At 42.3% G+C, this 121,896-nt stretch overlaps 1 protein-coding gene across 4 annotated transcripts; it reads left to right on the forward strand.

The window, feature by feature from the left end:
• Positions 1–23,110: 23,110 nt before the first annotated feature.
• Positions 23,111–97,272, forward strand: DCUN1D4 (defective in cullin neddylation 1 domain containing 4). Of its 4 annotated transcripts, XM_040238184.1 has the most exons (12): positions 23,111–23,251; positions 45,889–45,959; positions 46,131–46,170; positions 55,837–55,951; positions 58,976–59,067; positions 66,330–66,400; positions 71,134–71,225; positions 77,889–77,997; positions 91,513–91,617; positions 93,704–93,806; positions 93,917–94,011; positions 95,012–97,272. In XM_040238184.1, the coding sequence occupies exons 1-11, from the start codon at positions 23,227–23,229 to the stop codon at positions 93,970–93,972; spliced, it is 879 nt and encodes a 292-aa protein (XP_040094118.1). In that variant the 5' UTR covers positions 23,111–23,226; the 3' UTR covers positions 93,973–94,011; positions 95,012–97,272. The 4 variants fall into 4 exon arrangements, with proteins under 4 accessions (XP_040094118.1, XP_040094117.1, XP_040094119.1 ...); XM_040238183.1 differs by having other exon boundaries at positions 23,113–23,251; positions 93,917–97,265; XM_040238186.1 differs by lacking the exon at positions 23,111–23,251 and adding an exon at positions 23,539–23,726 and having other exon boundaries at positions 93,917–97,272.
• The last annotated feature ends 24,624 nt before the right edge of the window (positions 97,273–121,896 follow it).

The following is a 121,896-nucleotide window of genomic DNA, read 5'->3' on the forward strand; positions in this document are numbered from 1 at the left end:
GACTTTGCATTCCTCAACAGGAATGGCAAATGTCACAAAATTAATCATTGTGAACACCTGTGTTCAGAGACTGTGTTCTTTTATATAATATTGACAAAACATGTTGCTTTGTAGTCTGCAAATCCTTTTGCACCTGCAATTTCTTTTTGATTATAGCAGTCACCTTTTTTAGCTGATGTCCTAATAATATATTATTGTATAATAAACTATGTCTCATGATTTTGTGATATTGACCTAAAACAAAAAGACTGCCAGATATTTCTCCAGCAAAGATAGGTTTATTCTGGATCAGCAGACAATTGCAATTTGGGGTCTGTGACCACGACAAACCACATGGAAGTCCCCACATGGCAAGGGAAGGAGACCACTTGTATAGAGGAAAAAAGGAAGTTGGGAGTGCTATAGTAAACACTCCAAGGCTGAGTCTTGCCAGGAAAGAGGAGCCTTTCTTCTTCCTGTGGGTCTCTGCTATTATCACAGGGCATGAGAGCACCCCCTTCTGGTCTCCTCACTTTAATTGTGTGAGTGTCTTAGTTGCTCAGTTCTGTCTGACTCTTTGCCACCCCATGGACTGTAGCCTGCAAAGCTTCTCTGTCCATGGGATTTCTCAGGCAAGAATACTGGAGTGGCTTGCCATTCCCTTGTCTAGGGGATCTTCCCATTCCAGGGATCGAACTAGTGTCTCCTGCATTGCAGGCGGATTCTTTATGGTCTGAGCCAGCAGGGCAGCCCCACTTTAATTGAGGTTTATTAATTTTTTATAGCGGGTTAGAAACTTAGCCAGGACTTGGCTGGACAATCCTTCTGTCCCCTGTGGCACTGTCTGAGTCACTTGCTGGCATATGGATGGTGACTGGGCTGGACCAGAGGTTCCTGGCTGGCTTTACCCATGTGACTGTATCTTGATGAGGACAGCTGGAGAGGAGGACTCATCTGATTCTCTTAGCTGTCCACTCTATGTTGAGTAGGTGGACTTTATACATGGTGGCTCAGCGCTCCTAAGCGAATATTCCAGCGGATAGAAAATGGAAGCTTCCAGAAGACTAAAACGTAGGCTTGGATAGAACAGTCACTTTTGCCATATCCTATTCAGCGAAGTAGTTGCTAAATTCAAGGATAGAGGACCAGGACCCCACTTTCAATAGGAAATGTATGGAAAAGTTATGTGAGCGTCTTTAATCTGCCACAGCTAGATTTCAGGAGCTTTTCTTTGCATTTTCTAGATGAGGAAACTAATCCTCAAGCTAATTGAGTTGATTTGACCAGAAGGGCATGTCTAGGAGATGGGGAAAGTGCAACACTGCTCACGACTGCTGATTCCAAGGCCCGTATACCTGTACTGCTGGAGACCTTGCTGGGCTCAAATACATATTTCCTGATGAATATAATATGCAACCCTTCTTCCTCTTTTTGGCTTCTGAGCTTTTCAAGTGTATTGGGGGAATTCAGGACTTTTGAGGACCCAGGCAGGTTACCTTAAGTGCCTGCATTTCTGATGGTACATGCGCTCTCTTTTCCCACATGACCTATTTTCTTCCTGAGGCAGGAATGAGATAAGGGCTGAGGGCAAAGGGGGAGTACTTTCTGGAAGAATTGGGGGTCAGGATAATTGTTGTGGTGTCAGATGCTGCTATTAGACTAGGCTGCCAGTCCCATTATATTGAGTTCTGAGCAAGCAAGGGGCTCCACCCATGAAAGAAGTGCCCTTTAGTTGAAATGAATGGGGGTGAGAAACTAGTCAGGAAACAAACAGCTATAGGAGTCATTTCATTGACCAATAAAAATCAGTCCTTTGGAATCTGGCTTTAAATTGAGACATTAGTTAACAAAAGTCAGAGCACACATCACAGTACTTTTCCTGTACAGTACAAATGATTTTTTTTGAAAAGCACCACCCAGTACATGACATTTGCTCTATTGCTCAGATTTGGTCATGGGAAATTCTGGGGTTTTCTCTGGTCGAAGGCACTTTGTCTTTACTAATAAGCTATGCTTTCACTTTTCTTTATTTCAAAATGTCAAAAGATGCTTCTTTGCCTTTTCCAGTGAAGCAATGGCTATACCAACCCTCTTTTTTCTTACTACAGCAGAGCCTATTGCTATATTATCCAGTATTACTTTATATTATTAATTATGTAACATATTATCTAATTTATAGTATAGTTAAATTGCTATAATAGCCTATTGCTATAGCTTCTATGACTTTTATAGCTTATTGCTGTAGTAGCCTTTAGATTTAAATTTATGCACCAAGTCTTTGCAAATACCTCATCGCTCCTCTTCCAAAGTACTGAAAATTGTTTTCTTTACTGAATAGAAACCTGTCCTATTTTTTACCAAGCAGCAAAATCACTAATGAAATCTACAAAAGCACTTTGGAAATGTACATCAGATGTAAGCAGGGGAAAATTCCCTTCCAAGTGCTTCTGAATGTAACCATGCTGAACAGCATATTGCATACCAGTAGCTCGGGACTTCAAAGTAACAGCAAAATTAAAGTTCAATCAAAGCATCCTTCACTCGGAACATTTTTGCTTTGTGGATATCAAGTACCACATGTTCTTGCAGTGGCTAGAATTTCCATAAAAGGAATAACAGCAGTGCTAGATTGCATCACCTAAAAGCAATGGTGGCTGTTATCACAAAGGGAAACAAATTAAAGCAGAGGAAAGATGATAGGAGTAGTTAGCTGGAAACGAAAGGCAGAGAGCTTGAGTGCTACCGGGGAGTATTAGTGAGACCCTGAGCTGTTCCCCTCTGATGTGTCCCTTTATCATCTCCTTTATCCACAGTGTCTGTGGCTTGGGAAATTTCTGTGATTTATGAAAGTGCCTCCAAGCTTACCTCTCTGCCAGGGAAAGCTACTGTAGCTCAGTTTGGTGTAGTGGTTTCCAAAATGAGTTCTTTCACTCCTGGGGTGTATTTTAAAAGGTATTTATGTGTCTGAGTGTGTTGGGTCTTAGCTGAAGCACGCAGGATCTTATTTGCATCATGCAGAATCTCTCGCTGAGGTGCATGGACTCCAACTGTGGCACGTGGGCTATCCTTGTGGTGCTCAGCCTTAGTTTCTCTTAGTTGCACGTGGGATCCTAGTTCTCTGACCAGGGATCAAAACCGAGTCCCTTGTATTTCAAGGCAGATTCTAAATCACTGGACCACCAGGGAAGTCCCTAGAATTACTATTTTATTCCACTGTATTTTAGTGTTTGAGAATCTTGATTTGGAGGTTATGTTTATAGCAATGCTATTGAAAATGAGGTTCATCACAGGCAGCATCGCTGTCCCCTGGGTTGTTGCTGTTCAGTTGCTCAGTTGTGTCTGACTCTTTGCAACCCCATGGACACCATGGCTTTCCTGTCCTTTACTATCTTCCGGAGTTTGCTCAAACTCATGTCCATTGAGTCGGTGATGCCATCCAACCATCTCATCCTGTGTTGCCCCCTTCTCCTCCTGCCCTCAATCTTTCCCAGAATCAGGGTATTTTCCAGTCCCCTGGGAACCTGCTAGAAATTCAGATCCTTGGGTCTCATCGCTAACCTACTGAATCTCTGCCCCTCTGGAAGTGGCATCTCATGAACTGTGCTTCAACAAGTTCTCTAGGTGATTCTGATACCCATGAGAGTTCAAAAAGCAAACTAGTTTCTAATGTGGATATTTATTTTAAAAATACACAGAGATGGGAGAGGCACTCAGACATATTTACTGATGGGATGCTCAAACAAAAACGTTGGAAAGCGACGCTGTGATGGAAACCTGCTGACTCAAGAGCCATATACCCTCCTCCCCACCCTTTTTTCTCCCTATGTTGCTAATTAAACTTGGGTTGGGAAGGGTATTAAAAATTTAGCCTCTTTCACTTTCTAGATGAACTTAAACAAGTTACTTAGTCACTCTAGAAAATGAAAATAAAGTGAGATGCTTTATCTCACAGGACTGTTAAGGAGAGTTAAATAAGCCTGTGTGTATCAGAAGCATGTAATGAACCTTGAGCACAAAACAGACCCTCGGTTCCTCTTTTCCTATATAGCTGTGGGTGCCACAGCATCAGTAGTGTAAGTTCTTCTGTTTGCTAAATAGATCTATTAGCCCCCAAATACATTAGTATATGCACAAAAGCTAAAAAAAGAAAAAACCTCCTACAGTCTACAGACTATAACCTTGTATATTACATTTTGTGATACCATGCCAATAGACAGGTGGGGAGGGTAGCAAGTGAGTGTACTGAACATGTTTACCCTTTTCAAGTTCAGTTCATTTGCTCAGTTTTCTCCGACTCTTTGCGACCCCATGAATCGCAGCACGCCAGGCCTCCCTGTCCCTCACCAAGTCCCAGAGTTCACTCAAACTCATGTCCATTGAGTTGGTGATGCCATCCAGCCATCTCATCCTCTGTCGTCCCCTTCTCCTCCTCCACCAATCTCTCCCAGCATCAGAGTCTTTTCCAATGAGTCAACTCTTTCCATGAGGTGGCCAAAGTACTGGAGTTTCAGCTTTAGCATCATTCCTTCCAAAGAAGTCCCAGTGCTGATCTCCTTTAGAATGGACTGGTTGGATCTCCTTGCAGTCCAAGGGACTCTCAAGAGTCTTCTCCAACACCACAGTTCAAAAGCATCAATTCTTTCGTGCTCAGCTTTCTTCACAGTCCAACTCTCACGTCCATACATGACCACTGGAAAAACCATAGCCTTGACTAGACAGACCTTTGTTGGCAAAGTAATGTCTCTGCTTTTGAATATGCTATCTAGGTTGGGCATAACTTTCCTTCCAAGGAGTAAGCGTCTTTTAATTTCACGGCTGCAGTCACCATCTGCAGTGGTTTCAAGAGGTGTGTGTAATTTTCCACTGAAACTCCAAGCTGCAAAGAAAAGTAGTGCCAGTGATGCTGTAGACCGTAGCAGTTCAACATCATGCTGTTGTGAGGAACAGCTAGTAGAATCCATTACTGATCATCCTCTGGAGCAGATATCCCCAACCTTCTTGGCACTAGGGACCAGTTTTGTGGAAGACAAGTTTTTCCACAGACCATGCTGGGGATGGTTTTGGGATGATTTAAGTGCATTTCATTTATTGTGCCCTTTATTATTGTCACAGCAGCTCTACCTCGGATCATCAAGCATTAGTTCCTGGAGGTTGGGGACCCCTGCTCTAGAAGCAAGTAGCCTCTGACTCAAGTTATGCGTGTTTCAGCCTGGCAGCTAGATGCAGCCGAGTTAATTCATGAGAGATGATAAAAAGTACTAGCCAGAGTTTTTCTCAAAGAGACCCAGGAAATGCACTGAAACTTTTGTGCTCCTAAGAATCACCTGGAGAACTTGTGCAATTGGCCCATTTCTGGGCCTCACTCCCCTTGACTTTTATTCTATCAGTATGTGGTGAGCCTAAGAATCTGTATTGTTAACAAACTTCCTATGTGATTCTATTTCAAGTGGTCCAGGCACAAGAGAATTTATATGCCCTGAATCGCAGATGTTTTAGAACTGATTAGCACTTCAGAGCTCATTTGGTGTAAGATTTCTTAACCTTTTTCCCTTCATGAGAGCCAGGACGATTGCCATTAAGATAAATGCATGACACCGTCTCATTAATATATTCACATCTGACAAAACCACAAAGGTTTGGAACAACTAAAACATGCCGTAACTATTAGCAGCAGTGATTCACAGCAGACCGAGGCATCGATAAGATTGCGTTTTACTCAATTCCCTACTGTGGAATTTAGCACTACCTCTCCAGAAAACATCAAAATACAGGGAGAGAGTAAGTGTTAACAAAGAGGTGACCCTGCATCTACTCCTGTTTTAGAAATACTAATAATTCCTTCGTAATCTTGAGTACTTCCTTAGTAACAGATTTCCTGGTGATACAAATCACAATTGAGACACACCACTGTGGCAGAGGCTGCTAGTTGTCTTCTGATATTTCTTCTCCTCCATCCTCTGTAAGAACCTCCAAGTTTTAGCTGGGTACATGGACAGTGAGGAAAAAATGGCTATAATAGCCAACTTCTCTTGCAGTGAGGAATGACCATGAGTCTGAGTTCTTGGCAACAGGATCTAAGAGGAGAGAGTGTGTGAGACTTCCAGGCAGTGTCCTTAAAGGGAAGGCCTCTTCTCCTTTCTGTGGCCAGGAATGGGAGGTGAGCTCTCCACAGCCACTTTGGACTATGATGGGGAAAGTATGTGTGGAGAGTGGCAGAGGAAAAAAGTGAGAAGGAGCTGGAGATCTGCAGTGCCAAGAAATCCAGGCACTAGCCTTGAGAGTGACCTTAGAGCATGATGTTGAGGGGAGTCCAGGTGTAGGTAAAAAGGACTGTGGCTGCAGTGAGGTGTTGAGGTGGATTCAGGAAGGAATGCAGTGAGGTCTCCACTTCCTGTCTTTAGTCTGCTTAGGCTGCCATAGCAAAATGTCTGGCTTAAGCAGCAGACACTTATTTCTCACCCTTCTGGAGGCTGGGATATCCAAGATCAAGATGCTAGTAGATTTGGTTCTTGGTGAGGGCCCTCTGCTGGGCTTGCAGACGGCTGACTTCTCACTGTATCCTCATATGGCTATAAGGACACTAATCCCATCATAGGTCAATCTTGGGATACACGGTTCTGAATGAGCAGGTGTTAAAATAATTTGAGTTTAGATACTTTATGTTGCACATTACAGTCCGGCAGTTAATCTGTTTTGTGAATCACAATACAGGGTTTTTTTTTTGTTTGTGGGGTTTTGTTTTTTTGCAAATTGTGGTTTCCATTTCTCACTACAGTATCTCACATAGTGCCCTAATGGGTACTCACTATGTTCGGTTGAATGAATTAGTAAATTAATTATTAAAAGTAAATCAAGACTAAACTAATAGTCCAAGTACACGCATCCTTAGTCACTCAGTTGTGTCCAGCTCTTTTTGACTCTGTGGGCTGTCGCCCCCTCCCGCCTCAGGTCCCTCTGTCCATGGGGATTATCCCAGCAAGAATACTGGAGTGGGCTGCCATTTCCTCCTTAGGGGATATTTGCAACCCAGGGATCAAACCCACATCTTCTGTGGTTCCTGCATTGGCAGCCGACTTCTTTACCCACTGAGCCACCTGAGAAGCTCAATGGTCCCCACATCTGCACACAAAAGCATATGGCAGTGGTACTTAAAATAAAAATGCACATTCCTGAGGTCACCCCCTAGATAGTGTGATTAAGTAGGTCTGGATTTGGGGCCAGGTGATTCTGATGCTAGTGGTCCACAGTTTTCACTTCTGAGAAACACTAGCCTAAGTGGCATGGTGATAAAGTGGGCTTAAGATGTTAACAAGGGGAAGGGAAACACAACCTTACAGGTATCTTTAAGACCTGGTTAAACAGGATTGATAATGGAACTAAGGGCTTCCCGGATGGCTCAGTGGTAAAAAAAAAATCTGCCTGTCAAGCAGGAGGCCTGGGTTCGATCCCTGGGTCCTACTCAGTATGATTGAGCATGCACACATACACACACAATTGGACTAAAGAAATCAAGAGTTATGTTCCCTTCAAAATAAGCTGACTGATGGAAAAGGAAGCACAATGACTTGTACGCCTACAAATACAACACACCTACTAAAAAACCCATGCATCTTTATGTACACAGTGATGGGCACTCAGCTGAGAATTAAAGGAAAGAGAAAGAGAAGTGATGTTGTCATGGCAGAGCACTTCAGATTACAGTGTCTTCATAGCTTTAGCTGTGTCACTAGGTTCTTATTAGTAATAATAAATGCTTTATTATGTTTTCTATTGAGGTGAAATTATCATAAGATCAAATTAAACATTTTAGAGTGAACAGTTCAGTGGCATTTAGTTCATTCACAATGTTGTACAACTATCACCTCTATCTAGTTCTAAAACAGTTTTATTACTCAACAGTAAAATGCTGTATCCATCAAGCAGTTACTCCCCAACCCTTATTTGTTTTAGGTATATACCTAGGAGTCGAATTGCTGGGTCATATGACAATTCTTGGGGCTTCCCTGGTAAAGTATCTGCCTACAATGCAGGAGACCGGGGTTTGATCACTGGGTTAGGAAGATACCTTGGAGAGGAGAATGGCTACCTACTCCAAGTATTCTTGTCTGGAGAATCCCCATGGACAGAAGAGCCTGGTGGGCTACAGTCCATGGAATCACAAGGAGTCGGACACAACTGAACAACTAACTTTATTATTTTTTTATGATAATTCTATGTTTAGATTTTTGAGGAACTTCCAAACTATTTCCTGCAATGGCTGAACCATTTTATATCCCCACCAGAAAAAGATGAGAGCTCCAGTTTCTCCACATCCTCACACACTTTTTTTTTTTTTTTATAGCCATCCTAGTGGATACAAAGTGGTATCTCATTGTGGCTTTGATTTGCATTTCCCTAATATCTAAAGGAGATCAGTCCTGGGTGTTCATTGGAAGGACTGATGCTGAAACTCCAATACTTTGGCCACCTCATGCGAAGAGTTGACTCATTGGAAAAGACCCTGATGCTGGGAGGGATTAGGGGCAGGAGGAGAAAGGGACGACAGAGGATGAGATGGCTGAATGGCATCACCGATTTGACAGACGTTGAGTTTGAGTGAACTCCGGGAGTTGGTGATGGACAGGGAGGCCTCGTGTGCTGCGATTCATGGGGTCGCAGAGTTGGACATGACTGAGCAACTGAACTGAACTGAACTGAATGACTAATGATGTGGAGCATCTTTTCATTTGCTTGTTGGTCATTTGTGTATCTTATTTGGAAAAAATGTCTATTTAAATTCTTTGTCCATTTTAAAATTTGGGTGACTGTTTTTGAATTTTAAGGATTTAAAAATATATATTCTGTATACCAACTCTTGTTAGATATGTGAGTCAAAAATATCTCTCCAATCTGTAGGCCATATATATATATTTAATTAATTTGATTAAGTTTATACTAACATAAATTTCACTCCCTTGGGTTCTGATGTGCTTTCTTGAGTGGAAAACACGGACACCTGCATATATACAAATCTATGGTATAATATTGCCTTACTCCAAGTTTGTGGGAACAAGTTGCTGGTGGGAACATATTTTTCAGGTGTATCATGGTAAAAAAAAAGACTGAAAATTGCTTTTCCGGACCAAAGGTCCAGATTCAAGAATAGGATGATGTATACTGATTCCTGTGTACCAAAAACTGGTTCCGAGGTATGAAACAGCAGCAGGACGGAGACCAACTAACATGACATGTAGGAAGTCTCCTCAGTCATGCTAAGCTCGCTGTTCCTCAACCCTTGAGTCTTGCTTGAGACAGTGAAGAAAAGCAATCTAATTCTCTGATTCTTATTCCCAATGTTGGCTCGTTCAGCAGTCTCCGTAGAACAGAGTGCATTCAAGCATTAGAGTTTGGCTTATTAAAAGGAGACATGAATCTCAAAAAGCCTCAAATACCAGGTTAAAAAGAAACCAAAACAACAAAACTAATAGCAGCAGTGGTGGCATGAGCTATACCATGAAGCTGAAATGGCTCAGGCCCTGGAGTTGGAAGGGAAGGAAGGATGACTGCCCTTAATTTGAGAATAAAACGAAGACCAACGGGAAAGCAGACTTCCTGGCTCATAAAACCACAGAGGAATTCAAGTTTCCTGACACTTCTAGACAGGGCTATAGCAGATATTAAGGAAAGTGAAAGGAAAGTGAAGTTGCTCAGTTGTATCCGACTCTTTGCGACCCCATGGACTGCAGCCTCCCAGGCTCCTCCGTCCATGGGATTTTCCAGGCAAGAGTACTGGAGTGGGTTGCCATTTTCTTCTCCAGGGCTAACAGATACTAAGCACAGAGTAAAAACCATCTTTAACATTCAACTATAGACTTTCAGGGGCCTCCCTGGTGACTCAGTGGTAAAGAATCCACCTGTCAATGCAGGAGATATAAGACATGTGGGTTCGATCCCTGGGCTGGGAAGATCCGTGACCCACTCCAGTATTCTTGTCTGGGAAATCCCACAGACAGAGGAGCCTGGTGGGCTTCAGTCCACAGGGCTGCAAAGATTTGGACATGACTGAAGCAACTTAGCAGGCACACATGTGTAGACTCTCATATCTGGAATGTGCTTCATCTTAAAGGTGGCCCACTGACATGAAGCATGCAGAGACAGAATAAAAATCGCTGATTCTTCCTTATGAAATGAATCCCACTGGCTCCCCACAGCCAAACTCTAATAGACAAATCAGAGCTCTCTATCGATATAAGTATAAACTGGAGGCTATATGCTCAGAGGCAGTAGAAACCATGGATGAACTTGGTGGATGATGACAAAGGTACAGAAAAGCCACTGTGTCCTCTAACTCTTCACCACATCTTCCAGTCCTAGTGGAAACAAAGATCACCAGCAGATTAAACAATCCTTGATGGATGAAATATTTATTGAGTTTCTAAATACATGCCAGAGACAGTGCTAGAACATCAAAGACAGAGCTCTTGTTCTGGAGGTGAGGCGGCCACACAGAGTAGAGGTTACCCAGATGGGAGGATGGGGCATGGCAGAGTGAGGAGGCCTGCTGGACTTGGGAGGAAGGAGAGATGGTCCAGCTTGGCTGAGTCGGGACTCTCCTGATTTCAAGCGACAGAAACCTAACTTGAATTGCAAAGAGGGAATGTATGGTCAGGACAGCAATCGCTTGGAAGGGTAGGGGATCTCTCAAGATTCAGAAGCAATTGGAGTCAGGGACTAGATAGCCGTCAAGACAAGGTCAGTGCACAAGCTTGTGTCTGAAAAAGTTCTTCTCCCCAACTTAGTTTATCTACTGCTCACTGGAGATCCAGGTTCAATCCCTGGGTTGGGAAGATCCCCTAGAGAAGCAAATGGCAACCCACTCTAGTATTCTTGCCTGGAGAATTCCATGGACATGGCTGGCAGGCTGCAGCCCATGGGGTCTCAAAGAGTTGACATGACTGAATGACTTTTCATTTTCACCGTTGCCTTCATTATTCATGTGTCCAGTCACTTCCTCAGGAAAGCCTCCACTCCCCCTGCTCAGCAGCCTGACTGAATCACACCCAGAAAGCTGGCTGGAGTTATTCAAGTCTTTGGGGGTCAATTAGAAAAAGGTGACCCTTTTGAGGGGACAATGCCAGTGTATGAAGAATAGGGTCTCCTGCCTCTTGGCACATACAGCTTCACACCAGGCCCCATGGCTTGGTTAGGAGACTCCAGGTGGGGTTTCAGCCTTCCTCCCTCCTTGGCAGTGCAACTTCATGCCGTGTACAAGCTAGCCCATCTGCTGTGGACCCTGCAGTCCTTAGCTAGTTTGGCTGGCACCTGGAGACCCCAGTCTTTCTGTTGAGCCTCTCCTCAGAGACCGCAGCCATCCTCAGTGACGGACGACACCACTGACCAGTCAAGGGAGAGACTGAATTGGCACTGTCTGAGAGGGAAGTTGGAAAACCAAAGAAGTAAAGTGATGTGGTGCTCACATACACAAAATACAAAACCAAAACCAAAACCCTGTATTCTACTGTGTTCTCAGAAGACAGTTCCTTTTCTCCTTACCTACTTGTCAAAATAGCAGTTTTACTTTGCTTGCATGATTACTTAAGTAATGTCTCCCCTGCAAACGTGTAAGCTCCACAAGGATAGCAATTGGGTCTGCTTTTGCCCAACATGTGATTCCAAGGGCCCAGCAGTGTCTGGCACATGGAAAGTCCTTAATAAGTAATGTTTGTTTCATGAATAAATGGATAAGCAAACAAATGAGTGTGTGTTTCTTTATTTCTCTGGGACTGGTTTTTTTAATGAGCAGGGGGCTATGCTTGCTGGCAGCTTATAAGTCCACAGACAGAGAAGGCTGCTTCTTCTTACTTCTGATTTTTAGAATTCCAGGGAAGGATGCTAGCTGGCCCACTTGAGATCACATGTCCACTGGGAGTGGGAGCACCCCTGACAGGCAATTCCTCTCCAAGCTGTTTGGTGAATGGTGGGGTGAGCAGTTCCCCAAAAGAAGAGGAGGCCCTTGCTAGTGAAAGAGGGGAAGGCTGAACTCTGATGGCCGCCACACCGTTGTTGACTTGCCCTGGGCCGGTCACTTGCGCCTTTGTTTCCTTACAATGAGGGAATGAGCTGAGCTCCGCTCTGAGATCATCCAGCCCAATGTTCCATTCCCTTTTGTTCTGATTCTGTTTCCTCCTGCCAAATTCTGTTCCAGTGCTACAGGTGTTAAGTGGAAAAGGACATGACTGTGGGCAGTCTCAGTCAAGGAAGGCTTAATGGAGGTGAGCTTTACACTTAGGGGGACAGGCAGAGGAAGGAGGGATGGCGTCTCAGGGCAAGGGGCTGGCTGGGGCAGTATGTTAGCAATTGGTGTTGAGCCATTTGTTTGCCAGAAGTCTTTTTTTTTTTTTTTTTTATGAGTAAGTACCTTTGTAAGGGATACCATGTTAATTTACCTGTATTTTCTCCTGAATTAGCTTATCCAAGAACAGCAAGCCACTCATCCACAAGGATCTGAGGGAATGAGACACTGGACAGGTAAGTTTTGATAATCAAAATAGATCCTGAGTACAAGCATCTCTTGCATGTATGAATTAGGCTGATCATCGTGGGGTCGATGTATATAGATAACCCTTGAACAGCATGGTTTGAACTACACGGGTCCTTTTTATGTGGTTTTCAATAAATATACGAAAATATACAAAAATATTCTTGTAGAACACCGTGTACAAGACTTGTATTGAAGTGGACAGCCTTTCTTTATATAGCTGGGCATAAGGTGAGTGATAGTTAATATAAAATTAATAAAGTTGTCTTCCTGTTTTATAACTTTGCTTTCAAAGAATTACATTACTGTAAAGTATGCTTCTCTCTCTCATAATTGGAGACACTGCATATCAGTCTATCATCACAGGTAAGTGGTTTTTAAAAAATATGTTGCAATGTTTCCAACACTGTATTATGAATATGACACTATATGCCATCAAAATTTTATAATGATTCATTCACAGTGTATATGTTAGGCTACTGGGAAGCAATCAAATGGATTACACAAGCTACATGGACATGAACTTGGGCAAACTCTGGGGGGCAGGGAGCGACATTGATGCCTGGTGTGTTGCAGCCCATGGGGTCGCAAAGTCGGACATGACTTAGCAACTGAACAACAACAGCAACAAGCTACATTAAAGCAATGATACTGTTGCTTCTTCATTACCAATAATATGAACTTATTTTTCACATTATCTCTTCCTTTTTTGATGACTAGTGTTAGTAATACATAACATTTATAGCGCTTTGTATCATATTAGACAATATTGATGTTGATACTAACAGATGACTCATAAAGCATAACGTTACAGTACTGATACAGTATTGTAAATATATTTTCTCATCCTTGTGATTTCCTTAATAACATTTCTTTTCTCAAATTTATTTTTTTGTAAGAATACAGTATATATTACATATAATGTACAGATATGTTAGTCAACGGTTTATCAGTAAGGCTTTCGGTCAACAGTAGCCTATTAGTTGGAGAAGGTAGTACTCTTGCCTGGAAAATCCCATGGACAGGGGAGCCTCGTGGGCTGCAGTCCATGGGGTCGCTAAGAGTCGGAAATGACTGAGCAACTTCACTTTCACTTTTCACTTTCATGCATTGGAGAAGGAAATGGCAACCCACTCCAGTGTTCTTGCCTGGAGAATCCCAGGGACGGGGAAGCCTGGTGGGCTGCCATCTATGGGGTCGCACAGAGTCGGACAAGACTGAAGTGACTTAGCAGTAGCAGCAGCAGCCTATTAGTAATTAAGTTTTGGGGGAGTCAAAAGTTGTATGCAAACTTTTGGTGCTCCCAACCCACCACCCCCCCAACAACAGTTCAAGGGACAACCGTACTTTGTATGTGTGCTGGTTGGGGGTCGGGGATAGCTTTGCTCCAGGGATGAGAGAGTGACTCAGGGAGGCAGGGAGCAAAGAAATGTCTCCCTTTCAGGATGCTAAAATGCTTGAGGCTCTTATATACACAACTGGCCCTAAACCCTTCCCATGTCCATTAAGTACAATAACCTGTTGGTGTCTGTCTGTTCCCCTTCTGATTTTTCAAGCAACTCCTTAAGGATGTTGTTTAAGCTAAGCTCAGTCTTTGTCAATCTTGTTCTTGTTGGGGAACAGTGAGGTATGCCTTCACTCCCAAAGGATGGGTCTTGTTCTGAAAGTGGGTTTAGTCTGTCCAGGAGGGCCATCTACCAGTTACCACGATACAAGCTCCTGGCACCCGGGAGAGAGGCTGGAAGAGGGAGAGGCTTCCAAGGGGATGTGGCAAGAGCGGAATGAGTGGCACAGTCTGGAGCTGGGTCCGGTGGCAATCCTATAACAGCACTGCTACTCTGGGCCCTCTCACACACCCCAACACACAATCCTATTGCTGCACTCAGGGCTCTGTTTAACAAGAGAATAAAATTCCATACCCTAGAACTGGGGAAACTGTGTCCCATGTTACCATTAATGATGAACGGTGAGAACATAGGACATTGCCTGGACCCCTAGAACTATACAGTGTGACTGCTTACCGCTTCCACATTAGAGGTCCTGAAGTGTGTGTTGGCGGAAGGGGAACTGGGTGGGTAAGCGATCCCCTGTAAAATGCTTTACAAAGATGCAATATAGTGTAGTGACTAAAAGTATAGATCTGAAGCCAGTGTGTGTCGGTGTAATTCTCTTGTTCTGTCATTCACTAGCTGTATGACTCTGGGCAAGTTATTTTACCTACTTATGCCTCAGACTCCTCACCTGTAAAATGAGTTGAACAGAAGTTTCTGCCTAGTGAGATTGATGGGCTTTCCAGTGGTGCTAGTGATAAAGAATCTGGCTGTCAATGTAAGAGCTGCAAGCGCCATGTGTTCAATCCCTGGGTTGAGAAGATTCCCCTGGAGGAGGGCATGGCAACCCACTCCAGTATTCATGCCTAGAAAATCCCATGGACAGAGGAGCCTGGTTAACTAGTCCATGGGGGTCGCAAAGAGTCAGACATGACTGAGCAAGTGGGATTGTTGGGAAGGTTAAACGAATGCACACAAGCACTAGAATAGTACCTGGTGCCAAGTGAGTGGTATTGCAAAACTTAAGTGTTTGCCAATATTTATATCCTTCAATCTACCTCCTGAAACTTGAAATGTTTCCCAAAGTTGAAGTTATGGGATTTGAATAGAGGCTTAGAACAGGCTGAAGTTGTGGTGATAGAGCTTGGCAGCCAGAAAAAGTGATTGTGAGGATGGAAGAATGGAGAATAAAATGGAAGCGGTTATAGAGGTGCAAGGCAGGACTTACAGGATAAACCCACCAGATTGTAGGGTGGGGGGTGGAGGAGATGCGGGGCTGCTGGGAGGCCTAGAGCCCAGCTGGAGCTGATGAGGACCTGGGGTTGGGGATGCAGGGAAGAAAGTTAAAGGACAGAGAAGGCATGAGGTGACGGTGGGTAGGGTAGGGCCCACAGGCTGAATGTGGGTGATACAGAAAGAGCAGTTTTGACTGCAACCCAGTTTGGAACTGGAGGTGAGCAAAATTTGTAGAGATGAAATTTATTTTTGGCACCTCCTCTCTAGAGAGCCCTGCTCCTGTTACTCTGTGTTTTTACATGCACACCGCCCTGAAAATGCTGCGCCTCCCCGCCTGGAATTGCTCCCCTCACCCTCCACTCCCCTTATCTGAATGTAGGCTCAGAAGTCAGCCTGCCTGAAGGAAAGCTAACAGAGAGGAACTCATCTCTCAGTAACTAAATTACTGCTAGCCACGGACTATCCCTAAGGTGCCTGGATTTTAAAAAGGAAAAACCTGTAAACTAAAATGAATTTCTCATCTAGGAATCCTTAATTTAGGGGTTGATGGGGTGGACGTAGGTAGGTTTCAGGCCTTTGACAGAGACTCATCATTCTCAGCGATTCTTAAAGGGAGTCTGATTTTCCCAAAATGTTAAGGGCATTTGCTTTAACCTATTTTGGTTAAGGCAGTGGAACAAACTAAAATGGAAGCATTCAGATTAGTTGGAAGAACATAGTTTTCAATTCCGTTAGTGGTTTGTCTGTGTGTCAAAATTCTTTCCTGTTTCTTTTTTGGAACCATAGGTTTTTTTTTTTTTTTTTTTTTCCTTAAATGCTTGCATTCATGCTTTCTTCCTACCGATATGGCTCCTGTGGTAGCTCCGACTGGGGTTCAGGTGTGACTGTCAGGAGGTGTGGGGTATCTTGAGACAGGTGTACCCAGGTTGTAGGGGCTGGAATCTGCTTAGTCATAGGTTTTTGACATTCTACATAGTCTTTTCTTTCTAAAACAGCAAGTTCATACTTCTGTAACGTGGAACCAAGAAGTGGGCATGTCTTTTCCACAGCCTCCCTCCTCCTCTTCCCTCCCCCATTTCCTACTGCTGTCTGCAGCTCCATCCACTCTCCCGGCATGCTTCACTTTGCCATAATGAGATGCTCGGCTGCTGTGCAGCCACGACGTCTCGAGATGGATGGGGCCTCCTGTACTGCCCTGAGAGGGATGTTAAAAAGACATTGTATTCATGGAAGCGGGCTAGAAAAGGCAAGGAGAAATGAAGAGCCTCATTTCAACAACACACAGCAGCCGTTGTCCAAGTAAAATGGTTTTTCCTTCTGTCTTATCCCCTGCTTACTGGAGTAACTAAAGCAATGCTATATTTCTGAAAGTCATTCTAAAGGTCATCCATTGTTTAGATTCTATTGGAAAATTATACCTTCTGAGATTGAATTTAATGTGACCTCATTAGGACTTGATTAGCTCAATGCGATTAAGGTGAAAACACCCAATTCAGAGAACTTGTGGTAATGAATGAACACATTTTTATTCAAATATTCTGTTAAATCCCCAGACAGGTATGATTTCCATAAAATAAAAGGCTCTGGATAAAATAGAAAGGAGTCGTTTTAAGCAACTTACAGTTGGGCTGGAGAAAAGATTAGTTAAAAAAAAAGGCTTATTAATGCTATCCTAATTGTCACATGTCAAGAAATCTTGCCGGTTAGAAATAGTTTTTAAAAATAAATGAAATTTTCTCTACATTGAGGACAGGCAAAAAATTTAGTGCTAAATGAAACTAAAAACTGAAACACTGATGTCAAATCTCAGTGTAACTGAAAAATTCTTAGCTTTTCTGAGAGAAGCCTAAGATGGCTGCTTCATAAAGAAACCAGGCTCTTCTAGAATTAAAAAATACAGACTCATTTTTACTTGAAATAGTCCCAAGCATAACAATTAGCCAACTGCATCTCATAAGACTGCATCAGGTTCACACGGAAATATGTGATCCCATCACATAATTGGTGCTCAAGCATTTATTCATTTGTGTTTCCCTCTGACTTTTATAAAATGCTTTTATATATTAGTCCTTGCTTCTCCCTTGAAGGTAGTAGTCCCATTTTTATAGCTGAAGGAACTGAGGCCTGTTTAATGCCTGTTCAAGAGTTTAAGCGGTAGGTAGGGTTTAATTAAGTCTTAATTCAGTCTGGCCAAAGGGCAATACTTAAAAGACATTTTGCCTTTGCCTCTAACATGCCGCTCAGTCGTGTCTGACTCTTTGCGACCCCATGGACAGTAGTCAGCCAGGCTCCTCTGCCCATGGAATTCTCCAGGCAAGAATACTGGAGTAGGTTGCCATTCCCTCCTCCAGGGGATCTTTCTGACCTAGGGATTGAACCTGGGTCTCCTGCATTGCAGGCAGATTCTTTAGCGTCTGAGCCACCAGGGAAGCCCTGCCTCTAGTACAGAAGATTTAAACTGTTTTATACCAGTTCCTGTGGCTCTTGGGAAAAGGCAGTAGTAGTACATCAAAGTACAAGTAAGAGAAATTATTCATTATGGAACATAACATGTGTCTATTCAGGCAGAATCCCCTGTAACTGATCACAATCTGTTTACTCCTTTGGGGTATACCATCTTTCTATAGCCACAGGAATTTCCTATATCCGTTTGAACTTCCAGTATCAATCAATTTTCATTACACAAGTTTTTAAAGAATTTGAACAATGGACATTGATGTTGGGTACTCACTTTTTATCTCTACTGTATGAAGTCTCACATGTCAGTTCAAACTAAACTAATTTCACATTGGTGGCATGTCCTAGGTCCTAGTGAAGGATGTTCTTGAATACTAAGTATCTGTTTCACCGTGAACTCTAGAAGGGAAGAAGGAAGCCCAGCTAATAGAAAATAGTGACTATGGAGTTAGGGACTAGATTAGACGAAAAACAAGCTTGGGATGAAAAGCTGGACATGAAGGGGAGAAAGTTTATTCTAGAATGTGTTGAGTCCTGGAGAGTGTCACACTGATCACAGCAGCTAATGTTTATTGAACATTACTCTATGCCAGGTACATTTAAGTGCTTACTTGTATTTACTCATTCATGTAATCCTTACAACACTGCTATGAGGTAAGTTCTACTATTTTCACTATTTTGTAGGTAAGCAACCAACAGAATTTTAGTCCAGGCAATCTGGCTGCAGAAAGCCTAAATTCTGCTTCAAAAAAAGATGGCATAAGTGCTCTGGAGGCTAAATAATGTCCAATGTAGAGGTGGTTCCAGAAAGTTCCATCTGCTAAGTGTTTCTGTATAGTGGGAGACATGATATAGCCTCAGTAGAGGCTGATGAAAAAATGGAAGGGTCTTGAATGTGCACTACAAGCCCACATGACCAGAGCAGATCAATTTTATGAAGTAATCTGCAGTCACTCTTACTTGTGTTTAATATCCAGTGTTCTGACCTCTAGTGTAAGAGAGGCAGGGGAAAAGGAAGCTGATGAAGGGAAAAGTGTAGTAAAGTAAGACAGAAGGCAAATAATGCTATATTTTTGGCTTGTCGATTACTCCCAGTTTTGAGGAGAGGCTGTCCTTTCTGGTGTCGATGAGGAAAATGTCTACTTCTATGCTTTTTCCTTTAACAACCTAATCATTGGGACCTGACTATGATGCAGGTTTGAAAAATGAAACCAACATTTTTATTATCCTAGTAGCATCTGGCAAATTGCTATTTGCAAAACTGTTCTATGTATATATGTGAAAAGCAATGTATCTTACTCTGACATACGTAATTAAATTAAGAGCTGAAACTGGTTCCCAATAACACAGGCCTCAGTCGTTAGAAGGTTAATTCCAGTAGGCTGAAAGGCTTTCCTCTCGTACTGATACAGAGTGAATGTGTGCTCAGTCAGAGAGTATTTATTACACTCAGCAGAACCTCATTAGCTACTCAGGATAAATAACCTCATTAATGACATAGCATGAAGTAGACAGATGCTTTTGAAATAAGATCAAAAGGATCAAATAGATAAGAAAGCTGTAGTAACCTGGAAATAATCTTTCTGACTAATATTTTTCATAATATATATCTACAAAGGCAGCTGAAGCAGCTAGATACTCTAGAAAGAGGCCAGGTTTCATACACTATTTTTGAAAATCACATTCATATCCATATTATTATATCCTTGTAAATAAACCTCTCAGGTATGAGGGCATATACCTGTCCCCAGTATGGGAACACGACAACACAGGGAGTTTGATTTCTCAGGGGCACCATTACTCATCAGTGGCAAGTTACTATGGCTCTTATTTGTCTGAGCAGGCCCAACTTTATTTCAGTCTTGAGGACTATGCTATTTTCCATTCTGTAACCCCAACCCTAAATGCAAGAAAAGCATGCTATAGTGGAATTTGGGGAGAAGTTTTAAAATTTTATTAAAGAGCATTGTTGTTCTTTCTCACTTGACTTTTCCATACTAAATTTCAATCTAGGCTTAAGGTATTTTAAAAAAATGATTTAAATTAAGGAGGCTTCCCTGGTGGCTCAGACAGTAAAGAATCTGATTAAAATTAATGTTGTACAACAAATAGAAAAATTCCAATTAAATTATCACTTGAAACAAAGGAACTTGCTTTAATATTACCTTAAAGCAGTAATTGGGTGAAGCAAAATGGCAGAGACTACATTCCCAAATATCTCTACCCACCACAAGACTGTGGTTCTCCAAGGACATGAATATAAATGCACAGAATAACATTATTATCTCAGTAAACATCCCCACAGGAATTGAGTGATTTGGGAACGCTACCAATGAGAAAAAGTGGAAATGTATTATATATTTTAAAAATTCCTTACGGAACTTCATAAAAAAGAAGGCAATATTCTAACTCTGAAGTACAGAATTTGTAGTAGACTGATAACTTTCTAATGGAAAAGGAGACTGGTTTATCCATCTTTGGAATTTGAAGATTTGTTATTAGACAGTGTGGTTTAGGAAAAGACCTGGTTTAGGAGTTGGGATACTTGAGTTTAATGCTATTAACTAGCTGAATGACTTTACGTTTAATTCTTTTGGACCTCAAGCCTCATATTCTTAAATGAGGAAGCTGGATTTGATCATCTGCAGGGTTCTTTCCACATCTAAAATTACATCTTACAGTCAATGTGCAGTTCACTCTGAGGAAGAGTTAATTAGTGCCTTCTCTGAATGCACTGTAGTTGGTGCTAGGGACATAAAGATTAAAAACAAGCTTTCTACCATCAAAGGTTTATAATCTTGGGGATTGTTAAAATGACAGGGTAATATATACAGAATACTATGCAGTCACTTGAGCTTCTCTCGTGGCTCAGATAGCAAAGAGTCAGCTTGCAACGATAGAGACCTGGGTTCGATCCCTGGGCTGGGAAGATCCCCTGGAGAGGAGAATGGCTACCTACTCCACTATTCTTGCCTGGAGAATTCCACAGAGTCTAGTGGACTACAGTCCCTGCGGTTGCAAAGATTCAGACACAACTAAGCAACTAACATTTTCACTATGCAGTCACTTCATTATATCTGTTTTATTATTCATAAGACTTGTGGGCCAGAGAGGCTTAGCAGACTGTGAGCTTTGCCTCCCAATCCTCAGGCTACAGCTGACTCACTATTGACATCTGTGTAAATTACTCTCTAGATCTGTTTTTTCTTTAAAAATAATCATACGGACCCGACTGAAAGTGATGCTGGAATACAACAAAGGCTGTATATTCTGTACATTTTTATGTGCCAGAGGACAATGTTGGGTATTGGGGCAAAGCAGCTGGCAGGTGCCTCATGCAGATTAATATTAATATATCAATATATTATTATATAGTTGGCTGTGAATAAATCGATATAGCAAATGACCATCTACAACAAATTAATTTTGGTCTTATTTTAATTTAGAGGTGTCAAGTAACAAGTCCATTATTGCGAAAAAAAAAAAAACAAACAAAAACAAAACAACAACATGTGTTTCAGCCCTTGAAGTACCATGATAAGCAGTAAAAAGCCATACAAATATCACATATTCAAAATTTTATAAACTTGGATGAACTGTAAGTACTTCGTAGATGTGTAGAGTAAATTGAAAACACAAATGGTATAAAGAATGCAGGAGCAGTTTCTCTGCTCAGGCTAAGGACAGACGTTCTTACTATTAGATGTGGCCCCCAAGGATGCCTCATTTCAGAGTACAGAGGTACCTACTCATCTCTGCAGGGCCCAGCCGATGCTGTTAGGTTAAAGGTCACCAATGAAGAGATGAGATTCTTGTCTTGTCTGAATTGAACCTGAAGTGGATAAATTCAGGTTCAATTCTGAGAATCTATGATTAGATGGAGTGATTCATAAGTATTTGAATGATAGAAGCATGACAGATACAAAATGAGACATTAGGGATTAAGAAAGATGGAGTATATTACAAGGGGAGTGGTGTGGGACGGAGGAACTGGTTTCATCTTGTTCTTTCAAATAGGCTGTTTTTGGTCTTAATATTTATGCCCTGATTTGAAACGTAAATTTCAGAACCCTGAAACTCAAAAGCTTTGGCTGTATAAGTCTAAAACCAAAACGACTCATTTGTTACCAGCTGTTCTTAGTGTCATCCATTCTCTAAGGCGGGAGGGTGGAATGGCCTAGCTGCAGGATGGGGCAAGGCTTCTGCACACAGGGAAGTGGTGTTTGTGTGTTGTGGCTGGGAAAGGAGAGGCGGTCCTCCACTAATATCTCAAAATATTATTCCGCTACCATAATATGGTGAGTGTGCTGAGTTGGTTTGAAAGCCTTGCGAAAAACTCGTCGGAACTATGGAAAATGTTGAGAATTCTTGACTGAGGAAACTCAAGGGTCAGAAGTCATCTAAACTAACTCCTTCCTCTGCCAAATAACAGCCAAACAACAGTTTTCTGGACCGCTTCTTGCCTTCATTGACTTAGATTCACTTAGCTGACGCTTACTGTCCTTCAAGGGCTGGTGACCTGAGCCTGGAACTTGCTCAGGTGCCAGCCTGAGCCCGAAGCTCAGAGAGTGGCCCTTGGTTTTCTGCGTGTGGTCTGCGGGCGCACAAATGTTTATCACCGATCATGGAGTAGTCGAAGCCTTTAGAACAGCCCATTTGTGACGAAGGAGAAGGAAATGTGTTGTCGCTGGAAAAGAAGCGCATTTCGAAAATGAGGACAGAGTGGATTGTTGTGACTTGTGCAAGAAAGAATTTGTTCCTCACCAGAGGGTTTGCTGGAAATAAAGACGCGGCGATTCTTTATCAGTCTCTAGCTGCAGGAAACAGCCAGCAAGAGAAGTCCCAGTCCAACTTCGTCGCGGACTGGGCTCCCGGAGAGAGCCGCTCGGAGGCGTGAGAGACAAGCAGGAGACTCCGACACGTCGAGTCGGCGGTTCCCCTACTCAGTGCACCGGGAACAAGCCGCACCAACAGCTCTTCTTCTTCGTTCTTTGGGAAACACTTCGCTTGCTTTGTTTCAGTCGCCGACCTATCTTTCTTGGTTGGTCTACAGCTCCACCAGTCCCGCCCACCAGAGGGCGGGGCTCCAGGGTCAAGGTGGACCAATTCCCCAGCCTCGCCCCTACACGCGCTTTTGGACCCCCGGGGCTGAGTGACAGCGGCCAGGTCCAACCTGCTATTCGGGAACGTGGCCCCCGCCAGGGGCGGTACGGGGACGAGGCGCCGGGGCCAATCGTATTGGACTTCGGGGGGCGGGGCCTCTTTGCCAGCTCCAGACCAGCTCTCTCTGCACTCTTTTTGTCAAATGAGAGACGCGGGTGGGCGGCCCCTCAGCCGAAGTTCAGCCAATGGAGGAGGCGAGATGGGCGGGCCGAGAGTGCCCGGCGGCGGGTCCTCAGCTCCTAGCCGAGGTGCGGCGAGCCGGTGGGGGGACCGCGAGGCGAGCGCGGGAGCTTGGGCGGCGAGAGCGGTGTGAGCTGCCCGAAAATGCACTCGGATGCCGCCGCTGTCAGTGAGTAACAGAGAACCAGCCAGCTGGGAGCGGGAGGCTGCCAACACTCTCCGCTCATCTCCCGCAGTCCCCGCCCCGCGCCTCCTGTCCCGAAACACGCCGGGATCCCCTGCCCGGGAGCCACCCCTTCCCCTCCCGGGGCCGGGGCGGGCGGTGACGCTGCGGGCGGCGCGGGGCGGGGGCGGGCGTGGGGGGAAGGGGCCGGCCTGCCGGGGGAGGGCGGAGGTGAGGGGGGTGGGGACTGGCTCCATTTCAGTGTTGGGGGAAGGAGGGGGGGGGGCGGGACGTGCGATGAAGGGCCGGGACCAGAGTGTCCCGGGTGAATGGAGGTGGAGGCGGCGGCGGGCGCTAGCGAGCAGGGTTGGGGGTTGGCACCGACGGGGGAAGGGAGAGAGCGAGCGAGCGAGCGAGCGGGGCGCAGGGGTGAGGATTTCCTAGGGGCTGAGCGGTGCGGGCGGCTCCGTGAGAAAGGCGGGTGAGTGCTAGGGGAGCGCGGGGGCGGGGACAATGGGAAGAAGGGCTGGATGGCGGGGGTGGGGGGGAACAATGGGGTGGAGGATTGGGGGCAGCGGCCGTGCGGGGCAGGAGGGCAGGCAAGGAGATGAGGGCTGATGTAATGGGAAAGCGAGATGGTGGGAGGGATTGGGGTGTGATGGGATAGTTGGGGAGTCCGGCGAGCAGGAGGGCCATAGGAAGCGTGGAGGGATAGCACTGGGAGTGGTGAGAGGGGGCCGAGGTTGGGGTAATAGGATGGAGCAGGTGTTGGGAACATAAGGAAATTGGGAGTGAGAGGAGAGGCAGAAGGTGGTTTGGGGTGACATGATGGGGGCAGGGGTAGAGGAGGTGCTGTGGGGGTGAAGAGCTAGTTGTGAGGGAAGAGAGGTTGGGAGGGGCCGGGGCAGGGGGAACACTTGTCTTGTCCAGATTCTGTTCGCGCGGGGCTCGGGGAGGAAGGTGTCGGACTATGTGTTTCGGGGAGATGTATCCTTCCCTGGATTAAGGCTGGGTCCCTTGAAGGGGAGCCTTGAGCTTCAGGGTATAAGGGGGGGGCGGGGCTGGGGTGGAGGGGGCGGGGGAGGTGCCCTGAGGTTGGCGCTTGCCGCGGTTACCCCTGATCGGCGGGAAGCGAGGTCAACGCTGGCGCGGGCTATGGCTGCTGGACTGGGAGGCGGGGCAGGGGAGCAGGCTGCGGGTTTTCCGCTGTGGGTGCCGGAGGGGTCGGGCCCTGGAGTCCAGGGGCGGGGCGGCGGGGGGGGGGGTCCCTGACGGTCCGAGGATTTGGCAGTCTGTGACGCAGTTGTCTAATTTCTGATCGTCAGGTGTGGAGGCTGGTGCTTCGGGATCCGCTTCCCTGCCGGGAGGGCCGGACCACAAACCCAGCGTAGCGCCCTCGGGGTGCGACCTCTTCCAGCCTTGCGGAGAGGGAGCTTTAGGGGTTTCCTTTAGGGTCTGGCACCAGTCGCCGGGCGTGAAGGGGAAAGGCGGTCCCGCGGAATTCTGGGACTTGTAGTCCGGACCGCGGTTGGGTTGGGTGCACGTGGGTAACTGTGGAAACGAGTCCCAGAATGCAGCGCGCCTCTCGGAGCCTCCCAGCTCCGCTAACTCGTGCTTTATTCCCCGCGGACCCTAGCGCACGCCAGGGAGGCGTTCCTGTCCTCTGGGACCTTCTCCCCGTGTCAGCGGGTGGGCGAGAACCAAGCCAAGCGCAGTCCTTTCACACGTGGGTGCTTTATCTCCAAGTTGAGTATTTCCCACTTGCATTTGGTGCCCTTACTTGTAGAATAAATGCTTCGTCTTGAACCATTTAGTACATAGGTTGTGGAAAAACATTGAAGATGCGACGCAATTTAAAGCAGCGTTTAGAATAGTGTGTATTTGTGGCGTCCTGTGTGTATAAACACCAAGTTAAAAGGTTCCGTCTTAGTTAAATCTAAGAATGCGGTGGAGACACGTAAAAACGTTGTGAAGATAGTATAAATTGTGTTTGCAGTTCTTGGGCCGTTTGGATTGCCAAAGGATAAGGGGACTTTTGGGGAAAAGATGGTCTTGAATTTGGTGTGTGTGCATGTACGTGTGCATGCTTAGTCTCTTCAGTCCTGTCTGACTCATTTGTGAGCCCGTAGACTATAATCCGGAGAAGGCAATGGCACCCCACTCCAGTACTCTTTCCTGGAAAATCCCATGGATGGAGGAGCTCGGTGGGCTGCAGTCCATGGGGTCGCACAGAGTCGGACACGACTGAAGCGACTTAGCAGCAGCAGCAGACTATAATCCACCAGGCTCCTCTGTCCATGGGATTTCCCAGGCAAGAATACTGGAGTGTGTGGCCACTTATTATACGCCAGAGGATCCTCCTGGCCCAGGGATCGAACTCAGGTCTCTTGCGTCTCCTGCAGTAGCAGGGGTAGTCTTTACCACTGTGCCGCCAATTGAGAGCTGGAAGTGGCTTAATGGAATTGCAGTGAAAACGATCTCATTTATTTAAGCCAGTGTGAAAATGTGAAGATGAGCAAAGGGAATATTTGATGTCTTTGATTTTCAAAGAAGCATGGAAAGCAAATGAGACTAGAGGAAGGTAAACTCAGTGGAGAGAACCTTAGGTTTTCATGTGTTTTTCTTTAGTATTAGAAACCATCCTTTCAGCCTGTAGACTGCAGACATCACATCCTTTGCCAGTTCCCTTTACCATTGATATGCAATGACAACTCCAAAACGTGTAATGTGGAGGGCTATCAGGTTAGCTCAGAAATGACAGTTTTTTAATGTGATGTATAAAGTACTATGAAACCATTGGTAGCATGGTCACCAGAAGATTATTGTGATGACCCAGATGATAAAAATTTTACCAAGAAGTCCAAAGATTTGGAAACTATCTAGTATGGTTACAAATATATTGAACTTGAGTGCTTGACTCAATGAACTCATATGGTTCATTTCATAATGGCTGAAAAATTGGGCAATGTGTGATTTTATCAGGAAAAGATTTATATCTGTTTTATATTTTACTTAAGCTTAAGGTGACATATCCAGGAACTCCTTTGTGACATGTAAATATTTAAGCTGGTTATGTTTTCCTTTTTTTTTTTTTTAATGTGCATGTGTCATGAAATTTGCTCTTGTAAAGGGTGAAGTGTATGAGGTTGAAAACAAGAGCTATAACTGTCTTTAAGGTGGTGTTTTTAAAGAAAATATTAGGCTAGTCATTTTGTTCCCTTTTCTCTTTTTTCAATTTCATCCCAAAGGGCAGGTGCCCTATAGATACACATGACGCTATCTCTTCCCCAGCACGCAAACCCCAGGTTCCTATACATTATTATCGTAGCACTTTCTGCTATGGTTTTTAGGTTCCTCTTTGATTTTTGGCCTTTGGGGAGGTTGTTTTATTTTCTTATGAGCTTAGTTATGCATTTAAACAGATGTTTCTTAAACTTTTCCCAGAACTTTTGCGACTGTTTCAAGCAGATGGTTCCAGCTTAAGAATGGTTTGACTTTACAGTGGTGCTCAATCAATACGCATTTGATAAAAACTGTACCTTGAATTTTGGATTTTGATCTTTTCTCAGGTTAGTGATGTATGGTATTATAGTCTCCTGATGCTTGAGCGGCGGCCTCGGCAACTCCCAGTCAGACACGTAATCAGGAGGGTAAACAACCGGTTCAGTTATAACCATTTTGTACCCAGACCACCATCCTGTTTTTCACTTTCAGTACAGTTTTCAGTAAATTACCTGAGGGAACTTCCCTGGTGGTCCAGCAGTTAAGACCCTGCGTTCCCAATGCTGAGAGCACTGATTCCATCCCTGGTTGGGGAACTAAGATCCTGCCTGCCACATAGCATGGCCAAAAAAAAAAAAAAATTACCTGAGGTAGTCAATATTTTGTTATAAAATAGGCTTGAAGTTTCGAGATAATTTTGCCCAGCTGTGTGTTAACATAGGAGTTCTGAGCATGTTTAGGATGGGCTAGGCTAAGCTGTTATCTGTAGGTTAGGTTTATTAAATGTACTTTCGACATAGGATATTCTCAGTTAAATAGTGGATTTACTCAGGGCATAACCCCATCATAAGTAGAGAAAGATCTATAATGGGAAAATTTTCAGGTTGTTTTACCAGTAACATTGCCAGAAAAGAAAGAGCCCCTCATTTTCTCCCTTGGAAGAGAAAATGGTAACCCTCTCCAGTATTCTTGTCTGAAAAATCCCATGGACAGAGGAGCCTAGTGGGCCACAGTCCATGGGGTTGCAAAGAGTAGGACAATTTTCCACTTCTGAGAATTTCTGTATTTTTGTTTTTTCTTCCTCTCTTCTTGCTCCCAAGAAGTACCCCTATTAACACTTGATCACATTCCATTTCTCTTTAACTGCTCCCAGAAGCTCTTATTTATTGCTTTTTTCTTACCATATATGTTTGCATTGCTCTCATCTCAATAGTGGAGAAGGCAATGGCAACCCATTCCAGTACTCTTGCCTGGAAAATCCCATGGATGGAGGAGCCTGGTAGGCTGCAGTCCATGGGGTCGCTAAGAGTTGGACATGACTGAGTGACTTCACTTTCACTTTTCACTTTCATGCATTGGAGAAGGAAATGGCAACCCACTCCAGTGTTCTTGCCTGGAGAATCCCAGGGATGGAGGAGCCTGATGGGCTGCTGTCTATGGGGTCGCACAGAGTCGGACATGACTGAAGCGACTTAGCAGCAGCAGCTCTCATCTCAGTAGTAATAGTCTTGTGTAGTCAGCAGTGTAAAAAAATCATGGTTTCAGAAACTGACCTCCTGATAACTTTTGTTGTATGATTTAGGATGCCTCTGGCAAATAAATACTCAATCAAAAGTGGCTTAAGTAATAGAGCTTATTTTTGTTCAGTAGCAAGAAGTTTAGAGATGGATGGTTCTAAGGCTGGTACAGAATCTCAGTATGTCTTTTGAGAGTCTAGGCTCTTTGTATACTTTTTTCCTTTATTTTTAGTAGTTTGGTTTATCAGGAGCCTTAAGCTCGTTGCCTCTTGTTTGCAGTGTGGTTTCTGTAGCACCAGACGTCATGCTTATGTAAGAAAAGGGTGAAAGCAGTATATTTCCTTATAGTTCCCTCCCTTACAGAGAGAATCTTTTCTGGAAGGTCACCTTGGAGACTTTCCCTTTAGTTTCATTGGGTAGAATTGACGTCATGCCACTACTAGTTGTAAGGGAGGTGGAGAAGGTGAAAGTCTGGCATTTTTAGCTTCTGTTGTGGGTTCCAGACTTCCCTAGGGCCCAAGAAGGGTGAGGAGAATGCTATGAGTTGGCAGCCTATAGTTATATCCCTGAATCATGCTACTTTGTCCAACTGTCTTTGACTTGGTCTCAATCATTTTTATCTGTTGATTTATTTTCTGCCACATTCTAAAATGATTAGAGGTGACTTAATAAATATAAATAAAATTCTGTCCAGAGAAAGAAAATACAGATTTACAGGCTACACATAAATGCTTGCTGTATGTTAGAAATGGGCCATGTATTTTGGCTCTCAGCTTCCTAGTGGCCAAAATAAAGATGAAAACAAGACCAGTTCATTTTTTTCATTTGGTGAATGAAACTGCAGTTCATTTAATAACCCAAGCTGGAAGCTTAGACATTGCTCATCCTCTCTTTTCTTGGTTGGTGGCGAGTGCAAGCTTGCATCTCTCTTCCTATGCCTGTCCTCTCTGTTCCATACCGATTGCCATCGCCCTAGGTCTGAGCCATCCTTTCTTATAATAACCAGTAAGTAATCTTTTTGCCAGGCTCAGCCTCCTGTTTATCCTCTTCATCATCAGTTGAATATCTTTGTCCTTATGACTCCTCTACCCCAAAACCTCAAAGGCTCCCAGTTGCTTACAGATGTCTCAGAAGCTGGGATTGAACTGGTTCTGTAGTTTAAGCTTAGTTTCTTTCCTCTGAGCTCTTCTCCTCCCTCTGCTCTCCGTGCCACTTCTCTTAATTGTTCCTTTTTCCCACTCTAGCAGACTCCTTCCCTCCACCGAATCTCCAAGGACTGTTGACTTTTATTCTCGGTTTTATCTTATTTAACAGTAGCTATGTGTTTACTTACTTGTCCCTTTTCCAGTTGGACAATAACTCTCTCTTGAGATCTGGGACTCTGCCTTAGTATCCATGCTGTGGTCCTGTGCATTGCGTTGCTTAGAACCTCAAATATGTAATGAACTGAACTTAGATGGTCTCTTAGATGAACTTAGATGAACTCTTGAGCAGTTAGTGAATTATCTGAAAGATTTTCATGCTTCCTCCTGCAATTCTGCTTCTGAGATGTCTTTTGTTATCTTTAGGTCTTTCTTCCAGGAATACACTTATTTTCATTTTCACTTATTCATTCTCTGCCATTTTTTTGGACAGAGTTGTCCTATGCAAACCAATTTAAATAATATGTATTTTTAAATACATGCAGATATCAGTTTTGAAGAATGTCTGTGGCATGGAGAAGTTCTCCAGAAGGGAGTAGCACACTGGTGATCTGCTGAGGGGCAAGAGTGTGCATGTAACAGTACGTGTGTCCACTTCTGACCTGGTGTGTAATGGGCGGTGGGGAAGGCTTGGGCAAGGCTTGGCAGGTCTGATGGTAAAGGGCCTGGAAGTGTCTGTCTCCCTTCCTGTTTTGTTTTATGACCAGAGTCTGGTCCTAAGGGTTTTTTTTTGTTTTTTTTTTTTTAATGTTAAGAATACATTAAGCTCACCAAAGTCTTTCTTTATTTAGGAAGTAAATTGTGTAGTTGGAGGTGAGTTTTCTGAGCCTCTGACATTAATGCTGACATCTCTGTTTAGGTAACCAGCTTAAATTACAGTCAGTAGCCTTTCATAGCATATTCTTTTTTTAATTCTGAGATTAAGGTTAGCAGAAGTACCTCTTGAGAATTATTCTTTTAAGCAGAACATACATGTAAAGATATTTGTGGCTGGGACTTCCCTGGTGGTTCAACGGTTAAAACACCATACTTCCACTGCAGGGAGCCCAAGTTCGATCCCTCATTGGGAAACTAAGATCCTGCGTGCTGTGTAGCCACAAAAAATAAAAACAAAACAAACAAAAAAAGTACTAAAAAAATATTGGTGGCTATCAGTTCAGTTCAGTTGCTCATTCGTGTCCAACTCTTTGTGAACCCATGGACTGCAGCACGCCAGGGTACCCTGTCCATCACCAACTCAAACTCCTGTTTGAGCTTACTCAAACTCCTGTCCATCAAGTCGGTGACGCCATCCAAACATCTCACCCTCTGTCATCCCTATCTCCTCCTGCCTTTATCTTTTCCAGCATCAGGGTCTTTTCCAGTGAGTCAGTTCTTCTCATCAGGTGGGCAAAGTATTGGAGTTTCTGCTTCAGCATCAGTCTTTCCAATGAATATTCAGGACTGATTTCCTTTAGGATTGAGTGGTTGGATCTCCTTGCAGTCCAAGGGACTCTCAAGAGTCTTGTCCAACACCACAGTTCAAAAGCATCACTTCTTCAGCACTCAGCTTTCTTTATAGTCCAACTTTCACATCCGTACATGACTATTGGGAAAACCATAGCTTTGATTAGATGGACCCTTGGTGGCTATAAGAGAGGCTATTATATTGGTGGTTATAAAAGAGGCTACAACTTTTGGCTTATGTTTCAAATAGAAAAAAATACTGAAGTGCATTTTGAATAGAATCATATATTTTAACAATTGTTGCATGACTGTTCAGATCTAAGGATCTTTTCTCTATCATGTCCAGTATTCTGGTAGACAAAGTATTTGCTGCTTTAGATTTGAATTGTTTTTGTTTTAATCCGAAGATGCTGTTAATGAGTTATTTTCAACCTAGGAAGGTAGGCTTTGTAGTTTTTGAAACTACTAATTAATATACTGGTGGTGGTGGTGGTTTAGTCGCTAAGTCATGTCTGACTCTTTGCGACCCCCATGGACTCTAGCCCACCAGGCTCCTCTGTCCATGGGATTTTCCAGGCACGAATACTGGTGTGAGTTGCCATTTCCTTCTCCGGGGTATCTTCCCAAACCAGGGATTGAACTTGTGTCTCCTGCATCGCAGGCGAATTCTTTATCAACTGAACCACTGTAAAACATTAAATAATGTGTCGAAAGACCCCCACCCTCCCCAAATCACATTACCTCTGAGTATGATTCTTTTTAGTTCCATCTTTGAGGATTGTTTTCCTTGTGAATATTTTTTGAAAACCTTTCATTAGTTGCTGTCCGTGTCAGTAGTATTTGCAAAGATGGTGTGTCAACTGTTTATATCTGTGATGGTTTTGCCAGTCTTTGGGGCCCTGGTTCTTCCTCTGATTGGGGAATTCTAACTGTCAAAGCAGAGCTGCCCAGACACACCCACACCAGAGTGTGATTCTGAAACTGAAGGCAGGTCCAGGTTATGTCAGTGGTGCACTCTGCCCTTAGATGTTTTGGTTGTACAGCTGGTATGATTGGTCCTCTGGTTTTCCTGGAGATTGTGGGAACTATCTAATAACCTTAAAAAAGAAAAATTGCTGTTCTGTTTAAGTTAGCTAGTTTGTTTGTGATGCTTGCAACTAAGAATTCTGACAAATTCAACATCCAGACCTATCACTGGTCGATACATGGCAGAGGCCGTTGTGGAGAAGAGCAGTGATCTGCCTTTCCACTCTGCCTGGACTCTATTCAGAGTCCAAGAGCCCTGACTTGAGGTGATCCAAAAGACTGAAGCGGGTACTGAGGCAGTGTTCATGGTAGGAGCTGCCTTTGTCAGTGGTCATGCAGGACTCTGAGGCATGCAGTCACCCCACTGATCTCACTGTGTAGAGCTCTTTACTGCTGTCTTTTCTTAATCACATCTGTGTCCTCTCCCCTGTCCCCAAATTGTTGAAAGTATTAGGTATGGAACTAATACTGGTAGAATATTTATTTTGTTTAGCCAAAAATCATATCTAATAGTACTAATTGCTTTTTAGTTGACTTTATTGAATGTAATTAAGTCTATAAAATTTTACCCATTTGATAAATACATGTGTGTGTGTAACCACCACAATAATTAAGATATGGAATGATTTTGTTGTCCCTCAAAATACCCTTATATTCCTTTGCAGTCTGTACTTCTCTAATTTCCACCACAATTTTTGGCTTTTAATATATAGCAGCTTAGGCCTCCTCCATGTTATTTGATGATTTGTCATTTTGCTGTTTGTGAGGATATTACAGTGTAAACAGATATAATAATCTCCTTCAGTTCAGTCGCTCAGTCGTGTCCGACTCTTTTCGACCCCATGAATCGCAGCACGCCAGGCCTCCCTGTCCATCACCAACTCCCGCAGTTCACTCAGATTCATGTCCATCGAGTCAGTGATGCCATCCAGCCATCTAATCCTCTGTCATCCCCTTCTCCTCCTGCCCCCAATCCCTCCCAGCGTCTCTTCTTACTGAACTATTAAATCCAAAGAAAAACTAACAGTGCTGCATAAATTATAAATCTTTACACATCGAATTGACTTGAATTAGTTGACTTGTTCCCTTGAAAGATTTTTCTGGTGGATGGCTTTTCTGTGGACCAAAGGCATACAATTCTAGGATTAGTTCCTTGGATGAGATGATGTGTTTTCTGGGTCAGGTCGGGAAGCAGGGAAGCAGAGTAGCAGAGTAGTTAAGTGTGGGCCCTAGAGTCAGAATATCTGGGTTCTGCCCCTGTTAGCTGTGTGACTGTGGATAAATTACTCAACTACTCTGTGTAAGCTTCAGGTTCCTCATGCATAAAGCCACCTACTGTAGGGTATGGAGTTGTTCAGTCAATGGTGTTTATTGAACACCTACTGTGTACTAGGCCCCATTCTTCATCTGTCATGAAGTTTTCATTCCAGCATGGGGAAAGAGGTGGATAATAAGAGTGTGTTCCATGGTGATCAGCTCATTAGAGAAGAACCAAGCAGGAAAGGGGAGCACACCCGTGCCCCATGTGTGCAGGGGAGGGGAACAAGAGCAGAGGATGTTGTAGTTCACATGGCTTGGTCAGGGAAGGCCGGAGGAGGTGAAGGGGGCGTTCTAGGGAGAGGGAATACAAGTTCAGAGACTCTGAGGAGGGGAGCAGACCTGTGTTTGAGGAATGGCAAACAGGCCAACTGTGCTTGGAGTGCAGTTGGGGGTTGGGCAGAGAGGAGGAGTAGGAGGCAAGAGGAGGAGTGATCCTGAGAATTAAATCAGATGGAAGACACAGTGTTTAGAGAAATGCTTGGCACCTTTCTGTTTTTGTTGCTAATGATTACTGTGTAATGACAGTTTTCTTATTAGGCTTTCAAAAGAGCCCCTCGAGGGACTTCCCTGGTGGTCCAGTGGCTAAGACTCTCCCAGTGCAGGGGCCCAGGTTCTATCCCTGGTCAGGGAACAAGAGCTGACATGCCACAATTCAGGATCCCGTGTGACTCATGTAAGACCCAAAGCAGCCAAATAAACAAATGAAAGGAGACTGTGGAGAGGAAAAGAGGTCCTAAGAAAGAGGCAATGCCTCATTTGGTCACTCACCAAACCTTTGCGGTTTTTTCTGTAGCCAGGTGCTACTGCGACAAAGACAGATGAGCCTGGCTCTTGTGTTTAAGGAGCTTCCTTCCAGTGCTTAGTGGTGGAGGCAGAGAAGTCCTGGACAGTTGAAATATGGGACAGGGAAGGTTAGATGGATGCCCAGCATGCTTAGAAACAAATAGGTAGTCATTAAAATTAGACTTCAGGGAAGTGAAGTGACATGTTAGTCGATCAGTTGTGTCCGAATCTTTGTGACCCCGTGGACTGTGTAACCTGCCAGGGTCTTCTGTCCATAGAGTTCTCCAGGCAAGATTATTGGAGTGGGTTGCCATTCCCTTCTCCAAGGGATCTTCCAGACCCAGGAACTGAACCCTGGTCACTTGGATTGCAGGCAGATTCTTTTACCTGTCTGAGTCACCAGGGAAGCCCTTCAGGGAAGTTAGCTATTATTGTGTAAGCTTAGCTTTTGAAGTTCTATTATGTGAAGGAAAAGATGGGTGTGTGCCTCCGGGGGTGAGGTGGAAGGGTGCTTTCCAAGTAGAGGGAGCAGCCTGGCAGTAGCAAAGGAGTTGGATAAGCCAGAGCTAAGGGGAATCAGGTGGAGGGGTGGGCAGGAGCCACATGGAGAGGGCTAGAAAGAGGCTCCAGGGAGTGGAAAGGAGGTGAGTGGTAAGAGAGAAATCAGAAGATGTGGGATGCAAGGAGAAAGGAGGAACAAAGCGGGGGGCAGGGGAGGAGAGGGACTGACAACATGTTTATACACAGTGATTAATCATGGGCTGTTCCAATTGCCTTGCCTGCATTCATTCATTTAATCCTCACCCCAGCCCTTGAAGGTAGGAATATGAATGTACTGTTATCCCCATTTTATAGGTGAGGTAGCTGAGGTACAGAATGTGACCTTCTGAAGGTCACAGAGCTGGTAAGTGGTGAGTTGAGATGCTAACTCAGGCATTCTGACACTGGTGTTTAGGTGCCCGCGACTGCCTATGAAATAATGTGTGTGCTTAGTTGCGTCCGACTCTTGGGACCCAATGGACTGTAGCCCGCCAGGCTCCTCTGTCCGTGGGATTTTCCAGGCAAGAATACTCTGAAATAATACTATTTTATTTGTGCATTTCATTTAATCCTTTGGTAACCTGGCAGGTATACTGGAATTCTGTGTTTTGTCACTGGCCTATGAATGTTGATGGCAGAGCCTGTTGGGATGATTGTCTTTGTCTTGCACTTGGTTCTTTTCTTCTTGGAATGGATCCCAACAGGGTCTGGGATGAATTCCTTCTTTCCCACCCCTCTTCTTTCATTATTGCCATTTCACAATGAAACTAGTCATTTATTTAAAAATGCATTCTAGCTGGGCACCTGATTATGGCAAAGAAGAGTATTTCCATACTTTTTCTTGTCACTAATGAAATAGTCATTTTTTAGTCTTAAAGATTTTATTTTAAACAGACATTTGTATTACATACCTTTTAAGCATATACTTTTTGAATATAGGAGATACCTAACATCATTGCCGAAAAGCCAGAAAACTTATAGAGCTACTAATGTTGTTTTCGTGTAACATCTTTGAACTGATTTCTTATCTTTTTCTGTAGTTGACGGTGAGTTTAAATCTTTTTCCCCTTTAAGATCTCTTTCTATAGATTCCATTCCCAAAATTAGACCACAGATTATCTGTTCTTAATTAAACAGGAAGCTTGAGGAGGAGTGTTGAACATTCAAGTCCAGACAGCTGGCTATTGACGTGAGAGTTTTAAAGACCTGTCCCCTTGTCATTCTTCTCCTCTGTCTTTTTGATCTTCTGGATTCTGTCTGCCTTCGTCTCTTCCATGTTGAATAATAATAATAGGGATTAAAATAATGAACCTTTGTTGGTTCACAGTATGGGCCAGTGCTGTGCTGAGTGCTTGGCACGCACCCTAAGAGCCTGGTGAGGAGGGGCCTGCTGTTTGATTTAGTGAGGCTGGGTAACAGGAAGGTCCTTCAGCTAGGACACGGCGGAGCAGGGACTCTAACCCGGGGCTTTCCGAGGCCAGAGCTGTACTCTTTACCCCAAATCGGGCCTCTTCTAACATTAGTGAGATGAAATGGATCTGTGTTCTTCAGTGGGTAGGGTGGGGTGAAGCCAGTGAGTCCAGGGCCCTTTGTAATCCAGTCAAGGTGGGAGAGCAGCCGGTCTGGCTGTCCTGACGTGGCTGGCTCCTTTAAGATGGTGGCACCAGTAGGCGCCGGCTGTGCGGTTGGTGACGGGTGCTGGGTGGCATGCCACCTGTCCTGGATGGGGGCTTCACCTCCCAGCCACTTTTTCAGGTCCTGTGAGAGTTAGGAGGAAAAAGCCAGAAGCGGCGGTGTGCTTGGATGGCCTTAGCTTCAGATCTTGTGTTCAGTGAAAGCTCCGAGTCACCCACCATGACCTGGTCCCACCTCGTCAGTTTCCTCCTTCCCACGATCACTTTCCTGACTTTGTATCTTGTAAATAACAAGTATTTATTGCTGAGGAGAGTGATGTTCATGCCTTCCTCCTCACTGCCCCTTGGTTCCTTTCAGTTTGCACCTAAGTTTTTGACCTTGAACAGCTTGGATCTTGATCTTGTCTTCACACTGCGGGGGTTGCCGTGAACGGGTTGGACTCCCCTCTGGCCTGGCTGAGATTGTGAACTGGATGTGGACTGGGGATTGAAGAGAGGGTGGGGATGCACGCTCTTCTCTGGTTGAGTGTAGAGTCACCTGGGCTGCTTGAGAAGCTCTGACAAGTCCACTCCTATTTTTGTTGGGTTGGCCCGGATGGGGCCCCAGCAGTGGCAGTTATTCAGACTCCCCAGGTGATTCTGATGTGCACCCTCTGGATCAGTGTTCAGTAGCTCAGTGTGTACACGGGGTTTGGTTTGGGCTGTGGCGGGGAGGGTGCCAGGCCTGCAGCCAGACCTCCCCTATACAGGCCACACTGCTCAGCATGCAGGTGACACCGAGTGGCACAGAGCCCCGCTCAGGTGGCGCCCGCTCTATGCCAGGCACTGTGCTGGGCACACTGCAGCAGGGGCTTGTTTGATCCTGAGTGTTCTCATGAGGCAGGTGCTGTTAGACCAAGAGCTTCCTGTTTCTAACAAGTTCAACAAGTGTGCAGTATGAAGCTGACCCACAAACGTGGCTTTTGGTTTTTCCTAGTTTTGCGGTGTGGAAAACTCGTTTCAGATCTGTGTGTTTTAATAATTTGGCCTCAAATGTGAAAATAGGTTTTACAAGTGAGACACGTACTTGTGCCATCTCACATAGCTCGATGACTTATCAGTTGGTGTGCAGAAGCATAAGTTGGTTCTGGAATACCAGTTGAAAACACTACTGTTTATAGGGTCAAAAGTAGACTTCATTTTATGGTAGACTTTGTATTTTAAGTCATTTTGAAGTAAAACTAGTTTTTAATGAATTTTTAAACTTAAAAGTGCATTTTGTAATTTTTAAAAATCACATATGCTGCGTATATTTGTGCTCATATTATAGATCCACCCTGACTTGTAATCTGACTCACGCTATGCGCTCTGGCTTCTGTCACCTTCTAGGGTATGAAGCAAGTTGTATCTCAGTGTTTTAAATGTGCTCCAGTCTCATCATTGTTAAGCCCAAACTCAATACCCACTCTGTCCTTTCTCTTTCTCTTCATGGTAAAACTTCTGCAACAAGTTGTTTATGCCTGATGATAGACTGATCCCTCACTTCTTGCTCCAACCATGCCTCATTTCATTCTTCACCACAGTTATAGAGTAACTTGCACATTGCTCAATCCAGTGGCTACTTTTTTTTTTTTTAAGTTTATTTATTTATTTGGCTGTGCTGAGTCTTAGTTGCAGCATTCAGGATTTAGTTCCCTGCCCCGGGATCCAAGCCAGGTCCTCTGCATTGGGAGCTCAGAGTCCTGACCACCAGGGAAGTCCCCAGTGGGTACTTTAAAAGCATTTTCCCCCCTGTTTATTGGTCATGAGCTGCTGCTGCTGCTAAGTCGCTTTAGTCGTATCTGACTCTGTGCGACCCCATAGACAGCTTGTGCTTTTCTAGGTATTGGGATAAAGTGGTGAACACAGCTAAAGAAAATGCCTGTCATCAGGGAGCTTGGGCTCCAGGGAGTGTGACAAAGGATAAAGATGTAAATATATATCAAATATAATGTCTGGGTCACAAAGGACCTCTTATCTTATGATTCTGATAGAAAATATATAGAGGCAAACTGTAGGGTTAGTGGTTGCCTGATGATGTAGGGGTGAGGGGAAAAATGAGGAGTGATTGCTGATGGGGTGATAAAAATGTTGTTAAATAACATTGTGATGGTTGTGCAGCTGTGAATACACTAAAAAGTATTGACTTGTGCACTTTAGATGGATCAGTTGTATGGTGGATGATTTCTATTTCAATAAAGCTTTTTAAAAAAAGGTCAAAAAATGAAGGTGTAAACCCTAACCTGGTAGCTCAGCTGGTAACGCTGGTGGGGATGGAGGTGCTGCTTTGGATAGGGAAGTCAGGGGAGGGAGGCCTCTGGATGAGGTGACGTCTGAACAGACATTTCAGTGATGTCAACGTCAGGCCAGTGACAACAGAGATGGGGAAGAGGAGGAGGGTATATTAGATAAAATAGACCCTGAGCCAGGAGTTCACTTGCGTAGTCAGGAAGAGTGTGGCTGGAATGGAGTGAGCAGGATAATGAAATGCGATGACTTAGGTCAGATCGTGTAGGCCTTGCCTGGACTTGTTGGAGTTTTTCCTTTCGTGCGGTAGTCACAAATCCAAAATCTCTACAGCCTTACATTGTTACTTGTCACTTGTAGGACCCCCTTGGCAAGGGTCTCTTTTCCCCTCAGTGACATTCATATCCTCAGTGTACCCGAAACCTGTAGGAAAATGGGCTCCTGTTTCTAGAAGGAAAAAGAAAGAAAGTGAAAGTCACTCAGTTGTGTCCGACACTTTATGACCCCATGGACTGTAGCCGGCCAGGCTCCTCTGCCTGTGACATTCTCCAGGCCAGAATACTGGAGTGGGTAGCCATTCCCTTTTCCAAGGGATCTTCCCGACCTAGGGATTGAACCCAGGTCTTCCACATTGCTGGTGGATTCTTTACCAGCTGAGCTACCAGGGAATCTCTCTAGAAGAAATGACAGACCTAAACAGTGAATCTTAGTTACATACACTATTATATACTTGTTCCACATCACTGAGTAAAACTAAGGTTTCAGGAGGGTGGGCCATGTAACCAGTGGTGTGGAGCAGCCCTCAGCCTTCCCTGTGGAATCGCCTTTAGAGAGGCCCAGCCCTGCACCGCTGCCTCTTGCTTTTGTTCTGTTCCAAAAACATGTAGGATGAATGCTGATTTTGATAACCTTTAATTTTGTTTCACTTTTTTGGCAATGACATGGTAATGACCCCATGTTCTGTCCTCTGCCTCCACCCCCAAAGTCATTACTGGTTTAGTTCGTCATTTTCATTGTCCTCAGAATGCATTAACCCACTTCAGTGTTCTTGCCTGGAGAATCCCAGGGATGGTGGAGCCTGGTGGGCTGCTGTCTGTGGGGTTGCACGGAGTCGGACACGACTGAAGTGACTTGCAGCAGCAGCAGCAGCAGCATGCATTTATCAGTACATATATGTGCATAGTGCTGTATTAAAAATTTTGTACCTGAGAGCATTGCTTACTGATTGACCAGCTGGAGTTTAGCTAATAATAAAATACTTTTGTGAATTCTTAGTGACAAGAAGAAAGAGGTATATTTGAAATAGAAATAACATGGATGTTATGTCTTTTCTGCACCATCTTTTGTGTTGTTTTTTTTGTAAGTTGGTAGATTGTTTTGATTTCACCAGTTTTATTATCTTTTTATTTAATATTAAAGTTCTCTAACTTTGTGAGAACTGATAGTTGACTACTAATTGACAACTTTGGTGGAACATGCTGCTGCTTTTTACTCCCTGATGCTCCCATCAGAAATGAGCTAGATTGGAGGAAGGGGCTTTGGAATGTGAATTCTCCCCAGCTTGGCCACAACTAGTTACCTGACTTTGCTTGTGCTAGTTTTCATAGCTCAAGGAGAATTTCAGGGACTTGGACAAAAGGACATGAGCTTCCCTCACAGCTCCTGAAAGCAATCTTGTTGGTCTTCCTCCTAGTGCAATTCGTTTTATATAGAGGTGAGTTCTAAAGTCCATATCTAAGGTGAAAATCACCAGTATTAAAAATCACTGGAGGGATTTCCCTGGTGGTCCAGCAGCTGGGACTTAACACTCCCAATACAGGAGACCCAGGTTCGATCTCTGGTCAGGAAACTAGATCCTCCCGCATGCTACAACTAAGACCTTGAGCAGTCAAATAAATTAATAAAAATATACAAAAAAAAAAATTGCTGGAAATACTTTCAGAAGGTGCCCCCTCATTGCAGATTGTCTCTAGCACAGCAGTTTTTTCCTCCAGTATTAGGACAGGTCACCAACTCTTCTTCAGCTGAGCACCAGTTGAAGCAGCTGGCTTATGTTTAGGGACTGTGTTTTATGAAAAATACATCTCCTAAATACTTGGCTCATACAGTATTCTGAGATGCGTGTGGAGACTCAGCGGACCCAGCGACTGTCAGAGTCCTGTTGCCCATCTCCCTGTCATTAAGTAGAGGCCTCAGGGCAGTTACTAGCACAGTTGACTTTTCTTCTCTCTCCCTCTTCTTTTTGCCAAGCTGTTGCCATGCATTGGTGTGAGTTAAATGTGGATGTCCTGCGGTCCCGTTGTACTCTCCACTTTTGCTGCCACAGACCACCTGAAGGCCCTAATCATTTCCCACCTTGCTCACTACCAGCAGCCTTCATGAAACACCACTCTGAATCCAGGCCACACTTGCCGTTGGGCAGTCTTTCTAAAAAAAGGCTGATTTAAACACTCCTATGGCAGCCAGGCTCATAGCAGTGCTTCCAGCATTCTGCTGTGCAGAATTAACTACTCTCTCTGGATGCTGGGAGCGTAACTTGGTCTGGTGAAATTTCGTTCAGATCTCGTGCCATAGTCATTCTGTCGCTTTCATGTGAAACAGCTGTGCGTGAGTTACCTTTGAGCAGGAACGCTGGCGCGTGCCATGTTTATTTGTTGCATTTGCATACCCTCCGACAGCCCAGTGGAAATACTCGTCCTTAGACTAACCTCTTAAACAGGGTTCAGAGCCACCCTTTTTCTGTCCTGCCCTGCCTTTGAATCTCTTCTGTTACCATGCTGCTTCTCACATGTGAAGATCTAGAGATGTGAATGCCTTGAAATACCAAAGCATACTGAATTTAAGTCTTGATGCCTTTGTCCCTACAGTCATTTATTCCTTGAGTATTTATTGAGTACCTGATGTGTGCCAGGTATTGCTTTTGGTACTAGGGCTATAGCAGTGGACAAGAGCAAGTTCTGGCCTTCGTGAAGCTTACATTCTAATGCTAGAGGAAGATGGTGCCCAAATGTGACATAAAGTCTGGTGGTACTAATGCCATAAAGAGAAGTGAAGCATGGTAATGGGATAGTGAAGAACGGGTCCTGTTTGTTGGGTCTGGCAAGGTTCTGTAAGAAGGTGATATTTCGGTGGCAACCTGATGAAGTGTGAGAGCAAGCCATGTTATTATTAGAGGAAAGAGGGCTCAGTGCAGAGAGAACAGTGTGTTCAAAGGCCCTGAGGTAAGAGCTTGGATGGAGTATTCACAGGATAGCAGGAAGCTCTCTGTGACCGAGAAGTGAGTGAGGGGAAGATAGGTAAGACATGAGATTGGGTAGAAGAGGCAGAGAACGTGCGGGGCCCTGAGGCCATAACTTCTCTTTAGCCTTGAATGCCTTTCCCTTCTATCTGTAACTTCTGAGGTTGGAATTAATTTTAATTTGTTCCACATGGTAGCTAGTTGCTTGCTGAATAATTATCTCTTCCCTATTGATTTGAAATACCATTTAATCGTATTAATTCTGTGTGCTTATACATACACGTAACCATACAGACATGCATAGACATGTTTATTAACTCTCTCTCAATGATTTGTCTTACTGCTCCTGTACCCTGTTTTATAGCACTGTACCTCTGACCAGGCCTTGGCAGACTACAGCTCATGGTCCGAACCAGGCCCACTACCTAGTGTCTAGAAATTTATTGGAGCACAGCCACACTCATTTGCTTGTGTACTGTTTATGGCTGCTTTTGAGCTCCAATGGCAAAGTAGCTGCAGCAGAGATGGTCCACAAAGCCTAAAATATTTAAGATCTGGCACTCTTGCAGAGAGTTTACCAACCTCTGCTTTATATTATGTATGGTCTGATAGGGCCTGTTCTTCTTCATTCTTTGTTTACAACAATTTCTTGGCAAGTCAAGTGTGTTTGTTTTTTTCAGGTGAACTTTGGAATCAATCTGCTAAGCTTGCCTGACTCCCTTCCCTTTCCCTCACCTCTTTTTTGGGATGGGGAAGTGGGAAGCAGGGAGAATAGGAATTTGATTGCGTTTAATTTTGTAGTTCAGTACAGGGTGAAGTGATCGTCTTACAATACCGGGTCTTTCCATTCCAGGAATATATCTCTGCATCTGTAAACTTTTATTGTTTCTTCACTTGAACGTTGCACATTTAAGTTTATTCCTACATGTACTATCACTTTTCGTTGCTATTATAATTGAGATCACCTCCCAGGTATATTTAACAAGTGATTATTTATGGCATAAAAGAAGGGTTTGAATTTTTATGTATTTCAGTTGTTTCTGACCCTCTTATGGAAGTAAACTCCTGTTAGGACTGTTAATTCTTAAAGTTGATTCTTTTGGTTGATGATGGTCATTGTCTGAACTTACCAGTTTTTGTTTTATTACTTACGTCTCTCTATATTGTGGGATTCTGTATACAAAGGATAGTTTGGAGGAAGTGAATTTTGACCCTCTCAGTGGCATTCACTTTTTTCTGTTATATAGGTCACAACAAGTGATAATTATTTTAAAAAACCCAAAACAAACCCCCAAAACTCCCAGAAAACTATGCTACATCAGGATTTTTTTATCATTTTAAAGAATACTCAGAAGATAATATAGGCAAGCCGTTTATCAAGCATGCTGTATTTTTCTGCAGAGCCATTGGTCACTTTTAATACAGAATGTTAGGTTTGCATGTCACACATGAGAGTCTAACCCAGTGATAGTGGAGAGCCTTTTGATCATGGACTAAAGTTGACTTAACTGAGCATTTAGCCTTTAGAATTGAAATAGGAGCCAGAGGAGATTTTATGAGTCAGTTGGTGCTTTCCTAAATGCGCTTCTGTAAAGCATGCGCTCTTCACCTTTAACATCTATTCCTTAAGGATGTGAAATCTATTTTAGATTTCAAGGTCTGTTACTTGCCCTGAGCAGTGAACAGATGAACCATGAATTCAATAGTGTTAACCTTTGTGGATTTATCTTTTAATGCCATTTTGGTCTTTTTTGCCCCCCTGATTTTGTGTCTACTCCTTAGCTTTTTACCTTGATGAAACTAAAGAAAGACTGTTCTGTTCATGCTGCTGGTTCCTTTTCTTTTTCCTTTTTTTTTTTTGATGAGGTGATGATGAGGTGGTTATGATAGTGGATACTGGATATGGAAATAGAGACTTGCTGACATATATTATGTGACTTGTGAAGTGAACCTTGTTACTTGCATCGTCTGTAAAGTGAAACTTCATGTAAAGAACCTTAAATGCTCTTGTATATTTTTTTCCACTGCTGAGATATTCTTCCACCATCATTATGAAATCAGTTGGTGGTATATGAATGTAGACATACCATCATAGGCTGTAGAAATGTATCAGGCCGTATGCCTCTGTTACAGAGGCAGCTGCAGCTTTGAGATTTTTGATGTGGGGCTTGACTTGGATCTACAGAAGTAGAAACCATTGTAGGTGGTTGGTGTGGAAAATGGTATAATCTAACAGTGATAATATCTTTTACTGGGCACTCACTGTGATCCACACATTACTCTGACTCTCTGCCCCATCCCGGTATTGTAGTCTCATTCACAACTGAGGACATTGAAATTTAGGTTAGATAACTGGTGGATCTGAGATTCAAACTAATTGTTAGACTCCAGAGTCAGGTTGTAAAGCTCAGAGTGTTATTTTGGCAGAAACTGTGTGTGCGTGTGTGTAAAGACAGATTTAGCAATTTTAATTTGTTTAGATTCTCCTGTGTGAATTTTGGCAGTTGAATCAGCAGGTCTGGAGACCTTATTGCTTTGGTGATCTTTGGCAGACCCTTTGTATCCTCAGTGAAGACAGAATCTAGATCCTTAAGTTTTCTGTTTTTTTTTTTTTTTTTTTTTTGCTAGTCCAGAAGTTTAGATATCAAGATATTACTGTGTATCATTTGTCTTCCAAATTTTAAATTGAGAGAGTACAAAAAGGGAGCTTAGGGCTTGGTCATAGATACCAGGGGAGGGGGATGGGGTAAGATTAAGTTCCCCAAAGCCTTTGCTACTGCTCCTAGCTTTAGACACATGTGTGTATATATATATATATTTTTTTTTTTTTCAAACACCCCAAATATTTTAAAATCTTTTTCTGTGCAGTTGCACTAATGAAGATGGAAAATCAAGATCTGCACATATTTGTATCATCATTTACCTTAAATATGGCTCAACCATTCAGATGCTAAATAATTAACACTTGTCTGTATTTGAGGTCCTTCTCTGCTTGTCTCTCAGCTAAGCCCTTTGATTCTTTGGCCCACTGTCAATGGCTGTGCGTGTGGTGTCAGGCCGGGGGCTGCTCTTGGTCGGGCCAGCGTATGCACGTGTACATGTACAGTTTATAGCCCGTGCTCCTGACAGTGGTGTGTGTATGTCAGGGACTCTGCTGCCTGCTAGCCCCTCTGCCCTCCAGGCCAGCCCAGACCTGGATTCCTGGCACAATTTAGAAGAGAAAAGTGAAGCTTTCTAAATACTGGCAGGCAGGTCAGCTTGCTTTCCAGCCCAGAGTCCAGCTCAGCAGAGACAATTTGTGTTGTAGTGTTGGCTCCTTGCATCTGACATGCATCCTAAATAAATATTCCAGGAAAGGGTGGTTTTTTTTCTCTCTCTCTTGTTTTTATCAGAATGGCATAACTGGGAAAGTTACAGTATCTTTTCAAGGTTACTTTCAGACTAACATTTACTAATTGTGATGATAGTAAAGAAAAGGAACTAATGTAAATCTTGATGTTTTATGAAACTGCTTCTATTGATGCTTATTCAAATATGAAAATCGCCGTCAACTTTTAACTCATATTCATATAATCCACTAGGTAGGCAAGCATACTTTTTATGAAAAGCATTTGACATTGGAGATTCTAAAGCCGAACATAGAGTTTTATGTTGTGCGGTGTTGTGTGGTAGAGCAGCTTGATTTTGTCTTTTGTGGGTGATTTAGTGTGCAGTCCTGAAGTTGTTAGAGATGGCGGGTGGAGACAGCCTTTGATTCTCTGTGAGTGCGAGTTCTGCCTCTGTGTTCCTGGCTCTGTGGCACATTTTACTGTTGCAGTGCCAGGAACTATAGACTCCATCCCAGGGCCCTGGCCTCTTAGGCCACTTTCAGGCCAGCCCTTTGATTTATCTGTATTTGTTAAACAGGAGGGGGAGGGGCTTAGATTCCATTTCTGCTCTATGTTTTGTAAGAGTCAACAAAATACGTATATTGTAAGAAATGTCAAGTGATTGAGATGCTTTCCTGTTTATTTTCTTGCCAGGAGCTTGTATTGTGCTAGTAATTCTGGGGAGGAGAAAGAGAAAGTGAATATGGTTCATTCGAGATCTGTCGTCTATTTGTGTTACTTAATTTGCCAGCATCAGTGATATTTTTCTATTAAGCTTAAGTTCGTTGCTGATAGGATGTTATAACTACTGAAGTATTTTTGTTTTGCCTTACAATTCACATGAAAATTTCATGAACTGTATTTTAACATTTGGTTGGGAATTTAGTTTTATTGTCAGACTATTTCTAGCAGATAGGTTGGTAGTTGCATGTTGTATCTTATTTAATAAGTATCAAATATAATGGCGATAGTATTCAATTGTATCAAAACATTTATTTCTACTTTTGAGCTTTATTTTTTAATAGTCTTTTTACAGTATGGGAAATAAATGACACTGAATTTTCCCCCTTTTTCTTTTAAAGACTTTCAGCTGAACTCTCATCTCTCAACACTGGCAAATATTCATAAGATCTACCACACCCTTAATAAGCTAGTAAGTCAATTTTTTAAAGACAAAACTACCAGCTGCTCAGTTGTTTTAAGTGTATTTGATAAGAATTTAGATAATGGATATTAAGATATCAGCTGTTTATGAAAATACTGAATTTTAAAACTTGCTGTATGGTGTGTGATTTCTTGGTAATAATGAAAATATTTCTTGCAGAATCTAACAGAAGACGTTGGCCAAGACGATCACCAAACAGGTATCTATAAATGCTATCCCTACTTAATTTTCAATAAACTTTCTAATAGTTATGAAGGAGAAATACTAGCTAAGACCGCTCCATGTTATTATAATGCACCCCATTAGCAAGTTGTTCCTTGGTTGAGGATCTTTCTCAGGGTTTATAGAGGCAGCATGCCACAGCTCCTTACCAGGAGGAAATCTGTTCTAGGGCTTGGGTTCATAACAGAGAACTTCAGTTCCTTTAACGGAGTTGGGGGTTCTCCCCAGTGGTTTGAAGATAATCATTCGTTTACTAAAGTATTTCAGCTTATACTAAAAAGTAGTGCAGTTTGAAAGGTTTTCCATAAATGCTTGTTGACTTGAGATATAAAATGAGTTGATAGGGAGATAGGAGTATATCTGTGTGTTTTGTATGGGTCCTGAGGATTTATGGGGTTCCCTGGTAGCTCAGACAGTAAAGAATCCGCCTGCAGTGTGGGGAACCTGGTTTCGATCCCTGGGTGGGGAAGATCTCCTGGAGAAGGGAATGGCAACCCACTCCAGTATTCTTGCCTGGAAAATCCCATGGATAGAGGAGCCTGGCGGGGTACAGTCCTTGGGGTTGCGAAAGAGTTGGACACAGCTGAGCAGCTAACACTTTCTTTCACTTTGAGGATTTATGACTGGGAAAATTGAAAGTGGATTATTGTAAACAATTCTCTAGGCCTTTGGTTCTCCAGCTCTAGCTGGCATTATAATCATGGTGGAGGGAGGGGCTAATTTCAACGGGTTGCTTGGCTCCACCTCCAAAGCTCTGGGGTAGGGCCCCATAATTTGCATTTCTGACCAGCTCCCATGTGATCCTGATGGAGCTGGTCTGGAGATCACACTTTGAGAACCACTTCTCTAAACCGTGATGATCACAGAGTTCAGAAACTTGCACTTGATCTATAGTTATGATAACTTCCAGTGAAAGTTATTAAAATATATTTTAAAGTTTTTGAAAGTTACCACAGTAATATATGAACACATGCTTGTTAGAGAATTGTTAGAGAACTGTTAGCTTGTTAGAGAATAGCACAAAAACAAATGAAGGAAAAAGCCATAACCCTCCTTTAGTATGCTGTTTTAATTCTTATTCTTTCGTGTATTTTTGTACCTGCATATGTTTTTATAGTAGTAGAGTAGTGTTTTGTTGTTTTTTTTTAGCATTGGTGAGCTCATATTGTATATACTATATAGCATCGTTTTTTTTTTTTCATTTAATTTTTTTTATTAAAAAAATTACCTTGGAGGTTGTTAGGATTTAGAACTCCCTACCCTTCTCCTCCAGATTGGTTCAGGATCAATTGAAAACTAGGCATAATAAGATGGATATTGAACTAATAGTTGTGTTGGAAAACACAGCTTAGATGAACAGCAGAAATGCAGAAGCTTTTCAGTATTTCACCTTAATTAGACAGATTTACACACAATCATTGCCATAGGCAGTAGAGCACCGCACACCTGGCCCACCGCCAACCCCCACTTACGGCAGTGCGGGGGTAGCAGCTTCTGCTGGCAGGCTGGGCTGAAAGGGAGTCCAGAAGGGCCTGGGCCCCTCTGCTCAGGACCCCCTGCCCCCCATTACCAATTAGATCAGACATTCTTCCTTCCAGGGAAAGGAGTGAGAGAAGGGGAGGTGTGTTTTAGAAGGCCAGGCCACAGAGGGTTCCTTCACCTGATCTTTCTGTTTTAGTAAACATAGGTCAGGACAGTCAAAAACAGTTTCCTTAATAATTTTAAAAGCAGTGTATGCACATGATTTTAAAAGAAGTGTCAAAAAGGTGTAAAAAAGCAAAAGTTGCCATCCAGTTTGATGAGCGCCAGCTCCCACCCCCTGCTAGTACTACACCCTTGACTCTCCAGAGATAACTCTTAAATTCCCTTATTTGTTTCCCAAATGATGACGAGGATATATTTCCCCCCAAATACAAGTATACATTTATATATGCCTCTTGTTTTTGTCACTCAGTGTATCCTGGAGATCTTTTTATAGCACATTTATGAAGCTTTATTTTTAATGACTGCATGATTTTCTATCTTGAGAATATATCATAATGTGTTTCTGTTGATGCACACTTAAGTGTGTTTAACTTTTAGCTACTACCAATAATGCTGAATATAATTTTCAGGGCCAGTTCTAATAGTTAAGAAAAAGCACATTTCTGTTTTCTTATTCTGGAAAAATACATTGGTAGGCACTGGAGATTTTTTAAACTTGATAGTTAGTTGTTTTGATTTTTTAAAACTTAATTTTTTGTTGGTAGAGTCTTTCGGCTATCTTTCCCTTGGCTACGGTAATGAAACATCTATAGATGTCCATCAGCAGATGAATGGATAAGAAAGCTGCGGTACATATACACAATGGAGTATTACTCAGCCATTAAAAAGAATATATTTGAATCAGTTGTAATGAGGTGGATGAAACTGGAGCCGATTATACAGAGTGAAGTAAGCCAGAAAGAAAAACACCAATACAGTACGCTACTGCTGCTAAGTCACTTCAGTCGTGTCCGACTCTGTGTGACCCCATAGATGGCAGCCCACCAGGCTCCCCTGTCCCTGGGATTCTCCAGGCAAGAACACTGGAGTGGGTTGCCATTTCCTTCTCCAATGCATGAAAATGAAAAGTGAAAGGGAAGTCGCTCAGTCGTGTCCAACTCTTCATGGCCCCATGGACCGCAGCCTACCAGTCTCCTCTGTCCATGGGATTTTCCAGGCAAGAGTACTGGAGTGGGGTGCCATCGCCTTCTCCCCAGTACAGTATACTAACGCATATATATGGAATTTAGAAAGATGGTAACGATAACCCTGTATGTGAGACTGCAAAAGAGACACCGATGTATAGAACAGTCTTTTGGACTCTGTGGGAGAGGGAGAGGGTGGGATGATTTGGGAGAATGGCATTGAAACATGTATAATATCATATAAGAAATGAATCGCCAGTCTAGGTTCAATGCAGGATACAGGATGCTTGGGGCTGGTGCACTGGGATGACCCAGAGGGATGGTATGAGGAGGGAGGTGGGAGGGGGATTCAGGATGGGAAACATGTGTACACCCGTGGTGGATTCATGTTGATGTATGGCAAAACCAATACAATATTGTAAAGTAAAAAATAATAATAAATAAAAATAGGCATAAGGAAAAAAAAAAAAGAAACATCTAAGTTTGCCCCTTGTACATTATTTAGTTAATGTTGAACTTCGGATTTAAGTGAGTATTGTTATTATAGTAATGTCACATTTAAATATTTAACCTGAATGTGGCAGTTTAATAACTGGGAGCTATAATTCAGGAATACTGAAGTGGAGAGTGTGTTTGGCCTCATACCTCCTCTTTTGTCCTTGGGGACAGTGGGTGTGTCTGATGTTTGGTATATGACTTGCTGGTGCAGTGCCTGGTACCTTACACGTGCCAGTCAATGTCGATTAGCATTAGTAATTTCTTAGAGTAGTCCATTTCATTAACATTTCCCCATCTGGTTATAGCATCACTTGTGATTATCATATCTGACAGAGCGTACTTGAAAAATTAAACAACATAAAATCTGTAATGTTTGGAAATCTGAGAAAGTTAATCACTGTAGTGCTTCTTTGAATCTCTTCGTTCAGTGGTAGACTGAGCAATTTCTATACCAACTGTATATGAGAGAGTGAAACCAAGTGCAAGAGGCCAGTATCTTTCTCCTCTCTTTCTTTTCATACTTTTCTTCGGTTCTTTCAGTCTTCCTGCCACCAAAAAAAGAAAAAGAGGAGAAAGTGTGTACATTAATTTTGGAGAAATAGCCCAAAATAGTGGGCGTGAATTTAAAAAGCCAGAGAGGACCAATAGTAATAATAATAGTGAAGGAGGATGATAGATGTTGGAAATTGTATTGTTTAGAGAGAAAGGAAAGGGAATTTTTTGTTTTTTAATAGTAGGATAAAAATTGCACATTTGGACACTAATAGTTTTACTCAAGCAAGTAAGTAGTTCAATGATGTGTTCAAGAAAATGAAATAAAATATTTTGATACTGATAAGATGTCTTAAAATACAAGCTGTTTATCAACTTTGGAGGAGGAAATGGCAACCCACTCCAGTATTGCCTGAAAAATTCCACGGACAGAGGAGCCTGGTGGGCTACAGTCAGTGGGGTTACAAAGAGTCGGACACGACTGAGTACACTTGCATTTATCAACTTAAATGACTGTACCTTTGTGACACTGTTCTGTGAAAAAGCTATATAAAAATGATGGAAGTGGCAGGATGAACATACAAAATGTTATTAAATGAGTCAAGGCTATATGATGCAACAAACTCATAATGAAAATTCAATAGTGAGATTTTTGTATTGGAACAAGCATTTATACTAAGTTTGGAAAAGTCAGAAAAAGATCTCTAATTGTATAGAGCTCTTATTTGAGGATGCAGCTGGGCGCACAATTTAATATGTTGTAGGAGAATTAATTCCTGAACAGGACCTCTTTTAACTTGAGGCCCACAAGCAAAATGATTAAATTTTAAAAAGTAGCAGAGTAGCTACTTAGATACCATTTATTAGGAATAACACACTTAGTTAAATTGTTATGAAAACAGCCAGCTGCATAGGCATTAAAAGGCTTTGTGGTTTGATCCAGGTGAACTCAATTTGCTGTTTAAAATTGATTTTTCTGGGACCAACTATTAGATATGTTTTAAATGTTGCAATATTTCTAATTGTTTAATGTAAGAAGAAGAGCTGCATTCATTGACTGATTTATTTGAAAATATGGTCAGATTTATTTGAAAATATGGTCAATTAATAGACTAATTTATTTGTTCTCCCTAAACACTGAACCAAAAAGAAATGAACCTGAACTCACTCATAACTTTGGGTTAAAAAATGGAAACAATTTCTGTTTTCTTCCTAAGGATCATACAAACACTTCAGCATCAAAAGTGTTTTTAATGAGGGGAGAGTTTCAGAGTCACTGTCCATCTAATGGAGACATGTTGCAGACTGAACACCAGAATGTCTATCGCTGTAATGTGAAGGAGCCTGAATCATAGTTTGGGACTACTAGTTGAGATCCCTTCGTCTTCCTACTTCTTTATTATTGTAATAAAAAGGCCTTTCCTTTTTCATAAGTACCTGCCAAACGTTTCTAATGAGATTTAGGATGGATTCCTAAAATCTTTTTCTTTCCTCTTTTTTCTTTGTTGTTGTTCAGTTGCTCATTCGTGTCTGACTCTTTTTTACTCCATGGACTGCAGCACACCAGGCTTCCCTGTCCTTCATGATCTGAAGTTTGCTCAAATTCATGTCCACTGAGTCAATGATGCATAGTTGGCAAACATGGGAAACTTGTAACTCTGATCATTTTCTCCCCAGAAGGCTATACTATGATTGGAAGAGAAACCAGAGTATTAACTCTAATCATTTCAAATGAATTTGTGAGTTAGTTAGCTTTTATTTGTTAATTATTTATTGAATAGGAACTTTTAGGAGCTCAACTTACTGGCCAGTTTTCTTATATGTCGAATTGGGGTGGTAATAATACCTCTCAGATTTGTGATGATAACTTTGAAAGTGCTTTAGAGTTATTAATTGAAAACTTCAGCCTTAATATTTTGCCTCTTGACCTATAATAGCAGATTATTTGTACCTAAGTGGATACTTGTAGCAGGTTAAAATAGCTAAAGCTTCTTTAAAACAGATAAACATTCCATAAGATTCTTGTTTATATTATTTGCTTGCTAAATTTTCAGTGTAAAAGTCAGTGTAATTCCGGTAGATTAAGTGATTCAAGTTCTGAGGCAGTAAAGTCTAAATTTAATGATACAGATAAATACAAATTTGTGAAACATTCATTTGGGTTTAAGTGTCTTGATTTTAAGAAGCAAACATTCTCAAATATTTGTGTTAAAAAAAAAAAAATCCTACCTGCCAGGATACTTGAGTCAAGTGCTTGTCTTAACTGATAAATGGGGGGGGAGGGGGGAGTCTGAAATGGTGGTATATTACCTGCTACCCCATGGACTGTAGCCCACCAGGCTCCTCTGTCCATGGGATTCTCCAGGCAAGAATACTGGAGTGGGTTGCCATTTCCTTCTCCAGGGGAATCTTCCCAACCCAGGGATCAAACCCGGGTCTAACCTCTGAGCTACCAGGGAAGCCCATTACCTATTCCTAGGTGTTTCAAATCTGGAAATGTACTGATGTCTTAGCAGAAGTTGATTTACAAATTTTTTAGGAACACATTTATTTAACAAATATTTCTTGAGAGTCTACTATAGAATATATATATATATATACACACACCTTATTACTGTATAATGATACTGTATTAGTTGCTGTGTCTGCACAGGTGAACCAGACAGAACCCTGCACACCAAGGTATACTTTTGTGCATGGACTTAAAAATCTTGAGTTGTTGCTTTTGCTTGGGTAGAATCCCTGAAGCCATAGTGGGGGGTTGGGGCTACCACACCTTGAGTTGTATGCGCTCTATAAGTTTTTGTTGACTTGGTTCATGTCACTAAATTATTTTAGGTCAACTTGTTTTCCTCAGCATTGAACACTTGCTTTTGGGTTAGCCTGAAACTTAAGTCATTGAGTTCCAGGATTCTGCCTGTAGAGCTGTGCTCTGTGACTTCTCTGGGATGTGAGTTGGACACGTTCTTCCTGTGAGGTGGAGGTGAAAGGGTCGAGGAGCCAGTGGGTGCCTGAACTGTAGCAGGCCTTGGGACTGAACAGACATTGTTTCATTGTGAAGGACGGCCCCGGATAGTCACTTACTTACACCGATGATTAGAGCAGAGACATCTGAACAGGGGCCACGTGAATAAATAAAAGAACAAAATGCAAAATTTGAGATGCTTTGGGGCTAAAATATGAATACGTTTTATGCCAGGAAAAGTGATTTGTGAAACTTTAACAGAAAGCGTTCATTAGTAAGAAAAAAGAAAGTTGAGAAAGTTAGTTAACGTATGATGGCAGTGTTTCCAGGAAGAGGCAACGATAGAGGAGCTGGTGGTGATTAGATCTTACTGGTGAATATTGGTGGAAACATTGTTTTAAATGATGGTCATCTTCCCACGGGCTGGGGAGAGGTGTGCATTTCCTCTGTGCTCTGCAAACACTGGTGGGAGGGAGAGGTCAGTGCCAGACTAGAAGCTCAGAACCTGACTTGTGACCAGTGCCGGGAGACAGTGTCTTTCCTTCACACGTGCACATCCGAAGGGAGAAGCAAGCCTCAAGGTTGCTTCTTTCCGAGATTCCGGCAAGTTGGGTCACACTTTTTTATTCTGCGAGCCCCAACCTGAGGCATTACTGGACAAGAATAAATCTTGCCTGTTGGCGATCTGCAAAAGCTTGGATCTCTGCCCCTCTCAGACCTCTTTGTGCTTCAGTGTAAACAGGACTGGGTTTTGCAGGGAGGACGGACGGGTATGTATGGTGGCAGCACTTGCTCCGGCTCTTCTGCTTCCTGTTCTTGCTGCTGTTGTGAGCGAGATGTGAGGGTGTCTGGTGTCTCTGAAGAACTTTCTACCCCAACCCTGGTTGAGCTCTGGGAAGGGTGGCCGAGGGTCAACTTTCCAGCCTAGTGGGCTCTACCTGTGCACTGAGGAGCCAGCCTGGTCCAATAGCCAGTGCTGGACCCGCGCCTTGCTGGTGCCATTGTCCTGGTTTGTTTCAGGAGAGGTGCTTTTGGCTGGCCTCTTCTGAAAGTACATCACCTGGAGGTGGAAGTCTGAGTGTGTCCAGGATTTAGGTTTTAGTATCTGCCCTTGTTCTTTTCATGTTGGAACCGTTAGCTACTGACCTCTCTCTCCCTGCCTTCCGAACAGCCTTCTGCAAAGAGCTGTCCACGCTTTGCAGATTGCTGGGTTCCTTCCCCAGCCTTAGCCCTTCCGCCTCCACCCCTTGCTGCTGCATTTTACTGCTGCCTCCCCCGCCGCCACCCACTGCCTAGCGCACTCCTCCTCCTCAAGCCTCCGGGAGGATAGTGCACTCACCCAGGTTTTCTCCCCACCCAGGTCCTCATCTTCTCCCAGTCCCCAACATCCACACTCCCCCAGGCTCTAAGGGCTTTCCTAGTAGCTCAACTGGTGAAGACTGCCTACAATGCAGGCGACCCCAGTTCAATTCCTGGGTCGGGAGGATCTCCTGGAGACTACCCACTCCAGTATCCTTGGGCTTCCTTGGTGTCTCACATGGTAAAGAATTTGCCTATAATGCAGGAGACCTGGGTTTGATCCCTGGGTTGGGAAGATCCCTTGGAGAAGGGAACAGGTACCCACTCCAGTGTTCTGGCCTGGAGAATTCCATGGATAGAGGAGCTTGGCAGGCTACAGTCCACGGGGTTGCAAAGAGTCGGACACAACTGAGGTACTTTCGTTTTTCCCAGCCTCTGGCCTCAGTCCCCTGCCTCTCGGCCTCTGCTGCTGTGGCCGTGTGGGAGTGACAGTGAGTGGTGGCAGGGAGCCAGGGCCTGCCTGGGTTCCATCCTTGATGCCACCTGCTGCTTTCCAACCACTGCTTCATCTCTCTGCCTGAGTTTCCTTATTTGTAGGAACAGGGGTGCTCAGGATGCCCTCCATCGTAGGTTGGTTGTAAGGATCAGGTAAACGTGGAGCTCTGGCCTGAGCACATACCTCTCTTGTGAAACTCAGCTCCCAACATCTGTCTACACGTGACACTTGGCACCTGAGCCCTTGCTGAGTGGATGTTTTTCCCTCAGAAAACTCCTGAGAAAGTTACCTCAGAACACTGCTGAGAAGGTCTCATTTTCAGTTGGTGATCCAGAGACCCAGGATAGGTCATTGGCTGCCCAAGCCACATGACCAGGTGAGGAGCTGGAGCTCATGCCCAGAGTGCAGAGCACTCGGCCCCTAGTGCCCACTCTCTGAGGGCCAGGCCTCTCACCAAGGCCCTAGCGGATGAGCAGGATGCCGTCCAGAGCTCACCGCTTAGCATTTCCAAGACCTTGGGAACGTCTCTTGAATGCCTGATCCTTAGCTTTTCCCATCTGTCAGTAGAGATCATGATCTTTGGCTTGTGTGTCATGCAGGGTTATTGTGGGAACCAATGACATAATATCTCTGCTAGTACTTGTGCCAAGATAGGCTTGTAATTGTCTTTTAATTTACAGTGATTTAAAACAGTCTGAAGTGAGACTGTCTGGGTTTGAATTCCAGTTTTGCCACTTACCTGACCTCTTTCTGCCTCCATTTTCTTATCTACGTGGGCATTATTATTCTGTTTTCATAAACTTGTCATGAGGTTAAGTGAGTTCACACATATAAGTGTTAAGAGCAGGGCCTGGTACACGGTAAGGTCTCAACAGGTGTTCTGTGATGGTGTTACATTTTTAATATCTTTTACCAAATTGAAGTTATGTCTCAGAAAACCCTGACCATAAGACCAGAATCTTCTTCAAGTGGCAAAACAAGCTAAAAAGTTCTATGGAAGTTTTGCTGAAGATCATGTCAGGCTTTTGCCCAAGATCCAAATTGTATGTGTAACATTTTCTCAAAGAGGAACGAAAAACCATATTTTCACCTTACAGCATTTACAGGTAACATATAAACCCTTTGTAGCATAAACCGTGAGAGCTCTTCATTCAGTGGTGGTGTTCTTCAGAAGAGTTTTGACATGGCAGTCCTTACTTTTGTGCTCTTCACTGTGTCTTGTAGGAAGTCTGCGGTCTTGCAGTTCTTCAGACTGCTTTAGTAAAGTGATGCCGCCGAGGAAAAAGAGGAGACCTGCTTCTGGAGATGATCTATCTGCCAAGAAAAGTAGACACGATAGGTACGTTGCAGAGACAGTGGATCCATGTTGATGGCATACGTGCCAAAGAGGCACATTGATCCATGAGCCCAGTGTGGGCCTTCCAAGTACACGAACACCAACTGGAATGTTGTTTTGGTTCTGCCAGGCAAACTTTCAAAGTGTAATTATTTTGTGATACTTAATGTGTGGGTTCATGAAATAAAAACGAATTAGGTAATCTGGGTTCTTAGAAATTTCAAGTTTTATCTTAGTCCATTGATCCACCAAAACTGGTGTAGAGTTTCTTTCCTTTTAAGGGTTTGCTGACTGTGCCCATTGAGGACCTCAGGATAGGTATGTATCTGTTCTTTAAGAGGGTTTCCCTACCTGCAACAGGAGCAGGATTCCCATAGCTGGTTTTGCAAGGACCTGGGCCACGTGGCTGAAGGGAGCTGCCTGTCCTCAGTGTTCTGAGCCTGCCTGGAATATTAGCTGAGCTGACGTTCCTTCTCTGAAGAGTGAGGATTTGTTAGGAACCATGAAAAATAAGACTGTTGAAACCACTTCTCTTTCAGACAGGTGACCTGCTAAGTTTGGTAACTCACAAGGTCCGTTAGGTTTATTTTAGACATTTTTACTGTTTCAGCCAGATTTTAATGGCCACTTTTGTTCTCTCTCTCTTTTTTAAACAATGAACAAACATCATAGTTTCAATCTTTTCTGCCTTTTCCTATCTTCCTCCATTCTGGCTGTGTAGGTCATTTCACTTCACTGATGTGGCCTAAATTGCCATATTGATAATCAGAGGGATCAGATGAGATCTTTCTGCTTCTTTCTCGTTGTGATGTTTCATATACTGCAACTCTTAGAGGGTTAGAGAGATGGACTCTGAGAACATGAAAATCGTGTCACTGTTCCTATCTCAAATGAGTGGAAAGTATTATCTGAAAAAACTGTAGCCATGATTTAGAAGATAATCAATAATCACCAGCACCATTTAGACCAGTGATTCAGCTTTATGAAGCCAAGCTCCTTGACCATTTGGTGGTACAGATATGATTATCAAGGAATTGTTAAATTCTGGTTATCACATAGCATGGCTATATGTATTTTTTCACTGTGTAAATTCTTTTAGCGTGATAAAGCCAGTTTCAAGTCTGTACAAGGCTGAATTTTCTTCACTAATTCAACCAGAACAGTGTATCTCAACAGTCTGAATGTAGAAACAGATAATGAGAACTGGACAGTCTAATATAAAGCCATATTTTTAAAGCATTTGCAAAAATGTAAAATAATGCCCCTCTTCTCACTTACTATTTTTAAAACTAGAATTATGTTTCATTAAAATACAGTGTTTTAATGCACACAAAAAAAGCTGGTTAGTTGAGTTGCAGAAAGGTGTGAGGTACTCGCATTGATAGCATTTCATTGGTCACCCAGGGCATGGGGAACTAATTTTATAGCTGGATGATTTAGTTGAGTTTCATTCTTGGTCTTTTTTGGAAAAACTTTATTTACATACCACAATGTGTATAGTTTTAACTGTACAACTCAGTAATTTTTACTAAGTTAGAGTTTTGCAACCATCACTACAAACCAGTTTTATAAAATTTCTCTCACCCCAGTTAGATCCTTGATACCCACTTACAGTCTGTCTGTCCTTATTCCCAGCCCCAGGGAACCACAAATTCACTTTCTGTGTCTTCATATTTGCCTTTTCTGAACATTTCACATAAATGAACCTTTATGTGAAATGCCTTTTTTTTTTTTTAAACTTAGCATCGTTTTTTTTGAGATTCTTCCATGTAGTAGCATGTATTATTTATTTTTTTCTAAGTGTTGTTCCAGTGTCCTTTTTTAGGTAGAATATTGTCAAGTAACTCAGACATTACAGTGTCTTATATAGATCTCCAGTTAATTGACCAGTTATAGACTTTGAGCTGAGATAGAAATGTCCAAACCCAGGACTAGAGCAAATCTGTTTGAACCCCTGGCCAGTATCCACCTTTGTTTCCAGGTGGTATGGCTGCTTTTTATAGAGGAAATACAAAACTAGTGGTTTGTGGTTTCAGTATCTCAATACCCTATAACATATTTTGGGGTTTTTTGGGTACAAAAACCCAGAAACTCTAATTAGCAGTATATACAGATATCCCTGGTGAAAGTCTCCATCATGAATAAATGCTCACTTCAAAAGAATTATGTGTGATATTATATGTTACATAAATAAAAGCTGTATTCATAAATGTTCATATATAAATAAGGGATAAAACTTATAACTTTTCTATTGAAATCACTATTTGTAATGATACTGCTTCTTTTCCCCTCCCCAAGTAGGGAATGTCTGGCTCCTCAGCCCCATGTCATCATGAGATAAGGAATTCCTGACGAGGGTCACAGCAGTGCAGGAGGAGGCCCTGTGCTTGCTGACTCAGTTCTCCAGCTTACGCACTGGTTCCACATGGGACATGCCAGGAGAAGGGCAGGAGCCAGGATTTCTCTGTATTTCTTTTTCCTGAGGTTCTTTTCCCCTGGAGGCTTGTTCATAATTTGATGTTTCTTTTCATTTGCTTAACAAGTTCCTTGGAGGTCTCTCCTATTGCCAGGTTCTTCCTTAGACCGTGGTCTGTGCCCAGCCTGACTCAGATGACATGGGCATCAGGAGAACTTAATTCGGGAACACGATTGAATTCTAGGGTCTTCAGTTGAAGAAAACACCAGCGACAGTTCTTGCTGCATCTCACTATTCTGTAGTTGGTTCTGGCTGGAGAGGTAGAAAGGTGTATATCAGATACTTGTTCTGTTCAGTTTTTACTAGCTATTTGTTCATCAGATAAAAACCTGTATTAAGAGCTTACCATTTAATTCTATACTAGGTATGACGGTGTTTAAAACTATAGTTATTAAAGGTGATGCTTCCAGATGCAAGAAGTGGAATATTATAAATGTATGTGAAATACCTATTAACTAGGTATCTGATTGGGTAAAAGAATAAAAACTATTTGTTACTTAAAAAACTCAGTATCTTTAAATAACTTCTGAAACTCCTTTCTCAATTTCTAGCATGTATAGAAAATATGATTCAACTAGAATAAAGACTGAAGAAGAAGCCTTTTCAAGTAAGAGGTGCTTAGAATGGTTCTATGAATATGCAGGTAGGTAATCATATTACCTAAGGCTGAGCCTCATAAAAATACAGAGTACTTTAGAGGAAACTAAAGAATTAAAAAATGAATACTTTTTGAATTTGGTGTGTGTGTGTCTGTATGTATGTGTGTCTTCCTGTTTTCAAGAGGGAGCACAGTTGAAACAAATCACCAAAGGTTCTATTTATAGCCAGCAGCTAAGCCAAAGAATTCAGAACACTAGAAGGGAACTGAAAAGATGAAATGTACTTGGGAGAAATACTCTGGATTGCTAGGAAACCTGTTGAAAATGCTGGTAATGGGTGGCTGCTTGGTTCATGCGTCCAAGTTAGAATAGGCTTTGTTGCTTTGAACCTTTATGTAGCGCAGTGGAATTTCTTATATTGTGTCTCTATTTTGAAAGATCATTTGGCAGACAGTGTTGGTTTTGTCGTTTAAAATATCTTAAAACCAATCCCATTTTTGCAGTTTATTATAACTGGTTGAATAGTATTGAAATAAAAGGTTTGTTTGTTTTTATGGCTGTGTATGGTGTAAAAAAGGGGGGGAAAAAAACTTTCAGACAAGTTTGAACTGAAGGCTATTTTACCCTTCCTCTTCCCCACCAGATTTCTATCAGAACGTATCCACTTGACAGTTCCAATGACCTTCAAACCGATTTACTCAATATCAGTCTCTACTCCCAATCAGGGTCTATGGGTTGCCTGTTGTCTAATTTGAAGAAAAAAAAAAAAAAAGTCCAGATCACACATGTTATTCCCTAACAATCCATTATACCCTTAACCCCAACCTGCGGGAGAAAAGACAGCTAACTCACAGTGGTCCCTTTGCCTGGAGTGTTTTTCTCCACTTTTCCATTTGACAAGCAAATGGTACATCTCTTCGCTTCATTAGCTTAACAGCCTTCTTTGTACTCTTACAGGAAGGACATTCTGGTAAATCATAACTGGTTTCGATGCCCTTTTCTTGGGTATCAGAATGAGAATTCTTCCAGTGTTTTGCTCCTACCCCACCCTTTTCTGATAAAAGTCTTGCCCTCTTTGGCCACAAAGATTGTTCCTGGGGCTGGCAGGTAACCCAGATCAGGACCATCAGATAAAATGTCCTGGGGTTTTCAGATTGAAACTGGAAGAAGAGCCTCTTTCTCTTCCGGTGGTAGACTTGAAAGGATGTGATCCTGATTTCCTGTAGTCTTTTGGATTTTTGTGAGCTGCCCCAGTGTCTTTCTGGTGAATTCTCTTTCGTCACTTGAACTAATTTGAGCTGGGTTTTATTTGCAGGGATGGACACATAGTGTAAACACTTACATAGTATAGAATTTATCTGTTTTTCATGTTTACATCTTGAAAGCATGACTCTCTTGAAGACACTTTGTTCCTAGTGAAAGCAGTCGGCAAGTTTCCAGGTGTTCAGTACTTGGGTCTGAGTGATGAGCATTTTCTTGTGTTTCTGTCACTTTGATTATGAAAATCTCTTGCTTTCTTACATTGGTTCACATTTATTGTTATGACATGTATTATAAGAAGGAAAGTTTAAACAGAAAAAGTACACTTAATCCCACCACCATCGCACAGCCATTTTGATACTGTTGTGTCCTCCTTTATAAGCAAATATAAATTTGTCCATAGTAAAAGCCACACTTCTGTTTTCCTTTAAAAGGAAACACAGTACAGTTTTTCCTTCTTGATTGCTTTTCTCTGGTTCAAAAAGGTGACATCTGGGATGAAGATTAAGCCGCATTCTTTAGGTTCCTTGAGACCCCTGCCAGGTGATTCGTTGTGGGGTTCATTACTGCAAGAAGTTTCTGTGGTATGGCTCTCCCTATTTTTATACCCCCCCCTTTTCTTTTGTATCTCATCAGGAAAAATGGCTTGAAATTGGGAATAACTAAAAGCCCCACCTGGCACCTTCTTTCATTTTTTAATATCCCGACCACATGAATAAAAACTGTAGATCAGTATTAATTCAGGAAAAGCACATGGTGAGGGTCCCCGGGAAGCTTGACAGGCTGTGCTCCAGGCCAGTCTGGGAGCAGAGGGTGAGGCTGTGGGCCCCGTGCCCGGAGGAGGGCCCTCCCCGGTGGGGTTATTGTGTTCCCTGGGAGATAGCCCCCTGCTGTGGGGGCTGAACACCTGAACAGAGTGGAATGGAGGGCGGTAGGGGGCCTTGGCAGTGCAGTCCCACGACACAGACGGAACTGCGTTCTTCCCAGAGCTCTCAGTTCCACTCTTGCCCTGACCTCTGCCCTCCGCCCTCCCATAGCCTGAGCCTAGCCCTCCTTTGCACCTCTTAGGATACAGCCTCTTGCCTTTTAAAATTCCTGCCAGCTCAGTTTCTGATTCTCAGAGATTTGATAAATGAAACTTCCTCAACTGGGGCTCTTGTCCTGTTCTCTGTGGTTATAGGTTTACTCACTTTGGTGCTGTGGTACTCTAGTCCTCTGACTTTAGAAAGTGTTGCTGAGGGCAAGATTCGGGGAGTGTCTTGTTTAGACCTCTGTCTGAAGCTGGAATCTCATTAAATAACCAGCTATACATAAATAATTTATCTGATAGCTTTCACCTTCTGAAATATATCTAAGAATACGAGGTGAGAGCAGGCACCCGAGTGCCAACGTTTAAGTCACACTGAAGCCCACACACGTGAGTTCTAAAAGTTCTGCAAGTCCTGATTGTAGGCCCGTCTCTACTTTGAATTAGGTCCTATAGCAGAGCTGTGTTTTGCTTTAGCAAAGTGAGGCTAGGGGTCAGGAGCAGTGGGCTGTCGGTGAAGGAGACAGAGGTCCCTTTCGTCCCCAGGGATGCAGCGTGGTGCGATTACGGAAACTACCATGATGGTCTTGGGCTCTCCTGAAAAAGTTGAATACATTTAGTTAGGAGCCCCTGCTTAAAACGGCAGTGAAAGTGGGAGGACTATTGTTTTCTAGATTATTGTCAGTATATCTACCTTCTAACTGGACCTCTAGTATCATATCACTAGGGCATTCCATAGCTTTTAAACCATCTCCCTCAAACCTACTTTTACTCTACTTTGTGTTAGCGAGTAGCCTATTTGTTAGATTGTTGTTTAGTTGCCAAGTCATGTCTGATTCTTTTGTGATCCCACGAACTGTACCCCGCCAGGCTTCTCTGTCCATGGGATTTCCCAGGCAAGAATACTGGAATGTGTTGCCATTTCCTTCTCCAGGGAATCTTCCCAACCCAGGGACTGAACCTGCATCTCCTGCATTGCAGGAGGATTCTTTACCGCTGAGCCACCTGGGAAGCCCTTTTGTTAGATTAAGATTGCTCAATTCTACAGATAAATGATAAGTCTAGTGTCAGTACACCCATAAGCCCAGTGAACAATGTGATTACAAATAGATCTAAACGTGTGCATGGGAATGATAATGAGAAAAAAGGAAAAGTTATTGGAGATAACAGGATTATGGATAGCCTTTAAGTAATGTTGACTGATAAGCTCTGTTTTAATTTTTTTAGGATAAAATATTAAAGTAATATGAGTCGTGCCATTGCAAACCATGCTGTTAAAACCTTGCTTTTTATAAAATACACAGATGCATATGGCATTGCATAAAATATGAAAAAAAAAAGAAAAAAGCATGGGAAACTTAATGTCGCCACTGCCCAGCAAACCTCTGAGGGCCTGCTGCATGCCAGGCTGTGGAGTGTGTGTGGACGGCCGAAGTGCTGTGCTTGGAGCTCATTTTGTTGTGTGGTAAACAGACAAGTGGAGATGCACCGTCACTGTGATGAGCATTGACAGGGAGGGCAGGTGGGGTTGGAGGGCGTGTGAGTGGGACAGCCAGCTGGGAGACCCCCAGGCCCTGTGCCCAGGCAGGGGAAGGGCAGGTGGCTTGCCAGGCTCAGGAATCGGTAGCAGAGGGGTTTTTTTTAGATCACAAAGTATAGAAACCAAAGACAAAAATTTTTTAGGATTGTGAAGTGCCTTTTTTCCCCCTCAGCTTTGTGTAACCACCTCCCAATGAGTCCTTTCAGTAGATACTAAAAACTCATCTGTTCCTACAAACGGAACCTCTTAGCAGGCTAGAAATAGATGAATACTTCTATCGGATATCATTGCTCTTTAATCTCATAGCCCAAATACTTTGTGGTAGTGGAATGAGGATAAGGACTACGAAACATGGAATTCACACACACAGTGACCTACAGTGGAGTAGTGGACAGAATATCAGCCGGGTGTTTACACAGGAAAATTACCAGATGGTAAAATAAAGCAGGATACGGTCTGAACCATGTGTGTAGATAAACAAGTTCAGAACCACATCTCACTATATATTTGCACATACACAAATACATAGCAAAATGGCCCAAGAGTATACATGTCTGCCTGGTAAGGAGAAGAGGAAGGCAGGCTTTCTCTTTACTTCACTTGGACTTCTCTGTTTGAACGTTTCACCGTATGAATGTATTCATGTATCATTTGTGTAATATACACGAGTGTGCACATGTAGGTATATGTACACACGTGTGTGTGCTTAGCCACTCAGTTGTGTCTGACTCTTTGTGACCTCATGGACTATTGCCCACCAGGCTCCTCTGTCCATGGGATTTTCCAGGCAAAGATACTGGAGTGAGTTGCCATTTCCTCCTCCAGGGGGTCTTCTGCCTTGGCGGGCAGATTCTTTACCACTGAGACACCTGGGAAGCCCATGTGCACACACAGACCCAAGTGATAAAATGCTAACTGCATTCCCATTTGAGTCAAGACTGAGATAAGGGTGCCCATTCTCACTCTTTCTTATTTGCCATTGTTTTGGGAGATTATTAGCTAATCCTGTTAGATAAGAGAAAAAGAAGGGGCATAAATACAGGAAAGGAGGAGGCAAAAACAATGATTCATTGAAGATGAAATGATTGTTGTGCACCTGGAGGCCAAAGAGGATTGCCTGAAAAACTTATAGAAATAAATATGTATATATTTACTGTAGCTAAAATAAAATAGCTTATTTGAGGAAGGATTTTTTAAAGAAATTCTTCTGGGGCGTAGGGAAAGGTTAGAAAGAAAACTTTTGCTTTTTTAGCACTTTTATTTTCAGTTTTAATTGAAATTTCATATCATTCTATGTATTAATGTTGCCCAAAAAACTAAATTAAAAATTAAGTAAAGTTTTATTTGATTTTCCTGTAATAAGAGAAAATGAAGGATACATTGAAAAACATGTAAAATAAAAGGAGAAAAAAACTGAAAGTCCCAAAAAAGGTAACAGATTTGAACTATGTGAAAGGAAATTATTTGTCATGAAATAACACATTTGTGATTAAAAGGCAAATAAAGCAGGCAGAAAAAGTATTTGCTCCGGCTAGGTTATATGGAAGAGCCTGAGTTTGGATTTTAAGAGAAGCCAAAGACTAGAAGGGAGAAAAGTGACACAGGACTGACCAACAAGCGTGCAAGGTGGTTTTAATTGTCACCCTTTGTTGAGACCAACCACCTTATACTTGGTGATCTAGGTATTAATTTGTATTGAAATTACTCTTGTGCTTTATTTCCAGTCTTGGTGGGCAGGGACCATGTATTATTCCTCGTCAGCTACTTCTACAGTGAATAGCTCCAGGATGTGCCCAGTTGATAATATTTGAATAACAAAGGCATTTAGATGGATTCTGCTGATCTTGGCAGCTTGGTACATCTGAAGGCTGTGGAAGATTGTAGAGTGATTTTTGTATTCTGATATCCATCCATTCGTTCAATAAAATTTATGGAGCAACTGTTTCATGCCAGGGTAGTAGGTTGAGGTTATAAGAAGAATAAATAGCTCTTACTCTGTTGGAATTTAGAAGGAAAGCTAGATGAGCTGGGACTTGATGCACATGTGGATACAGTATTCCTAGCATTGCACGGGGACTGCCTGACCCGGCCTCCATTGGTGGGGGTGGGGAAATTGGGAGGACTGCCTGTATGGTTCCCATCTTCAAGATGGAAGGAGCTCACATGAGAAGAGGGGAGAGGGAGATGGACTGAGGCCCCAAGAGCAGTACCACGTGTAGTACCATGTATTAGTACCACATGTCAGCGTATGTGTGTGGAGCAAACCATGGATCAGTATTTCTGGATCCTAGTTTTTATTCATTCAGCAATATTTATTTGATTCTTTTATTTCTGGGAAACTTGATTTGAAGGTGGAAAGTTACGAGGCTGAAGAGGAAGGGTGGCAATAGATCATAAAGAACCTTATTTGATATGCCAGAGACTTTGGACTTCATCCATAGATAGCAGGGAACTTAAAATGAAAGGATTTTAAGGCAGCATGGGGTTTATGTTTGAGGTGGACCCTCCAGGTGGCTGTGTGCAGGCTGAGTCAGAGAAGGGTGAGGCTCTGGAAATAGGGAGACCCTGAGGGTACTGCTGTGGTCATCTAAGTAAGAGAATGACATCTGAATAATAAGTCAGCAGTTAAGAAATATTTGGAAAGTAAAATTGGCAGCACACTGGACCATTATTTGACTCTTGAGAATGCAGGAGAAGGGGGAGCTGCGGGATGAGGCCTTCCGTTTCAGGTGGTGACCCGGGTTGAGACACTACAGAAGGATAATCCCAGCTACTCCAGGGAAGCCACATAAAACAGAGATGGACTGTGTCTATTGGATGTGGTAATTAGAGCTGACTGGTGGCCTTGGCAAGGGGAGTTTCCATGGAGGGAGAGGAACAGAAAACAGTTGCTGTGGTTGAAGAATGAGTGGGGATGCAATAGAGCTGGGATGTGTGGACATTTCTTTCAGGAAGAGAGAGAGCTAACATGGAGTGTGAAGAAAGGGCTATTGCCTTGTGTAGAACAAAAAGACTGCTTGATTTTTTTTTTCTGTGTAAAAGAAACAATTATATTACTCCCCAGTTAATTTTATAAAGAATATTAGGTGGTTTTTTACTGTGTTTCCAAAATTTATTTTATGTGTTGAAATTATTATCAAAATAAGAATAGAGGTTTATAAGCTACTTTAAAGAATAGAAATTGAATACCTATAACCTTATCTTTAGATATCCATTATATGTACATCTATTTGTAGGTTGAAGGACTTGGCCATAAATTGATGTAAATGATTGTGCAAAGCAGAATCCTTTAAAGATAGAACTTAAATTCCAGAATATTTTTCAACTTATACTTGGTAATTTCTTCCTTCAGAAAGGGTTTATGGTCTTTAGGTGTTATTTGATCTTAATAATAAGTATTTTAACAGTAATGCTACAGTAGTAGTAATAGTATCTGTACATGGTTAGATTTACTTTATATAAATTGCATTTCATCACAGGTACTGATGATGTTGTAGGTCCTGAGGGCATGGAGAAATTCTGTGAAGACATTGGTGTCGAGCCAGAAAATGTAAGTCTAACTTACTAGTTTGGGCAACTCAGTTGATCTGATTTTGTCTCTCAACAAATAATGCAACAGTAAAGAAGTAAGGATATGTTAGTTTTATGAGGCAATCTAAGAAATAAGTTCCATTCTGAATTGGTTTTTAAAGCAGAACTTTTTTTGCAGTTGATATGGTATAACTACATTTAGTCTTTTTTTTTTCTCATTTAATTTCTTAATTTCTTTAATTTCACTAATCAAGTAACTAAACTAGACATTTAAAAAGTGGAGTGTGCGTGTGTACCTCTGATGACCGATAACTAGGGGACTGATGGCATTGTGTATCTTTGTCCTCCTCTGTAGTTGTTCCAGACTAATATAGAGTTTGCCCAGGACTTTGAATAATTAATTATTTATAAGAGTTTTGGTTGTAATTATCAAGGATTTTTCATAGCTCCTTCACTTCCAGTTGAATTTAGCTTGGAAAGTGATTGATTTTTAGTGTAAAAGTGCTAAGTATTTCCCTTAAAAAGTTCAATTAGAAGATTTTTTACATGCTTAATTATTTTTGCCTAATTCTTATCATCATGTTATTATTGAATATTTTTCCTATTCCCACATCTGTCTTACTGTAAAATGAAAAATTATACAAATGCGCTGGCTTGTTAGCTATACAGTTTAATATTACAGCGCCCAGTTCAACAAATACTTCTTTCATCCTCAGTGAATTTATACATTGGTAGAGCTCCCAAGGGATCATCCCTTTCATCAGAGTATTGGTGAGATAACCTGGTGCCCATGCTGATATGTCAGGCTCCTGGAGATTGCACAAAGAAATTTTATTAAAAATTTTTTGTTACCATTTCTATGCCTACATCTTCCCCACTTCCTCCCAGTAACACTTTAAATTTTCTAAAGCGCCTTTGGACTGATTTTTGCCTTGTATTTTTAATTTTAATGTGATCTAGTCCAGGTTGTTGTTGTTCAGTTGCTAAGTCATGACCAGCTCTTTGTGATACCGTGGACTGCAGCATGCCAGGCTTCCCTGTCCTTCACTATCACCTGGAGTTTGCTCAGATTTGTGTCTGTCGGGTCGGTGATGCTATCTAACCATCACATCCTCTGCTGCCCTCTTCTCCTTTTGTTGTCTTTCCCAGCATCAGGGATGCTTTCCTAGCATCTTTTCCAGTGAGTTGGCTCTTTGCATCAGGTGGCCAGAGTTTTGGAGCTTTAGTCCTTCCAATGAATATTCAGGGTTGATTTCCTTTAGGATTGACTGGTTTGATCTTGTAGTCCAAGGGACTCTCAAGAGTCTTCTCCAGCACCACAGTTTGAAGGCATCAATTCTTTGGTGCTCAGCCTTCTTTATGTTCCAGCTCACATCCATACATGACTACTGGGAAAACCATAGCTTTGTCTATTCAGAACTTTGTTAGCAAAGTGATGTCTTTGCTTTTTAATATGCTGTCTGGGTTTGTCATAGCTTTCCATCCTGTGAGCAAGTGTCTTAATTTCATGGCTGCAGTCACTGTCCACAGTGGTTTTGGAGCCTAAGGAAGTAAAATCTGTCATTGCTTTCAGTTTCCCCTCATCTGTTTGCCATGGAGTGATGGGACTGGATACCATGATCTTAATTTTTTGAATGTTGAGTTTTAAGCCATCTTTCTAGTTCAGATGTCTTGATACATTATTCAGATTGGTGCAAAGGTTTGGGGACAGCTGGGTCAGTAGTGTTTTGCTTAATCTGGTCCTTAGCCAGAAAAGAACATTTCACTGACTTTAAGAAGGAAGTTGCCTGACAAGGAATGGGATAAGGTTGATAAGTGTTTTCTGGAGGGTAGTATAAGAGGGGCGAGATTGAACTGGCTCTGAGAGGAGTCCCAAGTTTCTACCCAGGGAACTGCAGTCAGCATGTAATCAGGGGGATGGGCACAGGGCCTGATGCTGGGGAGATTGGGAGGTGTCAGGCCACAGGTGTCAGAGGGATTAATTAAGTGGGCATCTGCTCTCAGGGGAGAAAGGCCTGTTGGGTGGGAGGAGTGCTGCAGCTGTTTCTAAGCAAAAAACTAGCAAGGCCCAGCATTTAAAGTTCCTCACCCCCAAATACCAGTGTGTGTGTGTGTGTGTGTCAGTCGCTCAGTCATGTCCGACTTTTTGTGGCCCCATTGGTCTGTAGCCCGCCAGGCTCCTATGTCCATGGAATTTTCCAGGCAAGAATACTGGAGTGGGTTGCCATTTGCTACTCTAGAGGGTCTTCCCAACCCAGGTATCAAACCCTGATCTCCTGCATTAGCAGGTGGATTCTTTTACCAGTGGTACCACCTGGGAAGCCCCCAAATACCAGTACTCAATAAAAAAATAGTTGCTATTATTATCTTTTCTGGTAATTATGAGTCTTTGGTTCTCCATTTCTGTAGGAATAGAAATAATCTTGAAATGTTGAATCACATAGAAGACTAAAAGACCCAATTCAGACTATTATTCCCAAGTATTTATTATTGTATTTCAATTTAAGATGCCACTAATAGAAATTTTATTCATCACTTAAAGGGAAAAATATTAAGTAAATCTGATAAGCCATCAGATATGGATGCATCCCAGTTTTAGAAATTGTTTGAGAAACAAACACTGAAATAGTTTTTTTAAAGGCTTATCTGTATTGATAAAGTGAGCATTTTAAAGTATTTAAAATCCTCCCCTTGCCTGATATTTATAGCTTATGAAATTTAAGCAGGCTTGTAAAATTCAGGTCAGCCTTCATTTACTAAGGTAACAATAAAGTTCTTTAGTTAGCTTCTTATTGGCTGTCCTAGGGAAAGGTCTGTTTTGTGTAAAGAAATTCCCATTGTGGTAACTGCTTTGGCTGTTTGGCCACATTACATGCATACTGTGTGTGTGTATTCCTTTGCCATAACTGATTTGTTTTTTTTTTTAACTTAACAAGTGTTTATGTGGAATATTTAATCTTTCTAATAGAGGATTGAGTATAGATACTGTTTGAGAACATATCAAGTTTGAATTAGAAAGTGTATATGTACCACATCTTCTTTGTCCATTCCCTTGGTTGTGGACATTTAGGTTGCTTCCATGTCTTGGCTTGCCTCATTTTTTTATGTTATATCACCCTGATTTCCTCTCACTATCACCATCATCTGACCCAGTTGGGCACCATCTGACCCAGATTGTAGTTTAATGGTGTGGGGCAGTTCTTCTGGTGTAAAGAAGTGATATTACCTGCCAAATGCCACATTTGCTTGTCCCCAGCCAACTGTATTATAGGAACATGTATTTTCTTCCCATTGCCCTTTTTTTTATTACAACAAATAGACATACAGCTGTTCAGGGTATGTGTGATCTCCAGTTGAGAACTCGAGTTCCCTTCTCTATGAGTGACTATCCAGAGATTGCCAGTCTTGCAGAGTGGCAGGCTGGTCCTAGGAAGGCCCCGTCCTGCTTCGTCACCTCTCTAGGAATGGCATGCTTTGTTTTTAAGTTACTCCTCATCTTGCCTTGGGTCTTGAGGTAGATGAGGTGGGAGGGCTTCCTCCTCTCTCCCTAATCTAGAAGGCCTCAGCTCTGTCCTTGTGTAAGAACCCCAGAGAGCTTGCAGCTGGAGGCATCTTGAAAATGTAATTTTATCTGTTATACCTTCAGGTATTTATTAAACCCACCATAACTGTCTTGGTGCCACCCTTTTCTCTAAAACATCTAAGTGAAAAAATGATGAGCATTGCCACAAACCAGTTGTCACAGTTGCTCACATCAGCAGAGTTTCAGAAGATCCACTAAAAGCAAGGACGGTGCCCACTGAGAAGTGACTGAGGGGCAGTCTGTTCAGCCTGTGCTTGTTGCAGGCACAGTGCCATAGACGTGGAATGTTGAGAAAGTGAAAGAAAGTGAAAGTGAAGTCGCTCAGTCGTGTCCGACTCTTTGTGACCCCATGCACTGCAGCCTATCAGGCTCTTCCGTCCATGGGATTTTCCAGGCAAGAGTGCTGGAGTGGAGTGCCATTGCCTTCTCCAGAGGATCTTCCCGACCCAGGAATCGAACCCAAGTCTCCCGCATTGCAGGCAGACGCTTTACCGTCTGAGCCACCAGGGCATGTTCGGCTACATTAAAATCATCTACCCCCTTTTAGAGTTGAATTTACAGATATGGCCACTGTCTGTCCCACCACTTACCTTTTGGGTTTTAACACTCTGTTCTGCACATCTCTCTTCATTTTCACTTAAGTCTTGGAAACTGTTCCATATTTGTGTTGATGGCTCCACTTCATTTGTCTCAATAGTGACATCGTTTTCCTTTGTATAGAATGTGTTTAGCAAAGGTGTATTAAGTCATCCCTTACTAGCAGGTATTTGGTTGTTCTCAGTCTTTTACTACTACAGATGGTCCTGGAGTAAGTCTTGATGCCTGTTCAGCTTTGTGTACATGTGTAGGTGTATCTGTGAGATAACTTCCATAAGTGGAACTGCTGGTTCCAGTTTTGATACTGCAGAGCCACCCTTTGGAGAGGTTAATCCCTTTATACTTTTCACCATCAGGCATCAACAGAAGTCATGTTTGTCCAAACCCTTATCAGCAGACTGAATCATCAAACTTCTAGATGTTTGCCAAACTAAAACTCATTTTCAAGTTACCCTGTTCATATTTCAGTGACTAAACTACCGTGAACATTTGGTGTGATGTTAATGTATTTAATTGCTGAGATATGTTCTCCTGATTTGATTGGTCTTTTTGCTTTGTTTTATTTTAAACAGGTAGTTATGCTTGTCCTAGCTTGGAAATTGGATGCACAAAATATGGGTTATTTTACTCTACAGGAATGGTTAAAAGGAATGACTTCTCTACAGTAAGTCCTGAGGCCGCCCTGGGATGGGAGTGGGAGTGGGGGTCCTTGCTTTCCCCTGGCTGATGGCCTCCCTTTGGTACCTCATCTGGTTGGGTGACTGGAAGAAAGCTTGGGAGTCTGGGCAAGCTTCACCTGTGGTTACAGGTGTGAAGACCAAGCCCCGTTTTCATATGTGGAGGAGGGCTATTATGGATAAATTTTAGCAATTGAAGTTTTTATATAATGTACACTGTTTATTTTAGTATTCTTCAAGAGCAGCTCAATAGAAATGGATCATCCTTTTCTCATATATGTGAACCATATATATAATTTAAAATTTTCTAATAGCCACATTTAAAAAAGGAAAAGGAAACAGGTAAAATTTGTTTTAATGTATTTTACTTAACCCAGAATATCCGAAATACTATCATCCTAACATTAATCAATATTTTAAAAATCACTGAGCTATTTTACTTTTTTTTCATATTGAATCTTTGAAATCTGGTGTATATTTTACATTTATGATACATCTCAGTCTTCATTAGCTGCATTTCAGGTGCTCAGTTGCTGTGTATGTTTAGTGGCTACCCTGTTCGACAGCATAGGTTTAAAATCATAGTGTTAGCATCTGGTTTATAGTTAGTGAGCACAGTTGAGTGAAGTATAACTTACAAATGAAGATATTTATCTTTTATTCAATATATTCTCATATTAGCTTTGTGAAAATTTAAAATTTCATTACTCTAGTGATTAAAAATTAGTAATAATAAAGATTCTGTTTATGTTGGTGCAGAGTTGAGGAAAAAATCGGTGGTTTTATGTATTCACTTTGTGCTTGCATGTGTGTCTGTGTGTGTGTGTGTTTATGTGTGTGTGTTTGCTAAGAGTTTCACTCAGGAAAACATAAATTGTCATTCTTTTATCCACTGAAAGATACAAATGAGGTGAATGATGAAACATTTCAAATGGTATTAAAAGAGGAAGTGCTAATTCTTAGGATAGTATTGAATAACTGATCTAAAGTACTTGGAATGGCTTTTTCTTTTTACTTTAAGTAGGAATAATAGACTTGTATTAAAATTGGAATTGAGTGGCTTAATGGTTTTATTTAAATAATTTAGAAATTTGTCAACTTTTAATATCATTGTCCCTTTGTTGTTGGTAACAATACTTTATTTTCACTGTGCTTTAGTACACTTTTATGAGGCCTTTTCACTGTTCTCTTATTTAATCCTCACACCTACCTTGACAGATCAGACTTCATCCTGCCCATTTTACAAGTGAGGAGACAGAGGCTTCAAAGGGGTATGTGATTTGCGATGAGATTAGGGTTAGGAAGAAAACCTAGGACTTCTGATTCTTCAGTCACATTCTTCCTCTAACAACTATTATCTCATGACACATGCATTTTAGGTAAAAGCCAAATCACCCTTTTGCAAATACACTTTCCTCAGCACGCTCTAGAATTTTGGGGTGAAGTCTCTGGGATCTCATAGGATTGTGTTCATCCTATTGGGAAACATCTCATGATGTTAAGCCTACTAACTCTTGCATCATTTTCCTCGCTGCCCCTCTCTGTTGCTTTCCGGATAGAACACAGAATGGCTGCTCCTTTTTAAGTACCTTTGTAATGATGAATGCAAGGTTAAATCAAGATTTTATTCAAGGCTTTAGAGGAGGTATCATCAGCATTTTTTTCAGGCACATTTTCATTTGTCTTAAGAGGGTATAATATCCCATTTTTTATATAGTTCTAGGTTCATTTTTACATTTGCCTTTACAGAAGAATATTACCCAGTGCAAGGCCTTGCTCATGTTTTGAGGATCACGTTGTCTGGGAACTGAACTTTGCAGTTTCCTGAAAGAGGCCTTGCATGTATGCTCTCGGGGTAGGGGCTGCTCCATAAGCTCTTTGCTGGGACTCTGCTTGACACTTTGTGTGACACAAGTGGTGGCAGGTGGATTCCCAGAGAATGCTGCCGCTTGGTCCTTGAGGTTTAATGTGTAGTAACAAACCTGATCCACTGCAAAAAAAAAAAAAAAAAAAAACCTGAGGAATCCTCTTTTGTGATGTGAAACTCGAGAGTAAGTTTCCTCATCAGTGAGGTGAAGATGATTACTCACAATAACCTCTAAGGTTCTTTGTAGTTCAAAAATAGTGCAATTTCAAATTTTATGAATTTCCACCCCCCTCTCCCTCCTGCCTCCCTAGATCCATCATTTGTTCAGCAAATATTTGAGTGGCAGTGATGTGCCAAGCACTGAATTCTAGGTCCTGGGGAAACAAAAGCCAGGAACAAGACAAAATCCATTTGAGGCAGGAGCTTGGAAGCAATGTTCAGCCAAAACATCCAAAAGTAATAAGGTCACTTCTGTTTATGCTACTTGTATTTATAAGGTATTTGCACCCAATAAATAAGAAAACTCAGAGGCCAGTCTTTTATATCTTCTAAAGATGGAAAATAGTCCATCTTTTGAATGATCTATTTTGTCTTCTATTTGGAATTTTTTCCTTTTTTCTCATTTTGGGTTTATTAAACCTGTCAAGTGAACTTTTTTGGACTCAAGTGGAAATTAAAGTTAAAAAAAAGACTTTTTTTTTTCAAGTTACTGTACTGTGGGTGCATGGTAGAAATAGGAAGCCCAGGGGATTTAGAACCAGGGAGTTTTGAATCTGCCACTTCCTGGATGTCTCTGGTAGTGTCCCTAAAACCAAGAAGGTTGACGTGGTGGAATATGGGGCACCCAGAAGTCAGTCTCCTGGACGCTGTCTGGAGGAGCTGCATGCTTGGCCTCTCCAGGGCTGTGTTTCATGATTCTTGGAAGAAGCGACAGCAGCTGTTAGGGAAGGGAACATTTATCTCCAGGCTCCTGCGATAGTTCTTAAAGAAGGCACAGCTCTTATTTTATTTTGGCCCTGCCATGTGACTTGTGGGGTCTTAGTTCCCTGACCAGGGATTGAACCCATACCCCGGGCAGTGAAAGTACAGAGTACTAACCACTGGACTGCCAGGAAATTCCCAGCTCTTGTTTTAATTGACTGTTTTATTTTTTGTCTTGTTCCAGCATGTGGGTTTAAGGTTACCTCTGATGAATTAAGCTTATAGAGCATTTAAGCTAAATAAAACAAAACCAAAAAAGTATGTTAGCCTTGTAGATAACTGCATAGAACTGATGATGGGCTGGAAAAATACCTCTGGGCTGACTAAATGAAGGGGTGAAAGCTGTCCCTGAGTAATAGAAGAGAACTACCTTTGAGTTTATAACCTTTGAAGATTATCCTCATTCTTGTTACTTCTGACTGTGTTTCAGCAGCACAGTTCAAATAAGCAGTGATTCCACAATATGTGCATATTATCTAGTGGCATAGGATGCCCCTTAGCAGCACGGCACTGTCCCTCTGTGACAACCTCATTCTTGTATGTGGTACACAGGAAAGCTGGGGGAAATGGGCTGAATGATGTGCCTGCTTTCGGAAGTCTCAGGCCAAGCCTGTTGCTTCACATCTTTGTTGGAACAGAGCCGTCTGCAGATAACCTTGTTGAGTGGCCACTAGGTGGCAACATATGGTTCAGACAGGGTGACTCAGCGGCCTGGATCCCTGGTGGGGGTTAGTCCACGGGCTCTATGGGACCAGGCCCCTTTTAAAGCAGATTAAACTCTTTATTTGGAGAAGGAAATGGCAGCCCACTCCAGTATTCTTGCCTGGAGAATCCCATGGACAGAGGAGCCTGGTGAGCTACAGTCCGTGGGGTCGCAACGAGTTGGACACGACTAAACGACTAATACTAACACTAAACTATTGATAGCATCATCTCTAACCTCTCTGTAATAGACACATGAAGTGAAAGTTTACTTTGGGCATTTTATGTGTGACTCTCCAGACCAGCTCTATGGTCTTGCAGTGTCAGGACATCTTTGCCAGTGTTGGCTGGACTTACTCCCCAGCTCGCTGTAGAACCTCACATTCACCTTGCAGCTGTGTTATTTTCTTTCAGCTATACAGTGGTTCCTGCTCTAGAATCTGCTGAAACAAGCAACTGCTCTTCTTCCTTTCATTGGGCAGAACTAAACTAAACCAACTGGCCCAAATCTGGCCACTTTCCTGTGGTTTTGGTCCTTAACCTTTTTTCTAAATGAAGAGGGGAATTCCAGCCTTAGGTGTTTTGGAGTTAGCTGTTTCCCTTCTCTTTACTCCTCCCCCATATTACTGCTTATAAAATATTACTCATATATCTGTGGTAAGAAAATCAAAACGTAGAGCAGAGAGCCCAATACACAGTAAGCTCTGCTCCTACTCCTGCCTTGCAGGTTCCCACGTACTGCCTTCTCATGCATCCTTCTAGCCTCCCTGAACCCTATGGGTTCTGGCACTAACTGTCTAACTAGGCTATCACTCAGTGTCTCCAGCCCTCCCCCCTATTCCTAACCTTGTTCCACAGAGATCTGGAGTAGGCTTTTCAGGATGGAAGTCTGATCATGGTAATGCTCATGATAGGAGGTAGCTTCTGTTGTTTCTAGGTATTCCAAAAAAAAACCCCAAACACACAAACAAACCCACTGTGGACCACAAAAACTTGATGGTCTGGCCTTCCTTCTCTTTCAGCTTCTTTGTGGACCATGTTCCCTTTTACTCTGCCCAGTGTAGTCACATGATTTTGTTTTAGTCTTTAGGCTTGGCATGCTGCTAGACCTTTATGCATACTATTCCTTTAATCTAGAAGGTCCTCCTCTCCAAAAACACCTATTTTCCATTTATCTTTCAGCTCTCACTTTATAAGTCAGTTCCTTAAAGAAGCCTTTTCTGACTTTTAAAGTTAGCCTAATTTTAATCTTTTTTTAGTTTTCAAAGAAATCAAGGATATTCTAAATTCTTGTAAACTCAGAAGTGAAACATTTACTGTAACTTTTGACTTTTAGATATTTTATCATCTCAGTAGATCATGGGAAGCTTTTTGTAAATGGCTACAAAAAATTGCAGAAATTTCACAATTTTAGTGCTGAAAATAATCAGTGTGTTCTATAATGAACTGTATTTTGGTTTAATAAAGTATGTAAAATCATTGCACTGTTAATACTTGTAATATGTATTATATGTACTTGGTAGGAGGTAAAAGCTGTATAGGGAAACACAAAGAAACACATCCAGCATAGAAAATCTTTAATATTGCCAGTGAAAATGATGACTCTTGGTTCTCAATTTTAAAGGCTAGTATTAGGAACAGAAAGTTAACTTGTAAAAATAGCCAAATAGTCTACTTAGGAAAAAGACTGTGATGCTACTTAAGAAAAAGACCCTGATGCTGGGAAAGATTGAAGGCAGGAGGAGAAGGAGATGACAGAGGCCGAGGTGGTTGGATGGCATCATCAACTCAATGGACACGAGTTTGAGCAAGCTCCGGGAGGTGGTGAAGGATAGGGAAGCCTGGTGTGCTGCAGTCCATGGGGTTGCAAAGAGTCGAACACAACAGAGTGACTGAATGAGGAAAATAAAGAGTGTCACCTGTGAAAACAGGTTGTCATCACCAGGGCTTCCTGGAGAAATAACTGATTTCAAGTCTAGGGTAGAGAGAGTAGTACAAGGTGAACTAGAATATCTTGTGTCAGAAAGTGAGGGTGTGCTCAGAGACTGATGGTGGGGACGTGTCAGAACGACACTGGAGGGACAGTTGTGCACCGTAAAGAATGAGGACAGTAACAGATTATAACCCTGAGGAAAAGGCAAAAGTCCTTTAGTCCAAAACTAAGAAAGGTGGTGAGTGGAACTTATAGAAAAGTTCCAGCCTGTAAGTGTAAAAGCATGATAGAATTAGAAAAATCACCATTTTGCATCCTCAAATGTAAAACTGATTTAGGCAGGGATCATAACTGATGCTGAACCCACCTGGTGCTAGGTTGTTGAGGAACAGGATTGTCAGTCTCAAGGTATCATCCTCGAGGTTACACACCATTTAGATGGGCCAAGAGTACCTTTAAGTGGAGATGGGCGGGTACTACCTTCACCAAATGAGTCATCTTAGTATCACCAGTAATGGAACGGACTGTCCTCGTGGGAGGAGAAGCACATAGCGTGGAGTGTTCTTACCATGAGTGCTTAATCTAAGTGTAATCACAGGGAAATTATCTGACAAACTGAGATTCTGCAAAACAACTAGTCTGGTCCCTTCAAAAATGAGATTGTCAAGAAAGACAGAAAAAAGGCAGGATTGTTCCAACCTTCTAGAGACTAAGGAGATAGACACCTGGGAGCAGTGCATAAGCTTTGACTGGATCTCTGATGGCAAATAGGAGCTGGGGGAAAATTGGGACGTCTGCACGTGAGTCATATATTAGCTAAGAAAGTTAACATTTCTGGGATATTAAGAGTGATGATGGCATTGAGGAGTAAAGTGGCATTATGCTGGCAACTTACTTTGAAAAGGCACAGAAAAAAGTGCTTGTATGTGAGAGCACAGATGGGACAGTGTTCATGGTGGACCCAGGGAATGGGCACGTGGGTGCTTATTTACAGGACCTTCAGCTTTTCCGTACATTCGAAATTTCTTGAAAAGCATAGGAAAAAGAGCTCATCGTGGACGTGTTCGAACTCCAGCGTTTTTATTGTCTTTTAGGATTGTGTTTTATTTTACTGCCCCACGTCAGAAAAAACTCGGGTTATAATTTGCCTTTATTCTGTTTTTCTAGATGTGATACAACAGAAAAACTCAGAAATACTTTGGATTACTTAAGATCATTATTAAATGATTCTACAAACTTTAAACTTATTTACAGATATGCATTTGACTTTGCACGGGTGAGTCCTCTGGATCCTATCCAGATGTTTCTCTCTCTCTCCCCCCTCCCCCCTTTCACTGCCTTTTGAGGTTTGTTTTACATGGTACAGCAAGGAAGTTGAGTAAGCTACTCCCAGGATGCTAGTTAGAATTTCTCTCTACACATAGACTTTCTACCCGAGCTGAGTCTGGGCAAGAATGTAGTATGTCAACAAAAAGCTCTAGTGACAGGCCTTTAATAGCTCATGTGATTGGCTTAGAAGTAATTGTAAATGGGTACATCATAGACATTGTTCTAAACAGCTCTTAGGTAAGCTTGGAAAAGCTTTTCCTTCTCACGAAACAGCAAACCTTCACCCACTGAGTTTCCTGGAATAAGGTAGTCAGGTCGAAGCCAGTTTCACTTGGGGTGCTGGATCATACCTGAAAATCATTTGAATTGCAAATGTAAGCTAATTTCAATGGACAGGATTCTAATGTAGTTTCTAATCATCATTTTGAAAAACGATCATCTTGTTTGTCACACAGTGAACCAGGCCAAGTGTGTGACGGTGGTTCTACTAGAGTGAAACAAAGCTGTATTTTTCAGCCTGGTCACCACAGGTAGTGAGTAAATCCTGAGGCACCAGTTGGCATTGTGTTCATTCACTGTCCATGGCCCGTACATAACGATTATGCTCTATTGCAGGATGGTAATTTTCTGTTCTGTTTGTGTGTTTGGTGGGTTCAGGTGATTAGGCTTTCTTGACTGATGATTTTTTTTAATTTCTTTTTTTCAAGCAGAGAACTCAGTAACAGTTCTTTTTTTTTCTTACCACCATGTGGATCTTTTCACTTTTTCTTCGCTTTGGCTGTTAGTTTAGCCAAAAATTTATTTGCTGTCGAGATCTGGTGCACCTACAGCACAGCAGTAAGTTCAATGTGGTGTCCTCACGTATGAATTTTTGCAGCCTCAAATAAAATTAGGACATGCATGAAAATGTATAGATGTTAGAAGTGATACGGTATGCAGTGTTTCACTCAATTGCATGTGTATAATTATATCTAGAAGTTGTTGATCAGATGCTTTTAGAGTAGATGCATAGTTTCCAGGATTAAATGTTTTCCTTCTCAAGATTTTTTTCCTCCCTGAGTCAGTGGTGTCCTATCATATGGGTGAAGTTTTGTTTAGAAGCATCTTGCCTTTTCACCAGAACAACTGTATTTTCCAACTTCCTTGTTTGGAAGTGAAATTTCCCCACATATCCACTGCTTTAGAACTGGGTTCAGTTTTCCTTCAACCTGGCTGTCTGTCCCCTTCTCAGTCGGTCACAGAGGCTCCTTCCGTTGCCTCTCTCTTGTGCTTCTGCTACATCCTGGGGGTTGAGGCCGTGCTCGTTGCCTGCCCTGCTCCCGTGGCCTCTTGTCCACACCCTCTCCCTTCTCACCAGGCACTCATCCCAGCAGGGCTTGGTCCATCTTCCCGCAGCCTTGGGCCACTTGTCCACCTTCAGCCATGAGCACCATCGCCTCCATGTGAATATAGCGCTTCAATCACCACGTGGACGTCACAGTTGCTTCCCTAGCAGCTGAGTGATGAATGGGATGGTTTTGTTCTCCTTCACCAAGGAGTGGGGTGAACTGGGGCCCCCTGGTTGCTCAGCATTAGGTCCAGGACCACACTCAGGTTCTGGCTCCATGTCGCATCTCCGGGTTCCCCCAGGCCATTGCAGTCCAGTCCCATCCAGGCTTCCCCTTCCACAAGATGCCTATGCTCTGCTGACCGTGAACTAGCTGTTTGCTGAACCTGCCGCCTGCCCCTGCCTTTTGCCACGCCAAGCGCTATCTGAGCCTTGTCTGTATCCCTGCTGCTCGCTCCATCACCAGCTTCTGGGCCAAGCTGCCTGGCTCCACCGTCTCATAGGATCATCACTTACATGGCCCTCGTGTCCCCTCTAGCTTGGCCTGGGAGTTTGGGTCCAGGCCTGCATTTTTTCTGACAGTTTAAGGGCTGCGTGTTTTCTTTCTTCCTATCTCTGGTAGCAGCCTGCAAAAATCTTTGCCTTTTAAGGAGAGTATCAATAAATATCAGTGAATTAAGCTCCATTATGTAAAACCCCATTATATAATGCTGAATAACAGCCACATCATTACCAAATAGATTCAGTTCAGCTAAAATATGCCCTAAGATGAATTTGTTACTGAATTTGTTTTATTTGGCTGTATCCCACAAGTTTTGAGGTGTTAAATATTCATTTGCATTCAGTTCAAAATATTTTCCTGTTTCCCTTGTGATTGTTTTGGGACCAGTTGATTATGTAGAAGTGTGTTGTGTTATTTGCTAGCTACTAGGATTTTTCCAAATAATCTATCATTAATTCTGCCATGGTCAGAGAACATGCTTTGTGTAGTCTCAGTCTACTAACAGGTATGGAGGCTTGATTTATGGTCTGAAATGCGACCAAATGGGTCTGCTGTGATGAATATTTTATGTGTGCCTGCAAAGAATGACTATTCTGTTGCTGTTCAGTGGAATGTTGTATAAATGTCAATTAGGTCAAGTTGGTTGGTAGGATTGGTCAGGTCTTCTGTATCCTAATTGATTTCTGCCTACTGTTCTATTATTTGCTGAGAGATGAATATTGGACTCTGACTGTAATTACTTCTGTTGTGTCTTTTCTCGTTTCACCATATTTCAAGGCTTCAGACTAGATTTAGATACATGTAGTATTGTTATGTCCTCTTGAAGAATTGACCTTTTAGCATTATGAAATGTTTCTCTTTATCTCAGATAATATTCTTTGTTCTGAAGTCTACTTTGTCTGATAGAAATATAGCCGTTTCTGCTTTTAAGTAAAGTCTATGTGATATGTCTTTTTTCATCCTCTATAAACCTATTTGTGTCTTTATATTTAAAGTGGGTTTCTTTTAGGTAGCATATGCATAGTTGGGGCTGCCAGTATATGTCCTGAGATGCTTAAACCATTTGCATTTAATGTGTTTATTGACATGGTTAAGTTTACACCTCCTGTATTGCTGTTCATTTCCCTTTTTGTTCCATCTATGTTTATTTCTTTTTTCCTCTTTTCATGACTCCTTTTGGATTTTTTTAGACTCCATTTTTATCATTCCATTCCACCATTGTCTTATTATCTGTATCTCTGTGTTATTTTTTGTGATTAATCAGGCTTTACAGCACACATCTTTAAATTCTCAGTCTATCTTCCACTAATTATACCACTTCGTGTATAATGTAAGAGCCTTTGTAACAGTACACTTTCATTTTGCCCTTCTGTACTTGTGGCTGCTGTGTCACACATTTTACTTACACATGTGTGCACATCTCACAATATATTGCTTTAGTCTCTTCAGGCTGCTTAGCAAAGTCCCAGAGACTCAGAAGCTTATAAATAACAGAAATTTATTTCTCACAGTTTAGGAGGCTGCAAAGTCCAAGCTCATAGTGCTAGCAGGGTAGGTGTGTCTCTGCTGTAACATCACATGGTGGAAGGGAGAAGGGAGCTCCCTGCAGTCTTTGTTTTAGGGGAATTCCTCCACAGTCATGCGGGCCCCACCTCTTATTACCATCACTTGGAAGGGGGGAACACAAACAGCATATATTGATATAGTTTTTGCTTTAAATAAGCAAAAAAAAATTTTTTTTTAAGCAACTTTAAAAAAATTTATTTGACTGCACTGGGTGTTAGTTGCAGCATGCAGGATATTTAGTTGCGGCATATGGGCTTTTAGCTGTAGCATATGGGATCTAGTTCCCTGACCAGGGGTTGGACCCAGGCCCCTACATTGGGGAGCACAGAGTCTTAGCCACTGGACCACCAGGGAAAAATGTCTTTTATATTTACCCAGATATATACCGCTTGTCTGTGCTTCCTTCCCTTTGTGTGGATCCAGATTCCTATCTGGTATCATTTATCTTCTGCCTAAAGAATTTCCTTCAGCATTGCTCATAGTACAGATTTTCTGGTGATGAGTTTCTGAGCTTTTATTTTGCCTTCAATTTAGAAGGTACTTATCTAGCTAAAAGATTTCTAGATTGACTGTTTTTTTCTTTTAGTGCTTTAATGCTAGCTCTCATTGTCTTCTCTCTTGTGCAGTTTCTGATGATAAGTCTGATGTCATTCATAATTCCTCTGAACATAGTGTCTTGTTTTGTTCTCTCTGGTTGCTTTTATTCTCTTTTCACTGATTTTCAGCAAGTTGACTATGGTGTGCCTCAACATAATTTCCTTATGTTTACTCTGATTAGGATTTGTTGAGTTTTTAGGCCTTTGAACTTAAACAGTTTGTATTAAATTGGGAAATTTCTCAGCTGTTATTTCTTCAAATAGCTCTCCTGTTCTCCCTCTCTCTTCCTTGGGGGACTACAGTTATACTTGTGTTAGATGCTGGATCCTGTCACACAAGCTGCTGATGCTGTGTTATGGTTTTTTTTGTTTTTGTTTCCCTTTGGGTAATATTAATTACTGTATCTTCTAATACTAATCTTTTCTTCTGCTCACCCCAGCTGGTATATTTTCATTTCAGATGCTGTATTTTTCATCTCTAGAAATTCTGTTTGTGACTTTTTATATCCATTTCTCTCATCATGATAATAGTTTCTTCTACCATCTTAAACTTCTCAGATGTGTTTATGACAGGTGTTTTAACAGCATTGTGTTGTGGTTCTGTCATATCCGTCATGCCTTTATCTCTTTCTCTGGTTAAAATTTTTATCTTAGTTATGGGTCATATTTTACTGCTTCTTTGCATTCCTGATAGGTTGTTTTTTTTTTCTGTTTTTTAATTGGATGCTAATTGTTTTAGGTTGTTGGTTGCTTGAGTTTGTTGTATTCCTTTAACTAATGTTGGATTAAAATTTTTTTCCTGGTGTGTATTTAAGTTACTTGGAATCATGTTGTTCCTCTGAAAGGACTGGTCCAGAGCAGCCTCAGTCTAGGGGTGACATAGCCCCACCAGGAAGACAACACCCTCCTGAGGATTCCACCCAAGGCCCTGTGTATTTTGAGAATTTTTGACTGTGCCTGGTGGGAATTCAGGCTGTTCCCAGCCATGTGTGAGCTCTGGGAATTTCTGCAAGTTCTGCAATGTTTCTTTCCCTAGACGCCGGCGGTTTCCTCTCACATGTGCACAGACAAGTCCTCAGCCAGCAACTGGGGGACAGTGTGGGTCCCCAGGTCTCTCTGTGCAGTCCTACCTTGCTGGTATTTTGTCCCACAAATTATATGCCTCCTTGAAATCCACAAACTGTCTTTTCCAGTTTAGTGAGTTGGGGTCCCACCGGGCTGGGTTTGGGTTCCCCCTTCTCTTGCTGTAGCCTGGAAACCACCTCTACACAGTATGCTGGTGTCACTGGAGGGGCTCATTTCTTTTTCTCAAAGGCCACACAATAGCATTCGTTAAATTTTCTGAATTACCCTTTAACCCACTCCAGTATTCTTGGGACTTCCCTGGTGGCTCTGCCTGCAATGCAGGAGACCCTGGTACAATCCTTGGGTTGGGAAGATCCCCTGGTGGGGAGGCTATGGCAACCCACTCCAGTATTCTTGCTTGGAGAATCCCCATGCACAAAGGAGCCTGGTGGGCTACAATCCATGGGGTCACAAAGAGTCAGACGCAACTGAGCAACTTACACTTTGAGTTCACCCTTTAATATACCTGGGAAGAAACTATAGTACAATACCAGGAAAAGATAAAATGGCCATTTTTAACATCTCTCCACCAAAATTATAGTCCTAAGGATATGCTTGTTTTCACCCTCACCTTAGAACCTTGTAGCCAATTAAAAATAGCACTTGATTGTAAAGTTATATTATTTTTCTCCTAAGTTTACTTTGACTTGAGCTTACATATAGTCTTACAGATGTCAGAGAATCACGACACTTTAGAGTTGAAAGAAACTGTGGAGGACCTGGGTTCAGTCTTGTCACTGTCTTGCAGATGGCGAGACTGAGGGCCAGAGGAGAGGGGACAGCATGAGGGCCTGAGCTCTGTCCCCAAGCCACACCACCTTCCTGACTCAAACTGCCACCGTCCTGTGGTGTCTTGTTCCAGGAAGGTGGGGGGATAGAGACTTGGGCTGAAATGGCCATTTCTTCAGCAAGTGGAATTTTGCCTTGAATATTTTTATGCTTAGTGTTTTTTCCCCTAATATAAATTTTATTATATAAACACATGTTGTATGGATTCCTCTAAGTAAAACAGTCATTTTTGGCTTGATTCCTTTAAAAGGACCTAGTGAGAATAAGATGGGACAAAGAGAATGAGATAAAAGACTAAATAGAGTGATATTTTTGGTTGCTCTGATGCTAGTTCTTATATATCAGTTAAATTTGCTTTTTCTGTATCCTCTGGGGTAAAGACAAGGTACTGTGCTGAAAGCCATAGAGGGAGTTGGCTCTTGGGGTTCTGAGAAGGGTGAATGTTGGGCTGAGTGAGGCACTGAGAACAACAGCATCTTAGCCTGGCTGAGAGTTGACACCATGAATTGATGACCCACTGAAGGAGGTCTTCCAGCAGCGCACCCCACAGCCTAGGTGCAGGAAGGCGAGAATGACAGGGAGGACTGAGGGAAGTTTCTAGGCTCGGTGGAGAGATGGGAGCTGAGTGGAGCCCTTCTGAGTGACTGAGGCAGAGAGGCTTCTGGAGGGGTAGAAGGGGGTTTTGGGAGGGGGGTGAGAGAGAAGAAGGGCAGTGAGCAAGAGAAGGATGGGAGATTTCTTTAGGGGCGAGTCCTGGCTTTTCAGCCCTTGCAGTAAAGCTTTAAGAAGTTGTATCACAGGGTTTTGTGGAGGCAGAAGGTACTAGTGGGAATCCTGCCTTCTTGAGAGGTGATCTTGCGATGGTTAATCTGTTGTTAGAAATTAGTCCTCACAGCCTGTCCTGTGATGCACCCAACTTTTCCAACTGCCTGTGGTTTTATTTAGTTTTTGAGGTGTTTCAGGAAGGTGCTAAGAGGTCACATGTTAGAGCTAATGTCTAAGTCACTTCCATTTAGTGGAATGGTTGTGGATGTTACTCATAGGATTTGCTGAGGAAGATTTTGTTGGGTCTTATGTTCAACACCCTGTTACCAGAGAACTCTGTCCAACTTTAACCTGAGATCTGCTGTGATCATTTGATTCATTTCCTCTTCTAACTTGAGTCAGTTCTTATTTTTTAACCAATGTGTTTGTCTGATTTCCCTCTCCACACAACCCGCAACACACCAGACATACACAGACACACACTCCTCGCGACTTCTTATACTTTTATTGTAAATTATGAGGAAACAGAAGGTGGACATGGGTGAGGACAGAAGTAGAAGAAAATATGGTCATTTAATCCCAGGTTCGTTACTGTGAACATCTTGTTGGCTTTACCTTTAAGGTTACCCTTTGGTTATTGCCTGAATTTGCTCAGCAGTTGTTTGTAAAGTAAATTGACCTCTGAAGAGCTGAGAAGGAGGCAAATGGGTACAAGATGAAATGCTCAGGTTTGGAATCAGACTCTTGGTTCAAGACCCAGCTCTTATCGACAGTCATTTAACTCTTGTGCCTCAGTTTCCTTATTTATAAATTGGGGATTATAATAATGCCTCTCGTAATAGGCATATAATAATAGCCTCTTATTATTTTAATATTGAGTATAAGGCACTTAAAACAGTTGCTGGTTCAGTTCTCAATAAAAGTTAGCCATAAAATTAGAAACAATGGTTGAATTTTTCTTCATTGATATTACTTAGGTGCTTGTAACCCCCTAGTGGCCCAGACAGTAAAGAATCTGCCTGCAACACGGGAGACATGGGTTCAGTCCCTGGGTCGGGAAGATCCCCTGGAGAAGGAAATGGCAACCCACTCCAGTATTCTTGCCTGGAGAATTCCATGGACAGAGGACCCTGGCAGACTACAGTCCATGGGGTCACAGAGTTGGACACGACTAAGTGACTAACAAAAAGCAGAAGATATTAAGAAGAGGTGATAAGAATACACAGAAGAAGTGTACAAAAAAGATCTTCACGACCAAGATAATCATGATGGTGTGATCACTCACCTAGAGCCAGACATCCTGGAATGTGAAGTTAAGTGGGCCTTAGAAAGCATCACTACGAACAAAGCTAGTGGAGGTGATGGAATTCCAGTTGAGCTATTTCAAATCCTGAAAAATGATGCTGTGAAAGTGCTGCACTCAATATGCCAGCAAATTTGGAAAACTCAGCAGTGGCCACAGGACTGGAAAAGGTCAGTTTTCATTCCAATCCCAAAGAAAAGCAATGCCAAAGAATGCTCAAACTACCGCACAATTGTACTCATCTCACACGCTAGTAAAGTAATGCTCAAAATTCTCCAAGCCAGGCTTCAGCAATATGTGAACCATGAACTTCCAGATGTTCAAGCTGGTTTTAGAAAAGGCAGAGGAACCAGAGATCAAATTGCCAACATCTGCTGGATCATGGAAAAAGCAAGAGAGTTCCAGAAAAACATCTATTTCTGCTTTCTTGACTATGCCAAAGCCTTTGACTGTGTGGATCACAATAAACTGTGGAAAATTCTGAAAGAGATGGGAATACCAGACCACCTGACCTGCCTCTTGAGAAACCTATATGCAGGTCAGGAAGCAACAGTTAGAACTGGACATGGAACAACAGACTGGTTCCAAATAGGAAAAGGAGTATGTCAAGGCTGTATATTGTCACCCTGCTTATTTAACTTCTATGCAGAGTACATCATGAGAAACGCTGGGCTGGAAGAAACACAAGCTGGAATCAAGATTGCTGGGAGAAATCTCAATAACCTCAGATATGCAGATGACACCACCCTTATGGCAGAAAGTGAAGAGGAACTAAAGAGCCTCTTGATGAAAGTGAAAGAGAAGAGTCAAAAAGTTGGCTTAAAGCTCAACATTCAGGAAACTAAGATCATGGCATCTGGTCCCATCACTTCATGGGAAATAGATGGGGAAACAGTGGAAACAGTGTCAGACTATGTTTTGGGCTCCAAAATCACTGCAGATGGTGACTGCAGCCATGAAATTAAAAGACGCTTACTCCTTGGAAGAAAAGTTATGACCAACCTAGACAGCATATTCAAAAGCAGAGATATTACTTTGCCGACTAATGTCCGTCTAGTCAAGGCTATGGTTTTTCCAGTAGTCATGTATAGATGTGAGAGTTGGACTGTGAAGAAGGCTGAGCGCTGAAGAATTGATGCTTTTGAACTGTGATATTGGAGAAGACTCTTGAGAGTCCCTTGGACTGCAAGGAGATCCAACCAGTCCGTTCTGAAGGAGATCAATCCTGGGTATTCATTGGAAGGAATGATGCTAAAGCTGAAACTCCAATACTTTGGCTACCTCGTGCGAAGAATTGACTCACTGGAAAAGACTCTGATGCTGGGAAGGATTGGGGGCAAGAAGAGAAGGGGACGACAGAGGATGAGATGGCTGGATGGCATCACTGACTCGATGGGCATGATTTTGAGTGAAATCCGGGAGTTGGTGATGGACAGGGAGGCCTGGCGTGCTGCAATTCATGGGGTTGCAGAGTCGGACACGACTGAGCAACTGAACTGAACTGAACTGAATTGAACCGAAGCGACTAACACACACAAACCTCAGGTTTCAAATAATATCTTGTCTTCCAAGAGTACAGTAATAGAAGCTATACCAAATAAAATAACTGGAAAAGCTGTGCCAGTTGAAAGATCTTTTTTCTTTCTCTTTATGTTTTAAAGGAAGTGTCAGTAGTTGAGCTTAATTAAGTAATTGCCTTGCAAACATTGTTTTTTGAGAACTATGCTGGGTGAATTCTCTAAGCATCTTGTTTTATTTTCACTCTTCCCAGTGAGAGGGCACTCATGAGTTTTAAGGCCTTTTTGCTTGTTTCTAATGTGTAATTAAAAAAAAAAACCTCCCATTGAAAAAACTGATTTGCTGTGTTTTCAGCTTTGTAGATAACCACATTGATTCAAGTTCTTTAGCACTCTGTTTTTGCCTTCTGTTTGTTGAATTGTGATAAGGAAGACTGCATTGTCTCTATGTTTTGTAATCCTCATGGTTTCAAATAAAAATTCTGTGACCTGTATTACAGGTCTTCAGTGACAGTCTTTTGATTTCACGTAAATTGTCACCAATTTCTTGGTTGTCACCATTTAATATGTTTGTGATCATGGGCACTTATATATTGTTTCTTATATATTCTAGCCTCTCCTGAAATCTTATGGATGTCTTTTTTAATGTTAAAGATATTTTTCCTTATAATTTTAGTAATTCCGCATTCCCCTTTTTCAAATGCAAGTCTTTAAACTATTAAAACTTTGGGAAAATTGGAAATTGGTCATCTGACAGAGATCTGTGATATAGCGTATCTGAATACCTAGATGTTTGGAGAATCATTTTTGTAATATTTATATTTACATATTTACAATTGATTAATTATTTTGTTTTAGTTTGTGTCACTTGTGCCATTTAAGAAAAAAAAAAAAGCTTAACTTTCACATCTTACAGGAAGACCTGTATTTGAACAGTCTTACATAAAAAAAACACTATTTGTTTTCAAAGTTGAACGTCAAATCAGAACTTGATAAAACTTCATTATTCACTACATTAGTGGCTAGTAGTCTTTAGCTTGAGGAGTGCATTCTCGTTCCATATACGAAACATAGCTTTTTAGAATATTCTGAGTAGGATCCTTTCGTTTTACAGCTGCAAATGACATCTGTAACTGCTTTTAAAAATATGTGTTTAAGGAAGACCACAAAGCAGAATCTAGTTGTGTATTGTAGGGGGTTAATAGATCTTTGGTGTGTGTGTGTGGAACCTGCTTGGTTCCTATTAGTATTTGATAGATACAATGAAAGTTGTTTGTTTTGTTGTCTTAGAAAAATGAAAGTTCATGAAATCCATACCTGCACATTGTGGGTCAAGAGGTGGACAGGGAGAGCGGTTCTGCTGCTTTCCCCTTAGCCTTGATGGGCCTTTGGGTGTGCTGGTTGACACTGGACAGTCTGTCTCAAGGTACTTGCTGCTTAGATTCTGACCTTGAGATGCCGAAGTCTGCCTATTGCACCCTGATGCTCCACAAGCAGAGTCACAGGGTCAGTGTTGACAGTGTACTATTTGAATTTCCTTCGAAGGGCTTCTAGATATTTTTAGCTGTATTCCTTGGATTTGTTAAGGTGACTTAAAAAAAAAACAACACAGTGTTGATGGCTGCTTCATAGCATCCTGGGAGATTCAGTTCACTTAGTTGGGAACACCTTTGAGAATGCCATTAGGATCACTGTCAGAGAACCCCCGGGCGTGTCTCCATTTTGCTGTTCCGTGGATGTTTGCTCTGGGATCTCTCAGTTGTGCTGTCCCCAGGAATCTGCAGTGTTTGCAGTCATGGTCATCTGCACATAGCCTCACATCCCCCCACAGGCAACATTGGTGATCAGCGAGATGCCACTGTTCAGATCGCGAGTGCCTCCATAATATCTCTCTCTTGTTTGCTAGGCAGAAGATGGTGTTAGTGATTGCGAGCTGCTGGCTGGCACCCTGGCAGAGCAGGAGTGAGTGAGTGCTGTTCAGCTTTCCGGCCCTGTGAGTCTGATGCCTTCCCTCCATGTTTTGGCATCGCTGCCAAACACATGCATTGAAATCCTTCATGATCACCAGTTTGTCAGATGGTTGCACTGTTTCCAAGAGTCTGTCCAGGTCCTCTGTATCTTCTTTTCTGTCACCTTAGTGTATGTCCATTGTGATGGGGACATGGATGGTGTTGGAAGAAGGCACAGTGTGTATCAGGGCAAGACTGGCAACTTTAGGTCTAGTGAGCGACTACAGGCTCCTCAGAGGGAGAGCATTTCCAGAGCGCCCATGCCCTCAGCCCAGCGTTGCCTGAGCTGTTGTTCAGCCGGGGCCCGGGCCCGCGGTGCCGCGTGCGTTTCCAGCAGGTCCCTGGTTTTCTTCATGGGACTGTGGAGGGTGCTCCATAGCGGGACTGCTGCTGCTGCACCCACGTGACGGGACAGGAGGAAGTCTGCTGTTTCCTTGCACAGCGCATTGCGGAAGCACGAGCCGTGCAGTGCAACGCCCCATGAGGCTCGGGGGCAGAAGCGGGGCCCCCACGAGGGCGCCCTTCCCACTGTCGTCCTCTCCTCGGAGTGAGCCCTGCACCCCTGAGCAGGGCCATGTACGTGGCCAGGGGAGGGCAGGACAGGCTGTGGAGGGCAGGCCCCTCCTTGCCCTGAACTGTGGAGGCCTCCTCAGACTTAAGCTGTGTGGCCAGGACAGGGCCGGGTGACTGAGAGCCATCTGGCCCGGCCTGTGGTTGCATGGTCGTCGTGCCGCACACCTGGGGCTGAAAGGCAGACCCGTCGCACATCTCCATTCTTGGCTATTGAGTGAGGCGCTTACATTTGCTGTATTGTTTAAGTCCTTTACTTTAAAATCAGTGTCCGGGCCAGAAATTCTCCTTGTACTCAGAGCACTTCACTGTTAGAATCCTTGAGGTAACAGCTTTGTCAGGAGGTATGTGTGGCTGCATATGTGGCTGGCACGGGGTCATGCATCCTCCCTTAATGTGGTGAACATTTAGATTCCACTCCACAGAAACAGCCAGGCACTTTCTCCCTTTGTAGAAAGATACTTTTGCAAACTTTCTTTGAAACTAAGATACCATGACGAGGCTAGCTAGCATTTGATGTCTAAGGTTACCACTCAAGGTCCCAGGTCCTCTGTTCTTGTACATAGAAACTGCCCACTTTTTAGTTCCCAGATGGAATCTTGTAAGAAAGATCAGTGAGAAATTAGCATTCTTAATTGTAAATATCTGTAGAAGGAGCTTAATCTGCCCACATTCAGGTTTATGTAAATGTCTTTTCTGGATTCCTCATGCAATGTCGTCTTTCACTTGGCTGTTAGTTAGGGGTGTTCTGCTAGGAGATGTCGCATGCAGCAGATCTAAGGTAAGAAACACTGTGGCTGGTAGACAGGTGGATATACTGCTTTCCCCCAGGGTGGGGGATGGAAGATTCTCCAGCGCCCCAATGTTCATTATGAGCTCCACTGAACTCCATCATTTTTAGGTACAAAAAAAACCAGTGAAATAAAATTGGTGGAAGAAAGATTTTTTTTCAAGGAAACCTGATTCCTAAGCATGAAATTTGAAACCTTTAAACTCTATTTAGTTAAGTTAAAGGTTTTGGGGATCAGTAATTATGATGTCGATAATAATCATAAATGTCAAATAGCTAGTGACTGAGTTATGGATTTTTATTTATCCCAAGAAATAATCACAGATAACAGTCATATTCCATGAAATAATCATAGATTAGGGTAATCATTCAATTGATACCAATCTTTCTCACAGTAAAACTCTATAGTACAAAACTCTTTCATCCTTCCATTCTGTCTGACCACCTCCCCTCCCCCTTACCTTAGTCTTGATTCAGGGTTTTTATGGTGTATGATACAGGAGCTGTTTACTGATTCCTCACTGAAGTGAAATAGGAATTTGGATTGTTGAAACAGATTATTTGGGGACACGTGGCTCATCCTTGTTTTTGTTTGTTAAACAGGAAAAGGACCAGCGAAGCCTAGACATAAACACTGCGAAGTGCATGTTGGGACTGTTACTAGGAAAAATCTGGCCCCTTTTTCCAGTTTTTCACCAGTTCTTAGAGGTACTAAATTGTTATTTTATGGAATGTATGTTTGCTTTGTTAGAACTACCAAGTGTGCTTTACTTGATCCTTTTCTGTACTTTTCTGTTTGTTGTACTTCTCTGCCTGTAGGAACTGTGGCGACATACTTGCTGCCACTGAGCACATTCCCGAGTCCCGAGCGTCCCCATGTGTGCACTGCACACGCCCCCGGCCCCCCTGCAAATGCTCCAGACAGCGCAGCTCTGGCCTTTCCTCTCTCTTCCCCCTTTTGTTTGTGTTTAGATTTCCTGCTTTTTATAACGAGAGTAGGACAAGCTTTACCTTATTTTGTGGCTTTAGATGAAGCTCCACTTTGATGAAGTGAAGGTTAGAGAACAGCTATCCACTCTGTCCCTAAGTTCAGTCTGTAACAAGTCCTTACCCACTCTCATCTCCAAGCAGCTTCAGTCTCAGTGGCCAATTCCTTCATTTGGTATCTCCTGCAGTTTAAATTTTCTTCACGTTTGTGTTTGAAAGAACCCAGCACTTCCCTCCATTGTTATCGTTTGTTTGCTCTAAGTATTAATGAGAGAAATTCTGAGCTGCTGGTTATTAGGAACTGGCTCTGATGCCAATGTAATAATACTGTTAAGACCTGGGAGAACTTGAGATGAAAGTCTGAGTGACTTGGGTTGTCATATATAGCCTCCTTCTTGCCCTCCAGTCCCCAAACCCCTTTAAAAATTGCTTTTTGCTTGAAAGGAAGAGGGTGTTGGATCTTGGAGAAATTCCTGGACTTTACCCTGACTCCAGCTTCACTCTTGAAATAATTTTCCTTACAACTTGTTGGTGTAATGGTCCAGAAAAACTTCTAACTGACAGGCTTCTTTGAGAACTGTTATTGAAATTTGCTTTTAACATTATTAACTGGGATTCCTGAAGAAAGGTATGAAAACAAGTTTTTAATATAAGAAGCACTTGTTTACATGACAGCCCATATATACCAGTGATCTCTTCCAGTTTCTCTGACAACCCTCAGAAATGTTAGCTTTATTTGGAAAGTGAGTAGCAATGGGCTCCTGATCTCAGGAGGCTGGGAAGAATTTAAGGCTGGGTGTGAAGGTCCTTCTATAGCTAAAAGACTACAGCAGATTTGACTTCACACAGTTCCAGGAGCACCATCAACTGTTTCAGTGACTGGGTTTTGCTTTTAGTTGCTTAGAAAGTTACACTTATAGTCTGTGCTTTGTTCTCTCTCTCACACCAGTTTGCATTTTTCTTTTAAAAGGACCCAGTAACCCTTCCATTTGAGCTTTTCTTGTGTTTGCATCCTCCAAACCATTGGCTCAACTCTCTTTGCTTTTTATGTACTTGTTTTCCAGTGTTCCCGATTTTAGTGGCAAAGATATAAGAATTATCAGACTGGGTTTTATTTTTAGATTTTTATACAGGAATACTGTATTTTGAAATATGCATGTGGCCTTTTTCCTGTCTGGGAGGAAGAGAAAAACTATTTCATGGCTGTTCTTAGTCCTTTTATGATCAGACTCAAGTTTTTAATTATTAGAACAATAACTCTTCAGTGGCTGGACCACCTAGTCCTGAGACTGCTTGCAGCTCTTAGCAAGGTCTCGTTGAGTAAACCCACAGTGGCATGTGCCATTAGCTGACAGCTTGACAGGAAGCATGATGTTCATGTCAGGGCCTGTTAATGGGAGCAACTCTTTATTTAGCACTTACTGTGTGCCACACACTCAATAAAGTGCTTTTCATAAATTATAGAAATTATCTGCTGTAATCCTTACCACATCTCTGTGAAATGGAAATTATCCCTCTTTTACATAAAAGGGCTTTTGCCATCTAGCAGTTTCACTTCTAGGGATGTAAAGTTGTGTTTCTTTGAGGCATTTGTTGTTTTATGTTGAGCCCCCATAATATTTTTGTAGTTAAAATTGTCGTCCAAAGTTCCCTTCTCGCCATCTCTCACCCTTCTCCTAGCATGGTGCCTAACACCCCTCAAATGGAAAGTGTTAACCTTCGTGAGCTTTTATCAAGTTGATTGTCACAGCAGTTGAAACTGTCTGATTTGTTGTGTTAGTAATTCATATTATTTTTCCTCCACCAGCAATCAAAATATAAAGTTATTAATAAAGACCAGTGGTGCAATGTGCTAGAGTTTAGCAGAACAATTAACCTTGACCTCAGCAACTACGATGAAGATGGAGCGTGTAAGTACTGGGCGGGTATCGTTTCCCCCTGGCCCCCGCGCATTTGCTCCTCAGCCTCTGAGAAGTCTCATAGCTGTGTTGTTCCCTCCCTCTCTTCTCTCTCTCTTCAGGGCCAGTTTTGTTGGACGAGTTTGTGGAGTGGTATAAAGACAAACAGATGTCCTAGGACTTTATGCATAGCAGCGAGAGAGTCACTGTTACCACAGTTATGTCAACCATTAGCCATAAATTGCTGTTTGTATCCAAGCGCATGCTGCTTTTCTTGCACTGTCTCCCTTTGGCAGGGACGTGTTGGTGTTTGCTATTGAATGGGCCAGCTCTGCTTGCTGTGTAGCATTGTTCTCTTGGAAGGCTGCTTTGCAGTTTGTATTTACACTACAGATTGGTGAATTTGCCAACGTCCTCACTGTGATTATGTGTATATTGCTGTTTAAATTTTGTATATGTGTATAAAAAGACAAAGCTTCACCTAGAGATTATTTCTGCAAAAATGTATTGTAAAATAATTTTTGTGGCATATTTCTAGTCCCTTTTTTCAAATGACCCAATTACACTTTTCTTTGGTCTCAAAATGTAGCATTTCAGAACACAAGACAGAACAGCTATTACCATATGCAAATGTTGCCAGAATTAACCTTATTATTTAAGAGGCCAACTTTGGAAGGAGGTGGGAGTCGTAACTTTTCAGAGGCGTTATGCCAAATCTAATTTGGTTTACTTAAATATTAGCATTTTGAAATGATGAAAGTTAGAATAATTGAACATATAGACCCATACCATGCCACAAATCATTTCCACCATGCAGTATATAGGTTTTGATTTTCTAATGTTAAAGCTGTCATAGTTTGAATATAGGTACAGATGAACAAATTACAGTTGCACCTTTTTTCCCATTGGGTTTAAACTCTTGTACACTTTTTTAGTGCTTTTTTTTTTTTTGCCTTTTGCATTCTTCTAGTCAGTGTTTGGTCTGCTGATGCTTTCTATGCCATTCTAAGTAAAATTTATTTTGCCGCCTCCATGAAAACCTAATGGTTTGCTGGCAATTTATAACTGCAGAGCACTTTTAGTTGTGGCTTGAATTTTTAGTTAAGCTTTCATGGTGTCTGATTTTCTAGTTTTGCGGGGGCGGGTGGGGGGAAGAACTATACTATAAGTGAGAGGTGTTTTGTTTTGTTTTCCTTTTTTTGTTTCTTTCATGCTAGGCTTTTCCTGGCAGAATGTCCATTGCAGGCAGTGGACACGACACCACCAGCATTGAGCTAAAAACTATTACACGGTAGGACCTTTCCTGGAGGGGCCGCTCGTCATTACCTGAGTAATATGTACAGAGAGGTGATAGCCATTATTTATGTGGGTGAGGATACAGGAGTAAATGGGACGGTATTTTAGGTTTGTATTTTATGTTTTTGTTTTTTTTTCTTTTCTTGTCTTAGCCCTTCTCAAGGAAATGTGTAAAAAACATGCTTCTCCCTCAACTCTCTGGTGCTATTGAATGACTTAATTTAGTCCCTAAAGTTTTGTGAGAACGCAGTAGTCTAATGACTTAGACCATCATTAGACAGTCTAATGACTTAGAACCAAGTGAAAGCTACTGGTGCATTTGAGCAAGTAAATGCATGGTTGTGAGCAGAATCCATGACTGAACATGTGACAGTTGGAAGAGGTTCAGATTATTTCAAAACCTGGCCCCAAAACCTTTTGGGTCAAATGTGAACCTTTAAATGGCATTATATGAGTAAAGCACACAGACAATGCTACTGTTTGACCATGATTTCATAGTTTCTTTGCAAACAGTGTTCAGATTTTCATATTTTGTTTTTCCCTAACTGAACCACCAAAGACAGGAATTTTGTATGTATATACAGTGTGTGTGCATATACAAAATCATGATCTGGTAGAATGAAATTCACTTCCTTTTTCTACCAAATAGAAAGGTTGGTTTGCTGTGAAATAAACCAGAAGTTTGAAAAACTCTGTAGTGATTAAGCATACTTAATCATTCCTTGTTTAGAAGCTGTAGACTCCCCTTCTACTTTACACATTCACACCAGTTTGCACAAATTCATCCCTGAAAAGAACAGAAGATGTTGACAGCAAGCACAGCTTCTGAGACCAGCGTGTTGAAAGGGCTTCCGTTCCGACGGGTGCCTATTAACTCCGTTGGCGATTGGCTATAGGCAGGTTCCAACGTGTAAAGAACTTGATTCATTTTCAAAAGGATCCCATGAAGTTAACAAATCACACTTTAAAGGCAGCAGTTCTTAAACTCGATCAACTCTAGTTTTGTTTAAAGCAAGTAGAAATCATCAATGAAATTATTTTCAAAGGTACTGTAAGAAACTGGAAAATTTTTTAACAGTAAGCACAGTTAATCCCAAAATAAGAGGGTGGCTACAGGGAAAATGTTACATTTTAACACACAATGAATATTTTGATGACAGGGGTTTTGGAAAAGCCAAGCAAAAATTATTTCATGATGTGTAACATGGAAGTAAGTATTCCAAAAGGGTGATCTTGCCTGTTTAGAAAAGGCCAAATAACCTCTGAATTCCCTTGAAAAATAAATGTGACTGTGGCGTGCTTGCCCTTGGTTTCTGTGATTTTATGCAGTTATTTTTAAGGGGAAGAAGAGCCAGAAGTAATAAGATACTTTTTCATAAAAATCTCCCTAAGTTACATAAGTTGAGCAGTCACCAAGCACTTATTTATGGGCAAATGCTAAGTAAATGAGGGTGCCTTTTTCTGGTTTTTCTTTATCACCTACATCTCCACCCTTTCTCTCTTTCTGTCATGTTTTGGCCTCCACGTTGCAATACTCTGTGATAATGGAATCCAACTTTTAGATGTTTACTGTTGCGGTAGGTCAGAAATTGCATTATTTTATTTGCCATAATCACCCTCTATAACGTTACGTGCAGCTTATTTAAAGCATGACCTCTGAACTAAGTTTTTATAAAGCTGACTAGACAGACTTCTAGGATCTGGATTAACAACAGACTTCTGTTGCCTCTCAGTCTCCATCTTAACAGTGCTTTTGAAGTTTATACAGAAAGCTTTAAAAGTTAGTTTGTGCCCTTGGTTTTTACTCTTACAACTGCTAAAATACCTCTGTAAGCCTTATCTTTTATTCTTTCATACGTTGTATAATAAATGTATAGAATCCATTGACCAACTAAATTGTTGGGTGTCTGTAAATGAGACCAAAACGTGGGTTGCTTCTTTTCATGAAGTCATTTCTCTCGGGGGTTACTGTCAGTGAACTGCAGCTAACCTGTAACTGTGAATGCTTCGTGTCGTCAGTATTTGCATCACCTTCATAAACGTGTGCAAGTCTGTGACTCCCAGCTTAACTGAAATATTGTTATGCCACCTAACTTGAGTACAGCAAACTGGTTTTAGGTTTTAATGGAATTGATGTAAAATGATACCCCATAAATAAAAAAGTTATTTGTGTTTCGTTTCAGAACTGATTTGTTTGTTTTTCTCTTTTTGTGGCTTTCTCGTTAAAAACCCCTTAAAGTAGTTTTAAACTTCCCTGGGTGGCTCAGACAGTAAAGAATCTGCCTGCAGTGTAGGAGACCTGGGTTCTCTCCCTGGGTTGGGAAGATCCCCTGGAGAAGGGCATAGCAACCCACTTCAGTATTATTGCCTGGAGTATCCCCATGGACAGAGGAGTCTGGCGGGCTGCAGCCCATGGGGTCGCAAAGGGTCAGACACGACTGAGCAGCTAAGCACAGCACACAAGGTAGTTTTAAAGTATTTCACGTATCATCGAGTCAGCCCCAAGGCTACAAAAGTGAGGTGGGAAACAGCTCCTTCTGAACTTTCTTCATTTGTTTGAACCTATAGGAAGGCAGGACCTAGTTCCCATGATGCTGTGACGTGGTTTGAGTGTTCTTCCCAAATTCTGGTGGGAAGAATAACTTTTAGGCAGAAGCTTAGAGAAAAGCTTTTGTGATTTCTTTAGAAAAGAATTGCCCTTGGAACTTTGTTATAGCTAGAAAGGAAAGAAAAAAGAAACCTGTCACGTGAGCAAACAATACATCAAGCTTTCTGGCCCTGTGTACCTAAGCTAAGCTTGTGGTGCAGGAGGTATTCCAAAATAAGGCATGTTCACCACTTCTGGCACATTCAACAGACAATACTTTGGGTTCCCCGCCCCCCCACCCCCAATTGGTTCCTAACATTTATCTTCAATTGCCTTAACAAAAAATAAATCATCCCATGTATAGAAGTGTACTTGCTGAGAAATTATGGTAAGTAGCCTGTGCTGAGAATAATAATTGGAAACTGAAAAACAAAAATTGACGGTAGTAATTAAATGGGAATTTTTTTAAAACATCATTTAAAATGTAAATCTCTTTTCCCAAAGAAATGTATTCAGTCCTCTGAAGGAAATTCTTTTGCAGTTGCTTCCTGGAGAGTGGATTATGAAGAACTCTGGCCTCGAGAAAGCATGCTGAAGAGGTTTGGTTTTCCCTCTGACACTTTCCAGCAGAGACATCTCAGAATTGCCTAATCTGAATATCTGAAATTCAAACTAGTGTTCTGTAGAAGTCTTAGGATAAATGTATGATGATGAAAGAGAGCTGCAGCTGCACTTGTTACCAGTGAACTAACTCTCCAAAGAGTTATGGTCTAACTTCTAGTGGTATATTGAAAGCCACTGTGTGTTTTCCTCTTGATGGCCCGTTATTTATTTTGGCTTCATTACTTGCTGGCCCCTACATATCCTGCCTCAAGAAAGGATTTGGACAAGGGTTATCCTATCACGGAGGACTTCCCTGTAGCTCAAAACGGTGAAGAGTCTGCCTGCAATGCAGGAGACCCAGGTTCTATCCCTGGGTCAGGAAGATCCTCTGGAAAAGGGGATGGCAATCCACTCCAGTATTCTTGCCTGGAGAATTCCACTGATAGAGGAGTCTGGTGGGCTACAGTTCGTGGGGTCTCAAAGAGTTGGGCAAGACTGAGCAGCTATTACTTCATCGCATAAGTTCCCAGAATCACTCCATAAAATAATAGATGCCTTTGAATAACCTATTCTGCGTGTCTTAAAAGTGCTCATAAATCCTTCCAAACCTTATTACTCCCCCATCAAGGCTGATTTTCAGATTCTGTTTAATCATTGTCTTTATTAACTTGAATTGTATGTTGAGGCAGAATTCTTATGTGAAATTGAGAACATAAGAATCAAATTTTATAAGTGTGCAGAGAGGGGACTGGAATAAATAGAAAGTCAGACTGAAGAATTAGGGAGGACCTCTGGATGGAAGGTCTTATGGTGATTGGGTGTAAGTGGCACCTTATCAATTATACATGGTAGGCCAGAAAGATACTGACTCAGTTGGAACTGAGTGTTCATTTTGGAGAGTTGGGCATTATGGGGACTCATCCAAGAACTGTCCCTAAGAAGGTAGCAGCAGTGTACACAAAGATACCAGTGTAGGTGGCAGAAACTTTCTAGTCCATCACGATGATTGTCATTACTTTAGCACACCATTAAGTGTTTATGTGTGGATTTTTGTTTTGAGATCTGGTTACCAGCAGGCTGTAAGGATTCGAGGGATGCAGTAGAGAAGGCCAGTTGTTGACTTGATGACATCATGTATCTCCTTTTGGAAGAAAAGGCGGCCAGTCAGACCATGTGCCGTATCCTGATCTCCTGGAAATACATAGAGGAAACAGAAGTTCAGAGTGTTTGAGTGACTTGTCCTAAGTCACATAGCTGGAAGGTGGGGGAGCCGAGGTGTAAACTCAGGTGGATGTGTCTGCCCAGAATTTGCTAGGGTGCTCACACAGTGTGGAGAGAATTGGCCTGGAGGAGGATGAAGGCGTGTAAGCTCTCTGTGCGCTGCTGGGTTCTCTGATGGACTTACTGGTACCCCTCTCCTGCTAATTTTATTAAGTTTCGGAGAAACTGGAGTTCAGGATTGGCCAATTTTTCAGAAGTGAGCATTTTAGGGATTTGTTGAGCATCAGTCAAGGAATTGAGGTCACTGGAGTAAGGCTATTTGTTGCTAATTAGCCAATTTCAGAAGTTTGGGGCTGGCTTCCAAAGGCATGGTCTGGTATGTGGGTGTTTTCCAACAGTACCAAGCAATTCAGTTTTAACATGATCTAAAGCTGAAACTCCAGTACTTTGGCCACCTCATGTGAAGAGTTGACTCATCGGAAAAGACTTTGATGCTGGGAGGGATTGGGGGCAGGAGGAGAAGGGGACGACAGAGGATGAGATGGCTGGATGGCATCACTGACTCGATGGACGTGAGTCTGAGTGAACTCCGGGAGTTGGTGATGGACAAGGAGGCCTGGTGTGCTGCGATTCATGGGGTTGCAAAGAGTCAAGACACGACTGAGTGACTGAACTGAACTGACCCAGAGAGTGTTAGATCCCACAGGTTAAGGGCTCAGTCCTGCAAGACTGCACCCCTACTTCGCTTCAGATGCCAATTCCAAGTCCAGGTTGTCACCTGTGCATCTAACCAACTGGCTATAATTTGCTAAATCTTCCACAACTGTTCATTAGGTTCAATTAATTTGCTATAGTGATTCATAGAACTTAGTAATAGTTGCTTCCCATGTTGTTGTTTAGTCACTAAGTTGTGTCGGACTCTTTTGGGACCCCATGGACTGTATCCCCCCCAGGCTCCTCTGTCCATGGGTTTTCCCAGACAGAAATACTGGAGTGGGTTGCCATTTTCTTCTCTAGGGGATCCTCTGACCCAGGGATCGAACCTGCATCTCCTGCATTGGCCAGTGGATTCTTTACCACTGCATCACCTGGGAAACCCCTTCCTTCCGTTACCAGTTTATTATAAAAGAATGTAATTCAGAAACAGCCTAATGGAAGAGACACAAAGGGCAAGGTATATGGGGCATGGAGCTCCCATGCTTCGTTTAAGTGGACCACTCTCCCCAAATCTTCACGTGTTCAGGAAAGCTCTCTGAAGTCTTTTGAGTATTTAAAGAGGCTTCATAACAGCCCTGATTGGTTAAATCAATGGCTATTGGTGATTGAATGCAACCTCCAGCTCTTCTCTGGAGATGAGGGGTTTAGACTGGAAATTCCAACCCTCTAATCACAGGGCTGGTTCCCCTGGCAAGCAGCCCCATTAGGGGCTTTCTAAAAGGCATCTCATTGACATAACAAAAGGCACCATAATTTCTATTCACTTAGAGAAATCGCAAGGATTTTAGGAGCTCTGTGTCAGGAACTGGGACAAAGACCAAACATAGCGTTAAAACGTTTAAGTCGAAGTACCACATGTGGGTCCCGATGCAAAACTGTCATTGATCAATAGAGATGAGTTTAAAAATGAGTTCTAGCAGTTACATGTTCCTATGATCAGTGAACAACCCACTTTTCCCTCCTTTTTTGGATTTGAAATACTCTCAAGATGTGAAATGGAGTATTCCCTGCCATATCAGTAAACAAGGATGCCGCAGCCATTGGTGATTTTTGGCCTCCAGATGTGAATTTCTGAGCCCCAAGAGTGCTCAAAAAGGGAGAACAACGCTTGCAATCCAGCAGCTGTTGACTGTTGATACTCTGCAGTGAATGGTGAATGAGGAACTAAGGATGTGAAAAACCAAAAGCAGGATGCTGGCCGCAGATAGCTGAGATGCATATGAAAGGAATGATTTCAGTGTACCCAGACATTTGCATCTTCCCATACAAAGAAGAGTGCTATATTCCTTAATTTGAGATACCTGCTTTTCCTTAATTCACAATAATGTGATGTTTGTTGCACACTTCTATATAACCTGACTCCTTCCCCTGCCTGCTTGGAGCAGTTCTTTCAGAGTTACTTGAGATGCTTCCAGGCTTGAAATCCTAAAAATTCCCACCAAATAAAACATAACCCTCAATTTCTTTGCATTGATTGCTAAGGAAGGCTTTCTTATCTCTCCTTGTTATTCTTTGGAACTCTGCATTCAAATGGGTATATCTTTCCTTTTCTCCTTTGCTTTTCACTTCTTTTCTTTTCACAGCTATTTGTAAGGCCTTCTCAGACAGCCATTTTGCTCTTTTGCTTTTTCTTGGGGATGGTCTTGATTCCTGTCTCCTGTACAATGTCATGAACCTCCGTCCATAGGCAGCATTTCATGCAAAGATGGGCTCAATAAAGGACAGAAATGGTATGGACCTAACAGAAGCAGAAGATATTAAGAAGAGGTGGCAAGAATACACAGAAGAACTGTACAAAAAAGATCTTCATGACCTAGATAATCACGATGGTGTGATCATTCACACTCACCTAGAGCCAGACATCCTGGAGTGTGAAGTCAAGTGGGCCTTAGGAAGCATCACTATGAACAAAGCTAGTGGAGGTGATGGAATTCCAGTTGAGCTATTTCAAATCTTAAAAGATGATGCTGTGAAAGTGCTGCACACAGTATGCCAGCAAATTTGGAAAACTCAGCAGTGGCCACAGGACTAGAAAAGGTCAGTTTTCATTCCAATCCCAAAGAAAGGCAATGCCAAAGAATGCTCAAACTACCACACAATTGCACTCATCTCACATGCTAGTAAAGTAATGCTCAAAATTCTCCAAGCCAGGCTTCAGCAACATGTGAACCGTGAACTTCCAGGTGTTCAAGCTGGTTTTAGAAAAAGCAGAGGAACCAGAGATCAGATTGCCAACATCCGCTGGATCATGGAAAAAGCAAGAGAGTTCCAGAAAAACATCTATTTCTGCTTTCTTGACTATGCCAAAGCCTTTGACTGTGTGGATCACAATAAACTGTGGAAAATTCTGAAAGAGATGGGAATACCAGACCACCTGACCTGTCTCTTGAGAAACCTGTATGCAGGCCAGGAAGCAACAGTTAGAACTGAACATGGAACAACAGACTGGTTCCAAATGGAGAAGGAGTACATCAAGGCTGTATATTGTCACCCTGCTTATTTAACTTACATGCAGAGTACATCATGACGAACGCTGGACTGGAAGAAACACAAGCTGGAATCAAGATTGCCGGGAGAAATCTCAATAACCTCAGATATGCAGATGACAGCACCCTATGGCAGAAAATGAAGAGGAACTAAAGAGCCTCTTGATGAAAGTGAAAGTGGAGAGTGAAAAAGTTGGCTTAAAGCTCAACATTCAGAAAACGAAGATCATGCCATCTGGTCCCATCACTTCATGGCAAATAGATGTGGAATCAGTGTCAGACTTTATTTTGGGGGGCTCCAAAATCACTTCAGATGCTGATTGCAGCCATGAAATTAAAAGACGCTTACTCCTTGGAAGGAAAGTTATAACATGACCAACCTAGACAGCATATTAAAAAGCAGAGACATTACTTTGTCAACAAAGGTCCATCTAGTCAAGGCTGTGGTTTTTCCTGTAGTTATGTATGGATGTGAGGGTTGGACTATAAAGAAAGCTGAGTGCTGAAGAATTGAGGCTTTTGAAGTGTGGTGTTGGAGAAGACTCTTGAGAGTCCCTTGGACTGCCAGGAGATCCAACCAGTCCATTCTAAAGGAGTCCTGGGTGTTCATTGGAAGGACTGATGCTGAAGCTGAAACTCCAATACTTTGGCCACTTGATGCGAAGAGCTGACTCATTTGAAAAGACCCTGATGCTGGGAAAGATTGAAGGCAGGAGGAGAAGGGGATGACAAAGGATGAGATGGTTGGATGGCATCGCCGACTCAATGGACATGGGTTTGGCTAGACTCCGGGAGTTGGTGATGGACAGGGAGGCCTAGCGTGATGCGGTTCATGGAGTCGCAGAGTCAGACACAACTGAGCAACTGAACTGACTGACTCAATTTCTATGTTGTGACTGTTTTTTAAGCTGACAAGATAAAGGAGAGACAAGAGATGATGTTGGAGTAAAGGACTGAAGGAATAAGGAGAAAGGATTCCAAAGCATAGGTGGAGATTTAGTAGCGGGACAAGTTGGATGAATTTTCCCAAAACAGCAGAAGACAGAGGATTCTTGTAAATGGGTAGGAGGTTGTGAAGGTTTCTCGCCTTGTAGTTTTCATTTTCTCTGGGACTGATTCAAAGATTTCTAATGAGAGGGAGAGAAGGGGTAGAGAGATGAAAGTTTGAAAGAGCCCCTGGACAGAATGAGAACAGATGATTAAGAAATAGGTCTCATTGCCCTGAGAGAAATGAAAAGTAAAAATGAGATGAGGCTGTGTAACCGGAGAAGGCAATGGCACCCCACTCCAGTACTCTTGCCTGGAAAATCCCATGGACAGAGGAGCCTGGTAGGCTGCAGTCCATGGGGTTGCTAGGAGTCAGACACAGCTGAGTGACTTCACTTTCATGCATTGGAGAAGGAAATGGCAACCCACTGCAGTATTCTTGCCTGGAGAATCCCAGGGATGAGGGAGCCTGGTGGGCTGCCATCTATGGGGTCGCACAGAGTTGGACATGACTGCAGAGACTCAGCAGCAGCAGCAGCAGCAGGCTGTGTAACTGGCATGGCAAGAAGTGATGATGGATCTAGGACATTCAGTCTAGGTGACATGGCTGGCAGGCTCCAGCCCCTGACTGATATGAAAAGCAGTAAGATTTGGAAGTCAGCCTCCTCCAATCTAGAAAACTCCTCTCTCTGTAGACTGCTGAGACCACCCATCTCTGGACATGCCTTTTGAGAAATAAGGGAGACCCAACGAACCCAGTTCCCCTATCTTGAACTATCATACATCTCCAAAGGCTTGCATATACATTGCATTGTTTTCCAGGTGAAGGGATGATAAAATACAAAGTGGGAAGTTTCCATAACTGAGCTGAGTTGCCATGCCTACCAGCCTTCAAATCCAGACCAGTCCTGCGGTCAGCCCCATCCGTGTGTAATAGTCACTAGACTGGGGTGGGATGACCTCAAGTATAAGAAGGTTATACTTGAGCTATAAGACTGGTTCTAAATTGGAAAAGAAGTACATCAAGGCTATATATTGTCACCCAGCTTATTTAACTTTATGCAGAATACATCATGCAAAGTGCCAGGCTTGAAGCACAAGCTGCAATCAAGATTGCTGGGAGAAATATCAATAACCTCAGATACGCAGATGGCACAACCCTTAGGGCAAAAAGCAAAGAAGAACTAAAGAGCCTCTTGATGAAAGTGAAAGAGGAGAATGAAAAAGCTAGCTTAAAACTCAAACATTCAAAAACTAATATCATGGCATCCAGTCCTATCACTTCATGGCAAATAGATGGAGAAACAATGGAAACAGGGACAGACTTCATTTTCTTTGGCTACAAAATCACTGCAGATGGTGACTGCAGCCATGAAACTAAAAGACACTTACTCTTTGGAAGAAAAACTATGACAAACCTAGACAGTGTATTAAAAAGCAGAGATGTTACTTTGCCAACAAAGGTCCGTGTAGTCAAAGCTATGGTTTTTCCAGTAGTCACGTATGGATGTGAGAGTTGGACCATAAGGAAAGCTAAGCACTGAAGAACTGATGCTTTTGAACTGTGGTGTTGGAAAAGACTCTTGAGAGTCCCTTGGACTGCAAGGAGATCCAACCAGTCAATCCTAAAGGAAATCAGTCCTGAATATTCATTGGAAGGACTGATGCTGAAGCTGAAACTCCAATACTTTGGCCGCCTGATGTGAAAAACTGACTCATTGGAAAAGACCCTGATGCTGGACAAGATTGAAGGCAGGAAGAGAAGGGGATTACAGAGGATGAGGTGGTTGGATGGCATCACCAACTCAATGGACATGAGGTTGAATAAGCTCTGGGAGTTGGTGATGGACAGGGAAGCCTGTCATGCTGCAGTCCATGGAGTGGCAAAGAATCAGACATGACTGAGCGACTGAACTGACTGATAAGAAGGTGGCAGGGGAAGACTGAAGCAGGCATGAGAAACTTCGTAAGTTCCTGGAGTGATGTAATCAGCCAGGGCTTTCTATGGCTTTTGAGCTGCAGGCACAATGGAGGATGGGATCTGTGAGATTATTTGGGGGCACTGGAGGGGATCAGCTGGTAGAAAAAAAAGGAAAAGTGGGACAAGGGGGTAGGCTGTGCCTCAGGATCACAATACCAGGAATACTAGATGACTCTGTACTGGTTGGAACAAGCATTAGAGGAGGTCAAATTTTCCAAGGCAGAGAATGAGATATACTAAGGTAGAGGACAATTAATGACCACTTAGGTCAAGAGGACTCATCCAGAGGTGCTCCACTGGTCCAGCTCCAGGGCTAGATTCCTGCCTGGCATACAGGAGATGTTGAAGGAGGTCCTGGAGGAAGGGCATGTAGAAGACCAAGACTCTCGGTAGGAGACAATCACTCCAGTGGGGAGAGATCTAGAAATAGAACTGATGGTGAGTGGAAGGAAATGCAAGAATGGATCTTGTGGCATGACCCCAGGACCATGACATTGTCATAGGCACAACAACACATTTAAGAAGCAGAGAAAGAAGCATTGTCGTCATTATCCCACTTGCCACACCCGAGCTGGATGAGGCTTAGATAACACTGTTCCATATTCACAGGTTGCTCACCCTGAGCTTGGGATCTCTCTTTGAGACAAGGGGCAAGAGCAGAAAATGTGCCATATGGGCTTATATTTTCAGAAAGCTGTTGAGAAAAAGCATCAGGTGAGACAATTAATATAAAAGCTATAAGATCTTCCATAATATGGAGTGACCAAAGATCCCCGAAGTAAGACCAATTCTTATTCTAAAATGATAACATTCTTGGGAAGTACATGGATGACATATGCAGTTTGGCTTCCTGTAGTGGTTAAGTTGTCTGGGACAACCTCCTGCAACCTAAGAATAACTAGACAAGTTAGGCAAAATACTAAAAATCTATTTGAAGGAATTGAAAAGCTACTAAGGAAGTGAACATTTGTTAGGCAAAGATCTAGAAGAAAAAGAAGCCAAGAGAAATGAGCCTGATATTCAAGGCTCATCTTTTTCCCTCCAGGCAGTTTCCAAGTATGAAAGTGAAAGCTGAAGCTGAGGGGCTCAGATCTTTTGAAGAAATCATGGGGAGGGGGATGACAAAATTCCCAGAGTTCAGAGTATGCCAAGGAGGATGGGCCCTGGTCACCAGATCTAAGGTTAGGACCCTGAATCTGTGAGAGTTGAGGCTGTCTATGAATAAGGATGATCTAGAAATAGACCAGTACTCACAGGACTAAAACTCAGTTCCAAATCAATTCAGTCCCTCATGAAATTAAGGTAATAGCCTCTAACAGCCTGACAGAACCAGATGTAAATTCTCTTTGGAAAAATATGTCATCCACGAGGGATACATATATGAAGTCAAATTCTATTCACTCATGGAAAAATTCAAATTAAAAGCAGAGATGTAATTTATCTTCAGAAAAGCTAACAGATTAAGTGTGTGCATGCATGCTAAATCGCTTCAGTTGTGTCCAACTCTTTGCCACCCTGTAGACTGTAGCCTGCCAAGCTGCTTTGTCTGTAGGATTCTCCAGGCAAGAATACTGGAGTGGATTGCCATGCCCTCCAGGGGACCTTCCTGACCCAGGGCTTGAACCTTTATCTCTTATTTCTCCTGCATTGGCAGGCGGGTTCTTTACCACTAGAACCACCTGGGAAGCCCAAATGAAGAAAATAACAAAATCTAGTGATGCTGACATTAATGTTTTCATACTAGATATGAGTATCTTTGGTTTCTACTGAGACTTCTTTTTAAATTTTATTTATTTATTTGGCTGCCTGAGGTCTTGTTTGTGGCATGTGGGCCCTTTTACTGTGGCATGAGGGCACATGGGATTAGTTGCCCCATGGCATGTGGTGTCTTAGTTCCCTGACTAGAGATTGAACCCACATCCCCTGGATTGGAAGGCACTTTCTTAACCACTGGACTACCAGGCAAGTCCCTGCTGAGACTTACTTCTAAGCTTGATCTTGCTGCCTTTTTGGAACATGTGAGCTCACACCTCTCCACCTATGGTGGCTGGACCTGAGGTACACACCTGTTCCAGCAGGTGCCAATCAGCCACAGACTTGGCTAAGTCTTTTATATCCTCTTCCTCAGAAATTTGAACTAAGATATACTGAGTCCATCAGGAAGATATAAGTGAGTATGAGATCTATAATGTCATGAAGATTTGGGGTAGGTTGACATTTTACGTTGTTTATATTGGATGGCATCATTGACTCAATGGACATAAGTTTGAGCAAACTCCAGGAGATGGTGAAGGACAGGGAAGTCTGGCATGCTGCAGTCCATGGGGTCACAAAGGGTTGGGTTGACTGAGCAACTGAACAACAACAACAGTACGCTAATAAATCAGAGATAAAAGCTGATTAGCAAAGAGCAGGAGCAAAAAGCAGATATGGGACATGCAGTTCCCTGAGAGATGGATGGGACAGCTTGGTCCCCAGTTTCAGGTCCATAACCCATTTCCCCAGGTCTTTGCTCAGCTTTTTGATGTCTATTTTTGGATATCTATAAGACTATTGGGAGAAGGCAATGGCAACCCACTCCAGTACTCTTGCCTGGAAAATCCCATGGACAGAGGAGCCTGGTAGGCTGCAGTCCAAGGGGTCGATAAGAGTCAGATACGACTGAGCGACTTCACTTTCACTTTTCACTTTCATGCATTGGAGAAGGAAATGGCAACCCACTCCAGTATTTTTGCCTGGAGAATCCCAGGGACAGGGGAGCCTGGTGGGCTGCTGTCTATGGGGTTGCACAGAGTCAGCCACAGCTGAAGCGACTTAGCAGCAGCAGCAGCAGCAGCAGCATAAGACTATTGAAGCCTTGACATAAGCTTTCCTTTATTAAAAAAATATACAGAACCTCATGTGATGTCTATAATTTCTTGTTTGCAGTGTTAGCAATCATTAAAAAAAAAAAAAAAAGCCTATAAAAAGAACAAGTTTTTTTAAGGGGGAACGTCAGTAGAAAAAAGACCCATAAGAGATTCTGATATTAGGATTATCTGACATGGAATTTAAATTAAATGAATACTTGTAAGACAGGAAATTCAGCAGAGAACTGGAAACTATAAAAAAGAATCAAAATGAAAATTCTGGAACTGGAAAACCCGCTTAGATGAAATTAACTCAGTGGATTGGGTTTAACAGAAGATTAAACACTATGTAGACAGAATTAGTGTTGAGAAGATATGTCAGAGAAAATCCAGATGAAAGCACAGAGAAACTTTTAAAATGTAGAAAATATGAAGACAAGTCAAGAGATGTGTGGCACAGTGAAAAGCTGTTAAGTACACATAATTTGAGTCTTGGGAAAAGAGGAGAGAGAAAGTAGAAGCAGCAGTATTTAAAGAAATGTTTTTGTTTAGTCATTAAATCATGTCCGACTCTTTCATGACCCCCATGGACTGTAATGTTCAATAATTTCCAAAAAGTAATGAAAGAAGACAAGCCCCAATTAGAGCCCTACAAACACCCAAGCAGGACGAATATAAAGGAACAAGACTTAAGTACATACAAGTAGAACTTCTGGGGGAAAAAAAACAACACAGAAAGTCTTTAAAAATGGCCAGACCTATAAGTAACAACAGTAAAATATCAACAAATTAAAAACAAACATATATATATGACTGAATCATTTTGCTATATACCAGAAACTAACACACATCGTAAATCAACTATACTGCTATTTTAAAAAAAGATAAGGAAAAATTTGCAAAGGGAGTAAGGGTAAAAATACATTTCTTCGGCAACAACAGCTTCAGTGGCAATAACAATGGCTACAGCCATTTCGAGAACCACCACTTCTCATCAAACATAATGAAGCTGAGAAGACAGACCATACTTTAAATGTACCAAAGTGAAAAATAAATTTGTTAACCCAGAATATTTACTCCATTGAAAATATCCTTTAAGAATAAAGGGAAAATAAAGACAATTTCAGATAACTGAAAATCAAAAGAATATGTTCCCAGCAGTTCTGCAGTACATTTAGCAGTTCATGCTAGATTGATGGACTGGATATTTTACTGTTATGAAATATCTCTTCTATCTTTAGTAATATCCGTTGCCTTGAAATCTACTTTGATGTTACTGACGTAAGGAGAGATATTTTAAAACAGTAAAATATTCAATCTATCAGTTTATTATGTCTATCTATTGATATATTCAATCTATTCAATTTGTTTTATCAATCTATTGATACATTCAATCTATTATATCCAGAAAATATAACAAAAAGGGACAGAACCAAAAGGAAAATTAGACCCACAGTTAGAGATTTTATCACATCTCTCAGATAGAATAAGCAGATAAATAGACATTAAGGATATTCAACATTTGAAGAGCAAAATTGTCAAACTTCATGGCCTTACATAGCACACAGCTTTCAACAGCTTCAGAATAGGCATTTTTTTTCACGTGTATGTAAAACAATACCAAAAGTAACCATATGTTGGTTCAAAACACAAGTCTCAGATTTGCTTAACAGATTCCAATAAGGTACCAACAGCAAAACTAAATAATGGTCTCAGAAGTCAGGTTGGGGATTACTCTTGAGAAGGGGGATAATAATAGGAAGAGGAAAAGAAATGGGCTTTGGGGATGCTGATTCATCTGTTTCTCGACAGAAAAACCTTCCTACAAAACAAAATGAGGCAAAACTTCAAGCCTGGAAAACCCCATCAATGAATTCGTCCCAACATTTGAGGAAGAGATAACATTTTGAATCTTGTTTTATGATGTCAGTGCAACCTAAGGACTTTACAAGAAAGAATGCTTTAGATCAGTTTCTTTTGTGTCATATAGGCAAAATCTTAAACAAAATATTAAATTGAAGTTGATAATGATGATCAAACTGGATTTATTCCAAGAGTGAAAAGTTAAACTTTTGAAAATCAGTCAATGCAATCTACTGTATTTACAATTGTATAATCTCAATAGTTGAAAAAATATTTAACAAAAAGCATCTGATAGTTGTTAATTAAGTGTCTGATGATCCATACAGTTAATCGTCTGGGAAATATAAATTAGAACCCCTAGAGGGGCTACAATGAAAATTAAAATGCCTGACTACCCCCAGTTTAGTGAGGAGATTGAATGACTGAAACTCTTATCCATGGCTGGTGTGAGTACACTTTGCTATCCATACTATGGAAAATCGTTTGTCATTTGAACATACAAACTAAATTTGAACATACATAATCCCTGTGACTCATCATTTTCCCTCCTAGGTATAACTCATCAGAAACGCTCAAGTCTGTGTGCCAAATGATATTGAAATGGAAGCAAACCACCCCTATATGCTGTGTGATTATTACAGTTCCACTACCAAATGAAAGAAACAAGATGCAATTCATTCTCTGTAATTCCCTTTACATAAGGTTCAAAACCAGGAAAACTAATCTGCAGGGTCAGAAGTGAGGAGGTTTCCTCTGAGGAAGAGAAGAATCGTCATTTGGAGCCAGAGTAGGTAGAGGGTGGGGATGAAGTTCTAAGGTTCTGGTAGTGACTTGTTTGTCTTAGGATGATGGTTGTACAGGTTTTTTCACTTTAGAATTGCTCCTGGAGCTCTCCATTATTTGTACCCTTTTTAGTTACATATATTCTACTTCAGTAAAAGAATTTATATTAACATGATAGCATAGGAAATTGTCCACCTTACTGAAGTTGTAAAATTTTTGCACTGCCATACAAGTACTGCCCTGGTTTCTTTTTCTGAAAGGCAGCAGCAATTCATCCTATGAATGTATAAACCCCAACAACTCACGAATCAGGCAAGTGGGTGCAATGTATGCGGTATGTGTAGAATCCAAATAGATCCCTTGGCTGTCACAGCTGAGCCATGGGGCTGCCAGGAATCTCAAGGATGAGAAGACAATTAAAGAAAATCCTTTATGGGACAAGGGCTTTGAAGAAGCCTCAGGTTAACAAATATCCAATGGGAACTCTCCTCCTCTGCTAACAGTTAGTCATGGATCACAAGCAATTGAGGCATGTAAAGAAGTTTGCCACCAAAGTAATTGTACGTGGGGCTTCCCTGGTGGTCCAGTGGTTAAGAATCCACCTTGCAATGCAAGGGACACAGGTTTGATCCCTGGTCTGGAGGATCCCACATGCCGCAGAGTAACTAAGCCAGTGCACCACAACTAATGAGCCAGTGCTCCCGAGCCTGCGAGCTGCAACTTCTGAGCCCGTGCACCGCCACTACTGAAGCCCTAGAGCCCAGGCTCTGCAACAAGAGAAGTCGCCACAATGAGAAGTCCATGAACCCCAACGAAGAGTAGCCCCAGCTCGCCGTGACTAGAGAAAGCCCACATGCAGCAACGAAGACCCAGAGCAGCCAAAATGTAGAATAAGTAAATAAATAAATCTTAAAAAAAAATAATTATACATAATACCTGCTGAGCTCTTTTTATGACCCAGCCCCACTTTGCAAGAAGTAACTTATTTTATCCTCACGATAACCTTTTTCTCATTACACAGATGAAAATATCAGAGGCACAGACTGGTGTGGCAATTTCCCATGGTGTGGGAGTAAAGAGGCAAGATGTGAACCCAGGCAATCTGGCCGCAGGGCCCAAACTCCTAACGTCTGTCCACACAGCTGCTCCAGGCTAATTAGCAACTTTACAAACTGGTCTTGCACACATCTCAGTAATGTGACGGAAGGAATACAATTTTTTTTTTTTTAATGCTCTGGTAGAATGTTTTTCCCGCCCAAAGAAAATATTTTTGTTTTCTCCATTGCCGTGGTTAGAAACTCATCTGCATGAAAAGCCCTTCCTTTGGCAGCTTTACAATAGATAATTCTTCCTCCTGCCTAGTCGAGGGGGAGGCTTAGAATTAGGGAAGGCTGCTAGAAAGTTCTGACCTTAGGAGAGCTTGGCTGTGACAGCAAGTAACTATCTGTTTCTAGAAGCAATAGAAGCTCTCTCTTTAAGCTGTTCTGCTCAGGACCCCCTCTGTTTCCAATCCTAATTCTTCAGGAAAAGGGGAAATTAGAGACTGTGAAGAATCCGCCTGCAAAGAGGGAGAACTGGGTTTGGTCTTTGGGTTGGGACGATTCCCCTGGAGAAGAGCAGGGCAACTCAGAGAATCCCCATGGACAGAGGAGCCTGGCAGGCTCTAGTCCATGGCGTTGCAATGAGTTGGTCGCAACCGAACGACTAAGCACAGCACACATCATTTTGTAACATTGACTTTCCTCTGGGACACCGTTCAGTTTTTTGTTTGTTTTTTGGTCAGGGCTTCTTGGTTTTTATTTATCTCTTTATTTGAAAATACATGAAATTCTATGAATTTGGTTTTTGTCTCTCTGATGAGCAACTGTGGTGTTGGAGAAGACTCTTGAGAGTCTTTTGGTCTGCAAGGAGATCCAGCCAGTCCATCCTAAAGGAGATCAGTCCTGGGTGGTCATCGGAAGGACTGATGTTGAAGCTGAAACTCCAATACTTTGGCCACCTGATACAAAGAGCTGATTCATTTGAAAAGACCCTGATGCTGGGCAAGATTGAAGGCAGGAGGAGAAGGGGACAACGGCGGATGAGATGGTTGGATGGCATCACTGACACAATGAACATGGGTTTGGGTAAACTCCAGGAGTTGGTGATGGACAGGGAGGCTTGGCATGCTGCGGTTCATGGGGTTGCAAAGAGTCAGAAGCGACTGAACTGAACTGAACTGATGAGCAACTGGGTCAATGTGGGAACCAGAAATCTAGATTTTGACACTTTACCACATCCTTTAAGCTGTTAAGAACATTCTGCATTTCCAAAGTTTCACATTTTGGCTTAATCTGATTTAATTTTGTAGTGACTGAAAGCTAGTTCCTTCTTCAGATTAAGTTCTAAGCAACTACGTGTCCAAGGAATATACTACCAGCTAAAATATTACATGTATGTACTCATGACTCATTTCATTTTGTAAATGTGTTTCTGGAAATGGTTGATTAAAGAAAGTGACTTCAGAGAAGATAAGTCAACCCTGACACGGCTCGGACTGTTTAGGGGTGCCAGGCTGTCTGGGAACTCTGATTCCAGCCCAGGTTAACTGTTGGGTGTCAGCAGATGGCAAAGGGTTTGCTGGGATGAAGTCTGACTGACGCCAGTGTGAATGGTAACCGTTGTGGTGTTTCTGCTTGTCCAGGCAGCGATCTCAGTGTGTGAGACCTGCTAGCCTGTCTCATCTCATACAGCTTAATTATATGAATACTAATTTTATGGATTCCTTTAAATGCCTACTTGGTGCCACAAACAATTCAAATAGTTTTAGTCATCAAATAGGTTAAGAAGAGGCATAGAAAGGCCAAGTTTACAAGGAGCCAGGCCTTCCCAGACTTCTAATTTCTGTTTCTTGGAGAAGAAATGATTCCAGTGTTCTCAATGAGACAGATTTCGGTTCCATTGTTTTCATGTTGTGTCCCCAGATCGTAGCAGCAATCAACAACATGTGGCTGGGATGCTTTGCTTATTGCTCATGATTTACTAGTAAAATGTGTTCCTTCTCTAATTTTAAAATATTTTTAAATGATAAATGAGCATGGTTATCAGTTATATAATGCAGAGAGGATTCTAATGAAAACACCATCCACATCACTCACTTATTCCCAGCTCAATTCAAGCTGAACTGTGAAATTCTGCAGATGCTAGAATTTTCTTAACAGCTTAATATACAAGAGTTAATATGGGTTTTAAGAAAACAAAAACAAGGGTTTTCTCTTGCTGTTTGATGGTTTGTTCTCCAGTTTCTCCATTTACTACTGAGTCATGTTATTCAGTTGGCTTATCATGTCTTTTTCTCTAGTGTTTTAGACCTTAATCAAATATATGATGATCAGGCAGAAAATCTGCATATTCATTTCTCTTGAATCTGTCAGAGAGTTGAGGTTGTGTCAACCAATTAACTTGAAATCTAAGGAATTCCCTGTGGTCCAGTGATTAGGGCTCCACGTTTCACTGTCGTGGCCTGAGTTCAATCCTTAGTTGGGGAACTAAGATCCCACAAGCTGCTTGGCTAAAAAAAAAAAGAGAGAGAGAGAGAAAATCTAAGGGAAAACAGGCATCTCCAAGCAGGAATGGGCTGTGAGCCCTTGCTTGACCAGGGCAGATGCTTCTAGATACAAGTTGGTAAGAATTCAACTAAGGTTTTTAAAGAATTTCTAAGGGCTGAATGTGACTAGAATAAAAATACAAAACTCCTTGGAGCTACAGAATTTACACCAGTTTGCAGGTTCTTTTAGAGAAGGAAATGTCAACCCACTCCACTCTTCTTGCCTGGAGAATCCCATGGACAGAAGAACCTGGTGGGCTGCTGTCCATGGGGTTGCCCAGAGTCGGACGCGACTGAAGCGCTTTAGCAGCTGCAACAGCAGCAGCAGGTTCTTTGGGGCTTTCCAGGTGGCGCTAGTGATAAAGAACCCACCTGACGATTCAGGAGACCTAAGAGATGCGTGTTCGATTCTTGGGTTGGGAAGATCCTCTGGAGGAGGGCATGACAACCCACTCTAGTATTTTGGCTTGGAGAATCCCAAGGACAGAAGAGCCTGGCAGGCTACGGTCCATGTAGTCGCAAAGAGTCGGACGTGGCTGACGCAACTTACCATGCCCACAAGTTCTTCACTGGAGCTCACCAGGTGCTCACAGGAAGGCTGGGGATGGGATGGTGACCGTGACTGGGGTCATGACCAAGGAACGCTGAGCTTCGGGATCGCCTGCTCTTTAGCTTCAGGGAGAGGCTGCCCTGTCCCTCGGGCTGCTCCTTGCACGCACAGCCCTGAGACGTGGCCTGGGAAAGGGGCTGAGAGCTGGCGCTCCTGGCACTCCCAGGGGGAACGTGCCGGCACCCGCGTGGTGGATCACCTCTCCCAACAAGGCCAGGAACCAGTCCTGGAGGCCCTGCCCAGAGGGTTCTTCCACGGAACCAGGCCTAGGCCACGGGCCTGCTGTTGAGCAGGAGGGTATGAAATAGTGGAAGTGAAAGGTCAGAACTGCCCCTCTGGCCCTGAGGGATTGTAGGCGGGGATAAGAGAGGAAACAGGAGGGGAAGAATGAGATGAGGAAGGAGGAACTTTGGGATAAGACCAGGGAATGCTGAGGGCGTCAGTGAGGACTCTGGGAGGGGGTCCCTCAGATCCTACCCCCTGCCACACACCTGGGGCTGCCAGAGCCCAGGCGCCTCAGCCAGGCAGCAAGTCCAGGAGGTAGGGGCTGGAAGCTAGTTGCTGTCTGTAGGCTGTGGTGTGGCTCAGACCAGGCAGTACCACAAGGGCCCAGAAGGGGGTGCACTGGACCCAACCTATGTGCCTCCCTGCACTGCCTTGGCCACCCACCCCGGGCCCAGTCATAGGGCTGAGGCCAGCTGTGCTGGACCCTGTCCACCCTCTGCAGCTCTCCTCTCATGGTAGCCAGCCTGGGCCAGCAATGTGCGGCCCGAGCGAGCGACTGCCCTGGGCCTGCTATGGACCTCACCCTCTAACGGTGAAATGTGGGTCCCATGGAAGCCATTACAGCTGAAGCCAGAGCCCCACCATTTTCAAGTTCAGGCACAGCACGCTCTCACAGGGGTTTGGCTTCTCTGAGTGCTGCACAGCGGGTCTGGGGAATGCAACCCAGACGTGCAGGAGTTTTGATTAGTGGGGTAAAGTTGGAACAGGGAGACAGGAAATGGAAGGAGCCCACAGATGCATTCCTTGCCCTTCCTCCTCTCCCCTTCCTCCCCCATTCTTGACTATTTAATTACTCCAAGATCTGGGCAGCCATTCTAGAGACATCCACGACCCTGGGCAGCCAGCTATGTTTCCTCAAGCATTGTCTTGTATTTGCACCCCCTTGTCCTTGTTCAGTGACCTTTTCCTTTCACTCTGGCTTCCCAGGGATTGTTCCCCATCTGCAGACCCCCCTAGGCTTCCCAGGTGGCTAGTAGTAAAGAACCTGCCTGTCAATGCAGGAGACAAAAGGCGCAGATTTGATCTTTGGGTTGGGAAGATCCCCTGGAGGAGGGCATGACAACCCACTCCAGTATTCATGCCTGGAGAATCCCATGGACAGAGGAGCCTGACAGGCTATGGTCCATAGGGTTGCAAAGAGTCGGACATGACTGAAGTGACTTAGCACGCACACACAGGTCTATCTGCTAATAATACACTGGCTTTTAAGTTTGGCCACAGGATCTTTTTTCTAGGGACCCCAGGACCAGGCAGCAAGTGTGGAGGGTGGTTAAGGTTTTCTTCTGGAGATCTTGCCCTAAAGCAGGCTATGTGGCCAGATGGCCCTTGATGGAGGGCTTTAGGGCTAGAAGTGCAGGGAAATCAGGCCACCCTTAGTGTTTGTGAGAGCCTTGGCAGAGTCTGGCCGGTGAAGAACAGCAAGAGAATGACAATAAGATGTGCAGCCACTGGGCGGTCCAGTGGCACCTTCTGCAAAGCCTAGTCTTTTATTTATTTATTTATTTATTTATTTTAGCATTTAATTATTTGACTGCTCCAAGTCTTAGTTGCGGCATGTGGGATCTATTTCCCCGACCAGGAATCGAACCTGGGTCCCCACCATTGGGAGTGCAGAGTCTCAGCCACTGGACCACCAGGGAAGTCCCCTTGCAAAGCCTAATTTGAGAACACTTTCTCCCCAAAGCCCCCAAAACAGAGTGTATTCCTCATGTACCCAGACACTGACCAGAGGGAAAGAAAGGAGATAAAAATCAGAGATGAAATCATTCCTGTGAGGCTGCTCAAACCAGTCCAGACAGAGTTCTATTACTTTTCAATAGATTAAAATTTTATTCAGAAAGAAGACAATTTAGATTTGGGAAAGATATAAATATTTTTTATTGGCAAGTCTAAGTTGTTTCTCCTAACCTAGGAAGAATATCAGTTACAAGTGAAAGAAAAAAATCCAATTTACTCTGCAAGTCCACATGGCTTTTGAGCAGTTTTGTGGGCCACCTGTAACTCGCTGGAGGACTCGGTGAGAACCAAGATTACAGGACTGAGGAGCACCCGAAGTGGCCATGGGTGGGCAGATGGCTGGCCAGGATAGCCGTTAGCTAACTTCGTGATTGGGAGGTAGTTCTTTCTTTATCTTGAAATGTGGCTGCTTGGCCAGATCCATGTTTCTAAGGCAGAGGTTGCAAACTGCAGATGCCCACAAGGGCCAGGGAGTTACTGGAGTGGGTGAAGTGGACCTCACGGGAACTGTGTGAAATGGAGAATGTTTACTCCGTATGAACAGGCAGCCACTGCAGAAAAGAGGGTGTGGTGTTCCCAGGGAATAGCTTACATTTATGGAGGCAGATAGATGATCTCATTTTAAGCTCACAGTAACCCTACAAGGAGCTACTGTTACTATCCCTGTTTTTCAGATGAAGATGATAACTTGAGTTGCTTCGAGTCCTGACACACAGAGAGGTTAAATAATTTGAAGTCCAGACAAGTAAGAAAGTGGCTGAGCTGAGCTTCAGACACAAGCAGTCTGGTGCCAGAGCATGCCTGGTAATGATAGCACAATTCTGCTGATTTCCCATGATTAGTCAGAAACTGAGATTTTAAAAACTTTCAGAAAATGATCAAATGAACTTATTTACATAATAGAAGCAGACTCACAGACTTAGGAAACAAACTTATGGTTACCAAAAGAGAAAGGTTTAGAGAGGGAGAGGGATAAATTAGGAGTTTGGGATTAACATGTACACACTACCATATATAAAACAGATAATCAACAAGGTCCTACTGTATAGAACAGGAAACTCTATTTAAATATTCTGTAATAACCTAAGTGGGAAAAGAATCTGAAAAAAAAAAGACGTGTATAACTGAATCACTTTGTTGTACACTTGAAAATCATACAAAGTTGTAAATCAACTACAACATAAAATAAAATTTTGTAATTAATAAAAAATTTAAATATCCCAATTGAAATATGCAGAGTTTAAAAATACTCTCCAAGCCAAAGAAAACAGAAGTGCAGGCCAAGACATGGCCTATGTTGCCAGCCTGTGTCTGGCGTTCCATGAGCAGTAGTTAGGCAGTATCCTTGGAAAGCAAAGTTTTTGGGTTTTTTCCCCCAGATATTCATGGCAGAGTTTAAACTTGGTTTTTCTACAGAGTAGTCAAGCTGGGCACCTACACTTTTCCCAATAATGTTTTTCATTGCTCCACACATTTCCAGAATTCTTTTGAAATTGTCTTCACAAAGGTTTACAAACCAGCTATATTATTTTGTAACCATATCTCCTTTTTAGATGAAACTAGCATTTCCCTGTGTGATTCCAATCATCTTCACCAGATGTGGCTCTGAATCACTTCTAGTTATTTCCAGAAATCACATCCATTCCGAGTGCATGGCAATTTACTACCCGGGGAATCATTCAAAAGAATGTATTTCAGAAATCGTTAAAATACATTTATAGCCTTCAAGATAACAACTTTTAAGCAGACACACCTATTCATCTCTTCATGTTCTTATTGGTTAAAAAAACCCAGCCTCTGATATCAGGCTTCATCTCATTTATATTAGCTGTGTTGATACTCTAGGCAATGATGTGATATTATCCCTTATAAATTCTGCCATACAAAATCAATCATCTCTTTCTTTCTCTCTCTCTTTGGTGCTAAAAATTATGACAAGGTACAGAAATTTAGATAGTTTAAGTCTATAATAGGATAATACCTGAGGTCTTGTAAAGCTGATCAGTGTGCACTAGATTAGTTTTTCTGGACTCTTTGCTGTGTATGAAGGTGGCTCTGTGTAGCATAGCCTTTCTAAACACACCTGCAATTTTCCTTTAGTTTCTGGGATGTGAAATAAATTCCAGTGTAGTTACCAGCCACATAAAGAGTGCAGTTTTCCACAAGTAATTTAATGGGGAAAGAAACTAAAGAGGAATATGAAATGAAGAATATCAATGGTAGCCAGTTGGACAGATCATCCTGTTTCTGTTGCATCCATTCTCAACTCACAGTCTTCCCGAAATGGGGTGGGGAGGCTGGGCGCTACCCCAATACCATCTGCTCCCCCTCCTAGATTAGCAGGAATAGGACTGGCTTCGAGCTAAGCGATGTTATTCTGTCTCTATTGCATATGTTTTACAATCCACTTATTTTCTTTCTTTTCTTCCGTATTTTAAATCCATCGTCTTCTTACCCTAAGCAAGTATTAGTGAATTTATTGTTCTTTCTTCCCAATAGTTTTTAGACTTGGATGTTTTGATCTGAAGTTTTTCTTTTAAAAATGGCTGGATTTAACATAGTAATGTCAATTTTAAAATTTTCCATGTAAGGATATTAAAAAGAATACCTTCTTTTAGAATGAACAAACAACAGGGTACTAATGTATACACAGGGAACAATGGCCTGTGATAAACTATAATGTAAAACAATTTTTTTAAATATGGAAAAAAAGCCTGCTAAAATGTGTTCAAATATGTGGAGTACAGATGTATCTGATACTGAAACAATGCCAGGGTACTTCAAAACAGGACAAGCCGTGCAAATTAGTATGTGCTCTTTATATTCCCTAGATTGGGAATTGTTTATAAGTATAGTGGCAGAGAGTAGCATAGTTTGCCTTTTATACTAAACTTTATTGGCTGTTCTGGACCAAAAGAGGAATATTTATTGTATAAATATTTCAAATGAGAACACATTTGTCTGTTTGTTTGTTTTTTTTAAATACCATCTATGATTGCTGCCATTTGACAAAAGGTGATTTTAATCTTTAAAAAAGTAAAAAAAAAAATAATACACAATCCTATAATAAAAGATGATGAAATAAAAATTTCTCTTCATACCCTATATGATCACACCCATTCTTGAAATGAAATGAAAATAACAAGTGTAGGTAAGAATGTGGAGATATTGTAACCCATGTTCCCTGTTGGTGGGAATGTAAAGTGGTGTTCTAGAAAACAATTTAAAAAATTAAAATTTTCATATGCTCCAACTTTTCTACTTTTGGATATATATACCTGTAAAAATTGAAAGCAAGGTCTTGAAGAGATATTTGTACACCCATATTCATAGCAGCACTATTCACAATAGCCAAAAGGTGGAAGCAACCAAAGTTTTCACTGACAGATCAATGGATGAATAAAAAGTGGTATATAGATACCAAATAATGTACAAATCAAGAAAGAATGAAATTCTGACATATGCAACAGCATAAATGAAACTTGAGGACATTATGCTAAGTGAAATAAGCCAGTCACGAAAAGACAAATACTGTATGATTCCACTTATATTAGGGACCCAGAGTTATCAGACTTTTAGAGAAAATAGAATGGTGGTTGCCAGGGATGAAGGAGAGGGGGATATGGGAGCTATTGTTTGATAGGTACAGAGTGTCAGTTTTGCACATTGAAAAAGTTCTGCATAACGTGAGTATACTTAACACTACTGAACTGTAGACTTAAAAATGTGAAAGATGGAAAAATTTATGTTATGTATTTCATAACAGTTAAAAATGAAAAAATAAAAGAGACCATTGTTCTGCTCTTCAAGACAAACCCCACTCTATATGGGTGTGTCTCTTGCTTCACTCATGTCTCAGCAGGCTGGTAAAACCTCATCACAGTTGGACACTGATCCTCAGTGGCTGTTTGGGGATCACTGGACCAGGAGGCCTCATGCTTCTAGGAGGGAGCCCAGGTTCTTGGCGAGAAACAGAAGGAACGGTGAAATGTCCTTGACCTCAACCAACAGGGAGTTTACCTGGGAAAGGGCAGGGTTCTAGGAGGAGCTTGGCTATGTCCTCTAGGCAGTGGGAGCCTGCCTGTCTCTGGTCACTCAATTTCAGATGAGGAATCTAACTCTGGAAATGTGTAATCTTATTTATTCCTCTTAACATGGGGTAACAGTCAACTATTTTAAGGACAAGCATTAATCAGTGGAATGGCTGAGTGTTGGGGCAGGGATCTGGAGCGCCCCCTGCTGCTTTAGTGGGTGCTCTGCCTTTGATTGTACAGCAAGGAGATCAAATCAACACTGAATATTCATTAGAAGGACTGTTGCTGAATCTGAAGCTCCAATATTTTGGCCACCTGATGTAAAGAGCCGACTGCTTGAAAAAGATCCTGATACTGGGAAAGACTGAAGGCAAAAGGAGAAGGGTTTGGCAGAGTCTGAGACGGTTAGATAGCATCATTGGCTTAATGAATATGAATCTGAACAGACGCTATCATTCGCTCTATCATTGTGAATCA

This window comes from Oryx dammah, unplaced genomic scaffold (assembly GCF_014754425.2).
Source record: "Oryx dammah isolate SB20612 unplaced genomic scaffold, SCBI_Odam_1.1 HiC_scaffold_3, whole genome shotgun sequence".
Taxonomy (NCBI): domain Eukaryota; kingdom Metazoa; phylum Chordata; class Mammalia; order Artiodactyla; family Bovidae; genus Oryx; species Oryx dammah.

What these genes read in the sequence shown, in the direction of transcription:
- DCUN1D4 (XM_040238184.1), top strand. Translation starts at nt 23,227, where the DNA reads ATGCACTCGGATGCCGCCGCTGTCA. An exon ending in CCAAGACGATCACCAAACAG is followed by an intron (nt 46,171 to 55,836) that starts GTATCTATAAAT and finishes TGTGTCTTGTAG; the next exon opens with GAAGTCTGCGGTCTTGCAGT. An exon ending in TTGGTGTCGAGCCAGAAAAT is followed by an intron (nt 66,401 to 71,133) that starts GTAAGTCTAACT and finishes TATTTTAAACAG; the next exon opens with GTAGTTATGCTTGTCCTAGC.